This window comes from Eutrigla gurnardus, assembly GCF_963514095.1.
Source record: "Eutrigla gurnardus genome assembly, chromosome: 4".
Classification (NCBI taxonomy): domain Eukaryota; kingdom Metazoa; phylum Chordata; class Actinopteri; order Perciformes; family Triglidae; genus Eutrigla; species Eutrigla gurnardus.
In genome coordinates this window covers 2,787,905-2,896,878 of record NC_139918.1, presented here as the reverse complement: position 1 = coordinate 2,896,878, position 108,974 = coordinate 2,787,905, and the positions used below count along the sequence as shown (strand labels likewise).

General features: G+C 43.2%; 2 protein-coding genes across 52 annotated transcripts; one reads left to right on the top strand and one right to left on the bottom strand.

Annotated features, from left to right (window-relative positions):
• Nucleotides 1–29,968: 29,968 nt before the first annotated feature.
• dnai4 (dynein axonemal intermediate chain 4) lies at nt 29,969–66,172 on the top strand. 2 transcript variants are annotated; one of them, XM_084008433.1, is made up of 17 exons: nt 29,969–30,273; nt 31,615–31,780; nt 31,891–32,054; nt 43,489–43,595; nt 44,448–44,604; nt 45,029–45,168; nt 49,469–49,633; nt 50,733–50,918; nt 51,509–51,648; nt 56,393–56,479; nt 56,567–56,724; nt 56,864–57,024; nt 57,519–57,619; nt 57,914–58,012; nt 63,606–63,832; nt 63,907–64,060; nt 64,995–66,172. In XM_084008433.1, exons 1-17 carry the CDS (start codon nt 30,209–30,211, stop codon nt 65,043–65,045), a joined length of 2,328 nt encoding a protein of 775 aa, XP_083864559.1. In that variant the 5' UTR covers nt 29,969–30,208; the 3' UTR covers nt 65,046–66,172. The 2 variants fall into 2 exon arrangements, with proteins under 2 accessions (XP_083864559.1, XP_083864560.1); XM_084008434.1 differs by lacking the exon at nt 56,393–56,479.
• Nucleotides 66,173–70,609: 4,437 nt separating this feature from the next.
• On the bottom strand, nt 70,610–106,907 carry asph (aspartate beta-hydroxylase). Of its 50 annotated transcripts, none has more exons than XM_084008479.1 (16): nt 101,800–102,040; nt 98,812–98,970; nt 96,379–96,423; nt 94,701–94,769; nt 85,284–85,373; nt 84,359–84,439; nt 83,224–83,315; nt 81,697–81,849; nt 78,616–79,011; nt 78,329–78,393; nt 78,247–78,274; nt 78,036–78,195; nt 75,990–76,037; nt 75,791–75,841; nt 72,304–74,839; nt 70,610–72,206 (listed from the first exon to the last, which is right to left on the bottom strand). In XM_084008479.1, exons 1-15 carry the CDS (start codon nt 101,942–101,944, stop codon nt 74,832–74,834), a joined length of 1,590 nt encoding a protein of 529 aa, XP_083864605.1. In that variant the 5' UTR covers nt 101,945–102,040; the 3' UTR covers nt 70,610–72,206; nt 72,304–74,831. The 50 variants fall into 50 exon arrangements, with proteins under 50 accessions (XP_083864605.1, XP_083864607.1, XP_083864606.1 ...); XM_084008481.1 differs by having other exon boundaries at nt 78,667–79,011; XM_084008480.1 differs by having other exon boundaries at nt 70,610–72,000; nt 72,065–72,084; nt 72,149–72,206; nt 78,036–79,011.
• Between the last annotated feature and the right edge of the window lie 2,067 nt (nt 106,908–108,974).

Sequence of the window (108,974 nt, the reverse complement as noted above, 5' to 3'; positions counted from 1 at the left end):
TGCTTTAGGAATGCACACCCTTGTGTGCTATTCCTGTTCGGAAAAAGAGCAGAAGCGAAAAAACGGCGCCACTTTCAAACTCCAGCCTTTCAGGCAAGTTTCAACTGAGGTCAAACACAGATATGCATGTTTTAACAAGAGAAATTGCGATTTCCAGGTGATGACTCCTTTAATACTTTTAACAACATAAGGGCAAATATACTTGATTTATGAAAATGTTTATTTAACACTTCAAATATCCCCTTACCAAAACATGGGATCAAAACAGGGTTATAAGAATATATCACAAACAATTAAAGTGAACATGTCACAGGAGATAGTGTAACAGGAGATAAGTACTGTAAGGATATAAGTGCATTGGCTTGCAAGTGATATCTCAGACTGGACGTGCTTCTATGGTAGCTCATTTCATACCCACAGTACGCGCAGATGACTTTGGTCTTATCGACTGAACCATCTGGCAGTCTTTTGAAGGTGAATTTGCCGTTCACAAATCGATTTTAAACGCGTGTGGACGCGCCGCTTCCCAGTATATCACGCTTGGTGGGCTGCCACTAGAGGATGATTGACAGATGCTCTCCTTTAAACAACAACTTTTTGCGAGCGTTCGCGAGCGTTCCCGAGGCGGCGAGTCGAGCCCGGCGCCTCTGATTAGCATAAAGTAGATTCGACTTATACTTTAGGCAAATGAGGAGCGGCCAACTCGCGCGCCGTCTCTCGACATTCGCCGCAACGCCACCAGAATGCATTGCACGGCTTTTCACATAGACAATGAATGGGACGCGGGGAAACACCGCTGCCTGTGGACAGGCACCTTCCCTCTGGATCAAGACTACACCGACGGCCATAAATAATACAATGCGCGTTTTTTTTTTTTTAAATACCGAGCGTTAATCGCGCGTTAAAAAAATTAACGGCGTTAAGAGGATGTTGCGTTAACGCGTTATTAACGCGTTAACTTTGACAGCCCTAATATATATATCAGTGGCGAGCGGTGACCTTTTACTGTGGTCATGCTGAAGTGTCAATACCATGCGCGCCCGTGGGGGGGCATTATATTTTTTAATAAAAAATATAATATGGTTAGTGGAAACAGCTTGTAGTGATCACGTTGGTCCAGAGTACATTTGATCACTATAAGCGGTTGATTACTAAAACCGAATTGTTATTACAGTATTTCACTTATTTTTTTTATGGAGAACATCATCTAAATGCCAGTTGTATAGTTTTTCAATGAGAAAAATGTAACGAAACGGTCGTCAGCGCGATCCTCTCGTCAGCTCCAAACTCACCCGTCTGCACCTCAATCACAGACCACAGCTGGTTTTCCGCACAGCATTTACAGTAACTCACTGACACGTCTCAGATCAGTAGGCGCTGCTGCCGGTGTGTTTTTAAAACGAACTAGGCTAGTAGCGCCGCAGATTTCTCATTCCCCACCTTGTTTGACTGAGAGTGTTTCGAGATGGTTTTCATGAATGAACAGGCAATATGTCGCTGTCAGACCGGATCGTTTGACGGGAGGGGGGTCGGCTAGCTAGCCATTTATGTTTCTCATACGCGCTAGCTTGAAAGTGACGGACGGAATTCTTTGCAGTCTTTGTGATATTTACTTCAGGAGTAGGCCGTCCACTTGAAATTATAGCTTTCTTTTCCTCAAAAGGTCTCCGCGAAAACGGCACTGAACGCAAAGCCTGAATATAATTAATATTTTCAGCCATTTTGACCAGGCTACACAATGAATGAACCACTGACAGTTTCCCGCTGAACAATTCAAACAAGTCATTTTTGCGCATGCGCGTTGGCAGATAAGCTGCTTCACTGACAGCTTTTTTGCCATTCAAAATGCTCATCTACAGTAAACACAGCCTTTAGCAGTAACTGTACTAGTCGGTGTCACAGTGCGCATGCGCGAAACAAGCTGTCAGCTTTCCAGCTTTTCGCAAGCAAAACGGGACAGATTAGGCACGGATTTAAGACCAAAACAGTAAAACTAAGGTATTGTATAATTGAACACACTGCCAGATTAATATTTTCAATTATTTTTATTGAAGGGCTTGGGCATGCACTGCATTTATAGCTTATTATGACCGCTCGCCCATGATATATATATATATATATATATATATATATATTACACACACACACACACACACACATACATATATACATAAATACACACACACACACACACTCACACACACGCAAGGCAACATGTGGAAGGCATTCTTTTTTCAGTATATTTGTATTATCATTCTATGTTTGTATTAACCAGACCTCACATATAAGTAGGCCTACTCACAACACAATGCACGGAACTTTAGATCAAGCCATGAGATCAATGCGACCAAAATAAAAAGTATCATTTAACCACAAGGTGGCCGCCGAGTGCGGACCTGAACACACATCATTGAACTTTTAACCAATAGAGAACCATTCCGCTGTAGCGGAGGTGTGGACAAGCCGGTTGCAGCCGTCGTAGACCGCGCTGCCAAGCGCTGCAAGAAGCGCCTCTTAAAAACTTGTTCCCGCGATGTTTTGGGTCACGTGATATGGTCGCGACCCTGTGACGTCTTTGCAGTCGGCTGCTAAGTCCGACACAATTCTACCCATCATGCATCGCTTTCAACCCACAATACATCACGTTAGGTAGCGCGCTGCAGGCGGCTACATCAGGTCGAATTCGCCTAATGATTTAAGGTCGGGACTTCCCAGAGGCTCTGTGACTATCACATGACTGCATCTCACCAATCAAATGTAGCCACTAGCGACGTCTAACTCCGTTTCACCAATCAGGCAAAGCCTAAGCCATCACATGACCGCACACACATTCCCCGCGGCAAACAGGCGGAAAAGAGCGCAGAAACAAAACGATGGAGACGGCATGCAATTCCGAAGAAGCCGAAGAGGAGGAGGCACAACACCCCTGGCCCCACATAAAAGAAATGTTCACACTCCAGGCAAAAAAAAAAAACAGCTACATTATGCGTTGCCATTTGTGTCTCCCGAAACAAGTGGAGTTATTTATTTATTATTGTTTATTATAAACTGTTTCAGTTGTCTAAGGGAATTCTCCGTGCATTATTTGACATTATTTGACCTGATTAATAAAGGAGGTTACTCGGCAGTTACTCTGTACTTGAGTAGTTTTTTCACCCATTACTTTTTACTCTTACTCAAGTAACACAGGGTGACAATACTTTTTACTTTTACTTGAGTCATATTATTCTAAAGTAACAGTACTCTTACTTGAGTACAATTTTTGGCTACTCTACCCACCTCTGACAGTAGGCGAGGGTGGGTTTGGGCGGGTGTATGTGTGTATGCATCACACTGTTTCATGTATACTGTGTATATTGGATATGTGGCCAGTGGATCATGTATTGTCTGTATCTGTACTGTTACTACTGTAAAGCAGCTTTTTATATGACAGCATTGGAGTCCAAGACAAATTTCCTGCCAAGGACAATAAAGTGTATCGTATCGTGTGTGTGTGTGCGTTTGTCTCTGTGTGTGTGTGTGTGTGTGTGCATGTGTGTGTGTCTGTGTGTGTGTGTGTGTGTGTGTGTGTGTCTGTGTCTGTGTGTGTGTCTGTGTGTCTGTCTCTGTGTCTGTCTCTGTGTGTGTGTCTGTGTGTGTGTGTGTGTGTGTGTGTGTGTCTGTCTCTGTGTCTGTCTCTGTGTGTGTGTGTGTGTGTGTCTGTGTGTGTGTCTGTGTGTGTGTGTGTGTGTGTGTGTGTGTTGGTGCAGTGATTGTTAAGGCCCCCACACACCGCCCAGACGTCCAACTGCCTTATCTGCCCACTCTCCGCCCACTCTGTTGCCTCTCGTCTGACCCGTTCGGCAGAAAAGTTGCGTTGTACACACCGCTTCGACGTGCTTCCGATGACACAGCAGCGTGTACGTTCTGCGCTTGCGCGAGATGCAATAAGCCTCCTTAACAGCGGGTGGCGCTAGTCTCGTGCCAGTACTCCAAAACAGGAAATGACGGAACGGAGTGCAGATAAAAACAATGCACACACAGTCTTGGTTCAGTATTCGTTCGACTCGAGAAGACCTTTGTGGACTAAATACTTGGCATTTCTGGAAAGATGACTCTGGCTAGGGTGACACTCACGTTGTGTGCTCTCGGGCTCATTATTTTACGAAGACGTCGTCTCAGTAGGGAACGAGTAATACGGAGTTTACCATCGTCACTTCCGCCCCGCCCACACACCGCCATTGGATACTCTGATTCGCTAGCACACCGCCAATCAGAGTATCCAATGGCTCAGACGTCCAACAGCCCACCTCCTCAGACTTCGCATGCTCAGTCCGATCAGACAACGTCCGCGCGGCTCCGAAAGCTTCCGACGCAGCTGTACACACCAAACATATGTGTTCCCGACCTCGTCCGAGCCTCTCCAAACGCTTCAGACGTCCAACGGTTGGGCCGGTGTGTTCCTGCCTTTAGAGAGCAGGTGAATCTTACGGGGGTCTGACTGGTTCCCTCCTCCTAATTGGATGTCATCTAACATCCAGGTCTCCATTGACCGGGTAGATGACATGTTCTCAGTGCAGTGGTGCCACAAATCCCAGCAGGGTGGACCAGTCAGTGTTCTGCACTACACAACTTAAGTTTAGTGTGCTTTTGACTTTTCAGTGGTGTTTAGTTAATAGTTCACTTCAACATGCTTTGAACGTGCGTTAGAGTGGCAGTCCGTAAAATGTTCATCTATTTAATTGTCTTTTAAGTTCCTACCTATCAAAGAGTGAGTTAAAACAATGGTGGTTGGTCATGTGACCACTAATGAAAGTGCTTGTACTTGCTGCTTTGCCCAGAAATAGGATCTCCATGTCTGTGGCCACATTCCCGCACCAAATTCAAAATGAGTGAGGTCGCATTCACACTGTAGACACACAGTGCCGGGTGAGGGAAGGGTCTGGTTCATGGAGGAGATGCCTTTGCGGACGCAGCCAGCAGCCATTGACATCACTTCCCATTAGCCGGCTTATTCAGGCTACTTCCAGCTTACGGATTGTGATCTGTGTGATCTCCTCCAGGCTCTTCAGACTGTGCTGGCAGACACAGCAAACCTTCTGGCAACCACATGTATGGATGTGGACCCAGAGGAGCTGGACTACCTGGGAACTAGATAGGGCTGAAGGTAGCGCCTCACAAGGACACCAGCAGAACCCAGAACTAGAGAAGAACCAGTGAGGAAGGAGAAGCAGTGTTTTTGTTATATAAACCTAACGTTGGTTTTATTGCATCATGGCCAGGGCTGCCCCTGACCAAAATGGGGCCCTAAGTGAAAAAACTTCTTCGGGCCCCCCCCACCGCCACCCGACCCTACCAAATCCCAAATGTATATTAGGAACAAAACGACAGTATAATGAAATGCCATTGAACTCGACAACCTTTATTAGTAAGAACAAAGAACAAAAATATAAACCTCAATTCACACTGAATGGGCTTTATACACAACTCAATAATGTAAGACAGGAAATAAACGAGCTGGCTTATTTCAGGAAGTAGTAGAGCTGTGCATAAAGCCCATTAAATAAATAAATTAAATAAATAAAGTTGACTCACAAAGAGTGAGTAAAATGTAAAAGTAACTTCAAAGTAAATTAACAGGCAGGAAAAATAACTTCACACTGAATAAAATAAATAAATCTGAGTCAAGAGTGTTAACGTTAATGTCTGTTAACACCATTAACAGCGTAATACCGGCATTAATAGCGCCATTAATACGGGCCAGCACTAACTTCAACAAATACCCACCTTCGAGAGAAGCACGAGTTTCCTCTTGTTTTGCTTTTTCCCCCCTCTTGCTCGCGCCTGACTCGTAGGTTCTTTTCGAAGCCATCACGTCTTCAATCATTGCAGTGACGGCGCGTGCGGTGTCAGATTACAAAAAAAAAGGTCTCATCTTCTCTCTCTTGCGCATCCTTTGTGCAAAACGGGGCCCCTATTGGATCGCGGGGCCCTACGCACTGTGCTTGTTCTGCGTGTAGGCAGGGGAAGCCCTGATCATGGCGTCCCAGCTGACGGGGAAAACATGGTTCTGTCAGGACCACTAAAGTCAAAAAATACATGAGAAAGAATTAATTTCAGCAATTTATTGTAGGTTACAATTTTGATTTGGCGGTATGGCCCTGTTCACAGGAAGTTACCCGTCATTTCATGAGCTCCATGAGCTCCATGAAAAGCCGTGACAGGAAACAGCAGCAGCTTCAGGGGACGGCCCTCCCAGTTGAACCTGGGGGAGCACCTCTATGCCCCCAGAACAGAGCAAGCAACAAGTTAAACGCATTCTTGAGTTGCAGCTGGGGTGGAGGTGGGTTGCAAAGCAGCGAGGAAGCAGTGAAAGTAGACAGACTGATGCAGCTTAAATAAGGCGCCCTCAATGGAAGTGGCCACTAATGAGGGAGGGAAGCGGATCAGCTGGTGTGGATCAGCTGATGTGGGCTGGCTTGGCATTTAACCCATGATACTAACAGCTGATGGCAGGCTTGACTACATGGCCTACCAGAACTGCCGCAGAATGCTCAATTTCAGGAAGGATTGAAATATAGTAGCAAGTGTGTACAGCAGTGCATTGCTGTCTTTGGCATCGTTGGTTAAAACAGAGTTACACATAGCATTTTAGCAGCTCGCTAGGTCTGCTGATCATTTAATCATTGAATAAGAGAAAATTCAAGATATACAAATACAATAGAGTAATAAATATAAGGTGTATACGGAGTAATTCCAATACCAGTGCAATACAGAAGAGTAATTAGAATAATACATTTCATAAAATAAGTACCGGTAAACTAAAATAGAAAAAGTAAATCGCAATAACATAAAAACTAAAACAAAAATATAAAGTGTATAAAAGGTCATACAAACACATTAAGTTAAAAGTAAGTAGGATAAGCAAACTGAATTTGAAAAACAGTATTGGCCGTGATATTGAAAAAGGAATGAAATGTAATATGGCACATGATATATTGAAATGTAATATTGAACATGATGTTCATATATGGACATTATTTTTATTATTACGTTGGACTGGATGTTCTTCCAGCGAAGTGACCGGCTTGTGCTTGCAAACCCAACGGCTAAGTTACAGCATGAATGTACGACGACTGTATTCAGAGAAAACACAAAGACATTGGGGAACATAAAAGCAGAAATGGCTGTGTCTCGGTGACACCTAATCAATCCATCTGTCGATGAATGGAAACGCGAGTCTGCTTCTCAGTGTATCTATCGGGTCTGAATGTCCCCGTCCCAGAGGAGGGAGGGAGGGAGGGATATAGGAGGGGTGAGGATGGGACTGGCTTAATCATGTCCTGCAGGGAGTGGATTTGGTTGTGCTGACAACTTGTTCAGCCTCACTTCTTCCTCTTACCTCTGGCTATATTTCTTTTTTTGATAAACACAAAAGCCACAGGAAAGATAGACACATGCATATTCTGAAATGCACAAAGTCAGTGACCCAAGTCACTGTAATCCCACCTGACAACATCCCATTAATATCATGAAACAACATTTGCAGTTGATGGTGTAACAATCCTCGTAAGACAACCGTTGTATTAATTGCAAAACCTGTCTCGTACAAAATTACATACAACTCAACTGCACCCCATATTTTTTTCTGGACAGAACAGTTGTCGTTTTAAGACACATAAAAAGCATGTTACAAAAACCTTTGTTTTGGAATAAAATGACTTAATTGAAACAAACAACATAAAAATGAAACAAGAGTACTTGGTTATGTTTCAACAACAAACGTGGTTCTAAACGGACTCTGCATCTCCTGGTGAAAGCCCTGTGTTTGTTGACGCATCCAGCCCCAGACCACCTCTCTACGTGGACTCCTGCAGATTCATCTGGGACCGACTTGTAATATGTCAACAGCAACAAAATGTAATTCCCAACGTAGTTTATTTGCGTGGGATCGTCATATTTAGGAGACAGGGCTGATGGATTATTTCTCTTGTCCACAGGGAGCAGGAAAAGAGGAAGTATGGGGATTATTTCTGCCCCACTGTGATGCAGCCTTGGAGTCTGTAGCCCCTTTTACACAGACGATTCCGTCATAATGGTGTCAAAATATGACGATAACCGGAGCGTTTAGATAGAACTTTGTTGACGAGCTTGTGGGCTGGGCAAGGATGAAGATCAAACCTGCCAAATCACGCAGTCTATCCCTCAAGAAAGGGGTCAGAAGTGACAAGACCATCTTTGTCGCGGGCGGTGAGGAGATACCATTGCTGGCTAGTCAACCCGTCCGTAGCCCAGGAGGCGATCGACATGGCGGTGGCATGGCAGTCAGCAGGCTGAAACACTGCAAGGTCATTGGAAGAGTCCAGGTGGGGCGAGCAGGACTGGGGAGAAGCGAGACCCCCCTCTTCTGGTCAAAGGCCTCAAAAGTGCAGCGAAGAGCCATAGTGGTGGCAGAAGTGGCAAGGACAGAGCAAGACCGCCGTCATGTCAAAGCGGTGTCTCAGAGCCGGCAAGGAGGCTGGATGTCGTGGGAAGGCGTCACAGACAGGCCCATGTCATGGTCCGATCTGTGGAAGATCCCCCAAGCCAGGTTCAGTTTCCTGATCAGATCTACCTATGACACCCTACCTTGTCCCCGAAACCTCAACCAATGATTTGGTGCGGAAGAGACCTGCCCCCTTTGCAATACCATCAATGCAAGCCTCCAGCATATCCTGTCAGGCTGCAAGACAGCACTGTCCCAAGGCCGCTACAGGTGGCGATATGACCTAGTGCTGAGGAAGCTGGCAGAGGTGGCAGAGGCGTGCAGACTGGAGGCCAACAGCAGACCTTCCGCTCCAGCGAGACTGCCTATCCTGTTTGCAAGGGCTGGGGAGAACCCTAACCCTGCCCACCAGAGAGCAGACTCCTCTCACCCGGCAGTGAGTGGACCATGAGGATCGACCTGGGGAGACAACTTCAATTTCCCAGGGAGATTGTGGAAATGTCGCTCCGGCCAGACCTGATCATGTGGTCAGTGCTATGCAAGACCATCCTGATGGTAGAGCTCACTGTCCCATGGGAGCAGGGTATGGAGGCTTCCAATGAACGGAATTGGCCAAATATGCAGACCTGGCAGCAGAATGCAGAGAGGCCGGCTGCAAAGCCATTACGTGCCCCGTCGAAGTGGGATGTAGGGGCTTTGTCGGGTCCTCGACTGTTCGCATGCTTTGTGACATCGGATGCACAGGAGCAGGGTGTCGGAAAGCCATCAAGGAGCTAGCAGAGGAGGCGGAGAAGGGCAGCTTCTTGCTGTGGCTAATGAGGAGGCATAGGGGGTAGGGGCCTAACACCTAGGGCACCAGCAGTGGATGGCAGGGAGAGATCCGCCATCGCTCCGCCACCAGGAGATGTACTGGGGTTAAGGGAGCGAAACATCCATGACTGGTGGTCCCCAGCTGATGACCCGTTTATGCCCACAGGGGTGTACAAGGAGCACACTTGCTCAAAAGGCACCAGTGGAGGTGCATCAGGCAGCAATGTCCAGCAGACCATCAACCTGTATCTTCAAAGTTTGTAGTGTTTAGATAGAACTTTGTTGGTTGTGTTTAGATAGAACCCTAGAGTAGTGGAATGAGTGAGACGTCCACAGCGCAGCCACGGTCTAGTCTATGGACTCGTCAGCCGTGTGACGTATTCAATGAGCGTTGGAAATCTGATTGGCTCGATGCATCTAAACAACTACAAAAGGTGAACATCTCCGGATCTACGCTTTGAGCTCATTAAATCCACCGGCGCCGTGTTGCCCTGGTAACGCGTCTTCACTACGTCACGTCTTTTCTTCCTCGGGTGCTCGGAGCGTTAAGTCAGAATGCCGTATCGCCTCATCTAGCCTCTGATGCGGCTCTGTGACGACCTCCGTTGGTTTCTCAGAGGCGAAATACTGACGGGGGAAGAGTCTCCGTCCAAGACGTACGCTCCAGGCTTCGTGTTTGTGCTTACAATTGAGGAGAAGGACAATAAAAGATGATAAAAACACAAATGTGTTGTCATCTTCTCATCTTGTAAGCTGCTTATGAATCTATTAATATAGTAAGTGTCACGTGGACAAGCAGCCCTGTTACAATGACCTTGTGCTGTGATCTGCTGATTCAAAGCTCCTCAATGTAATGTTTATTTGATAAACGGCCTTACTCAAAGGAGTATCGACAGCCACAGTGGTGTGTAATGAGCTACCTGCTTGACAAGATAATTGTTTCCCCTTTTGTATGTTTTGTGGGCGAAGAAAGGACTCTGACTTGGTCCGATGCAGGGGCGGACTGGCCATCTGTGTGATCTGGAGAATCACAGAACGGACCCGCAACGCAGTCATCATCTGTTTTTTCCCCCCTGCTAATCTACTGTATCACACTCCAGTACGGAAGGTGGCAGCAATGCACCTTTAAGTTGGATGCCAGCTCCCCCGAAGAAGAAGAAGTAGTAGCAGCAGCAAAGAATCAAGACTTTTGGTAAAATGTGGCAGCTCGGAAAGTTTCAGGGCACGCCCTCTCAAATGTCCGTTCACTCGCTGTGTTTCCATTAGCCCCAGAGGGATTTACGTACCCCTCTGAATGGGTTTTGATCGCCGGTGATCAGCTGATCAGTGATACAACTGCACGCCGTTCTTCCTCAAAGTGAAAAATACAGAATGGATAACACCAGTAAAAAACGGAAAGAAAAAGGTGGGGCTGAGAAGGCGAGGGAAAAAAAATTGCGACATTTAGATAGCGAAGCCGATAAATGTCGCAAACTAACTGACATGTTCAGCAGCACAGCCAGCAGCAGCACAGCCAGCAGTATTGTGACACTCATGCCAGGTGTTATTGTTGTTGAATTTCCACATGCCGATAGCTTTGGGCCGGGCCTAGTCAAAGTCCAGGGCCGTTTTTTAGTCCCAGTCCGTCCTTGGTCCAGTGTTGGCAGATGTTACTGTTTTGTTGTTGTGTGCAGGGATATTACAATAAAGCATCGATTCCAGATCGGCATGTTTCAGAGGAAACGGTGCTCACTGGACCAATAGTATCTGACAAAGAGACGATTCTTTAATCAACACCAGTCATGGGGAAGAGCACTCATGTAGTTGGTTTCATGAAATCAGAAATGGACTTCAAGAGTAACTTAACCTCAGCGTTTTTGGCTGCAGTGCCTCAGGACTGGAAATGAAAAGAAATTGCTGTTGAACTTGAAAAAAAAAGTATCACCGTGTGGTCTTGTAATAAAACCATCAGAACATTAAACAATCTGGTGGTTCAATGTTATTGACTAATGATCTGCTGTTAGGAATCTGCTTTCCTACACTGTGACAAGAGTGTGTGGATGGGGGTCAGCCCTATGTTCCCACATTTCTAAGATTTTTCTTAAAATTAGGCCCCATGTTCCCACAGCACAGCTCCTTCCTTAACGTTTCCTCCAGAGGACTTGAAAGTGACTCCAAGCCCCCCCCCCCCCCCCCCCCCCCAAGTTGATGCGCTGCAAACTCTGGTTTGCGTCCAGTTGGTGCGCTTCATTCGACTGATCTGACCGGTAGCTAGTCAATGCGAGGCCTCTGTGCTACATAGTTTAGTTTGTTCATTTCAAAGGACAACGTGCACTTACATGAGATGTTTGCAATAAACAAAGAAATGGATGCACCAGATTTAGCTAAAAGCTACATTCCATCTGTAGTTAATTGCTACTGGATAATAGGTGTGTTGGGTGTAATTGGCTATCAAATTGGGAGAAAGGGGGTACAATCTGATACAAACTGTATGAAAAGGGAAACATAGGACTGTGGGAACATAGAAATGTTGGAACATAGGGCTGTGGGAACATAGAAATGTAGGAACATAGGACTGTGGGAACATAGAATTTTGGGAACATAGGGCTGTGGGAACATAGACATGTGGGAACATAGAAATGTGGGAACATAGTGCTGTGGGAACATAGGGCTGTGGGAACATATGACTGTGGGAACATAAGACTGGGAGCATAGGACTGTGGGAACATAGACATGCTCCAGTGTGGATGAACCATTAAGTTGTTCAGTTTGACTCATTAAGGGGCTGCTAGTTAGCTAACGTACTGATTCCATGCTACAGTTGCATAAGATAAAAACACCACTGTGGCTGGGCTCAATCTACATGACTTAAACATGTCGCTGGACTTGCTTCTAACTTACCATTCATGGTGGCCATTGCAATGAGCTCATGTTAATTGCTGGCGCTAATGCTAATCACAAGCATTCTGGCTTTTGTTATCAGTGTTTTTAGGTAGGTGCTGTAAAGGTGTGTGATAAAATACAGTTTAAACTCTTAGAAACATTTGTGAATTTGAGTTTACATGTAAGGCCGGGATATGAGTATGCTCGCGATTAGCATTAGCAATTGGCATTAACATGTCGCGGCCTAATTGAGAAGCTCGGGGCTATTCTTTACTAATACTCCTCTTCCCAGGGGTTCAATGGTGACTAAAGCTGCCTCCATACGTCACACAACACCAGACCAGCAAATGCAAAATTAAATTGGATTAGCTGGGTTTCCAACAGTAGAGGGCAGTCATTACGTATATAACATAATATGTTGAATCCAAATAATTTGTACTATATGCAAAGATTTGTACCGGAATCAATCAACAATACATAAGATGCATCGGTTTTCAGCTGGAATTGTGGTTCAGGGGTTTATTTACTCTTTTCTCACTTATTTATTATAGGACTTCTGCATGAAAGTCTTATGGGCAGTTCATCCACCACCCAGACCTCCACTTGAGACATGAGAGGTGGACATAGTCTTTGAGACGTCACCCATTGGTTTTTGGACTACGGTTGTGAAGCCTCCAGTTTTGCATTTTGGCTGTCGCCATCTTGGAATTTTTGCAACCAGTAATGGAAATGACCATATTTGGACTGTGGAGGACCGACGGGTGGATCTGATGAACACAAGCGGCAGAGCGGTACCCCAAACAGCAACCTTACTGCATCTGGATCTGTTTTCAAAATGCTCCATTTTTCATATTTTCGAGTTTCCCCACATTGTGTGTGAGGTTTAATCATCCCTGGAGTGTGTTTTGAAATCACACACAGAGGAGGAAAACACCAGCTTAGCAGGGATGGAAGACCCAGAGAGAATTAGAGAACTACATTCAGGTACAGAGCCAATGAAGCTGGCTGCCGGTGACATTATCTGCCTGGTGGCATTGAACACAAAAGACACAGGGTGATGGGAGGGAGGGGTGTCAGTGGGAGGGAGGATTTTTGGATGGTTTTGGGGGGATGGGTAGGGGTAAGGGGGCTCCTAAACTGGTGGAGCATGGAGAGAGAGGGAGTAGGGAATTGGTTGCCACATAAACATGACAGCTGGCTTGCAACCAGGCTCAGCATCCAAATAGTACTTCTGTTGGGCACACTAGCATTTTGGGGATCAAAACACCATATTTAATATACAATTATTTTGAGAGATATTGTATTTTGTTCTTATCTTTTTGTTAAATGTCTACTTTTCAATCACTATAATAATATTTAATAAGAACAACAGACAATTTTTTTTTTTTTTTGCAACAATAAAGTCCTGCTGAGTGTCATGCTGCCGGTTTCATTTCCATTCCATGTCTTTTTTAAAGCCAGTGTAACAGGAGCTGCTCTGGTGGGCAGGCTTCCAAAGGCACCAATTGGTGGTGTCATATGGAATCATTTCATCACACTGGGCGAGGGAATTAACCTTGACGTTCAGTAGCAGGGCTGTAATTTAGGATTCAAAGCGTTAAAGATTGCCTGTCAGGTTTGATCCAGTGCCAGCTCTTTACTTGACACACTCGTACAGGGTTTCCTCCGACCATTAAGTGTCTGGGAGATGTTTGAGTTAACATTTGGTTAGATAATGTCCTTTATGTTCTGGTTTTAGGAAATCTCATCCATTTTTTCATATCTGAATCAGATTTGACAAAAGAGAATAAGAGAATAGGTGTTTCTCAAAGTCAAGCACGGGTCCTTCCTATCTGGTCCTACAGAGACTGGACTCTTGCCATTCAGAGGGACACATTGAACAGTCTAGTGAGTGTAACGCTGGACAGAAGAAGCTGAGGCATTTTTTGGAATATTGTAGGAATATAATACCCCAACATACATAAATAAATGTATAGGTCTATTGAGTATAAATGTGTAGCTCGAGTTGTCTGCCTGAAGCTCACAGGCTTCACCCCATATGATTAAAAAAATGATACATTTAATTTGTATATTAGGCAATGATGGCCTACAGTTTGTTTTCAGGCCTAAAAATGCGCTGAATGCACCATCAAGTCTTAATGGCCTGTTAACATTACTGACATTACTGTTACTTAAACACAACATCTTTTAGGTTATAGCCTTATTACAATGTGAACTGTATTTGTAAATTGAAACTTTTAAAAACAATACAATTCTGTAAATAGTGGAGCTGCCTTTTTACTTTATATTGATGTAATAAATATAGAAAATGTCAAATAGGTGGATTTCCTATACACTACTGATGCTACTAAATATAACAGCTCATCAATCACTATTCCAACTATTGATGGTTATTTAGTTATAAACTTTAAACTTTCAGTTTATGTGTGGTCACATGGTCCTGCAGACTCGTGGCCTTTTATGGGCATTAGCAGGACGACTGCTCGCTAATCAGGATCACCTGGCTTCACCTTCAATTTACGAGGACAGTGGCATTCAACAATCAAAGAACATGGGTAAAAACAATAAGAGGGATAAGATAAACACAAGATTAAACTTCTTTCTTTTACATGCATTCCTTGCATCAACTAATGTGAACGCTGTTCATTGACAGCAAGTGGTCACTTTATTTAAACCAATCCACCAGCATCCAATCAATCATTTCTGTTTTTAGAAATAAAAGATACAAAAACCTACAATATGACTTTAAAGTATGAATAGTGTTTCAAAATGTCTTTACTCTCTAGATAGAAGATAACTTAATATTTGATATTTCTATAGAGAGTAGGAGAGGTAAGAAGGAGACCCGGCTATTGTCTCACTACAAAATCAACACCACAAGAAAACCAGGATCAATTCAGGAATTGACTCTTTTAAGTGTTCAGATAATTCATACAATTCCAAACAAATATATCAACAAGCAATTCAACTCAAATTCAAGGTCAAATTAATAATCAAATTAATATTATCATTAAACAAAGGTTGATGTCAAGCAGAACTCAAAAGGATTTAGGAAAAGTCAACCGCGGTGTTCAGAGAATCCGACCGGACTTTCACTAAGCTGCGTCATTATAATGCTGCTGATGATTGACAGCTGATGATCGGCACCGGTGATTGATGTGTGTCTGCCTGGAGAAACTACAATAATGGACTACAAAAAGCATATCGTCCACTTCGCCTCCCCCTCATGTGTGATGTCACTTCCTATTCACTTTACTTCCTGTGTCCTGCCCTGCTGCAACTCTCTTACAGAGAGAAAGTTAAGCCCCTTCTACACTTCCTCTTCTTTGTGGGAGTATCACCCTTTTTTTAAATGCTACGGAGACAGAAAGAGTATCACCAACATGTTGTATATGATGCACAGCAACTTCACTTGAGCTTGAAGAGTCATGTAAATGTGCACAATGAGCAAAAGTTCAGCTTCCATTGTTGTTTTGGTGCTCTAATTGCATTTCTTATGGGTTGAGTGGAGGTGGAGTCTGAACAGGTGAGTCTTGAGTCTTTTGCAGAAGATGCCAGTAACTTTTGTAAACGTTGCTATGTTGATGAATCCTGCAGGAAGGTACTCCACCTTGGTCTTCTTATCACAGTCATGTGGTACCCGCTGTTAGTTGTTGTTCTAACAAGCCCTCGTTCTCCTGTTTGCAGTTGGTCATCAGTGATGCTGCAAGTGTTTGTTTTGCACAAAATACCAATTAACCCCGTCGTTAGCTCGCCTCTCCCTTGTTGGTACGTGGGATTACACACTAGATGACTTGGCACAGTTCCTGTTGTCAAAGTCTACAACATGACATTTCAAATCTTCCCCACTGATGATAAATTGCTTTGCTTCTCCTGACTGGAATGTGATATCAAGGATTACAGCGATTATAAGACGCGACAAAGCTCTGATCAGTGTGTGTTTTTCATGAATGTTGTCTTGCTTTCACTGGACAGTTTTAGTGCTCGATGTTTGTGTGAATAGATTTAGTGTTCAAGCAGTTGAACGGACATTCATCGTAGCAGGATGGTCAGAGTGGACTGCTGCCGGTGATACCATTGTAGAAACTAAACCGCTGGACTGGAGGGAGGTTTTACACTAACACCCATCAGTGGAGTAGAAGTTCCCTTTATGCAACAAGTGACACATTAAAGCAGTGGAATTAGCAAGTAAGCTAGCTAACAAGCAGACGGATAGATATTGGTTAAATATTATGACTAAATCTTATCACATCTTTCCCGACACCCAGCCCTAGTGGCGGGTCACCAACATAACATATCATCAAAACGTCACCCTCTGTTCCGGCTTCCCGTCTCACACTGAGGTGGGCTGTCCTGGTTCGTCCTCTGAGATACCTTCATTGCTGCTCAGAGGAGGAACCACCCTGACCCCCTATTCTGTCTCTGGACCTTTCACACTAACGACGGTGGGGACAAAGACATGTCAGCGTAAAAGGGGCTCGAGAGTGTTTCATGCATTCTGGTGACTTTTAAAGAATGCAAATCAAACAAAATAATAAGTACAGTTTTGGTCTCTTTTAAAAGGTAACAAACTGAAGGTTTCCCCCCAATAGTGTGAATTACAGTGCTAATGGCATTGAGTCATAGACATTTTAACAAATTTAAGTAGAGAGTTTTATTTCTTTCCTGGATAAATATATTTCTTCACAAACATCCTTGCAGAAGACCCATAACTGACGTGATGTCGTCCCAACAGCATTAACTATACTTCCAGTTGAATTACATTAGCTTTGACATTGGTGCTGAGCAACACACACAAAAATCTATTTTGTGACCATTTCTTCGTTCTGTCAGATCGGTATATAAACTTTTTGCCTGAAACCCCTGGCTTGAAAGTGGCCCCTCTCCGGCCCTGGGTCCAGCAGTTACATGATCCCATATATATATATATATAGCATATATTGTTAAATAGGTGACACTATGACTTAGAGGAGGGCCTGTTGCTCATTCAGTGCCAGTAGCATCACTTACCAGCATGGAACCATGTCAGTCTCTGCATCAGTGTGACTGAAACTAGACTCATGTAATTAGGTTATTTAAAGATCCAACAGTCAGTGTTCCTGCCACACATTCCCCACATTCATCCTGCATATTCCATACACACACACACACACACACACACACACACACGCACACACACACACACACACACACACACTATCCCAGCCACAACGCTGCAGTCTGCTGAGTGTGTGTAGCTGTCAGCAAGAGAAGCCGTACCATGGCTGAACAGCCCAACATCTTCATTCACTGCCTGTCGCCATGATCCGACACACTCCTTCATCTCAACACCGGAACCTTTTACTGAGGCCTGCGCGTGTGTGTGTGCGCGCGTGTGTGTGTGTGTGTAGGATGCAGTGTGCTGCATACGGCCTGAAGACAGTATCCTGTCACGGTCATCATTTTGCTTTCAGTCCTGCAGGTGCACAACGCTTCTGCTAATCCTTCCATGATAACTGCTACCATACAGTACATCTGTAAATGTTTGTGTGTGTGTGTGTGTGTGTGTGTGTGTGTGTGTGTGTGTGTGTGTGTGTGTGTGTGTGTGTGTGTGTGTGTTTGATTGTCAGTGTTATTATAGAACATAGAAAGAGACACGACAGACAAAATCAGAAGACAAAGACACAATCTAGCCCACTGGAAACAGTGAGGGGGATATTCCATTTAATTCAATCATAGCCATTGTGAGTGCTGCATTCTGATTGGCCAGAGGGTGTGTATTGTTTTTCAGAGAGCCACACAATTCTGGCAACATAACGACAGATATTTCATCACCATTTCCTATTTCAGCTGTTATGGGGCCACTTGTTGTACAAATAAAGTCATTCCTATTTCTGTTTCCAAGGTTAAGGGGTCAACTTTACAACTCAACAACACAACAATCATACAAAACATAGACATCAGTATGTTTGTGTGCAGCGTGAAAACGTATAATAGCAGGAGCATTGAGGATTTTATAGTATTTTACTTCCCATTTTAGCCCTTAGACAGTAATCCTCACTATTTTTAAGTAGAGCCACACTTACAAGACAAAGTCCACACAGAGCCACCTCGACTGCAAAATACCAAAAGCCATCTCCAACTAAGCATATCTGCTTACTTATGTGTCACCCCACTTAACATACAGTATGTATTGCATCCAGATATTATTTAGGGCCCTATGAAATCTGATTTTTCTATCAAATGGTGTCTAATCAAGTGGTTGATGAATAAAAATTAAGACATTTACTGAAGAAACATTCTAGTATTCTTATAATTCTAATTCCTTGTCATTCAGAGACCATACGCATGTGCATACATATGCAAGTGTATGTGCAATAATTTAAACCAACATACCACCCACTTGCATCTGTGGATCCACTCGCCGCTATTTGTGTGTATAAACTTTCCTGTCCGGTCTTCATAGAAGGACACACCTCTTCACCAAATGAGACCACATGTACACAATATGTGTAATAACAACGTTGTACACACCATATCAACATTTTTCAAAAAGATTTGTTTACATGAACCCACATCAATATGCTGTCGAGCGACATTATATCCATGCCAAACCTATAGGTGGCAGTGTAACGAGAAGGATAAAGCCATGCAGGCCAATCAGAATCCTCAGAATCAACAACAACTCATGACACAAGTGACTTCCTGTTCCTTTCAAAAGGGTAAACATAGACGCACACATGACGCTAAGTATTTTTCTGTCACAAACAGAGTTTTCACAAATCTCCACTTTGGCCGGAGTTTTCAGAAATGATTGTTTTTCATGGTAAAACCTCTATTTTTGTGTAAATGAAAGGCCAAACAGCATATGCGTTTATACGTGGAAACAGGGACTGAGAACCAAACCTATTTTGCCAATGAAAATGCTTTGTACATTTTAAAGTCCCAGATCCACCAGGAAACCAAACCCCGTCCTGTCTGGGTTCATGACATCATCCAGAGGTGCTCGGTGGATTTCACCAAGCAGGATTCACTGGATGTAGCAAGACCCACGTCAGCTGGTATAAAGTAGAATAACTATTAAGCTGTGATTTTAAAACAATAACCAGATGAAAATGATGCTGAAATAACTCCATAATGATGGTGATCAGTAAAAAGTCGGAACTTGTATAATGCTTGTTCTCTGAATGCGACTATGTTGTTTGGACCACAGACAGTCTCTGGTGTCTCCACATAGTCTGGTCTGGTCCCTGGATGAATGTGAGCTGCTATCTGATTCAGTGTCGTCATGACGACAGGAGGGCGATTTCAACACTGAGAGTCTTTAGACACAGACGGATTTCTTGCTGAGTTGATATATTTCAACGTGTGAGAACATGTCGCCCATCTTTGCATTTAATTTGTATGTAATCCCATTTCATAAAAAATATGCTTTATCTTTGGTCCCGACGGAGCATTCAGACGTATCATTATGCATGCTCCCAGTCTAAAACAATGAAGAGACCTCAGAGGTTGGAGTGAGACCTAAAGGCCCAAAGTCATGACAACAAGGAAGCCAAGAACCAGAAACCAGAGTTCTGATGTTTCGGACTCGTGCCAGGCCGTCACTGCAGGGTTGGTCATGTGTTTCACTTGACTCACAGAGTGTCCCTGAGCTGGAGATGTTTCGGTGTATCCATCCATCTGTCCATCCTCAGACTCACCACTGTACCAGCCCCGATGAAAAAGAGCATAATTAAAGCCTGGAGGCTCATATCACACAATAGCAGTGTGTGAAGGGATGCGTATCAGTGTTTACCAACCTTCACAAATGGCAAACAAGCATGGCAGAGATGGTGTGTGTGTGTGTGCAGAGCAGCTGCTTCACTCTGGGTGTCTCCTAGGACCACAGCAGGCCTCTGAATGTTTGTTGTGTGTGTGTGTGTGTGTGTGTGTGTGTGTGTGTGTGTGTGTGTGTGTGTGTGTGTGTGTGTGTGTGTATCTGTGTGTCTGTGTGCTTAGAGAGGCAGAGAGGCATATGAAGGGCACTTCAATGATAGGGCCAACAAAACCATCAGACAAAGACCTGCTTAACACACACACACACATGCACGGACGCATTCACACACATGCACACATGCAAACACTGACACACACACACACACACACACACACACACACACACACACACACACACACACACACACACATGAACGTGTTCCCTCTTCCTCTCTATGACTCTAGTAGCATAGCCTCCCATAATGCAACACACTAAAGAAAGAACATTCTCACGGCTGATTGTTTTGCAGAAACATCCTCGAAAACCAAAAGAATTCTTCAGAAAGACATTGTGCCTTCTTTGTGAATTTTAAAGAGAAACTCTACTGAACCCTGGTGGTCAGACTTGATACCTGGCTCCAGTGATGTTGAGGTGTGGTCCAGATGTTAGTACAGGTCAGAGGACCTGTTTGGAAGGGGAATTGGACTTCTGCATCCGTATTAACTTGTCAAATGTGTGTTAAGACGGTATAAAAGCCCCTGTGATGTCTTGAGACGGTGGGCTTCAGTGTACATACCCCTTCAGGTGCTGCATTGGGGCTCTACGTATGCTTACGGTGTGGTCACGTGGGCTCTTGTAAGTGGGTCTGTTTGGGTTCTGTAAGTATCATGTGTCTGTAAGTATATGGTGCTAAACGTTTTAAACAACTGTGCTCCTACATTCGGCAAAATGTACCATATATATATATATATATATATACAGTATATCTAAAATGGATATCTAATTTACATAAGAATGTCTTTTCACAAATGCAGTTTGTGCAGAGTTTATAAATATATATTGTATATATATATATATATATATATATATATATATATATATATATATACACATATACACACATACACATATACACATATTCACATAAAGAGATGTAGTCATCTAAACCTCACATTTAACATTTTCAATTAAGGCTCCTTTATTGGCCCAGAAAGTCCTTATAATTTCCAAAAAGTTTCCGAAAAATAATTAAATAATTTGGAACTAATTATAAGGAAAATAGGAAAACCTTTTCACATGCGGTTTCCAATTAATTCCAATCAAATTAATTGCGAGTGTAATCTAGAGATGAATTCCATGCACAGCACATAAACTCAATGAGCGAAAATGTCAAATGTGTCGTGTATTGCATTTACCTTTTAACAAAAAAAAACTGCTAAAGAAATATGTTGATTTGTATAGAACAGCTTTATTTTATAGCAAGCTCACTGTAAAGCTAAACAACATGTCTGAAATCACTCCTTACTCCCTACAGAGGGGACTATACAGGGAGATCATTCATTGCCATTTAAAGTCCTGTCCGAATGTGGAGTGAGCATTACTATTCCCTATGTAGTGCACTCAAAGTTTCCCACAATGCATCAGGAAAAGTAATGTACAACTGTGGTCACTAGCCTAGCACATTTTACCATCATGCATTGCGCTGAAGTACAAATGGCAAACGGAGAAGAGAGAGATGTTTCATATTGAATAGATTTATTGTGCACAGAGCAGAACAAGACAACACAAACGGCCAAAGTGTGATGTTTATTTATTTATTTATTTATTTAAAAATACACTATATATATTTATAATATAAATGTACATATATGTTTTTATTATTTATACAGGGCTCCGGAGTTCAGAGTGAGATTCAACTGTCTAAATGTGTCAGCATATATACCATGAATATCATTATGTACTATGGAGTATTTTCTAACATCCACTAAACTGGTAAATTGTCTCACAGGAGAAACTTGAACTTCACTAACCAATGAGGAGTTTGTCCCATCTTCCATCAACCAATCACACGTCATCTCCAGTCAGCTGACAGGTGCTATTCATGAGTACGGCTGTTACCAAACATATTTATAGAGCTGGACTACAACAGAATAACCACAATGTCTGAACATGGAGGAACCTGTTCAGGTACATCATGAACAGGGCAACTGCCTGCTGGAGGAAGAGGAGGAGGAGGAGGAGGAGGAAGAGGAGGAGGAAGGGGAAGAAGGACACTCACAAAATAGTATAGTAAATTCATGAATTCTTTGTGATTCATTATCACAACATATTGTTCATTATATCCATAAGAAAGCAAGTGAACCTTTTATGGGAATAAACATTTTAGCTACTCCATACATTTTCATTAACTAAGGTAATGTATACAAGGATAATAATAATGATCATAATAGTAACTTAATTTATATAGCATCTTTTAATAACAGAATTTTGCTTCGCTTTGACTGCTTTAGAAAAGTCCACGAACAAAATAAGAAAAGAGTATGAGAGGATATGATAAGCATACTGTGAAAAAGCTTTTTTTATTTCAAATTTTTAACATATTTCACAATGCTTGGTCACATCATCAACCAGCTGATGGTCCTGTGTAGTGGGGGTGTGACATCATCAACCAGCTGATGGTCCTGTGTAGTGGGGGTGTGACATCATCAACCAGCTGATGGTCCTGTGTAGTGGGGGTGTGACATCATCAACCAGCTGATGGTCCTGTGTAGTGGGGGTGTGACATCATCAACCAGCTGATGGTCCTGTGTAGGGGGTGTGTGACATCATTAACCAGGTGAGGGCAGCCAATCAAATGGAGCAAGAGGCGGGCTTTATTACTTCTTCCTGTTTAGATGGCGGAACAACAATGAAAGTTGATTTGGATGAACTCTATATTCTGTCACTATTTCTCTTTTATTCCCCCTACAGAGGATCACAGGCTGGTTTACCACTTGGTTGACCCACTTGCCAAGAGCCATTTTTAAAGCATTTAAAAGCGCTAGAAAAGAGGAGTGCACACCAGTTGCACCTTGCTGGAGGAAAGCAATGGTTTGGCGAAAGCCTCGAACCTACATAAGTCTTTTCTCTTTCTTAAAAGACAAAAGGTTGCTATTGCAGAGTGAGAGTGGGAGTGGAGGGAGTGAGAACAAGGGAATGGAGCCAGAGGAAGCCAAGGAAGGCAGCCAACCAGAGGAAGGAAAAGAGGAACGTCAGGGAAGGGGAGGAGGTATGGGGTTTGGGAAGGATGGAGAGTGCTCAGATGGGATCTGGCCCGTCTGTGTTTTTCTGTGTCACTTGAAGGGCTTTTTCCATCAGCTGCCAGCATCCTGGAGAGAGAGACCTGCTGACGGTAGGAAGATCCTCTCAGCAGGGTCAAAGCCTCCCCCACATGTGTCCAGAAGGCCTGTTAAGGCCTGTTAAGGACTGGAAGGAGCGCTGACAGCTAATAGCATTAGAAAGCAACCGAGTGTGAAAGCGGAACTCTTTATTGGCCGCTGCAGTCTGCAGGTCAGGTTAGAAGGGAAGATAATGGATCAGAGAGACTGTTAAATAAATACAATAAAACAGCAACTGTATGACGGGACAAGCCGGTCTCATACAATGTTGTTTTATTATCATCACGGCAAATCTAGATTTTTCTCATGCCAAGGTAGCCCCGCCCCTAAAGCATCCCCTGCTTTCTGGTCTGTTGGACTCTAAACGAACCATAATGTACTAAATGAACATCATGCTGGATTGAAGAAGACTTGAAACTAGAGATTGAGACCATAAACTCATGTTTACAATGTTTACTGAGATAATACATCAAGAGAGAAGTAGGACCATTTTCTCATAAACTTCTATACAACCAGAGAGGAGTCGCCCCCTGATGGCCAGAAGAGAGAATGCAAGTTTAAGGCACTTTAGCTTGGCTTCACTTTTCAGAACTGGAGGTTGCTGCCTGATAAGAACACACATTTTCCTCAGTGATATCCTCCTAACAATAACCTTTCTCTAGTCTTTAATTGAATTAAGACTGAAGAAGACATTGAGCTTTAATATGCATAAAGATCACCTCATAATGGAGTGATGGAGAAGATTTTAAATCAAACTTAAAAGTTTTATTGGTCAAATGTTTTGTAAAAAGGAGCATTTTACATACAGTGAAATTTAAAAAGGGGTTCATCAATCTGTCTGTCACTAAGACTTTTATAAATAGTAATGTTTTAAAAACACATCTACCTGAGGTGATGATAAACAACGGTTGATAAAAGGCATAGTATAAAAAATGACTTCAAAAGTGTATGTTTTTTTTTTCTAAGTGCAAAAGTGCAAAAAGTGCCAATAAAAGTCCATCAGAGTTGAGCAGTCTGATTGCCTGTGGGCATCGAGCCTGATTTTTCTGGCTCTCGCCCTCACCCTCTTGCCTCATAAATCATAAGTAGTGTAATACCCCGTTCACACCAAATGTTACTCATGCAAGTTTGACCATGTTAGATGCACCAGAGACTGGAGGCGGGCTTCCCTCCATGTAGACATCAACCAGGTTTCCTCCATCACGGCTGAAATCACCACTACTGCTGCTTTGTACATGTTGAAGTCCCAGATCCACCAGGAAACCAAAGCCGTCCTGTCTGAGTTCATGACCTCATCCAGAGGTGATCGTGGATTTCACCAAGCTGGATTCACTGGATCTAACAAGACCCACGTTGGCCGGTTAACTGCAGTGGTGTGAGATGTTGATTGATTTATTGAAATTCTTTATTGACACATGTACAAATATAAGCATACATATATACATTGTGTCAAAAGTATAACACAAAAAAGCCCGTAGGTTTATTTCCATTGTGGTCCCTTGGTAGTGTAAGCATGCGTGTGTAATCTCAGTCCCTACAGTCTGCATGCCAAAGTGTCCTTGAGCAAGATACTGGACCCCAAACTGCTCCTGTAGGCTGAACCATTAGTGTATGACTGTGAGCATAGCATACCACCTTCTCTAGCTCTGATTGGTTGATGGATGGATGGATGTCATAATATAATTGATTTGTTGAAATTGATTGGTACTAGCTGATACAAACACAAATAAAGAAATATTGCATTTTGATATAAAAATAAGGGAGACATTTCATTTTCGTTATTTATTTCATTATATATTTTCAAATATAGAAATATTATAATTGGGGATGTGATCTAAAAGGATTTTAAAAGGCATGAGCACTTGGCTGTGTTGGTGAAACAAACAAAGGCTTAATTTGACAAAATAAATCCATAGACCCTGAACTGTCTGTCATGTCTTGGCTCAATTCCAGCCTCAGCACATACTATATATATATATATATATATATATATATATATATATATATATATATATATATATATATATATATATATATATATATATATATATATTATACATACTATATATATATATTATATATTATCAACTGTAAACAGCACCATCTGTTGGTTATTATAGTACACTACACCACGACATGGACACACAGGCCGCTGTATGACTACTACTACTACTAACTGTGAGGAGTTCCTCCAAATGGGGAACCAACAGGAAGTTGAAGGTCTGGCCAGTGATCTGGCACTCATCTTGATGTTTTTTTTTTTTTTTAAGGTGGCAACGATGTGAAGCGCTCTCTCTCTCTCTCTCTCTCTCTCTCTCTCTCTCTCTCTCTCTCTCTCTCTCTCTCTCACACACACACACACACACACACACACAGAAAACACACACACACACACAGTGCCGGCCCTGACCCATTTGGCGCCCTAGGCGAGATTTTAGCTGGCGGCCCCCCCAGGCCCGGCCCTAACCAATCTGGAGCCCTAGGCAAGATTTTAGGTGGCGCCCCCCTTGCATCGGCAGTGTAGTGTATATACTCACAAGAAACCGAATAGCTTTGTCTTTGACCTTTTTTTTACTTAAAGAAAGCAAATTCACAATCAGAATAGTTAACAAGATAAAAAAAAATATGAATAAATAAATGAATACAAAAAATAAAAAGAATATATGAAATACAATCATTTTTACATACATTCATAAATAGTCTTAAGTATAAGAGCTAACTAAACACAAAATAAACATGTCAACAAGTTGCATAAAATAAATGAAAAATACAATATAAATAAGGCACTGCACAAAACAAGATATTAAAGGTGGGGGCAACAGGAAGACCGCTTGATGCTGCTGCATCATGGCTGGGTTGTGCTGATGATGCTGAATGATGGCTGGGTTGTGCTGATGATGCTGCATCATGGCTGGGTTGTGCTGCTGAGGTGGGGGCAGCAGTGGTAGATGTGGTAGATGGCCCAGGGGTGGGATTTAGAAACTTCAACAGTGCATCTGAAGAGAGGAGTATGTGACACCATTGAGTATTACAGTCTAATAATAAAAACATGTGATTCCAGGAATAAAATGAAATGATATAATATAAATGAAAAACCAAAGAGATATATGTATGATGTTAACTGATTCAATTTATTGTCATCATTACAGTGAAATGCTGAATAGCAGAATGCAAAGTAGCAGTAATATATATATGAGAATGTTATGTTATGATTATCTTTGACCGAATCACAGCAGTGCTCATATTCCAAACAGCATTCTCTCTCATGTGATATTGCTTAATTAACATTAATGATGTGCACTTTAACAACTAGGCTTACAACTATAATATATAAAGGGGTGGAAAAGTGACTATTACCAGCAGGGCAAACGTTAGCTAAGCAGAAGGCAATAAAAATGTAAACAAATGTAAACACCTGCTTAAAGGATCTGCTGTAATGTTATTATTTCTATTAAATAGGCTTTGCTTTGCATTTTAATTAACGTGGGATTATTTCTTGTACCAACTTTTTTTTATTTTTTTTTTACCATTTGTGGCACTGGCGTGGCGCCCCCCGGTGGACGGTGCCCTTAGCATTTGCCTATACGGCCTATGCCACGGGCCGGCCCTGCGCCCCCCAACATCGCAATTTCAGTACAAATGTTCATATTGTTGTGGTTTCAGTGATGTTTCAATTCTATATTAGTATGACGCCACAACGTGGTTCAGTGAACTAATACAAAAGAAGATGGATGCAGTTTGTCATTCTGTTATTAAAAAGCAGTAACTATTCACCATGATTCTGATTCATTCTACATTACACATAGGCCTATTACTTACAGAAAAACTGCATAGCTTTCATCCATCCATCGTCTACCTCTTATCCTGTATTCAGGGTCACTTATACTGTAGACAGGTAACCAGTCTATCACAGGGCCGACATGTAGAGACAGACAGGTAACCAGTCTATCACAGGGCCGACATGTAGAGACAGACAGGTAACCAGTCTATCACAGGGAGACATGTAGAGACAGACAGGTCACCAGTCTATCACAGGGAAACATGTAGAGACAGACAGGTAACCAGTCTATCACAGGGCCGACATGTAGAGACAGACAGGTAACCAGTCTATCACAGGGCCGACATGTAGAGACAGACAGGTAACCAGTCTATCACAGGGAGACATGTAGAGACAGACAGGTCACCAGTCTATCACAGGGAAACATGTAGAGACAGACAGGTAACCAGTCTATCACAGGGAAACATGTAGAGACAGACAGGTCACCAGTCTATCACAGGGAAACATGTAGAGAGAGACAGGTAACCAGTCTATCACAGGGAAACATGTAGAGACAGACAGGTAACCAGTCTATCACAGGGAGACATGTAGAGACAGACAGGTAACCAGTCTATCACAGGGCCGACATGTAGAGACAGACAGGTAACCAGTCTATCACAGTGCCGACATGTAGAGACAGACAGGTGACCAGTCTATCACAGGGCCGACATGTAGAGACAGACAGGTAACCAGTCTATCACAGGGCCGACATGTAGAGACAGACAGGTAACCAGTCTATCACAGGGCTGACATGTAGAGACAGACAGGTAACCAGTCTATCACAGGGAGACATGTAGAGACAGACAGATAACCAGTCTATCACAGTGCCGACATGTAGAGACAGACAGGTGACCAGTCTATCACAGGGCCGACATGTAGAGACAGACAGGTAACCAGTCTATCACAGGGCCGACATGTAGAGACAGACAGGTGACCAGTCTATCACAGGGCCGACATGTAGAGACAGACAGGTAACCAGTCTATCACAGGGCTGACATGTAGAGACAGACAGGTAACCAGTCTATCACAGGGCCGACATGTAGAGACAGACAGGTAACCAGTCTATCACAGGGCCGACATGTAGAGACAGACAGGTAACCAGTCTATCACAGTGCTGACGTGTAGAGACAGACAGGTAACCAGTCTATCACAGGGCTGACATGTAGAGAGACAGGTAACCAGTCTTTCTCTATTTCAGACTGACTTATTCTTCACACACCTCAAGGCTCATATGCATGTCTTGGTGTCTAAAGAGAATACATTGGAATAAATCAAAGGAGAAATGTGAATTTTCTATCCTCTCTATTGTTTTCACATATTTGACAGAGGATAACACCATGCTAACAATGATTCCAGGCACAAAGATGCCATTGATCATCTTCATCATCAGCAACTCCTTGACTACAAATGTACCAAAGGTGATAGAATTTGAGCAAAGGGCAAAGCCTCCACAAAGGTTTAGTAAGGAGGATACCACCAGGCAGAAGCTCAATTTGGCACACTTTGGCACCAATTATACAGTACCGCTGCTAGCCATTTTGTTGCCCTAAGCATCCTTCCAGCCTTCCTTTAAGGTGCCCCCTCAGCACGTGGTGCCCTACGTAAGTGTGTGATGCGTGTGGTCATAGGCGCCGATCCCGTGGGTGCTTCGGTGCTCGAGCACCCACTGACAACGTTGAGCACCCACTGGCCAATCGGGATGGCCGATGAACAAAAAAACAAAAAAGTGAATAAATGAAACTTGTGGTTGAACTGTATCTTTAAAATGAACTGCCTTTACTTGAATCGTATTATCCAATTAAAATCATTAGGCCTACAGCTCTGTGCTTGTACACTATGGCATAGTCACCTAACAGGTAACCAATCGGATGATTGGATTTGGCTGCGGCTAAACAACGTAGGACTTAGAAAAAATAAAGTTATGGATGGGGTCCGTGTGGGGGAGAGTGAGTCCGGCTGAGGGGGCCCAAGACCGGATCGAAAGACCTGCCGCACCCCCCTGGATGAAAGTTAGAGAACCACATGGGGGGTCGATGTGTAGGAGAGTGAGTCCGCATGAGGTGGCCTTAGTCCGGATCGAAAGACCGGCCGCACACGCCTGGATGTATGTTAGACTACCATATGCGTGAGGACTTAGAAAATAAACGAACACAACTCATTTTGGAGTACCATATGCGTGAGGACTTAGGAAAAATCTCAAAATGTATTTTTGGAGTACAACGTTAGTTGTGGTTATGCAGTAAAAGTCAGTTTGTGACAATCATTACCTTGGTGGTATTCATTTAATTTGAGCACCAAAAATAATTAAATAAATAAATAAATTGAGCACCCACGGGCAAAAACATAAATCGGCGCCTATGCGTGTGGTGATGATGATGCATTTTTGTTGATTTATTTATTCTGGTTGTGCTTTTTGGATTATGTTGTAAAGTTGAGGAGTGGTTGGGATTTTGAAAATGTTTACTACGTACTCAAGTTACGAAATTAAAACATATATTAAATTAAAATTCTCAAAGAGGAATGACAGATAGTCATTACATCATTGAATGAGAACCATTGCAGTCACTTTTTCCTTCCATTTTTAAATGATATAAAATAAAAGTTTGATGAATGGTGTTAAAGCTAGAATGTCCACTTATGTTTGTTTGTACCAATAAAGGCAATGGTGAAGCAAAAAGAATCATATATAATTGAATAGCGAATTTTAAGTTATAAAACTGCAATACAATTATTTTTTATTTTTATAAGCTACACAAAAAAAGGAAGAAAATGGCAAAGATATAAGAGGTTCGTTATCATGTATAGTGGTAGGAATACCCCCCAGGCTTAGAGAAATGGTTTAACCCTACTGCTCAGGAGCCAATGGGAATTTATGACTCTAACGCCTTCGAACTGGACAAGTGGCTAAACGTTCTCCGAATCTCGTGATATGAACGCGTCGTTAATATGTAAACAACGCGTAGACAACGTGTTAATTAAGGACGTGTAATTAACACGCGCTTTGACAACGTGCTGTTAACGGTTGGCAACGTGTTGTCAACGTGTATTCACGTATATTTGAGCTGGACAGCGTGCCACAGAACTGCGGGGCGTCACGTTTCCATGGCAACTTAGTACAGCAAAACACCAACGTCACAACAATGTCCGACGTTGGCTCTGCGGCAAAAGAAGAAAGAAAGAAGAGGAAAACTCTTATTCTGAGGCCGTGAGTTGACGTGTTTGCTCTCATTATCAACATGTTTTTTTTCATCAGTTCATCTTTTGTTGTCTGACTCTTTTCTCGGCACTTGGTCACAATCATGTGGCGCAGTGTCCTAATGCGTCAAACGATTTTAAAGTGCATCGTTTTGCGTCAAAACCTTCACACGGTGTTGAAGAAAGACCTGCGACTCCTGTGGGGATGTTAGCGGTTACATACCAGAGTTTTAAAGTTCCACAACATACGATTTCGGTTCTTGCTGCACATTCAATTCAACAGTGACTTATTTGCATATTTAAACAAAAAATCTCTGGGGGAGTTCATGGTGATTCGGTCAATAACAGCCACCTGGACCTGGATGAAACGCTCCTGTAACGTCTGTTGACGGACAGCAGGTGGCGCTGTAGACTGTTTGTTTCTGTTGAAACTTTCAGGTGTTGTTTTTAAATGTTTGAAGGTTGCTTGTGTTGCTGCAGTGTGACAATTTCTCCTCACAAATATACATCTTGCTGTATTTTTTTTTTTCAACAAATGAAAAGTAGCACCATTGGTCTCCACGGGTCATGTGACATGAGCCAACTAATTATGTTACTGTTTAGCCACAAATATGAAAAACGTACCAAGGAGACTGGAAACGTGTGGGAGTGACGCAGCCGCCATGTTTAGCTTGTCCTGAAGTAGCCTATCCACCGAGCCCGAGACAGAAGATGCAATAGCACATGTATAACACACGTGTAACACATGTGTAATAAAATAACAGTAAAATGACAAGTGACACAGGATAAATAATTAGAGAAATAATACATTCATTGTTGATACCAACATGTGAAGAATGGGATCATACTGGCACTTGACAGTGATGTTCGGCCTATTTTAGGGGAGCTACCCTAAATTGCAGCTGGCTTCATCACAAAGTTAAAGATAACGTTACATCAGTGATGGAACGTAGCTAAGTAAGCTAGCTAGCAAGCCAGTGATACATGACAAACTGAGACTTTCTGGACTTGAACAATTATATTTTAAACTTACACACATCATATGTGTAATTCATGTTACACACAGGAAGGGGCGGGACTTAGACTTAGTAATTGAAAAATGTCTATTCCTCTTTGGTTCTAACAAGCTGGTGTCATCTTGACCTTGTTTTGACAGAGAGAGAAACGGTTTGCAGAAACAGAACGGGCAATGATGCGTTCAAGGATCGCTCTCTCCGTTGACTATCATAGATATAAATATAAAACCATTAGGGGTGGGACTTACCCTCTATACGCCAGAGTGAAAAGTGTGCTAACCAATCAAACTGGAGCCAACTAACTGTTTACTGACTGTTATTTTTCTCTCTCCTAGAAATTCTCGATTAAATCTTTCAGTGTCCGGCATACATGGAGTCAGCCACAGTACAAGAAACACAAACAGCATCGTCAGTTCCCACAGCAGAAAAAGTTTCATTCTGGGCGGTGGCAGCAAAGTTCTGGAGAAGAACGCCATTCCAACTCCGAGACAAGCTCTTCGGGTAATGTATAGTCCACCAGCAGGCTCCAGGCCTATCACTCCTACATGTAGCAGCAGTCGGCCATAGTAAGAGCAATGCTATTGGTGGCTCATTTTTTATTCTGTTTGCAGGTGTTTGATGAAGAAGGACATGATGTCACTCCTCAGCCACTGTTCCAGGCAGATCCAGCAGCTGTGCAGGCGAAAGGCAGCAGGTTATTTCTGGATGAAATCTCTGCTGGATCAGCATCAGATCAGACAACAGCCACCGGCAGCTTCGCCATGCCTTTCTCCAGGTAACAGATCTCTTTCTGTTCCCCTCAGACAGCTGCAGCCGAACTCAGGTTACATGAACTCAGGTTAAATGAGGGTGTGTGGAATCAATTGAACAGGAGAGGGGAGGAAAACCACCAGCAACCACAGGGGGCCTGATTTTAATATAAATCAACGGTGAAACCGAAGGCGTTTTTACACAGAGATTCCGCCCTGATCCCAGAAAGAAAATGGTAAAATGGTAAATGGTCCTCATTTATATAGCGCTTTTATCCAAAGCGCTTTACAGGAATGACTGACATTCACCCATTCACACACACATTCACACACCGACAGTGGAGTCAACCACGCAGGGCGACAGCCAGCTCGTCAGGAGCAATTTGGGTGAGGCGTCTTGCTCAGGGACACCAGGCACTCAGCTAGGAGGAGCCGGGGATCGAACCGGCAATCTTGCTGTTGCCAGCCAACCCGCTCTACCTCCTGAGCTAAACCCCCCTCGATACACCGGTGCATCCCAGCATTGCAGTACCATGAGAGCTGATATAATCGCGGCCTCGCACGACGGCTACTGGCTTCTATCTTCCTAGGATCAACGTTCTGAGCTTGCTAAATCCCCCTAGTGGCGGGTCACCGACATAACATGTCATCAGAACGTCACCTTCTGTTCCGGCTTCCTGTCTCTCCCCGTCCACATCCGCAACCTTTTAGTTTTAGTTTTTTATTGGTGCAGCAATGTGACAAACCAGACGGTGAAAGGGTAAGCAAAGTAGACGTGTATCAAAAATTACAAACATAATTAAAACTGCGAGCAGTGTCATGACGGGCCCTCGCTCTTATGCGGTCGTGGAGTGCCTGCGGTCACAGGGCAGTGTCGTGGACGCTGCCCTTGGCGCGGCCGCCTCTCGTGGGGCAAGTCGAGACACAAGCGATGGACACCGAAAGGCATCCGTCTGTCACGTGCGGTCGTGGAGTGCCTGCATTCACACGGCAGTGCGGCAGCCGCCTACTTGTGCAGCGGCCACCTCCTCGTGGCGCGAGTTTAGACACAAGCGATTGACATTCAAAGCCATCTGTCTGTCACATACACACATGTTCATGCCTTCCTGACATCTCTCCTCCTCCCCCTAGTGTGACCTCTCCTCCTCCCCCTGTGTCCTCCTTGCAAGGTGAGATGAGAGGAATTAGTTATAAAAAAAATCAGGTGTGGCTTTAACTTGGAAAAAGTCACAAAATCAATGACATTTCCTGTCGCCAGTAGGTGGCGCTCTGACTGTGAGTGAATATGAAAGTGCAGATGTGTTCAGGAAGGAACTCTTATCAAGTGTGGAAAGTTTGGAACAGATCAGAGAACAAACACTGAAGTTATAATGTTTATGGCAGAGTTGAACTGACAGCTGTGTGAGGATGCATGTGAAGTGTGCCATCTCTCCTCCTCCCTTTGTGTCCAGGCTGAAATGAGAGGAATTTAAAAAAGGAATTAAAAGTTTCATGACTGTTGATCTGCTGTGATCCAAAGTGAAACTACATTTCAGTCACAGAGCTCACACACATGTTCATGCCTTCCTGATATCTCTCCTCCTCCCCCTAGTGTGACATCTCTCCTCCTCCCCCTGTGTCCAGGCTGAAATGAGAGGAATTAAAAAAAAGAAATTAAAAGTGGCATGACTGTTGATCTGGTGTAAAGCAGACTGCAACTGCATGTGAGATTGACAGATTCTCCATGTGTCACTGATAGATCTCTGACTCCACCTGGTGGTCGCTGTGCGCCTGTGTCTCTCCCCCCTATGCTCCCTGAGTGAAGATTGAGTGAAAACCTGGCTGAATTACACACTTGGCTAAAAACATTTTTTTAACCTACTTTATGATAAGTTTAGGCGGTGGGTCCAAGAGGCTTTTTTGTACATCTCCACTTGGGCTATCTAGGAAAAAATATTTCATGCCTGTACGCTCAACCTAGAGGGGGGGCTGTTGCTCAGAAAAAGGGCCTAAAATCGGTCACATTTCATGTCGCCATTAGGTGGCGCTCTACCTGTGAGTTAAAATTGCAGTGCAGTTGTGTTCAGTGACTCTTAACAAGCATGAATATTTTGGAGCAGATCGGAGTAGAAACGGTGAAGTTATAACAGCTTTAATGTCAATGGCGAAGGTTGAAAATAGTAGCGCAGTCAAGGCGCCGCCGTGGCCACGCCCCTAAATATTCTGGACATCTTTGACTAACTTTTTGTCCTTAAGGCCTTTCCAACCACATATCCAATTTTGGTATCGATCGGATCAACGCTATAGTCAGTTTTTGATTTTGTACGACCCCTGTGAATGGCCAAAAACAGCCAAAAACGGACAAAAATGCTAATATTTGGGATTTTTTGGCAGTGGCAAACATTACTCGATTTTGATGAAACTTGACAGGCATGTTCTATGTAGCTATGGCAACATAGGTTTCGAGTTTCGTAATTTTTGGGGCAAAGGTTATAGAGTTATGCTAATTGCATTTTGGTAGCCCAACCCTCTAATGTTCATTGGCCGATATCTCCCGATTAAATGCATATTTTCAAAACCTTTTCATACCATAGCCCCAACTAGGTCTAAAGAGTATGCCTACCAAATTTCGTCGGTAGGCGGACTTTGGTACTCCAAGAGGATTGTTTGTAGAGGAGACTTGTCTGCACATGTTTGCAAAATTTCATGTCAATCGGAATTACGGTGCGGCGGGGCTGGCGATTCTCCACTCTAGGTGGCGCTAGCGAGCAAATTTTTCATGAGCAAATGCGAAGATGCCAAATTCTTCAATTTTTCACCAGACCCTATAGACACTCCAATTTTGGTTAGTTTTTTTTTCATGCTCATACCCCCAAAACGCAGGTCAAAGGCGTGAAAGAATAATAAACATTTGAATAACAATAGGGCTTCGCAGCCCGACGTTGTCGGCACTCGGGCCCTAAATATACAACAAATCAAACAAGATGTACAGACTAGGGTATGAGAGGGGGCAGATGCATAAGTTTGTGTATAGTGAGTCCGGGTATAGTCAGTCTGTGTATAGTCAGTCTGTGTATAGTGAGTCTGTGTTGAGTCTGTGTATAGTGAGTCTGTGTATAGTGAGTCTGTGTATAGTATGTCTGTGTATAGTGAGTCTGTGTATAGTCAGTCTGTGTATAGTGAGTCTGTGTATAGTGAGTCAGTGTATAGTCAGTCTGTGAATAGTCAGTCTGTGTTGAGTCTGTGTATAGTGGGTCTGTGTATAGTAAGTCTGTGTATAGTGAGTCTGTGTATAGTGAGTCTGTATAGTGAGTCTGTGTAGTGAGTCTGTGTATAGTGAGTCTGTGTATAGTGGGTCTGTGTATAGTGAGTCTGTGTATAGTCAGTCTGTGTGTAGTGAGTCTGTGTAGGGAGTCTGTGTATAGTAAGTCTGTGTGTAGTGAGTCTGTATAGTGAGTCTGTGTATAGTGAGTCTGTGTATAGTGAGTCTGTATAGTGGGTCTGTGTATAGTGAGTCTGTGTATAGTGAGTCTGTGAATCGTGAGTCTGTGTATAGTGAGTCTGTGAACAGTGAGTCTGTGTATAGTGAGTCTGTGTATAGTGAGTCTGTGAATAGTGAGTCTGTGTATAGTGAGTTTGTGAATAGTGAGTCTGTGAATAGTGAGTCTGTATAGTGAGTCTGTGTATAGTCAGTCTGTGTATAGTGAGTCTGTGTTGAGTCGATGTATAGTGAGTCTGTGTATAGTCAGTCTGTGTTGAGTCTGTGTATAGTGAGTCTGTGATAGTAAGTCGGTGTATAGTGAGTCTGTGTATAGTGAGTCTGTGTAGTGAGTCTGTGTATAGTGAGTCTGTGTATAGTGAGTCTGTGTATAGTCAGTCTGTGTATAGTGAGTCTGTGTATAATGAGTCTGTGTATAGGGAGTCTGTGTATAGTAAGTCTGTGTGTAGTGAGTCTGTATAGTGAGTCTGTGTATAGTGAGTCTGTATAGTGAGTCTGTGTATAGTGAGTCTGTGAATCGTGAGTCTGTGTATAGTGAGTCTGTGAACAGTGAGTCTGTGTATAGTGAGTCTGTGAATAGTGAGTCTGTGTATAGTGAGTTTGTGTATAATGAGTCTGTGTATAGTGAGTCTGTGAATAGTGAGTCTGTGTATAGTGAGTCTGTTTAGTGAGTCTGTGTATAGTGAGTCTGTATAGTGAGTCTGTGTATAGTGAGTCTGTGTATAGTGAGTTTGTGAATAGTGAGTCTGTGTATAGTGAGTCTCTGTATAGTGAGTCTGTGTATAGTGAGTCTGTGTATAGTGAGTCTGTGTATAGTAAGTCTGTGAATAGTGAGTCTGTGTATAGTGAGTCTGTGAATAGTGAGTCTGTGTAAAGTAAGTCTGTGTATAGTGAGTCTGTGTATAGTGAGTCTGTGTATAGTAAGTCTGTGTATAGTGCGTTTGTGTATAGTGAGTCTGTGAATAGTGAGTCAGTGTATAATGAGTCTGTGTATAGTGAGTCTGTGTACAGTGAGTCTGTGAATAGTAAGTCTGTGTATAGTGAGTCTGGGTATAATGAGTCTGTGTATAGTCAGTCTGTGTATAGTGAGTATGGGTTTGTTGAGGCTGGTATCTGTTTAATGTGTACTGTGTACTACTAATAATAATAAGATTTAAAGGGACAGTGTGTAGGAATGACTCCCATCTTGTGGTGAAATTGTATTTTGCATTCAGACTGATAGTGCTCTCTACGGTAGCCGTTATGTATCTAGAAGGAACATGACATCCAACACCACTTCACCAGTATTCTTTCAGGTGATGAGGGTGATATTTCAAACAAACATGTGTGAGCATGTAGAAGTCATTACTCTTCCAGCAAGATAGTGATTTATGTTGGTTTATTTTATTATTATTATTCCATTACTGTGTCATAGTCTGTAGCATCAGCTAATAGTTGAGCGGCTAAGTGCTTATTTTTGTCAGAATCTTTCAGTTGATGATACAAGCATGAAAATTGGCATGAACAGTCTCCATGGGTCACTTGACAAGAAAATTGTCCGAGACATTTGATATTTCAAGATGGCGGCCATTTTTCAAGATGGCCGACAACTTAGTGGAACAGTTAAGTGATATAATGGTTTATTTGGTGATACAAGTATGAAAATTGGCATGAGCAGTCTTCATGGGTCCCTTGACAAGAAAATTGTCCGAGACATTTGATAATTCAAGATGGCGGCCATTTTTCAAGATGGCCGACAACTTAGTGGAACAGTTAAGTGATATAATGGTTTATTTGGTGATACAAGTATGAAAATTGGCATGAGCAGTCTTCATGGGTCCCTTGACAAGAAAATTGTCCGAGACATTTGATATTTCAAGATGGCGGCCATTTTTCAAGATGGCCGACAACTTAGTGGAACAGTTAAGTGATATAATGGTTTATTTGGTGATACAAGTATGAAAATTGGCATGAGCAGTCTTCATGGGTCCCTTGACAAGAAAACTGTCCGAGACATTTGAAATTTCAAGATGGCGGCCATTTTTCAAGATGGCCGACACCTTAGTGGAGCAGTTAAGTGATATAATGGTTTATTTGGTGATACAAGCGTGAAAATTGGCATGAGCAGTCTCCATGGGTCACTTGACCAGAAAATTGTCCGAGACATTTGAAATTTCAAGATGGCGGCCATTTTTCAAGATGGCCGACACCTTAGTGGAGCAGTTAAGTGATATAATTAGAGATGGGACGTTTGACACCGAGACTCGGAAGCCTGCTTCACTCTATTGAAGCAGGCTGGTTCGAAACGCTGTGTCGAGGCTTGTATCAAATCTCCGCGATCACGTGACCGATGACGTTTGACGTTTCATACGTCACAACGAACCACCGGAAATGAGGTGACTGATTCGAAGTTTTGGCGCGCCTTCATTCGTTATAACGAGACGCGAGATGCCCAGTGCTCCCCCCTGCTTCATAGCGTTCTGAGAGACCTTTGACACAACTGCTTAATAATGACTTTATTGCTTTTGTGTTGGAACTGGAAGCAATGATGTGTGAATCATTTGGAGGTTCATTGCTGCTATAACTGCAGCTGACCACTAGATGTCACTGGTAGGGTCTTTCTGTGAAGCTTTGAAGCTTCGAATCTTTTTTCGGTACAATCAGGAAGAAGCCTCAAAAGCTTCACGAGGCTTCATTTGCCCATCTCTAGATATAATGGTTTATTTGGTGATACAAGCATGAAAATTGGCATGAGCAGTTTCTGTGGGTCACTTGACAATAAGCCACCCACAGCTACTTGAAATTTCGAGATGGCGGCCATTTTTCAAGATGGCCACCACCTAAATGGAGCAGTTAAGCGATATTAATACTTAGTTATAGATAGAGATTTAGAGATTTAGAGATTTGTCCTTCCGGAAAATGTTTCTGCGCCATACAGTACGTCTGATACATTTATACAAAAAGACAATAAGACAGTTAGACAAGACAGGCTAAACAAACAGAGTCCAGAAGACTTTCCACTCCTCGTCCTGTTCCACCCAACCGCCAATTGGATGGCTTGGCATTTGTAGATGTCGCTTCAATGCCTGTCCCCACACGTATCCAGCTTCATAAGAAGCACGTTTGGCATGTTCTTTGAGTGCTGCTTGAGTTGGTGGGATCAAGTCTTATTGTCTTTGCTTTCTGGCAAAGAGATCAAGCCTGGCCTTGTTCACAGTTGTGACATCGCTGGACCTGTCATACATTAGCACAACAAATCTCTCCAAAGCTTGCAGGTCACTTATCTTCCACTGCAGAGGGACATTCACTGAGTCTTGCAAATGTTTTTGAGACCTCATCACACACGTCCCATGTTTTCCAGGCAGACTTCTTTGATTTGCCCTAGAAGGATGACACAATGTCACAACCACTGAAGGCATGGAAGAAGAGGATACCACGTGTTTTCTCTGGTCCTATGGCTGAAACCACCTCATGTATTGGGATCCATCTTGTCTTCTCTCCTTTGCCAAAAGTCACCCACATTTTCTCAAGGCCAAGTTGCATCAAAGGGGGCATAACAGAAGTGGCTATGATTACAATGTCTGTGTTATTGGCATCGATCATCAGGGATTTGTGTCCTTGTTTCACTGCATGCTGGGCATGAAGGAAGATACGTGTGTCTGCCTCTTCATGACTACACAGGGCTACTGCATCCAAATTGATCTTTTGAGGATCCAGGGGGCGGCCATCTTGAAAATAGAAATTTCAAGTGGCTGGGAGTGTTTTCTTGTCAAGCAACCCTTAGAGACTGCTCATACCAATTTGCATGCTTGTATCACCAAATAAACCATAATATCACTTAACTGTTCCACTAAGGTGTCGGCCATCTTGAAAAATGGCCGCCATCTTGAAATTTCAAATGTCTCGGACAATTTTCTTGTCAAGTGACCCATGGAGACTGCTCATGCCAATTTTCACGCTTGTATCACAAATTGAAAGATTGAAGCATTTATCTGCTCCACTATACTTGTTCTACAACACTGACTGTAAAAGAGGTTGTGTCCGGGATATACCACGGGCGGATGAAAAGCTCTGTAAATGTGGCTGTCAGCCCGGGAAGAGCCGGTCCTGCCCGTCCAGAAGCACCTCTCTGAAGTGATCTCCTTTCATTCACGCTGGCTCTGAACGGATCACGTTCAGGTGTTTATATTCTTCCTCAGTGGTTATAGTCTTCAAAATGGTGGAACGACATGGAAGCCTCCTGAGGACTTACCCGTCCATTGTAAATACAAATAAGGACTGAGGAGGAATGAGGATAAATCAGATTATTGGCAGAGGTTATTATAAACTTATGAGGACCTATTTATGAATGAAGACATTGATTTTAGATAATAAATTACTTAGAATGTTCCACACTGTCCCTTTAAGTAATGGTAATCATAATGATAATAACAACAATATTACAGTTTTTCTCCATTGGTTTGGCTCATTTCTTGAAACAGAAATTACATTCTCAAAACAACATGGACAAATCTCCAAACCACTTGGCAATTGTCCACAACAGAATTGCATTTCTCATTCATTAATCAAATTGCAATTGTCTTAGTACATGTCTCAATATCTCATTACATCTTTGCAAATGATTAAGTACAGGTAGACTACATTTAGCACAATTTCCAAGTGAATAGATCTTGTTGATCTAAACTGATTGTCGATTCTCAGTCTAATGGTTGTTCTCTGCAAAGCATGTCAGCATCATTTCATTGTGTAAGTCATCACACAATAGTCTGTTCAATTGTCAAAATAACAAAAGAACAATAAACAATAAACAATAAAAATATTAATCATCGTCATCACATGCAAGGAAGGATTTCAAAATATTATTATTATTTATAATGATAATGATAATAATAATAATATGTCAGCCCTGTGATACACTGGTTACCTGTCTGTCTCTACATGTCAGCCCTGTGGTTACCTGTCTGTCTCTACATGTCTACCTGTGATAGACTGGTTACCTGTCTGTCTCTACATGTCAGCCCTGTTATAGACTGCTTACCTGTCTGTCTCTACATGTCAGCCCTGTTATAGACTGGTTACCTGTCTGTCTCTACATGTCAGCCCTGTGGTTACCTGTCTGTCTCTACATGTCAGCCCTGTGATAGACTGGTTACCTGTCTGTCTTTACATGTCAGCCCTGTGCTAGACTGGTTACCTGTCTGTCTCTACATGTTTCCCTGTGATAGACTGGTTACCTGTCTGTCTCTACATGTTTCCCTGTGATAGACTGGTTACCTGTCTGTCTCTACATGTCAGCCCTGTGGTTACCTGTCTGTCTCTACATGTCTCCCTGTGATAGACTGCTTACCTGTCTGTCTCTACATGTCAGCCCTGTTATAGACTGCTTACCTGTCTGTCTCTACATGTCAGCCCTGTGATAGACTGGTTACCTGTATGTCTCTACATGTCGGCCCTGTGGTTACCTGTCTGTCTCTACATGTCAGCCCTGTGATAGACTGGTTACCTGTCTGTCTCTACATGTCAGCCCTGTGATAGACTGGTTACCTGTCTGTCTCTACATGTCAGCCCTGTGGTTACCTGTCTGTCTCTACATGTCAGCCCTGTGATAGACTGGTTACCTGTCTGTCTCTACATGTCAGCCCTGTGATAGACTGGTTACCTGTCTGTCTCTACATGTCTCCCTGTGATAGACTGCTTACCTGTCTGTCTCTACATGTCAGCCCTGTGATAGTCTGGTTACCTGTCTGTCTCTACATGTCAGCCCTGTGATAGACTGGTTACCTGTCTGTCTCTACATGTCAGCCCTGTGATAGACTGGTTACCTGTCTGTCTCTACATGTTTCCCTGTGATAGACTGGTTACCTGTCTGTCTCTACATGTCTCCCTGTGATAGACTGCTTACCTGTCTGTCTCTACATGTCAGCCTTGTTATAGACTGCTTACCTGTCTGTCTCTACATGTCAGCCCTGTTATAGACTGCTTACCTGTCTGTCTCTACATGTTCACAGTCCTAAGCAGGGCTCCAGACTAACTTTTTGCATTGGTTGCACTGGTGCGCCTAACTTTTTTTCTTAGGTGCACCAGCACAAAATTAAGGTGCACCCACATTTTTCATCGCGTCGCCTTTAACGCCAAAAGGTCACCTTTTTATCGCTCTCCTTTTACATAATGACGCCCCCTTATGGCCTAGGTTAACTGCAGCACGATCAGCACCCAGAACACCCGTTTTCTCCAGCCAATCTGCACACTGATGCCCAAGCGCAGTAAATGCTTGCTTTGTGGCACAATAAAAAGATCATACAGGTCACTAGCCTATAGATTGCAAATGGAAAACTGTTTATGTGATCTTAGCCTAGCCTAATTATATTTTTACTTAGGCTATTCATTTTTAATAATAATATTAGGAATAGGCTACTATACAATTTCCTATTCATGATCTCTCATGCTGTAATGTGGGCCTTCAAACACTGTGCGTGTCCATGCTCCACCTCGACATGTCCAATTAACATGTTGACCGGCCTCCCTTTATGCAAAATGCTTCAGTAGACAATAACGCACTCCTTCGTAGAGACGTCTGTGTCGCCGTCAATCATGAATGACGTGTACGTGGCGTTTCCAACCTCCGCAGCTGTCTTGTTCTTTAGTGTCGGCATTTTTTTCATCAGAATAATTTCGGACTTAAATTTAGTGAACGGCAACCCCTCCTTTGCAATATTGTATGCGACGTTGAATTTTATAATCATTTCAGATTCCTCAGCGGACGTGATTGATACAGCCTGACGCTGAAATGCAGCTGGATGAGGGGCCACTTTATTAACACACTTATCACGGCATGTAGTATGCTTTTTGGACATATTGCGCTTTTTCAACGTCTCGATGCGAAATGTTGTTGACTCTTCCACAAACGCACTATTACTGGCCAAATTCTGACCGCACTCCCGACAATAAATGCAGTGCATTGAGTCCCTTTCTTTATCGTACATCAGCCAGGGAAATTGCTTCAACCAGTCCTGTCTGAAGGCATATTTTTGGGCTTTTTAATTAGTCTCGGGGCGAGGCTTTCTGACTCTCTTCACTTTCAAAGAAAATCGAAGCGCTCAGCGTCGAAGCGCTCAGAGTACCTGCTCTGAGCGCTACAGCAGTGGAAAGGACCACAGCCAATCAGAGGCTAGGACCCGCCCGAGCTCTGTCTCTTATTGGTTTAGACCACGATACCGTCAGGAGAACATAAAGAGATGCTGCGCTTATGATTTTTTTTTTTCACCCGAGCAGCGTTAGGTGCACCAGTGCGACCTACAATTTTTTTCAGTCGCACTCATAAAAATTTTGGTCGCATATGCGACCAAAATGGTCGCACTCTGGAGCCCTGCTAAGTGGCATTTGTAACATGTTTTACTTAAAAGTAACAAAATAAACCAGGAGACAATGTATTTACTGTTAATGAGTTAACTCCTCTTATTGCTTCTTGATAAATATTACAAAAGAAAATGTAACATTGACTATTCTTTGGTAAGAATAAATAAAAAAAAATCATCTCCCATAATCAGGGTATAATAAGTACATATGGGATCACGACACAACAAGGCTGCCATCTTGATGAAAACATCCACATTTGAATTAGAAACCACTAACCCAACCAACCTTCCTCCAGTCTTGTTCACAATGTACAATAAATGTCACAACTTCTGCAAAGAAAGCAACGAGTATCTAGCCAATCAGAGGCAGAGTAGGCACATCTCCATGGAATGTGGGTGGAGGAAATACATCAGACTGTAAATAAGCTGCCAATGGCTGTGAGAGAGGTAACCTGGCTTATGGATGAGAGGGTATAAAAAGCTCTCTTCCATACTTATTGCTTGTGTTTCCTTGGTTAATTGGCTCAGGTTGGGCCTGATCTATACATAGTCCAATGTGTGATTTACTGATCAGAGAGATGCCCGTTAGGTGTGTGTGTTGCCACACATTTCCACCCTGTTAACATGGACTCTGACATCCTTTTCCAGGTCGATATTAGGAAGCAGCAGAATCTCCAGCCAGTCTACCTTCGAGTCCATGAATGAGGAGATTGAGGATACGTTTTCCAAAAGGGACCTGCCCATCAACTTCCCAGGTTCCAAAATTCATTGGCTTAGATTACGGTGTTCTTCTTTGTTTTTGGCTCCATCTTTAATGTTGATATGGTGGCAATAAGTTAATTTCAAGAGTAACTATAAACTAGAGAAGGCAAGTTCTAAGAAGTTGCGGTTGTGAACGCTCCCTGTTGTCAAGCTGAAGCCAAATGCAGATTGCTGCCTTTGAAAACTTTGAGTAATGTCCAGAATATATAAAAACTTTGAAATAATGTACTGGCCAATATTTGAACTGCAACTGTGCAAAAAGTATGAATGCTGTCTATCTGGAATCACTAGATGAGCTTTGAAAATGCTTGAAAAGTGAGTATTGAGGATTTTTTGAAGATTCCGTAATCTGCTTGAATGGGAAAAAAATTATGTCAAATATCTCTGAAATGATGAATGATATCAATTACAAAAAAATAGATGCAAAAAAATAAAGAATTCCATGCAGAAGAAGAAGAAATGCCTCCTGCATTCACAACCAACTCTACATTTTGTCTGGAATGTTGAAAGAATGCCTCAAGAAGGTGAAAAAAAGAATGTTGGTGACTCCAAATGAGCTCAGAGCATCATTCTATTGTAATAGCCACTTTCAACCAGCAGGGTAGTCACTATGTACTGTATATTTATAATAGAATATGTAGAATCCAAATGGTTTTAAATGTTTGAGCCCTGACTCAATCAACAACACTACTATGTAACAGATACATTAGTTCCAGCTGAAAGAATTCATATTGATAATGAATCTAACATCCACAACATTGATTATGAGGGAATGTCACACAGATTGCTGTGACGTCTCGGGTATTTGATACCCGTTTTAGTTTCACGTCTTTTGTTCCCACCAGATGTGAAGGGGAAACGACACACTTTGAAAGAACATGTGACAGAAGACATGTTGAAAGAAGTCACAGACGTCCACATCTCTGAGACAGACAGCTTTTCACTGCTGGACATACCCAACACCTTTGTGTCAGTGGAGGCCGATGATGCAGAAGCTATCATGTGAGTGAATTCATATTTATCATCCACACTGAAAAACACACCGCTCACACTCTGAGGTGAATTCTAACCAAAGAGCGGCTAAATCCCGCCCCTTCCTGGGACCTTATTTCGGGGAATAATATGTACAGTAGACAAATAATTTATTTGATCCCATTTGAATTGTTGCATGAATTACACATCTGATGTTTGTCAGTTTAAAAGATAATGTTTGATTTAGTGTTCAAACTGCTGAAGTACTAAACTGTATTAATCCATACTAGAAGAGAGTTAGAAAAGAGAACAGTGAGCGAAGTGGCGTCTCTCTCTCTCTGTGTTCGGTACCAAGAAGGGGCGGGACTTAGACTCTCTTTTGGTCAGTAATTGAAAAATGTCTATTCCTCAATGGTTATAACAAGCTGGTGTCATCTTGACCTTGTTTTGACAGAGAGGGAAACAGTCGGTATGCAGAGGTTTGCAGAAACAGAACGGGCAATGATGCGTTCAAGGATCGCTCCGTACAGACCCTGAACGGAGCAGCTAAAAACAAACAGGTCCAGAGCTGCAGCATGGTCATGGTAGACACAGGTCAGACTCTTCATTTTCCCCTGGAAGTTGCAAACCTGAAGCTGCATTGATTTTTCTTATGGCCCCTTGGGGGCAGACCAACTGAAAACACAACACTGACAAGTGCTCCCATTGTATAGTTGCTATAACAACAGTTAAACATCCAGCAGACACAGGTCACAGTCAGCATTCATTTGCAGTCGTGTTTCTGACAACCTGGTGAATGTAAACTTTCCTTTGAGCTCTATTTTTGGCTCCATCATGTAGTGAGAATGTCGTGATGATCACCAGATAGTCTCCAACAGCTTGTCTGGTGGTGGGCAGGTCAAGTACTACGTGTTAATCAGAGCTTCTTCCACCCAACACAGCGTCTTGTTGTTGGAAACAGGGCACACAAGGGGCTTTGTTGGAAAGAACACACAAAGACAAATGAAATCAGACAAGGAATCTACCTTGGTGTTTTGGTGCAAGAGAAATAAAAGTCAAGTACTGCAAAGTCAAGACTCATAAATATAGAAAAGAATAAATACTGGAGTCAGCTATCAAGTCCGCACCGCCTCCAGAGGTCCAGCAGTTGTCAGTATGGAGTACAGCTGCTGGGCCTGATAACATCCCTGGTCCGACCAAAAACATGGGGCGACTGTGGCTCAGACGTAGAGGGAGTCGTTCCAATACCGGCTCCTCCAGTCTGAACCCCAAATTGCCCCGAAGGCTGTGCCATCAATCAGTGTACGAATGTGTGAATGGGTAAGAGTGAGAGAATGCAGTGAATTAGCTAGAAAAATTAGCTGCACGGTGGTGTAGTGGGTAGCACTCTCGCCTCACAGCAAGAGGGTCCTAGGTTCGATGCCCGGGTTCCTTCTGTGTGGAGTTTGCATGTTCTCCCCGTGTACGCGTGGGTTCTCTCCGGGTTCTCCGGCTTCCACCCACAGTCCAAAGACATGCAAGATGGGGATAGGTTAATTGGTGACTCTAAATTGCCCGTAGGTGTGAATGTGAGCGTGAATGGTTGTCTGTCTCTACATGTCGGCCCTGTGATAGACTGGCGGCCTGTCCAGGGTGTACCCTGCCTTCGCCCAATGACTGCTAGGATTGGCGCCAGCCCCTCCGCGACCCTAAAAAAAAAAAAAAAAATACAGGATAAGCGGTAGAAAATGGATGGATGGACAGCTAGAAAAGTGCTATATGCAGGTCCATGTGCTCAGTGGCGCCGCCAGGATTCAATTTCAATGTACGCACAGAAACGGCAAATACAACAACAAATGGAAAAATACTTTTTTAAGACAAAATCGAATGTTTTCAGTATCAGTGAAATCAGTAGCGTATATCATGGTGATAGGCCCCGGTGCAAATATTTTTTTGTGCCCTCCATCCCCGCCCTAAACACAAGCGCACGCTTGTGAGCACTCCACGCACGCACACACACGCTTGGACACACACGCACAGTACGGTATGTTAACTCTCCCGGCCCGGGGAGAGGGACATGCATCGGCTCGGCCCACAGTGCTCAGCAGCAGAGAGGTGACGAGACCAGAGCCGAGCTGTATAGTGTAGTGGAGAGGGGCCAACACACGCTATGCGCAATTGCGCACACACGCGCGATCGTCCTCTCAAATGCGGCTGCGTCTCTCCAGGTCACTGTGTGAGAGAAAGAAAAGCTCTGACTTGCTTGGGCAGACGTTGTTTGGTGTCACCCGCTGATTTGCATAATTTAAATATCTAGCCCGCTGAATCTTCCTATCCGGCCCCGGTTCAGCACCATCCAATTTTTTTTTCACCTTCAAAAAAAGTACGCACAGTGCGTACAGGATTCCGGCTGGCGGCGCCACTGCATGTGCTAACCAGCTTGAATACCTCATCCTGCTACTGGTTGTTCAGACTTCCTCACAGGGCTGTGTGCTTGGCCCCCTCCTGTTCTTGCTGTACACACATTTTATAGAGCAACAGAACCTACAGGTTAGAATTCACACAAGGAATTCAAGGTGCTGACAACATTGATCACATCCAGCCACTTGAAGCGCATGCACCCTCCATGGGTTGCCAGTGTTGGTGTTAGCTACAAGCTAGCATTAATGATATCGTCAAGAAGGAAAGTAGCCACCTCGGCATGGCTTTTCAGTCCTTGAAACTCCTTCAGCTGACTCCAACGATCAAACGCTGAACGTTCACTCCGGTCTCGCTTCTCCTTTTGTCACTTAACTTGAGCGAAATGCCACCCACTTACCGTCAAACTCAGACATTTTTCTGTTCGTTTTTTTTCCACACTAAGGGACCGTTCAGTTATGTTCCTGATAAGAGATCAACGTGGAGAAAAGCACCGCCTACTGACCAATCAGCTGTCTTGGAAAATAGCATCAGCATTTGTAAAAGATCCCATGGAGCTCTGTGGATCGTGGATCAGGTCTCTTAGGAGAACTAGAGTGTTCAGAGACCGGCAAAACCCTTTTTCTTTCCCTGACGGTGTTTTATATGAGAGATCCAGATTCTCATCAGAGGGCATGACTTATCTGTGTCAGCGTACAGCCTACTTACCACTTTGAATCATGTTTTTATATTTATTTGATTTACTCCCAAGTTTTACACCGGCGGGATTGCAGCTGGAAGAATGAGGCTGATATTGTCATAAACCACGTTATAAGAATACATGTTGTTTAAAGTCTTTGACCTTTTATTGAGGGAGGACAGCGTGAGAGTTAAAGGGACGAGAGAGAGCGACGAGATACTTTAAGAGGACCGCAGTGCAGATTCAAACCTGTGACTGCTGCAGGGAGCCTCGGTACATGCGGCGGTAACTCTACCACTGAGCTATCACCGCAATTAACAAGTTGACTTAATCAGTCTAGTAGTGCCCTTATGATAGGGCAGTCATATTATACGACTGTCCCAGTCGGCAAGTCCGGCGGATCGAGGGCACTCTGTCAGATTTTGAATGTTTACAACTCTCACACTCCCCCAGGCTCTACATGCACGTAGAGGCGCGTTTTTTTTTTCTAAAACCGGATGATTTATGTTGTTCTATCAAAGCGTAGTGTCGGCTTCTGTGAATATGATCAAAAAATGTTGCCGACTGGGACTTTAACATACGCATTCACACAGTCGGTTTTTGCGACTGGAGCAGATGTTGATCACACAATGTTATTGATGTGAAATATTAACAACTGACCATTCCTCGCTCAATATTTGTGAAGTGACATATTGAGTTGATAAATTGTCCGGAGGGTTATATTATTTCTGCCATGTCGATTGCAGGGTCATGTCAAAATAAACGATATCGCCAGCAGGGTTCTGCATAAAGTGATCAATGGTCTGAAAATCCCTCCAGTGGGTCTTAAAATTAATAACGTACCGTCCCTAACTGGCAACCCCAAAGACTCTTGAGCCCTGACTACAGAGATACCATGTGATACAAACGTGGTTATTCTATTGGCTCACAAGCCGCAGCTAGAAGCCGCAGCTAGAAGCCGCAGCTAGACGTCCCACATCTACACAGAGGGAAACAAAACATTCATTACGGACCAATTTTTTTTTTTTTTTAATGATTAATTCAAAATCGAAACATTTTTTTCACAAGAAGTGATGCGACACCAAAAGCTCTGTGGATGTATTTTTTTTTAAATTATTCGTTACATAAACAGGTTATCATTATGACTTTTAAATGCAATAAGGAACTATGTGACAGGTTGATTCTAAAGGACAACCTGGGTAGGCATCCTATATGAAATGGCACATAGAAAAAAGGCAAGGCCAAAAGAATGATGGCGGATGACATGATAATGAGACTTGATATTGAGAGGAAATCAACAATCTGGCAGAGTGGTTCTCAGAGAACAACCTACTGCTCAACGTCAGTCAAACCAAGGATCTGACTGTTGAATCTCGACACACGGTGTCCTGTCCACGTCAGTGGAGCTGAGGTGGAGCAAGGGAACAGCTGCATCAACAAAAGACCTGTCATGGTCATCACACATCTCCATCCTGGTGAAGAAGCTCATAACAGCTAGATTTCTGTAGGTCTTAACTTCTCCAGAGGAGAAATAGGAACATCCTGACTGGAGACATTACAAACCATCATGGAATGTTCACGGTCCAGAACAGGAGGACTCTCCTGACCCCCAGAATATTATTGGTGCCATGTACCAGCATCAGTGAGATTGGTGACAAGAGGTGCCTGCACAGAGACCAAAGATATTAAAAAAGACAGAGCCCTCCCAGACACAGCCTCTTCACCCTTCTGCATTCTGGGGAGAGATACACAAAATCAACCGATGGGAGTTTGTCTTTTCAAAAGTTGACGGTCTTAAGAATGTTTCCATGCCCACAGCCACGACCGCCAGCACCTGGGACATGTACGACTCGGTGCTGAGCCCCGGCCAGGAGGAAACTGTGTGCAGCCCTGAAGTAGGGAGGGCGGACTATCTGGAGGCGACAGTGGACGCCAGCAGAGGTGCAGAGAGGAGCGTGTCAGTGGGCAGCACCACCAGTACAGGTACCAACGGCTTTTAGTCCCGCCAAATAGCCAAGAATGTTGAGAAAAGTGTGGTGGACGATTCAAAAATGTGTTTAAATGAACATGACCTCTCAGCTGCAGTGGCGGCTGGGGGACTTTGTTTCAGGGGGAGAGGCCAAATATCCAGCATGGTTTGCTGCTGCTTCTAAAATATAACCTGTTTTTATTTAAAACACACTTTTCATGCTGTAATGTGAGTGAATATAATGTATATTTACTACTCATAGAACATCTCATACCCACATTTGGTTCTTATCAATAACTACAACATGTTTTTAATATTAATGAGTTTATTAATTGGATGCATTAAAAATTGTAAATGAATACTTCTTCATGTTAGAGTAATAGTGAACTGACTGGTTTACTGTTGTTCAGAGAGCTTCTTCCAACTCTAGATGTCTGTCATGAGTCTTCTCTTCAGATATTTGACAGAATGATCTAGAATCCAGTCTGTGATAATATGCCTGTTCACGTTGCTCGCCCAATCAAAAGGTCACGTTTTGAACACTCGTGATTATATCCTCACGTCTTGCAGCGAATTGAAGTCAATTAAATCTTCACTGCTAGTTCTCGTAAAGTAAAGTAGTATTACACAGCCAAACAGTTTCATATGATTGATCTTTCTTACCTGGAACTTCTTGGTCAACTCCATCCCTCAGTTTACTGGAACGTCCTCAAACTCACATTTCCTAAGTTGACAAAAAGTCAAATTCCTGTGATATCTACTGATTTGGGTTTACATTTCAATTATTGTATTAAATTCAATGTATATAGTCAATGTAACTAGCTGGGACGTTGTGATGTGATCTCTAGACGAGTGACACGTTATGGAGTGCATTTGTGGAAGTCTGGATGTTGAAATCTCATCCGATCCCTGTCAATCCAATGAAATTAATTAACGGTGCAGAAGAGGAGGGGCGGAGCCCTAGCGCCATTTATGGGCCACTGCTCAGATATCTTATTACAAAGCATCTCTATTCATCCTTTCTGATTCACAACTGAAGTAAAATGACAGTTTTAAAACTGGACTTGAGGGTAGTTGTGCAATAACTTCTGATGTTCTTGTATTTCCCTTCAGTCAGTGCTGCTAGCTCACTGAAAGAAGTGGAAGCGTGTGGGAGCAGTTTAAACGCTGAGTCAGACCTGCATCTGATGATGCTGTCAGAGAAGTTCCAGCACTGCCTGCTAGTGATGGAGAGGAGCTTACTGGCAAACACGTTCCAGGCCCAGCTGGCTGCTTACAGACAGCTGCCTGCCATCCAAGGTACACGCTTACATCCTGACACTCGCCCATGTTTCCTGCTAGAAACACTCAACTTTGAGGTCAGCCCCCACTGACAGTCGCCATGGTAACAGGATAATCCGGGTGATTGACTTCACCTGTCAGTGGTCATAATGTTATGGCTGATCGGTGTGAATCACATCTGTGTCACAACACGGTCACTGGTTAGACTGAAATGGAGGTGTGGACCCAAATGCAGGTTTGAAGAAAAGAAGTTTATTGAAATAAGGTCAACTAACAAAAACTGAGGGAGGCCACAAGGGCAAAAACGCTATACAAAATAAGGAACAAGATAAACAGAACTTGCAAACGGTAACACCACAAGAGATACACAACCAAGATTGTGACACAAACTACACAATGTAGTTGATGTTGACACATGCGGAGCAACATTTAGAATGAAGTAGACTGTAAAAGGATGTATACCTCATAACTGGGATGCATACATGCAGAGTATAATGGAGTGACTGTCCCTGGTGCTTTACAGCAGCCCACTGCTCCTGAGGCTGAAGATGGTTGAACACAGAGTGTGTGACCATAACAATAACGTTGTTTTTTACTGGTTGTGTCAGACCAAGACCGTCTGGTGGAGCAGAGAGAGGAGGACCCAGAGAGCTCTCCGTCTCCAGCAGTGGAGCGTCTCTGGGCTTTCAGCTGCGAGCTGAGCAGAGGACGCAGCGTCAGCAGCATGGCCTGGAACAAGAAGAACACGGTAACACGCCTCAACACCTGCCACGCCATCTTCTTTGATGGGGTTTTGGAATACTTTTATCGGTAACGCTTTATATAACGGTCCTTGTAATAAGCATTAGTTAATAGATAATAAGGCCTTTATAAGTGCATACAAGATGCTTATTAACATTATTATGCGTTTATAAGACTAAATATGTATTAATAGTCTCATTATAATATAGTTAATAGCAGACTATAAGAGATTTATAATAACTTATAAGAAACTTGTTAACTGTTTGTTGATGCTTAAGAACATTAATAAAATCCTCATGAGTATGTTATAATTGTTCATAATGACATTACAAACACGTATATTGACTCAACTAGCCCAACCATGATGTCTTTGTCATGCCTGTATTAATCTTTTTTGTTTGATTTATTAACATTAATATGTACTTTATTGCTCATCTATTATAAGTTAACTATGCACTTGTTTACAGTTAACTGTGCTTTTTGCAGGTACCGGATCTAAAGTGAGAACAATGTCTTATTAAGGCTGATAAATCTTGTATTGTGCATTATTATGCCTTTAAGAATATTTCTTTTCTTGCTTTATCAAAATAAAATGTACTTTATTATGCCCTTATTATCAGTTAACTATGCTTTTTGCAGCTTCCAGATCTAAAGTGAGAACAATGCCTTATTAAGTCTAATAAATCTTCTATTATGCATTTATTTATGGCTAATGATTTTCATAACTTCCACATCGGGAACGAACAATACATGTGGTTAAGGTTGATATGATGGAAAGATAAAATTACTTAACAGAACAAATGTTTCAATGGTAAAGCCCAAAAAGGTTTTATTTATTGCTGTGGCTTTCAAAGACACATTTTCGTAAAAATGTACAAAAAAATTAAATAAAAATAATAATAATAAAAAAAAGAATAACACCTACACTGGGTTTTGAAAAAAAAAAGTATTCCTTATGATTTAATACAAAAATAAAAATCACCTAAAAAACAGGTGTTTGAAAAAAGTACACTCTAGAATACTATACAAAACGTCAATGAACAAGTGCATGGTAGTTTTTTTTTAAATTCCACCGAACATTTTGCGTTTAAACATTTTACAAAACACTCTTAAAACATGTTTTGGGTATTGAACCTTGAAACTTGTGTGTGTGGAAATCAGCCACTACAGGGCTCCGGTCAGAGAACACGCAGTCATCAGTTTGTTCACAGTCTTTACTGCCAAAATAATATGAAATAATGAAATAAACACAGAAACACAATTGAGTTATTCCTGATAACTAACATATGCGCTTAATTACTATATGCATACTCGTATATACATACATGTAAGTAATAAACACTAACAATAACAGTGAACCACTACATTTCTTAACTGACAACAAAGCCATGTTTCATTTCCACAATAAGACAGCCAAACTAGCTAAGCTGGCCACTCAACACACAGCTAATACTGTAACAAACTAGTTGCTGGAACAACTCCTCACTGATATTGCAGGAGTTCATCAAACACACTAAACAGAAGTCTGGAGGGAGAACTAGGTTATATCACCACATTATTTTCACAGTAGCAATAATTATAACTTACATCGTCAGTGACTTCTGCACCAATAACGGCATCAAAGAAAATGAACAAAAAGAGGGAAACGATCACTCTGTACATCCAAAATAAGAGTTGTAGTTTCACAATAAAAGTCTCTGAACCAAATGTCTCTGAACATGAAGAATTCACAACATGTGCAATTTGCATCAAAAGGAATTCAAACGTCCCCCTTTCTAACTGGCAACAGTTTCCCTGATTTCTTAAAGGAAAAGTTCGGAATTTTGGACATAGGACCTCATTTCCAACTTACCCGAGTTGATATAGGTCGGTGGAGACCGTTTTCAGCACAATTGGTCCAGTCCTTATAGTTGCACAAGTCACTGTTGCTAAACTGGTGTTGAGCTAGCGCACGTCAACGGTAACATCCAGCCTGTCACTAAAAACAGCTTTAACTGCTCCGCAGAACACCCGAGACAAATGTATTATGACGTCGGACTATCGATGTACATGTCAGTGTTGGTAGAATAATCCAAAAAATTGTTTTAACGCTGCTAGGAGTACTAGCTGTCACGACTGTAGGGCGCTTAGGTTTCGTTTTTACGCACTACTACTAACACGCAAAGTAAAATTCCGCTGCTGCTGAGAAACTAGTCCCTCAAAATGTTTTATCGTTGAAAATGCAAGGTTGGTTTAATTTCTAAAATGATTCTACCAACACTGACATGTACATCGATAGTCCGACGTTATAATACATTTGTCTCGGGTGTTCTGCGGAGCAGTTAAAGATGTTTTTAGTGACAGGCTGGATGTTACCGTTGACGTGCGCTAGCTCAACACCAGCTTAGCAACACTGACTTGTGCAACTATAAGGACTGGACCAATTGTGCTGAAAACGGTCTCCACCGACCTATATCAACTCGGGTAAGTTGGAAATGAGGTCCTATGTCCAAAATTCCGAACTTTTCCTTTAAGTGTCGGAACCTTACTGTCAATATCTGGACAGTGACGTGTCATCCACTCCCACTATTTAGCCTTCATTTTAGCCTACCCTGTACCTCTTGGCTATATCATGTAGTAGCCTACCAAGAGGACCATCTTTGTGGTTCCTGCCTAGCCATTCAGTCCACTCAATGAGACAAAGATGGTCAGACAGTAAGTGTTCAGTTTGGTTACCTATTTGCCTCCAAACCTGCTCCTTAATACTTCGCCACGCTCTTTCTATGTGCTGTGTATGGACACCGGTTTGGGGATCTACATACTGTACCACCTTGCATGATTTACAGTCATGTGATTGTAGACAAGTTCAGGGAGGGAACGATAAGCACGCCATTCATCACTAATGATGTCTGATCCTATCTTGACATGATGTGCAATCAGGGGGACAAGATCTTGTGCAAATGTAAAATCTGAGGTAGGGCGTGCTACACGCCCTACCTCAGATGTTTATGTTGCACTTGTTAAATGTTCAATCACGTGTTTTAGGTGATTTTAACTTTTGTAAATTTTTAGGAGTAAAAACTAATGTTGCACTTTGCAAAATTGTACTTTTCCATGTTAACTGATGTTTTACATAATATGCCCAAATACTTAAAGTTATAAAGTGTACTTTTTTTTTCAAAAGCCAGTTGTAGGTAATTTATTTTTATTATTATTATTATTATTTTATTTTTTTTAACATTTTTACAAAATGTGTCTTTGAAAGCCACAGCAATAAATAAAACCTTTTTGGTCTTTACCATTGAAACATTTGTTGTGTTAAGTAATTTTATCTTTCCATCATATCAACCTTAACCACATGTATTGTTCGTTCCCGATGTGGAAGTTGTGAAAATCATTAGCCATAAATAAATGCATAATAGAAGATTTATTAGACTTAATAAGGCATTGTTCTCACTTTAGATCTGGTACCTGCAAAAAGCACAGTTAACTGTAAACAAGTGCATAGTTAACTTATAATAGATGAGCAATAAAGTATATATTAATGTTAATAAATCAAACAAAAAAGATTAATACAGGCATGATAAAGACATCATGGTTGGGCTAATTGAGTCAATAATAATGTCACGTAATGACACGTAATGTCATTATGAACAATTATAACATACTCATGAGGATTTTATTAATGTTCTTAAGCATCAACAAACAGTTAACAAGTTTCTTACAAGTTATTATAAATCTCTTATAGTCTGCTATTAACTATATTATAATGAGACTATTAATACATATTTAGTCTTATAAACGCATAATAATGTTAATAAGCATCTTGTATGCACTTATTAGGGCCTTATTACCTATTAACTAATGCTTATTACAAGGACCGTAATATGAAGCGTTACCGCCTATGCTTACAACCCAATGCGATTGGCATTTGCTCGAGATCATAGAGATTGGCAGATTCACCATTGGCGCCCTGTGCTCTACATGATGAGAGCAGGTTCACCCTGAGCACATGTGACCGGCGTGACAGAGTCTGGCGACGCCGCGGAGAACGTTCTGCTGCTGCAACATCCTCCAGCATGACCGGTTTGGCGGTGGGTCAGTGATGGTCTGGGGAGGCATTTCTTTGGAAGGTCGCACAGCCCTCCATTTGCTTGCCGGAGGTACCCTGACTGCCATTAGGTACTGGGATGAGATCCTCAGACCCATTGTGAGACCATATGCTGGTGCAGTGGGCCCTAGGTTCCTTCTAATGCATGACAATGCTAGGCCTCATGTGGCTGGAGTGTGTCAGCAGTTCCTGCATGATGAAGGCATTGATGTTATGGAGTGGCCTGCCCGTTCCCCAGACCTGAATCCTATTGAGCACATCTGGGACATCATGTCTCGTTCCATCCACCAACGCCATGTCGCACCACACTGTCCAGGAGTTGACTGCTGCTCTGGTCCAGGTCTGGGAGGAGATCCCTCAGGAGACCATCTGTCCTGCGATCTGATTTTCCACTTTGATTGTCGGTATGATTCTGAATCGAGACCTCCATAAGATGAGGATTTTGATTTCATTAATCATCCTTATGTTGTTTTGTTGTCAACGCATTGCACTTTGTAATGAATAAAGATTTCAAACTGGAATATGTTATTCATTGAGAACTAGCATGTGGTGTTTAGGTGTTCCCTTAACTTTTGTGAGCAGTGTATTTGACCAAACCTGTTGACAGCTCACAGAAACGCTGGCTCACTAAAGAGGTCTGCTTGTGCTTGTTTCTCTGTAGGACCTGCTGGCTGTGGGCTATGGTCAATCTGGCTCTGGGAACCAGAAACCAGGCCTGGTGTGCTGCTGGTCGCTCAAAAATCCCACAGTATGATTTGTTTGAACCTTAATTTCACTCCATTTCTCGCCAGCGGTATATGTCCATTCTAGATGTTGTCATGTGACCCCTCTGCAGTGGCCTGAGCGAGTCTTCCAGTGTGACAGCCCCGTGACCTCCCTGGACTTCTCCACCAACAACCCCAGTCAGCTGGCTGTGGCCCTGAAAGACGGCAGCATCACTATCTACAATGTGAGGAGTCAAGACAGCAAGTCATGTGTCATCAGCAGCAGCAGGTGTGTGTGGACAGCAGCTTACATCACACACACACACACACACACACACACATGAGGAGCACCACAAGCACTTGTATTATCTTCAATGTGTGTGTGTGTGTGTGTGTGTGTGTGTGTGTGTGTGTGTGTGTGTGTGCAGTGAATGTCCCAACAAGCACTTGGATCCAGTGTGGCAGCTCAGGTGGAGCCAACAGGAGTTGAGCCTGACAGAAGAGGAGAAGGTAGAATATCTGTTCTCTGTGGCTGCAGACGGAAGGATCAGTAAGTGGTCGGTCTGCAGCAACGGCCTCGACTGCATAGGTACTGACTTCAGCATCCGCATGGGATCCACGCAGACGTTCACATGCATAGTACACAGACTCTCTGGCCCCGCTCACACTGAGACGCATCGCAAAGGGATCTGCCACTTCAAAAACACCTCTGGTCAACCAGATGTTGGTCCTGTGTAGTGGGGGTGTGACATCATCAACCAGGTGATGGTCCTGTGTAGTAGGGGTGTGACATCATCAACCAGGTGATGGTCCTGTGTAGTGGGGGTGTGACATCATCATTGATGTTGCTCTGCTGTTGGACAAGGAGGGAAAAAGACCATAAAAAGATACATGCTGAAAAAATATATAGTTCCTCTTGATTAAAACCGTAACTAAACTGTAATAGAGGAGCAGGCGCACCGTACTACATGACTAGCAACGCGTCTCTGTGTGATCGACCCTAAGAGAATACATAAAGTCAGAAATAACCAGTAATGTAACGGGACTCTGTCTGTCTGTCTGTCTGTCTGTCTGTCCATCTAGAGCTGATGAAGCTGAAGAAGATTCAGAAGTGTGGAGGGACAAAAAGAGAAAGTGTCCTGTCCGTACTGACTCCTGGTCTGTGTTTTGACTTCCATCCAACAGTAAGTTGGGAACACAGATAACTTTCAGCTGAGTGACTTCCTGGCCTTAAAAGTTTGATATTCGACTAACATATGTACATTTTATTTTAACTGACCCGCCAGAATATCATTAAAAATATTTTGGTTGACTCGTAACTTATTTCCCATCAGCCCGAAGCCTGCATCACTGGTGGAAGGTGATTATCTATAATAAAGCATAGCTTTTTTGTAAACAACTAGTTGTTTGTTAGTGGACTTTGACTGGATACATGATCATTTTCATCATGAATAATCAGTGTTTCATTGTTTCACCAGGATTCCAGCGTCTACTTGGTTGGCACATGTGAAGGTCTCATTCACAAGTGCTCCTGTTTCAACAATCGGCAGTTTCTGGAGACGTACAGGAAGCACTATGTAAGTCTGTCAGAATAACACTCCAACAAGAAAAAGTACAACACAAAGACCACGACGTCTTTGCTTGTTATTCCTCAGAAGTTCACATTTAGATTAATCAATAGTTAAATCCATTAATGCTCGGTCCCCAATGCATTGCTGTCTGGCTGTTTCCGATACCCAGGCTAAGTCCCGCCCTGTGTCCCCCAATGGGGGAGAGAGTGCCATGAATTACACATATAATGTTTGTTCATTTAAAGATAGTTTCTATACGTTGTTAGTGTGAGTAACGTTACATCCTGGTACCCAACACACAGAGAGACCTGTTGTTATAGTAACGTTACATCCTGGTACCCAACACACAGAGAGACCTGTTGTTATAGTAACGTTACATCCTGGTACCCAACACACACAGAGACCTGTTGTTATAGTAACGTTACATCCTGGTACCCAACACACAGAGAGACCTGTTGTTATAGTAATGTTACATCCTGGTACCCAACACACAGAGAGACCTGTTGTTATAGTAACGTTACATCCTGGTACCCAACACACAGAGAGACCTGTTGTTATAGTAACGTTACATCCTGGTACCCAACACACACAGAGACCTGTTGTTATAGTAACGTTACATCCTGGTACCCAACACACAGAGAGACCTGTTGTTATAGTAATGTTACATCCTGGTACCCAACACACAGAGAGACCTGTTGTTATAGTAACGTTACATCCTGGTACCCAACACACAGAGAGACCTGTTGTTATAGTAACATTACATCCTGGTACCCAACACACAGAGAGACCTGTTGTTATAGTAACATTACATCCTGGTACCCAACACACAGAAAGACCTGTTGTTATAGTAACGTTACATCCTGGTACCCAACACACAGAGAGACCTGTTGTTATAGTAACGTTACATCCTGGTACCCAACACACACAGAGACCTGTTGTTATAGTAACGTTACATCCTGGTACCCAACACACAGAGAGACCTGTTGTTATAGTAATGTTACATCCTGGTACCCAACACACAGAGAGACCTGTTGTTATAGTAACGTTACATCCTGGTACCCAACACACAGAGAGACCTGTTGTTATAGTAACATTACATCCTGGTACCCAACACACAGAGAGACCTGTTGTTAGTGTGAGTAACATTATATTTTCACAGTCTGATACTTCAACAGTTTTACTACAAAAAGAGACTTTTAATTAAATAATTTTATTTAAAATGTTAGTCATCCGGGCTGCACGGTGGTGTAGTGGGTAGCACTCTCGCCTCACAGCAAGAGGGTCCTGGGTTCGATTCCCGGGTCGGCCCGGGTTCCTTCTGTGTGGAGTTTGCATGTTCTCCCCGTGTAAGCGTGGGTTCTCTCCGGGTTCTCCGGCTTCCTCCCACAGTCCAAAGACATGCAGGATGGGGATAGGTTAATTGGTGACTCTAAATTGCCCGTAGGTGTGAATGTGAGTGTGAATGGTTGTCTGTCTCTACACGTTGGCCCTGCGATAGACTGGCGTCCTGTCCAGGGTGTACCCTGCCTTCGCCCAATGACAGCTGGGATTGGCTTTATGTAGGGATTGGTTTTTTTTGGGGGGGGGGGGGTCTTGGGAAGTCTGAACAGGTGAGTCTTGAGCCTTTTTCGGAAGATGGCAAATGACTCTGCTGTCCTGACATTAGTCGGGAGTTCGTTCCACCACTGAGGCGCCAGAACAGAGAAGAGTCTGGACTTTGCTGAGCGACATTTGTTTGATTTAAGCGATGGTGGTACCAGCCGGCCAGCTGAAGTAGAGGAGCGAAGTGCTCGCTTCGGGGCATGAGGTTTGACCAGTGTTTGAAGGTAGATGGATGCCGTTCCATTGATGGCCCTGCAACAGGGAGCCAGTGGAGGTCACGGAGGAGGGGGGTCACATGGGAGAATTTGGGTAGATTGAAGATAAGGCGTGCTGCAGCGTTCTGGATACGCTGCAATGGTTTAATCGCAGAGGCCGGGATTCCGGCCAGGAGAGAGTTGCAGTAGTCAAGGCGGGAGATGACCAGTGCTTGGACCAGGAGTTGCGTTGCATCCTTTGTGAGGAAGGTCCGAATCCTGCGGATATTGTAGAGGGCAAATCTGCAGGATCGGGCCACAGCAGTGATGTTGGGGGTGCAGGATAGTTGGTCATCGAGGATTACACCCAGGTTCCTCGCAGTTGACGACGGCAATACTGTGATGGCCTCGACAGTGACCGACAGGTCCATGCGAGGGCAGTCTTTCCCTGGGATGAAGAGGAGTTCGGTTTTATTCAGGTTAAGCTTGAGGTGATGTGCAGTTGTCCAGACAGAGATGTCAGCCAGACAGTCCGAGATGCGAGTTGCAATGTGAGTGTCAGAGGACGGGGGAAAAGAGAGGAACAGCTGGGTGTCATCTGCATAACAATGGTAGGAGAATCCATGCGATGTAATAACAGAACCTAGTGATCTGGTGTATAGTGAGAACAGAAGCGGTCCTAATACTGAGCCTTGAGGGACACCCGTGTCCAGAGAACAGGGTTTGGACATAGAGCCATTCCACGTGACCTGAAAGGTGCGATTTGTCAGGTATGATGTAAACCAGGTGAGAGCAGAGTCGGTTATGCCAAGTTCAGCCAGAGTGGAGAGGAGGATTTGGTGGTTGACTGTGTCGAATGCAGCAGATAGGTCGAGGAGAATGAGAACGGAGGAGTGGGATGAGGCTCTCGCAGGGACTCGGTCACTGTGAGGAGGGCCGTCTCAGTGGAGTGAGCAGTCCTGAATCCTGATTGATTAGGGTCTAGGAGGTTGTTCTGCGAGAGATAGGATGACAGTTGGTTGTAGGCGGCACGTTCCAAGGTTTTAGAGAGGAATGATAGAAGAGATACAGGTCTGTAGCTTTGGATATCAGCAGCGTCTAGGGTGGGTTTTTTAAGGAGAGGCTTCACTGTAGCCGTCTTAAAAGCCGCTGGAATGACACCTGAGGTGAGGGAGGAGTTGATCAGGGTGGTGAGGAATGGCAAGATGTCGTGTGAGATGTCTTGGAGAAGAGCGGAGGGAATCGGGTCAAGGGAGCAGGTGGTGGCACGGTTAGATGTAACAAGTGCGTGAACGTCTTCAGAGGTGAGGGGGCTAAAGCTGGTAAGGCCATCAGAGTTGAGAGTTGGGGGAGATGTCTTCTGGGAGGGAATAGGCGTGAATGAGGAGCTGATGTCATTTACTTTCTTGGTAAAGTAAGTTGCAAAGTCATCGGCAGTAAGGGAGGAAGGGGGGGGGAGGAGAACATGGAGAAGAGTTTCCTGGGGTTGGAGGCAGAAGAGTTGATCTTTGCCAGGTAGAAGGCAGATTTAGCTGCTGAAACAGTTGAGGTGAAGTCAGAGAGGAGGCGGTGGTAGTGAGCAAGGTCCTCGTGCTGGCCCGATTTCTTCCATTTTCTCTCTGACACTCGCAACAATGATCTGTTGGTTCGCAGAGGTTCAGACAGCCAGGGAGGGGAGGGAGATGATCGCGCAGGTCGTGAGATTGGGGGACAGAGAGTGTCCAAAGAAGAGGAGAGTGAGGACATCAGGATGGAGGAGGCTTCCTCAGTAGGTATTAAGGAGAACTGTTCTGTGGATGGTAGCGAGGAGATAGCAGTTGAGGATAGAGCGGAGGGAGTGAGGGATTTCAGGTTGCGGCGGCTGGAGGGGAGGGATGTGGTGGGCTCCATGGGGAGGGAGAAAGTCACAAAGTGGTGGTCGGACACGGTGAGCGGGGTAACAGAGAGTGCCGAGATGCCACAGGATCTTGTGAAGACAAGGTCAAGTTGGTTCCCGGCCCGGTGAGTTGGTGGAGAGGGGGAGAGTGTAAGGTAAAATGCGGAAAAGAAGTCAATGAATTCAGATGAATGCAGCTTTCCCGGGTGGATGTTGAAGTCACCGAGGACGACGAGTGGTGTGCCATCATCAGGGGAGCAGCTCAGGAGGGCATCCATCTCATCTAAAAAGTCATGGAGAGGACCGGGTGGGCGATAGATCACTATGATGTTGAGCTTGAAAGGAAGGTAACAGAGACGGCGTGGAATTCAAGTGTAGATTGGGGTAGGTGGTCCAGAGGAAGGACCTGGTAGGACCATCTGGGTGAGATGAGGAGGCCAGTTCCTCCTCCTCGCCCTGTTCGTCTTGGGGAGTGTGAAAACGAGTAGGCAGTTGAAAGGACAGCTGGAGTGGCAGTGTTTTCTGGGGTGATCCAGGTCTCCGTGAGGGCCAGGAAGTGAAGAGACTGCAGGGAGGCATACGCTAAAATGGAGTCCGCCTTCTTGACTGCAGACTGGCAGTTCCACAGCCCCCCTAGTACTTCAAGTTCCTTACTGGTGGAGAATGGTGGGTAGCAGAGATTGGATGGGTTTCAGCCTCGAGTGAAGGGTCTCCGGTAAAATCTTCTCCAGTGTGATGTCCTCACTGGGATAAGACACATGGCTGCGAGGGGGGGTCCTGACGCTGCAGTGACAGCCTTTTAAGTGCTCAGTTTACCGCAAGTACTGAGTGTGACCCCTCCCTCCAATCAACTCTATTCACTACAGCTGAGCTGGCTGAAACTAGCTGATTACTCACTTAGCATAGACAGCTTCACAAGAATTTAAACAACAAGCTATCAATACAAGACTAAATGTTACAACTAGCTTTACTCACACAATGCCTAAACCCAAATCTACAATTAGTTTCTGACTTACCAACAAGAGACAAAGCAGCTTCCTTCCTTTCTCCAGACAAAATGTGGTTTGAAAGCGCTTTTCCCAATACTCAAAGACGTTTGATGATTGAAAAGGTAATATAGTAAGCAGAAAAAAAATATGCATGACAAAAACATGAGATAATATAAGAACATGTAACATAGTAGGTATAACATATAAAAACACCAAATATGACATGACATGAATGTGGTAAAAATACGGGACTCACTTTGAAGTATATGATCGTGATTCAACCACTTATCTGAGGAGCAATTACAATTAGAAATAGCTCTGTCTGTTGAGATATTGATGGTGCGTCTGATGCATTAATTTTTATCAGCATAAAAGAATGCAAACTCATTGCATTTCTGCGTGGAATGGAGTTTAGCTCCATGTAGGAAAAAAATGACAAAGAAATCAATTTCTTCGTATTTTTTACATTATATATATATAAACAGAATATGATGCATCATTATATCAGCTAGCAACCAATAATATGACATCCATCAATCAATCAATCAATCAATCAATCAATCAATCAATCAATCAATCAATCAATCAATCAGAGCTGGAGAAGATGGTGAGCTCATATTTTCAACCATCAAATTTCTCAAGAGAAATGTAAAGTGTTTTTGTCCTAAAAAATCCTTTTTGTTTTGTTTTTTGTTTATTTTTATTGTAAATTGTACTCTCTTCAATATGACATGTATATGTATTTTTGGTGCAGTAAACAAGAAAAAATATGAAATGCCTGTTTCAGCACACACAAGACAGGAAGTCTGGAGATGCCTTTGGCGTCTTTGGGTCCCTGGAATGAATCTTGTTCTTGCTCGATGTTGAATCTAACCCTGTGACTTGTTGCATGGTGTTGTCATGTGGATTGAGTAATCAGAGGACATGTTGTCCCTTAGCGTCCTGTCAACTGCATCGCATGGAGTCCCTTCAGTCCTGGTGTGTTCCTGAGCTGCTCCTCTGACTGGACCATCCAGCTGTGGAGGCAGGACCGCCAGCAGCCGGTGTTCGGCTTCGCCTCCATCCAGACGGCAGTGTGCCACATCCAGTGGTCCCCGAAGTCGGCCACGGTGTTCGGAGCTGTGAACGAGGGACAGCTGGAGATCTGGGACCTGAATTCAAGCGTGTGAGTGAGACAGAGGGGAGGATCTGCCCGTCTCACCGTTCTCAACCTTTAACACTCACACTGTCCTCCTTCAGCTTGGACCCGGTCATCGTGCAGCCTGCTGCCGCTGGGGTGAGCATGAAGACCCTGCTGTTTGCCACACAGACGGACTGTGTCCTGGTGGGAGACGCTGATGGACAAGTGACGGTCTACCAGCTCAAGAACCTCAGCGTGGGAGAGAGCAACCAGGTGAAGGGGAGAACCGAGGGAGAACCGAGGGAGAACCTGTCCTCTCGGCCGGAGCGTTAAATAATAGTAGCTTGGTCAGGGTGCTTATTTAGCCACCCGCTGCATTATGGGTAACGTGAGCAACGTAACGTGGGTACCGTAACGTGGGTACCGCAACGTGAGTAACGTAAAGTGAGAACTGTAACGTGTGTACCGTAGCGAGAGTACCGTAACGTGAGTAATGTAACGTGAGCAACGTAACGTGGGTACCGTAATGTGGGTACAGCAACGTGAGTAACATAACGTGAGTAACGTAATGTGAGTAACGTAATGTGAGTAACGTAATGTGAGCAACGTAATGTGAGTAACGTAACATGGGAACCGTAACGTGAGTAACGCAACGTGAGTAACGCAACGTGAGTAACGCAACGTGAGTAACACAACGTGAGTAACGTAATTTGAGTACCGTAACGTGAGTAACGTAACGTGGGAACCGTAACGTGAGTAACGCAACGTGAGTAACGCAACGTGAGTAACGCAACGTGAGTAACCCAACGTGAGTAACGCAACGTGAGTAATGTAATTTGAGTACCGTAACACGAGTACCATAATTTGAGTACCGCAACTTGAGTAACGTAACGTGAGTCCTGTAACGTGGGTACTGTAGCGTGAGTACCGTAACTTGAGTAATGTAACGCGAGTAACGTAACGTGAGTACTGTAATGTGGGAACCGTAACGTGAGTAACGTTACGTGGGTACCATAACGTAGGTACCGTAATGTGGGTACCGTAACGTAGGTACCGTAACGTGGGTACCGTAACGTGAGTAACGCAATGTGAGTAACGTAATTTGAGTACCGTAACGCAAGAAACACGACGTCTTAATCCCTGTGTTGTTGGTCGGCCGGCTGCTTGCCATGAACACTCTGCTAGCTCACCTTGTCTTTTCTTTCAGGTGGATATTCTGGAGTGCATCATCCACGCTGCAGCTCCCAGACAGCTTTAAACAGGCGGATGGAAACCTTCTGTCTGCAAATGATATGTGTCAGCACAACGAGCGTGTGTCCACTTAACTGGACAAGTAGCTAGTAGTTGTAGTCACTTTATAGTCTGTACTATACATTGGCCTATTCTGTTGAAAGCACCAGCTAACATCAGACACACTTCTAGTTGCTCATAGTGATGATTGAGAGGGATTGGCTTTTTATCACACTATAGCACACATAGCTTTCAGGAAATTGTTACATATATACCTTTAAAAAAGCACCATATATATCACTTGTATTAGAGTAAACACATGACCCATGTCGTCACTATGTGCGTGTGGAGGAAACAGACATTTTAAAATGAAAATAAATTCTAATTATATATCGTTTTTAACAGGAATTCATTCCTATTTCTCTGATGATTGAAGCTCTTTGGGCCCTAGTTTCGTGGCGCAGCGCAGGGTGGCGCAGGGCTGCGCAGGGTGGCGGAGCCGGCGCAATGCAAGTTTCGACCCGCGCAGCCTTGCGCACCGTCAGTTTGGCAGTTTGGTGGATCGCCTGCGCCAAGATGGGTGTGGCGGCGCAGCAGGGGGAGGCGTCACAGATTCAGCTTGGCGCAGCGGAAGTTTCGTGGCAAAAAGCCTCGCCGAGACTGCGCCGAAAGCCCACCAGCTCCAACCTGGTCTACTCTTGGCGCAAGGCGAATTACAGCTGGCGGAGTGGAAGTTTGGCTCACCGGTGCGCAGTGCCAGTCATCCTGGGAAAATGTTGGCTGTCCAGCGCTACCGCTAGCCATTTTGGTGCCCTAAGCAGAATTCCTTTATGATGACCCCGCCTACCCAAAAACCAGTGATTCAGGGGTGCGCAGGTGGCGAAGTGGTTAGAGCGCACACCATGTATGTATACACATACGCTGCCGACCCTGGTCCGAATCCCGTCTGAATGTCGTTTGCTGCATGTCACACCTCCCTCTCTCTCTCCTGTTTTTCATATCTATCCACTGCTAATAAATGCATCCATGCCTGAAAAAATCTTTTTAAAAAAATACAGCACTTTTGGGGATCGTGTTCTGCTTGTGCGCAGCTCGTGCCTGGTGTCGCGCCTCAGCAGCCTGTTGTCCGTGTCTTTGCCGCGAGCTGGAACCGAAGTTGGGGCTGCAGCTGGTCTGAGTGGCCCGCGAGGTCCCGGTGTCCCGCCGTTCTAGTGTTGGACGGGGAATCCGGTGCAGCTGTGGAGCGCAGATGATGAAGACGGTGATGATGATGATGATGATGATGATGAATGGCCCAGCCGGCTCGTGCAGGCACCGGGTTCTCCACTATTATGTCTACTGCTGTGCGCCCTGACCCTGTTTTGTGATAGACATGCCTAAAATGTGACTACAATTTCTATAGTGATATAATATCGGCATTATAATTATTATGATTTTTCATAATATTTTTGGTGGAGGATATCAGAGAATAATAATAAAGCAGTATCATTAGTAGGATCGTGTCCATTCCAGGTGTCTGCAGACATTTCCTCGTTATACTTAAGTGCGCGTTGTGTGCTACGGATTTTTGGCAAATGGCTGTCTGTCCTCAATGTGTACTGGAGGACCATTTGCTGACAAGGAGTGTGGCCAGACAAGTGTAACCCAGCCACCGGGTGTGATATACGCTAAAACAATGACCCAGTGTCACACTGCAGATGCCTCATGCTTGCAAACATTAAAGTGGCAGTCCGTAACTTTTCCATCGATTTAATTGTCTTTTAAGTTCCTATCTATCAAAGAATGAGTTAAAACAATGGTGGTTGATCATGTGACCACTAATGAAAGTACTTGTACTTGCTGCTTTGCCCAGAAATAGGATCTCCGTGTCTGTGGCCACATTCCCACTAAACTAGAGTCAGGCTCACTCTAGTCTAAAGTGTTTGACCAGGTACATTTCATTACTGCTGACTCATAATGGAAGATCAACAGGCAGAGAAAGAAGACCATTCAACTTCCAGTCCAAGAAAAAGAAACAACAAACTAATGGAAGTGAAGAAGGGCAAGATATTATATCGACTGGTATTTCATTGCCAAACTCTCACCTCTCTACACTAGACTCAGCTGATGTATGAGCTGCAACGACAGGTTTTTTAAAGATTAAGATTCCTGAATCCGCTTCCTCCAAATTCATGTGTTTTTGGGAGTCATCCTGTGTTTTTTTTAAATAAATAACCCGAAATGATGGGCATTGTTCCACTGTCTGGTGCCAGAGGATTATGGTTTTTGTTGGCCAATCAGGACAGAGGAGACGACATGCAGACTACGTGAGGCTGCTGGGTTTCCCTGTGTTCAACTCTATGGAGGGAAAAAAGGGGAAATATTCCTGCACTTTTTAATAAAAGCTCTGTGACAGTCTGTCTGTCTGTCTGTCTCTACATGTCAGTTATATACATACTTACATACACACACACACACACACACACTATATTGCCAAAAGTATTCACTCACCTGCCTTGACTCGCATATGAACTTAAGTGACACCCCATTCTTAATCCATAGGGTTTAATATGACGTCGGTCCACCCTTTGCAGCTATAACAGCTTCAACTCTTCTGGAGTGTGTTTATGGGACTTTTTGACTATTCTTCCAGAAGTGTATTAGTGAGGTCACACACTGATGTTGGAGGGAAGGCCTGGCTCTCAGTCTCCAATCTAATTCATCCCAAAGGTGTTCTATCAGGTTGAGGTCAGGACTCTGTGCAGGCCAATCAAGTTCTTTGTGCACTGGTGCACAGTCATGTTGGAACAGGAAGGGGCCATCCCCAAACTGTTCCACAAAGTTGGGAGCATGGAATTGTTCAACATCTCCTGGAATGCTGAAGCATTCAGAGTTCCTTTCACTGGAACTAAGGGGCCAAGCCCAACTCCTGAAAAACAACCCCACACCATAATCCCCCTCCACCAAACTTTACACGTGGCACAATGCAGTCAGACAAGTACCGTTGTCCTGGCAACCACCAAACCCAGACTCGTCCATCAGATATCCAGATGGAGAAGCATGATTGGGCCCTCCAGAGAACGTCTCCACTGCTCTGGAGTCCAGTGGCGGCGTGCTTTACACCACTGCATCCGACGCTTTGCATTGCACTTGCTGATGTATGGCTTGGATGCAGCTGATCGCCATGGAAACCCAATCCATGAAGCTCTCTACACTGTTCTTGAGCTAATCTGAAGGCCACATGAAGTTTGGAGGTCTGTAGTGATGACTCTGCAGAAAGTTGGTGACCTCTGTGCACTATGTGCCTCAGCATCCGCTGACCCCGCTCCATCATTTTACGTGGTCTACCACTTCTTGTTGAGTTGCTGTCGTTCCCAATCGCTTTCACTTTGTTATAATCGCACTGAAAGTTGACTGTGGAATATTTAGGAGTGAGGACATTTCACGACTGGACTTGTTGCACAGGTGGCATCCTATCACAGTACCAGGATATACACTCAACAAAAATATAAACGCAACACTTTTGTTTTTGCTCCCATTTTTCATGAGATGGACTTAAAGATCTAAAATTCATTCCAGTTACACAATATTACCATTTCTCTCAAACATTGTTCACAAATCTGTCTAAATGTGTGATAGTGAGCACTTCTGCTTTGCTGAGATAATCCATCCCACCTCACAGGTGTGCCACATCAAGATGCTGATCTGACATCATGATTAGTGCACAGGTGTACCTTATACTGCCCACAATAAAAGGCCACTCTGAAATGTGCAGTTTTGTCTCACAGCAAAATGCCACAGATGCCACAAGCATTGAGGGAGCGTGCAATTGGCATGCTGACAGCAGGAATGTCAACCAGATCTGTTGCTCGTGCATTGAATGTTCATTTCTCCACCATACGCCGTCTCCAAAGGCGTTTCAGAGAATACGGCAGTACATCCAACCGGCCTCACAACCGCAGACCACGTGTAACCACACCAGCCCAGGACTTCCACATCCAGCAGGTTCACCTCCAAGATCGTCTGAGACCAGCCACTCAGACAGCTGCTGAAACAATTGGTTTGCATAACCAAACAATTTCTGCACAAACTGTCAGAAACCGTCTCAGGGAAGCTCAACTGCATGCTCGTCGTCCTCATCGGGGTCTTGACCTGACTCCAGCTCGTCACCGTAACAGACTTGAGTGGGCAAATGCTCACATTCGATGGCGTCTGGCACGTTGGAGAGGTGTTCTCTTCACGGATGAATCTCGGTTTACATTGTTCAGGGCAGATGGCAGACAGCGTGTGTGGATCGTGTTTTGGATCGAGTGGCCCATGGTGGTGGTGGGGTTATGGTATGGGCAGGCATCTGTTATGGACGAAGAACACAGGTGCATTTTATTGATGGCATTTTGAATGCACAGAGATACCGTGATGAGATCCTGAGGCCCATTGTTGTGCCATACATCCATAAACATCACCTCATGTTTCAGCAAGATAATGCACGGCCCCATGTTGCAAGGATCTGTACACAATTCTTGGAAGCTGAAAATGTCCCAGTTCTTGCATGGCCAGCATACTCACCGGACATGTCACCCATTGAGCATGTTTGGGATGTGCTTGACCGGCGTATACGACAGCGTGTACCAGTTCCCACTAATATCCAGCAACTTCGCACAGCCATTGAAGAGGAGTGGACCAACATTCCACAGGCCACAATTGACAATCTGATAAACTCTATGCGAAGAAGATGTGTTGCACTGCATGAGGCAAATGGTGGTCACACCAGATACTGACTGGTTCTGAGTCCCCAGACCCCCAATAAAGCAAAAAAATGCACATTTCCGGGTGGCCTTTTATTGTGGACAGTCTAAGGCACACCTGTGCACTAATCATGATGTCAGATCAGCATCTTGATGTGGCACACCTGTGAGGTGGGATGGATTATCTCAGCAAAGCAGAAGTGCTCACTATCACACATTTAGACTGATTTGTGAACAATGTTTGAGAGAAATGGTAATATTGTGTATCTGGAATGAATTTTAGATCTTTAAGTCCATCTCATGAAAAATGGGAGCAAAAACAAGTGTTGCGTTTATATTTTTGTTGAGTGTATATATATATATATATATATATATATATACATACACATCCTATCACAGTACCACGCTGGAATTCACTGAGCTCCTGAGAGCGACCCATTCTTTCACAAATGTTTGTAGAAACAGTCTGCATGCCTAGGTGCTGCTTTTATACACCTGTGGCCATTGAAGTGATTGGAACACCTGATTTATATTTAGATGGGTGAGTGAATACTTTTGGCAATATGGTGTATATCATGGTTTGCTTCCATAAAAGTCTAACTAAGCATTTGGTATAAACTCTGTGTATATGACAGATGGAATAAAAAGGTTGGTGCTCCGTGACACATTTAAGAAGCACAGGTGGACAGAAAAGAGAAACTGAACAATCATGAAGTTGAAATGATGTAAGATATTGAAAGGTGAGTTATGTGTAGGGCTTGTATTCAAGGGGAGCTTCACTTCTTCAGGATTATTCTGATGGGAAAATGAAGGAATACCTGGCACAGCTGTGAGTGAAACAAAGTAAAACAAAGAGTAGTCATTGCAGTGTTGTCCCAAACCTTTTATTGCAGCAACAGATCACAGATCAACAGAAAACTGACACTTCAAATCTCCACAATCCATCATTACTTCACAATAATTTAATCCATCAGCATCAACAGGCAGTATTGGATCTGTAGACAATTCTGAAGCAAGGACATGGGCAGTTTTCATGTCCCCATAATACTGTGGAGCTTCATCTGTTTGCAGCTGATGCCAAGTTAACAACTGTCACCTCCTTTTTCTGGGAGCAAAACTGTCCATGTATGACTTCTGATGACTAATTAAACAAACGCCTGTTTCACCGAGTTGCTGCAGTGCAATTACTCTGCAACTTGATTTTATTGCTCTTCCTTTTGTATTGTTAGAGAATAAAAATTGTCCTGAAGAAGCACAGCCCCTTAAACCTGTCTGCGAAACAGCTTATGGCTTTGTAAAAAGCTTTTAAAGCATTTCAGAATATGATTTTTTTCCTAAGTGTTCATTTTAAAAATCTAGAAGTTCTCTCTTGGTAAAGATTGTAATCTTCAATGTTAAAAAAGTTTTACAGTTCACACTGACTGACAAAGTGTCAGGAAGTAGAAAAGACAGCTAGTGGACGAGACATCCTACAAAAACAAGACTACTGCTCAGCTTAAAAACAATCTGGAAGTTACAATGTCAGGACTAGAAACACAAAGTGGGACTGTGACACCAAAAAATAGAATAAAAAAGAGGTATGTTTTACTTGGTCTCTCTTCCACTAACAGTAGTGTTGTAATTCATCCGAAAACATCAGATCCCCTTATAGTTTACTGTCAGTATCGCAACAGCAATGAGCAACCCACAGTGCTGCACCCATTGTCCCAAAACTATCCGAGTGTCATGTACATAGAAATAAAATAGGAGTAGAAGGGACACTCAAATCACTGAGCAGAATGTGTGGCATTGCCAAAGTGGCTGTTGGAGCGGACCACTTCTGGATCAAGTAAACCGACGTGAGCGAGCTTTGGACTCACTGAGGTTCCCTCATCGGTGAGTCGGAACGTTAGGAAGCAAAGAGACAGACTATATGAGGAACGATGCACTACGGAACGCTTCAGCCTCACTCTGGTCACACCGGAGGACACAACACTGATGTTGGCACATGACTCACTACTTTGTTCACAGCATTTTATGAAACGAGTGCAGCATTAAAGCTGGATAGTTGGCTAGCTTGCTGATTAACGCTAAGCTGGTTACAGTTCCCTCCACCTCACTGCCCACTGGCCTAGAGAAGGACAAGACACTGAGCTAACCAGATACCTAGCTAGCAGATACCCAGCTATTAACCCGATATCAAGCTAACCAGATATCAAGCTAACCAGATATCAAGCTAACCAGATACATAGCTAACCAGATATTTAGCTAAGCAGATACCTAACTTACCAGATACATAGCTAAACAGATACCAAGTTAACCAGATACCTAGCTAACCAGACACCCAGCTAAGCAGATACATAGCTAACCAGACACCTAGCTAACAGATACCAAGTTAACCAAATGCCAAGCTAACCAGATACCCGACTAACCAGATACCTAGCTAAGCAGATATGTAGATAAAAGATACCAAGTTAACCAGATACCTATAGCTAAGCAGATGCATAGCTAACCAGATACCTAGCTAAAAGATACCAAGGTAACCAAATACCAAGCTAACAAGATACTTAGCTAACCAGGTACCAAGATAACCAGATAGCTAGCTAACCAGATACCAAGCTAACCAGATACCTAGCTAAGCATATATATAGCTAACCAGAAACCAAGATAAGCATATATATATATAGCTAACCAGACATCTAGCTAACCAGATACCAAGATAACCAGATACCTATCTAACCATATATATAGCTAACTAGCTAATCAGATACATAGCTAACTACCTAGCTAACCAGATATATAGCTGACCAGATGAAAGTTAGGGATATTCAGCTTTCAGGTGAAATTTCAGGATGAACCTAAAATGCACTATAAACTTTACAGGTGAACTTAATTTGACCTTCTCTGTTCAGTGTTTCAGGACTTTTTGCACAACTTGCTGTTCTCTAACACGGAGCTGAAAGGCAACATTCACAACAGCTGTTTGATCCTTGAATCGACCAATCAATGTCCTGGTTCAATTAGAATTGGTATTTAAACATCGTCTTCCTCATGCTGTTCACATGTTGACATCATGAGACCAAGACGACACCTAACAAATGATCAACAGCACCTCGCCATGCGAGGCTTTAAACAGGATGTTGTCAGAGGGAAGTGGCCAATGAGCTTTGAGAGTCCCAGAGTGTCCTCAGCAGGTTGCTACAGAGACACAGAGACGGGAAGTGTCCCAGAAAGCAGAGACGTGGACGTCCTTTGGTCACATGACAAGTTTTTGAGGCGTTGACATGTTTTGTTGTTTTATATCCACCACTGCCGCTGGCTTTTGTTTCAATAAATGGTTTGAGATGAGGAAATCACCATTGCATGCTTCTACTTAAACGCCCTGCTTTCATGATGTTATATCACTGTAGCGTGAACTCTTTACATTGTCCATACATTTCACCCGAAAGCCAAATATCCCTAACTTTTGTGAGTAGTGTAGATATCTAGCTAACGTCTCCAGAGTATCATCCTCTCTTCCTGGTGAGCCAGCCCCACTGACACGTGTGGTCACCATAGCAACTAACAACCACCAATATCTGTTGTACTAGTCACATGACCACTGAAAACAGTTCAGTGGATTTTCTACTTTACGTATTTCTATGCGTAGTTATTATCTCTTGTGATTTAAAAAGGGACACCAAAGGAGGTTTACCTGCAGATCTGGCAATCGCCTTCAAAACAAGAAACGTAATGCTCTCATTTGGCTTCCTTTATTTCACAATTGTAGTTCTGTTATGGAATCATGTGTAAGATGATGCTCTGCTTTCTGATCAATGATGGATCAATGACTAAAAACAAACCCATGGTTAATTCTGATGTCACAAAGGAAAAGTGACCAGTGACCAAAGAAACATGTCACAGAGTTTCCCTTTAAGTAAATAAAACCCTCTCCACCGATGAAGAAAAAAAATAAAAAGGCTGGGGTTCATTTAACTGGTGTCAGTCAGCTGGGGCTGATTTCCACAGGAACATAACGCCTGATCCATGTCACCATCAGTGAGCCAGAGTGAGGAAGTGGAATGTGGATCACACAGGGTTGAAATGCTTCAGTGTTACTGTCCTGTCTGAACCAGCCTGCTGGGCCGATCCATGCAGCTGGTGTGTTTGAAACAGAATCTTTACACCATAGTGAGACGGCTTTGCACCGTCAATGATGTCCTGATTCACATCGCACTTTAAACGTTTAAGAGCCAAGTTTAAAGTTACAACTTCATATTCAAATCATTCAATCTAGTTAGTCTAGTTAGATGGTAACCAGAATCTGAAAATATGAAAAAGAATTAACAGCTAGGGATCTACGAAACACAAACGCACAGAACAAACCGTTTCAAACTACATCATGACATCTACGGCTCACAGAAAGATCGGTTAGTCAAAGAGAATTTTCAACACACAAGAACATTCTCTCACACACACACACACACACACACACGCACACATGCACACACACGCACGCACGCACACAAGCACGCACACACACTTTCTCTGAATTCACATGCTAGCATACGGCTCATCATCTTAGAGTGGTACATAGACTGGCTGGGTGAGGAGGTGAGGTGGGGGACAGAAATCACAACAGCTTTGCATAGAATCCACAACACTGTGACCAGAACCCGAACTTCTAAATTCACAACCTTCAGCAGAATTCAGCTCCAGGAAGCCAAACTACATCACGAGAGACTTCAAAATAAAGTTCCAGATCGATTTAGTGTTACAGCTCTTTGCCCATAAGAGAGTTCACGTGACACGCCCATCTGGCCACAGTCACACAGAACTATCACCCGGAACTACAATGTAAATGGGTGCTCTACTTAAAGAAGGGAAAAAAGGAAGGTGAGTCAAAGAAAAACGAGGAGGATAAAAACAGGAGTACCGCATTAGCAAATAATTCATTCATCATCTCACATTTACACCAAAAGGGAATATTTCAAAGAAGACAACAAGAGGGAGGGGGACAGAGTGTTGTCATAACAAGACAATTGTTTCTCTGGAGGTGGAGAGGTGCATCAACGCTGCTGATGCCAGGTCAGTGGGTCCCTGCTCCGTCACCACGGCGACCGCGGCAGCCTCTACGTTTCTATGGAAAGTACAAACAGGATGTTTAGTCATCACGTTACTGATCTCGCTTTCGATTTAATAGGTTGTATATGTTATAAATACATTGATACTTAATGCCAGTTCCTGTGACAGCGGGCAGTGTCGTGATGTGTGTGTAGGTTTTTAACTTTGCAGCAGTCAAAGCATAATCTACAGGTCCAGGATTAAGCTAGCAGAGCTAACTAGAAGGATGGAGTCAGAAAATTAAGTTAAAAGAATATTAAAGCAGGACACTAACTGATTTGAGCTGGTGTCTGGATCAGCAGAACTCCAGCAAAAAGCACGTGTTGAAGTCTTATTTTACCTTTGTTTCTCAATAATGACCCGAGACCATTTACAATATACACTCCTTTACATGTTCCTAAACCACTGATGCAACTGAAGCATAATAAACGTTGGCATCCGAGTGTCGAGTCTCAAACAGAGCAGACGGAGTGTTCTGCTGTATGATCAGCCAAAGTGCAGCCGACTATCAGTTCCATGTTGACAGCAGAGCAGAAACAAGATAGCAGACACCTGTTTTGGCCTCATGCCGTTACCTCTGTGTTAGATCATGTTTGAGAAATGTGATAGTTTCACTACGTCCACACAAAGCCACCTGTGTTTAAAAACGCTGCTAAAAAAACCCATTTCAACCTGTTTTTGTGTCTGCTTCACAAATATGAGAAGTTGTAAACTGAATCACTTTGAGTCTTGGAGTGCTGGTAACAAATAAGGCAGCTGAATAATCTGACTATACCGACTCTGAATATACTGACTTATTTTATCTACATATATTTACCGGTAATTAATCAAGAAAATAATCAGCAAATTTAGTGATAATGAAAATAATTGTTGGCTCATTGTAAGGCTGCCTAATGTGAACCGCAGGCCAGAAAGGGAGAGATGTAAAGTCATACACAGTATAAGGCAAGATGAAAACAATGTTTACCTGTGGGCTCATCCTGAATCTGTTCCTCTGCCTCAACAAACTCTGCTGCTACTGCAAACACAAACACAACAAATGTAATAGTAGAATATCCCTCACAAAGCTTTCGTCCCCTTTAAATGTAAAGTGCATCTACACCCATTCGTTGGATGCATGTGCAGAGGGTCTCTTTCTCTGTGTGTGTGTGTGTGTGTGTATGTACCTTCTTCCGCTGCCTCCTCTACTTCGTACTCTACTTCTGTCTCTGCGACTGTAGAACAAGAAACATGTGCAACCATTAACCAGCTGTAGGCTGTAGTAGACATGACTGACAACTTTGTTCACATCATTTTAAGGAAAACAGGTCACACATTACAGCAGTGGAATTGGCACGCTAGCGAGCTAACTTACTAATTCTGTCATTTTGTAATGCTACACTGTTTACAGAAAATGAGCTGAGGGGCATGCTGGTGAACGATGATCAAACAGTGCCTCCAACTCATTCCCCACCACTCTGGAAAGGTCAAGACACCTAGCTAACCCTCTACCTATCCAACCTCTACCTAGCCAACTAGCTTAGCACATACCTAGCTAACCATATACCTAGCTAACTAGCTACCTAGCTAACCAGATACCTAGTTAGCAATCTACATAGCTAACCATCTACCTGGCTAACCAGATACCTAGCTAACAATCTACCTGGCTAACCAGATACCTAGCTAAACATCTACCTGGCTAACCAGATACCTAGCTAACAATCTACCTGGCTAACCAGATATCTAGCTAAAAATCTACCTGGCTAACCAGATAACTAGCTCAAAATCTACCTGGCTAACCAGATACCTGGCTAACCATATACCAAGCTAGCTTGCCAGACATCTGTCTCCAGAGCTGTGTCCTCTCTACCTGACATCACTTTAGATCCCCACTGATGTGTGTTGTCACAATAACAACAAACTGTTCTACTCCCATTTTATTTCTATGGCTCACACATAACTTTGGTACTGACAAAAGCAGCCAATCTTGGATAATCAGTTCCAATGCTTCTCTGATTTAAGTGATCATATCTCAATGTTAATGGTCTACTAGCACACAATATAGTGTGTACTGAAGTAAAATCAAACTTAACTCTGTTTTGATGGATGAGAAGGAGGGAAAGCCACTTAGTTGTAGTGGAGTTTATAACCAAGAAGTGCCATGGTGAGCACTGAATACTTCCACTAATAGATGCAATGCATAATGTAGGCCTGCCCTGCCATGAACCGGAGACTGAATCAAATGGCCGGTTCTTAGAATCGCGACCGACTGGAGACAGCACTGGGTATCTTACGGCGGGAGGGGAGACAGGTGGTGAAGCTCTGGAGCCCCGCTAGGGACTTAATTGTATGTGGCTGATAGGTTATGTCTTAAACCACCTCCTCTGTTGATAAATGATCATTCCAGGTTGGAAAAAATGCCTTCTTTAAACCCTCCTTCAAACCATCCGTCTTCCAGCCAGAATGAGAACATTGGTGTTCTCAAAGGATTGTCCCTTGTCCTTGCAAGATGCAGATGGACTGCCGAGTCTGCAATCTATATCATTTTTGTCAAACTGGAACAACCATCTCTCAACGGAGGAGGTGGTTTAAGACATAACCTACCAGCCACATACAATACAGTCCTCAGATTAGTCCCTTGAATAATCAACAACCATCGACCAACAGCAGTCAGGGTACCTTTGGCCATGACATGGAGGTTTGTGTGACCGTCCAAGGATAGGTCTTCCCAGACCACCAATGACCCACCACCAAACCGGTCCTGGGTGATGTTACAGGCAGCATAATGTTCACCCAGACGTCTCCAGACTCTTTCACGCCTGTCACGTGTTCAGTGTAAACCTGCTCTAATCTGTGTATAGAACAGGGTACCAATGGCCGACCTGCCAATTCTGGTGCTCTGGAGAACCCGTATCGAGCTGCCTCGTGCTATGTATGTATTCTAAGTATTCATAAGAACAAGCAGAACACAAAACCAGAGCAGAACCAGTGAGGAAGGAAAGAGAAACTATCTGTGGCCTCCACATCAGAACCATTCCCTTTCTTACTTTTGTCTCTCCACTGCACCTGTTGTCATTTTAATTTGCACCAAAGCAGGTGAAACTGAGTCACACATACCTGAATTTTAACTGACTTGGTGTTATACTGTAATGATTAAGTGTTCCCATTATTTTTTAAGCACTGTTCAACCGGTATACCTCTTCTTTTCACTTCTAGTTTTTTTTTCTTTTTACCTGGTAATGTTTGCTCCTCCACTGCCTCTTCTATGGGATCTGCTTCCTGTTCAGCAGGAACCTCCACAGCTTCCTCTGAAGGCGCTGTCTCCTCCTCTTCAGCTACCTCCTCCACGGCTTCTTCTGTTGTAGCTGCCTCCTCCTCCTTTTCTTCAGGTACCTCCTCAACAGCTTCTTCTGTTGGAGCCTCCTCCTCCTCTTCTTCAGGGACTTCCTCAACAGCTTCTTCTGTTGGAGCTGCCTCCTCCTCCTCTTCAGGTACCTCCTCAACAGCTTCTTCTGTTGGAGCTGCCTCCTCCTCTTCAGCTACCTCCTCAACAGCTTCTTCTGTTGGAGCTGCCTCCTCCTCTTCAGCTACCTCCTCAACAGCTTCTTCTGTTGGAGCTGCCACTTCTTCTTCTTCTTCTTCTTCTTCTTCTTCTTCAGGTACCTCCTCAACAGCTTCTTCTAATGGAGCTGCCTCCTCTTCAGCTACCTCCTCAACAGCTTCTTCTGTTGTAGCTGCCTCCTCCTGCTCTTCTTCAGGTACCTCATCAACAGCTTCTTCTGTTGGAGCCTCCTCCTCCTCTTCTTCAGGGACTTCCTCAACAGCTTCTTCTGTTGGAGCTGCCTCCTCCTCCTCTTCAGGTACCTCCTCAACAGCTTCTTCTGAGGGTGTTGCCTCCTCTTCAGGTTCTTCTGAAGGAGCTGCCTTCTCTTCCGCTACCTCCTCCACAGCCTCTTCTGAAGGTGCAGCCTCCTCTTCAGTGGGCTCCTCAGCAGCATCTTCAGTCTCAACATCTGATGCCACCTCTTGGGTCTCCTCTACCACAGCAGGTTCTTCTGTGGCCTCATCAGTAGCCTCCTCCTCTTCCTCTGCAGCCTCCACCTCTGCTGCAAGTTCGCCCACGGACTCCTCCTCCACAGCCTGCTCTGTTACTGTTTCCTCTCCAGGCTGGTCTGCCATCATCTCTTCAACATCTTCAACTGGAAGAGCCTGAATCAAGCAACATTGTCAAAGGTTAGCGAATAAATATCTGTAATATTTTTAATAAATATTTTTTTCTGTTAAAACACGTACTCACAATGTTGCCAATGTGCAAAAAATACATCAAAACGTGGAGAATGATCGGGAAAGGTGTGCTAGGATTTTTCTAAGGGTGACCCCCGGCTGTTTTCATGAATGTGTGTTGGTGGATGTTGCAACACTTAAACAGGTTCCCAGTGCACCTTAAGTGAAATTTGATGATTGGCCCAGAGGTTATGGAGTTATGGGTATTGCTTTCCAGAGCCACGCCACTCTAATTTTCATTGGCTAATATCTTCTGAACGCAAAAATATTATACATTTGATAGCGTTTGTTTAGCTTCCTTTACTGATGATCCACACTGAATTTGGTATTTCGGATAAATGGTGTAGGAGGAGTTAGCAAAAACGTGTATTACACAAAATTCAAAATGGCGGAGCAGTTCGGGAGGCTGACTTTAGCAGTCCCAATGGCAATTTTGTAGACCACGCTCAGCTGCATATGTGTGCTCAATAATAAAAAATGGAAAATGGAGGAGGTGGAGGTGGAGAGGCGGGCGCAGCACAGGTAGGCGGCTGCAACGCTGCCGTGTGACCACAGGCACTCCACGACCGCACGTGAGAGACGGATGGCTTTGAATGTCAATCGCTTGCGTCTCAACTTGCGTCACAAGAGGCGGCCGCAGCACGGGTAGCGTCCACGACACTGTCCTGTGACCGCCATCCAACCATTCAGACAGACTTTTATTTGGTCCATGTCTAAAAATAAATACATTGACATGTGATTTTGTTGTTCTGTTTGTTTTTTTTGCCAGTGCCATACAGCCACAATGTTTAGGGAGATGTGGTATTTTACATATTTGAAAAGAAACTATTGTACTGTCACTTTCATAGAATCGGCTTCTTTATTTTATAAAATATCTACAACAAATATTAACCGTAGAATAAAATCGTATCGTTCTTACACTGTATGGAATCGATTCTGATCAGTCTGTAATAAAAGGATATCGTTTTTGAATCGAATCGTAACCTGTGTATCTAGATGCATATCGAACCGTTTATCACAGAGAGATGTGCAACCCTAGAGCTAAATTGCATGTGAAATTGGAGAGGTGTGAGGGGCGTGGCCTACAAGGCACTAGGTGGCACTAGCGAGACACTTATTTGTGCTCTGAGACCGCTCAAATCTAAATTATTTCGCCAGTCCCCATGTGCACACCAATTTTCTCGTTTTTTTTTAATGTTCAGGTCCCCAAAAAGGCCACAAAGGCCACAGTTCCAATAGGGCCTTTGCGTCCCCACGTTGTCGGTGCTAGGGCCCAAATGACGCAAAGACAGGTAAAATAAAATGCTCGTCTTTGGGCCCATACCCAGACTCGTCATATTTTCACACAACAAAGTTATGTAAAGTTCAATAGTTTGTGAGACCTATGACTTTATTGGCCAAAATGTTTAACTTGATGATTAGCATGGTTTTCACAAAGTCAATGTTTGTGTTGAAATTTTCAGACCGTTTAAGATAATATAATGGGTGTGTAATGACAGTTCAGACAGGCAGAGTGGATGATATCATCGCTTAAGTGGAGACGAGATGTAAAATGACCTAAAAAATATTGTCAACATGCTCTAATTGACACAACTTTGACCCTTTATACATTATTTTGGGTGAAATCGTAGCAAATCTTGTACTGCTCATATAGTTCAACAGATTCACATTCGGCCATAGCGGCCTTAAAGTGAGAGTCTAACACTCGGCCTATTTAGACTTGTTAGAGGTGTTATCATAAATGCACAAGGGGTTCTTTTAAATCACAAAGAATATAACTAAACAAACTACAGCTCCAACCTATTTCGAAGGCTGTGCGTAAATAAACGAGGCTCAACAACAGCTGATCACTCGCGCATGGCGCAATATATTGTACAACCAAAAAATACAAAAATTAAACACCGACCCCATACATTTCCCCCAGCACTCTTATTGTGCACAATTTTAACAAAAAAGTCACATTTAAACAGTGCATCAGAATCCCGCAACCAAGTCTAAAATGTCCACGTCGCTCCATGGAGGCTGGCGCCGCTCGCACACTCTGGTCTCTCCTGCACACTCACGGCTTGAGCACCGTACCAGTTTTCTGACCTGCTCCACGGTCACATCTTTCAAACTCCACACAAACAATTCACACAGTGTCTTCATCAAGGGGGGTCATAACTGCTTACGTAAAGTATCTAACCAATAAGATTCACGTTTTTTTTGTCTGGGAAGCTGTTGTATGACACTAAAGGCTTAACCTTATGCTAAGCCTTGTCGCTGTTATCACTATGCAGCTACCATCACTAAGGTAACCTTACTACTACTACTACTACTACTACTACTACTACTGGTAGACAGAACCAGGACACACACAACCAGGACTAAAACCATGACAAATTATAGCTCCCAAGTCTCACTGGATGTTAAAAGGCAATTACTGATGGACCCATTTTTTCCAAAATATAAGCCCCAGAAGGGAACGTCAACTCGCAGCTGCTGTTTTCCCAAAAAGAAAAGACTCACTGGCAAGATCGTTGACTAGTATTTCTTGTGCTTAGGTGCATATGCTCATAAATACGGCATAAAACCGGCATGCATTTATGATGCAGCAAGAAAACAACATACTTCCTCCTCCACAGGGACCTCCTCTTGAACAGGCTCCTCCTCCACAGGGGCCTCCTCTTCAACAGGCTCCTCCTCTTCAACAGGCTCCTCCTCCACAGGGGCCTCCTCTTCAACAGGCTCCTCCTCCAGCACCTCTGGATCTTCCTCGATCACCTGAAAAGGAATGCACCACCCAAATGTCACCAACAGGTTCATACAAGTGTGTGTGAGAGAGAGAGAGGGAGGGAGAGAGAGAGGGAGGGAGAGAGAGAGGGAGAGAGAAGGTGAATATGAATATATGTGAATGTAGCAGGTCAGTGTGTGTATTTGCGTATTTTTCAGTGAATAAATGCTACAACTAGACTCGAGCTTAGTTCCTGTGCTGATGATAATTAATGTGAATGGAGCCCCGAAGTTAGCAACCACTCTGGCTGCTTAAGCTCACTTAAGGTGGGCTGACCTTTAAGGTGGACCACTATTCTCCTTTAAGGGTGCATTCACACTGTACATGTCTGTTGACGGATGTCATTGACTTTGCATGGGCTTTGCCGAGATGAATTGTGGGTCCGTTCCACTGCATCGCTTGCGTGAAAAAGTTGAGAAAAGTTAAACTTTTCAGTCGCCCACTGATCTGTCAGGCAATCAGATCGCATTATGCAACTCTGCACTACTGCACTAGACACGCCTTCCCTTAGGCCGTGTTCACACTATGCACCTTTGAGCTTGCATCACATTATGCCAAAATTAATTGTGGGTCCGCATCCCTGCATCACTTGCAGGTCAGGTGCCGACGGATCCACCATTCAATCTGATTATGCAAATATATGCAAATTTACTACTCTGACTGGCCAATAAAATCCCCTTTTTGATAGGACCGGGAAAGCACATGTAAAAAGCCAATGTAAACAAAACATGGAGGAAAGGTTGATCATTGCGGTTGGGAACAAGCTGATCCTCTGAGTCTCTTTTTTATCTGTAATATTTCTTTGAACTGTGTAACTGACAGCAGGTTAAACAGTTAATTATTAATATCCCCATGCAAACTGCTGTTTGTATCAGGAAAACATAAAGTTGACGGTTTTCAAAGTTGTTGTTAGAACTGTAATTATTGATTACTCATATCAGTACTCCATATCAGCAAGTATTGAAGTGTAAGTACTTGTAGTTACATATGGAATGTTTTTGTATGTCTGATAATAAGTGGCATCAGTGCATCTCTGTTGGAGCTTCACATTCTGATGCATATACGCCTTCTGTCATTTATCTTTCTGTTCCCACAACAATAAACAGAGGAGATGGGAACTTTTCAGGTATATTTACAAAAGGTAAATAATCAGGATTAACCTGATTACATTGTTTTAATCATTTGACGGTCCTTATGATGTTATAACTCATTGTTTATCTAATTAATTCAATATCAAGCTTTTTGTAAATTTCAACTTTCAGCACAAGTTTTTAAAAAGGATCTAGATTGGCTGTCTACAATAGGACCCAGTTCCACTAATGCTTTTATCATAATGCTTTTTAATCAATGTGGCCTCTACCAACCTCAGGAGTCTCCATAAGCTCTGGTTCAGCCTCTGGTTCAGGCTCTGGTTCAGCCTCTGGTTCAGGTTCTGGTTCAGCTGCTACCTCAGGCTCTGGAGGATGAAGCAGATAGTTGTACAGATCCTCACACAGACTACAGCATGGCAATTTCACAGTATGTTTTGCAGGTTCCATCCTGCAGGTGATGGTTCATGACGGGCCTTTTACTGAGTAAAGACTTGGACGAGTCAATATAATGCCGAGTCACTCTCGGCACAAGCAAGGAGCTTATGCCAGGTGAACTGTTGTTTTGAGAATGGCACGTTTCTAGGGACACGTCTGTGTGATCAGCCCCTAATGTCAACCATCACATCTGGACTTACAACCCCAGGTAATCAGTAAAGTACTTCTAGTGTTCTCAAAGAGAACACTGAACTACATAGTATTTAGTACATACAATATCCTCAAAGCAAAATAACTGCTGCACTGTGCATGTTGGAACGATGGAAAAACCAAACACCGTCCTGTCTGGGTTTGTGACATCATCCAGAGGTGCTCGGTGATTTTCACGAAGCTGGATTAACTGGATCTAGCAAGACTGACGTGGGCTGGTTTACCACAACTGGAGGAACCCAAAATAAACTATTTAGCTGTGATTTGATAGCAATAAAACAGTTTGTTTGACCAGTGGGAGTGCTCTGTACCAAGCACAAGCACGGAACACCGCCTGCCTGCGTGGACGGGACGTATAATCGTCAGGCCGTTCCGCTCATTGTCGCTCAGTGCTCAACTCAGATTGCATCCCAATATCGAGACGTTCTGGGTCTTGGGCATACAGGCTTGGGCACACTTCAGACTTGTGGGGTGAACGGTACCAGACCGAAGTGGAGCAGGTAATAGGGCGACACTCACGTACGCTCACATGCTCTGATGCAGAGGCAGAGTGTTCAATATGTGCAGACGTGACTCAAGGCAGTAAAGCTGCAGTCATGTTCTCTCAGGCATCTAGTCCCGTCTTTGCAGAGCATGCATGACAGAACGTCCAAGCTTTAATCTGATGTAACTAGACATTCAAATGTAAAACATCTAATGCCTCTCCATAAATGGAGGCCATTATATATGGCGGCATTATTGTCACATAAAAACATTAAGGCACCTGGTGGGGGTGCAGAAGTGTCCTCTGCTCCAGCAGCTTCGATCACATCTTCCACAGGGACAGGTTCAGGCTCGATCACAGCTGAGGATAGACCAGACGATGTGTGAGAGTCAATCATATCATGCAAATGCAAACTGTTGGGTTTGAAAATGAAGAAAGAAAGCAGAAAAAAATACACACTTACACAATTACATGGTCCACTGCCACACTTGATGTATTGATGAATACACTAATTCCATTCATTGCAGCAGAATATACTCTTGGTTCAGGTTTTTGTGCTTTCATTTTCTGTTCATTTTATTGTGCTTTCATTTTATTGTGCTTTGCACTCATCTAACCCTAGCCAAAAGGACAACTTGTTAAGCACACATGTAACTTATAAACAGTGATTGCTGCTTTCCATCCATTTTGCATGCTGGCTCACAGTTAGAGGCATGCTGGTAACCTTTACAAGAGTGGAGCCATTAATGTCAGTGACAAATGAGATGATGCTTTCCTCCAATGATGTCACAGTCTATGCATTAAGTTGTCTTTTTTCTGTCCTTGCCCCACCTGCATACTAGTCTTAGAAGTAGTAGTAGTAGAAGAACATGACCACACAGAAGACCATAAAAAACAGCCTAAAAACTGTCTGTGTGTGATATTTAAAAGTTGTGTTACTCTAAACAAAACAGGCCATTCACAAGTAAAACAAGTAACAAAAGGTGGAGGTTTAAGGTGGAGCTGACATGATATTCCCAGAGTATCCATGAGAGTATTGTGAACATTTCTCTAGCTCTGAGGGTTTGATGGCTGATATTATTGGTTTGAAATGGGTTGGTAGTAGCTGACGCTTCACACGTCATACTTTGTTTTACAGGAAAAAGAACCTATGAGGTTAGATTATGGTCACAGCAGTGAAGTGTATAATGGACATGTGTGCTACCTTCTGGTCTCAGTTCAGCTTCTGGAACGTCCACTGGGGCGGCAGCTTGTTCACTACGGGATGTGACGACGACAGCCTTCTCCTTCAGCCCTACATGAGATGAATGCAAACGTTGCTGGCAGGAAACATGTGGATATGTGCATTATAGACACAGGGTATGTACATGTGGACACTGAGCCCTTGATCATAAAGAGAGAAGTCACACCCTTAATAATAAATTAGTAGGAGGTGAGACAAATTATTTTCTTGATCCCGTTTGAATTGTGCATTAACTATGAATTATAGGTTTGTCAATTTAAAAGATTTTATACAATCAATTAAGTCTCATTTTGTAGTACCAGACAAAATACAGAATTGTTAAGCCTTTCCAGCCAAAAGTGACTTCTTTCTCTGAACCTACGATGCCTGTACCAGGATGCAACATTACTCACTAACAGCAGGTCTTCTCCGGTGTTCCACCTAATTCTGTGACCCATAACATTCTGTGACCACAGAGGACACTGGATGCACATTTTATCTATGTCGGTTATCAAAAACAGACGTGAAGAAGAGTGGATGTGCTTGACTGTTAATCTGGATCACCTTTCTGTTATTTGGATCCTCCTCAGGATTGTAATTTTGTTCTGCATGAGAACTTTATTTAGTGAACGTATTTGTTGCTGTGGAAATCAGGACAAGTAGATCTTCTTTTCTTCTAGCTCTGTATGGATGGAGTGAGTTTGATCCACTCTTTGCAACAGTGGCCTTTGCCATAGAGATGGAGTTCACACAAAACTAAATGACAAACCTATGACAAAGTGAGACTTTCTAGACTGGAAAAATGATCTTTTAATTGACAAAGAGTGTAATTCATGGTAAAATCCAATGGGGTCATACTTATTCTGAAATGAGGGCTGCGGTCAAAAAGTCAAATTAATTCCTAAAATCTTTTCCTAACATCTTTGACCTCAATCTCAGGGGGAAACACCACGAAGGCCAAGGAAATATGAGATGGAGAACTCATCAGGATTGAGGGAAAGACAGCCGCGGTGCTCAGAGAATCTAACTGCACTTTCACTAAGCTACGTCATCATAATGTGACGGCTGCTGATTGACGTGGGTCTGCAGTAGCGAGGGTCATTTGTTCCGTTAGGAACCTTCCTCAGAGAAAAAGACTTTGGACCGCAGCAGAGGTCCTATGGGGGACGCAGGTTCAATAGACTTAGATCTATTGAAAAACATCAGCCCACATTAATGGATGTCATACACGTTTAGTCAGTAAAGCTGGACAATGCATGATCATGTATGTGATGTATTGTACATGAACCTTGTGCAGCAAATAAGCTCATCATACAACACTGGTAACATTCACATGAATCAACATTTCCTATTAAACGGATGAAAAGGCTTTCTTTTGCTGACCGACTGAACTTTGAACGGGTATCTCAGGGAAACAATCTTGTCCTAATGCTGTGTCTTAAGCTGACAAACTGGTGTTACTTTTGACAAGTGATTTTTATTTTGGAATTGAACCGTTATTAATGCAAAGTGTGACAAAATGATTTGTGTTATGCCAAGGCAAATTGACACTGTTGTCTATTCTTCCCAACATGCATCCGAATGAATTGGCTTCATGTCAGAAAAGAGTCACTTACAGGGATTCAGAAACTTTATTGACTCAAGAAAATAACATTTCTGATAGTGGAACACAAATCTATCTCTATTTATTTATGAAAACTCACATTGTGTGATGATTTAGCAACAGTTCAGAGAGATGATTAGATTCTAATGTTCCAGCACAGTCTCATGGCAGGTGGTGAAAAGTCACATCATGGAATCTATCCATCCATATCTATATGAAGTGGACACATGAATTAAACACGTACATGTGATTATGTAACGTGCAATGCATCCAACTGAAATAAAATACATTTAAAAGGCGTGCTGTCCAACAGTCGTGTCCATGTACACAAATCAGAACAAACCATTCTTGTGACTATTTCATTAACTGTTGTGAGACTGTGTTGAATGTTTCCAAATGTAGTTAAACCATGAACACTACATCACACTTAGTATGAACATGTTGACGAGTATGGCTCAATGCCGGTTCTGCAAAAAACGTTTTCCATTCCTCCCATCTTTCCCAATAACCTCTTTCCGAACAATGAAGAGGGACCAAATCTAGATCAGTGATTCTTACCTGGGTCGTTCAAAACAAAGAAGTGGAGGAAATTCCCAGCAGAAAACATTGTTTTCTCTCTCTCTCTCTCTCTAAGCATGGACATAGAAGTAGCTAGCTATATCCTAAAACTATAACGACGCATCATGTATTAGATTTACCAAATCTACCAAGCCTGAAAATGACTCGTTTCTGCAACCTCTCATTTGTTGGGTTAAAAGCCTCAACTACACCTTCTGTTTTAAGTTCATGAACTAAGATTCAGACGTGATGAATGAGTGGTATGCATCACAGCGCTTTCTGAGGGGAGGGTGGACCAGCTGGTAAAACTCCATGTAAACACAGGCCAAATAGGGCTGGGTATCGTTTAAATATTGAATCTTAATTAAATCTCAAATCTTAATTAAATCTTGAATTACATCACTGATGGGGTGCCAGAGTTTAAGTGTAGTTACCAAAATGCCAATTTTAAATGCATCACTTTTTGCTCTCGTCTTCATTTATAAAAAGGATAAAACCAAGATTATGAATGGGACATTTAAATGCAAGTTTCAGCACTTACCCTCCCCCACCCCGACAGTGAAATGGCTTCTTATGGGATCAAAACATTCCTCTGAAACCTTAACATGCTAATTCATTTCCTGTCTTTTCGGTCAGATTTCTCTCCTTTACTTCCCTTTCTTTTTTGTTGAGACTCTTTGCCTCTCCCCTCGACTCCCTCCGGTGGATTCTTTCCCTCCCCATCCACCCTTTTCTCTGACTGGTCTCCTTTCCTTGATTTTGTATCCCCTTCCTTCTCATCCACTTGTTTTGCCTTTTCTTTCCTTAGTTTCTCCAGGGCCGTCTCAATCTCTTCTTTCTCCATCTTCTCCTCTTCCTCTCGCAGCCTGGTGGCCACTCTTTCCTTCACTTTGGCTGTTATTTCCTTCCTCCCTAGTTCCAGCTCCTTCTCTTCCTCCTCTTTGGCCAGCAGCAGTCTGACCTCCGCCAGTGCCAGCTTGGCGAGCTTCTTGGCCTCCACACGTTCATGGATGATGGCCAGCTGCTGCTTCAGAGCCTCCCGAAGCTTCCAGCCCACATCTTTGGTTGGGGAGGTTTCTGGGATGGATGAGCAACAACACTGTTTGGTGTTTCACCACTTGTTAAAAAGAGGTTTTAATAGGGCAATGAGCGTGCTCAAACTCACTCTGTTATTGGACATGACCACACGTCAGACAGGCATGTATGGACCAATCAGAACCACAGACCGCGTGCATGCCATACTCCTCTTACTGTGTCCTGCAGGCAGTGTAGACCACACTGGTATGTCTTATTCAGTTTAATGAGGATTTACCAGGTACTCAATAAAATCCACGTTAAACCAGAGTAGTGTACTAATCCAGCACTGCATCAGGCCAAACATCAAGCCCCTCTATAAAGTCAAGCATAAGGTTGCAATTTCGTCAACTAATTACACAATAAAAAGCGTACTATTTTAGCAATCTTCTCTGATCTTAGACCAACATTCAACTGGATCACAGCAAGTTAGGAGTAGTTGAAACATCAACCATTAGTGCAGCCCACACTGGAACAACACAGCTGCATGCAAGTGGCTGTGTGCGATACCTTTCTTAGCTCCTCTCCTGGCTGACTCTCCGGGTTCATCTGATGTTGCACACAAACAAGACTACAGTTACACTGGGCTCGTATACGGCTCATACATCTGTGGTGGTTACACACCATGACGTGACCAGTCCGTTAACTCATTGGTTATTCCTGCTGTCCGATGCACAAGTCATTCACACAGCTCCAATATCAAGTCCACTTGAGCAGCCATGATGGTTGAGGACCGACGTGTAGTCTGTCACATCTGTGGCCATGACGAGACTTTATCATCGTACCGACACGATATACTGAAGTCTGAAGGAGGTATTGAGAGAATGCAGCCCGTTGTCAATGACAGCTATGCTGAGTGTGAAAGGGTCTCCAGTAGTAAAGTGGAAAAGGTTGTGTGTTTTAGAGGTGAAAAACACACGTTTTCAGTTCTAATAACTGATGTCACACCAAAAGACAAATTCCAAAAAATGTTTCTATGGCGATGACCAACTCAAGTGTTAGGTTGAAAAGCTAAAGCCAGCAGCCCAGCTAAGCTGCTCTCAATCCTGCCAGATACTTAGTTTCTCTGGTTCCTGCTTTGTCCCTCTCTCCGTCTGAACCTAGACACTGGGAGTATTGGTGGGACTGGAAACCCAGTAAAAATACACAAAACCATTACTCCCGACACTAGCTAAGTCATAGATGAGTCTCTTATGCAAACTAGCACTGTAAGTTGTAAATGTTGCTGGAAACCTTTCATCTACAGAGACTATTATATCTACTACTAATGCAAAAAAAACAAACAGGAAGAATTTCACTGTTATGCCATAGGAGATTCAAATAATGACCTTTTTTCTGATCACCAACCTCTCTTCATTTGCTGCATCCTTTCTTGCACGGCTACTCCGAGCACTTCGATTTGAGAATCTTACAACTTTTCAGAAAATGTAGAAAATAGAGGAGTAGGGCGTTTGTTTTGGCTGCGTTTGTCTATCATGAACTTTATTTGTCAGACGGACACTGAATGTTGCTGGTGAGTTTTGTGCTTTCATCAGCATATGGAACAAATGCAGGGGGAGATGCTGTCCATGTTTATCGAACAGTGGTTGGAGTAGTGAAAGTAGTGAAACCAGCTGTCATCCAACATTCATAACAGCCATTATATTCAGCATAAACCTGTTGGCACTGGAACACACCCCCTGTCATAACAACCCCAACAACACACCTGCAGTGGGTGTGAGCCGTCAAAGCTAAAGCAGCGATCAGTAGATTCAAGGGTTTTTAATCAAACATGCATCACATGACTCAGCCCTTCGTGACACATGTTTCTACCCGTGCAAAGTCACGAACCTGAAGCTCATCCAAGCTGATTTTCAAAAATCATTGGTCATTATTACCATTGATTGAGAGAGAGAGAGAGAGAGAGAGAGAGAGAGAGAGAGAGAGAGAGAGAGAGAGAGAGAGAGAGAGAGAGAGAGAGAGAGAGAGACTTTCAAACATGATGGTTTTGAGAGTATATCGCTTCCCCTGGCACACCAAGCCCAAGGATTCTTCAATGGCTGACATGAAATCCCAGCGGAGGACTCTGATACTGTAAGGACTAGGATCCTTCAACTTCTACAGAGGGCTGAGTGCTTTGTTTGAAGTACATGTTTGTATCAACCTTGCCCTGATTAGGAAACGGGGTGAATATGATAGTAAATGTTATTTCACCTTCACAGTCAAAAAAATCCGTTTCTGAACAAATTAGAGGTGAGAAATATCTCATTAAGGCTCGTGTATTAAGGCTTTATTTTGGAATGGAATGCTAAATCGATATTCCTAGAAATTGAAATGTACTGAATTATTGTCTGAACACCTGTACTTGTTCTGTCCACCGTCACACTTAGTTGGCAGGTCAGTGTGTCTGTGAAGGAGTCTCGTCTCTGGAGGACCTGCCCTACTTTTAGAAACGCCATGGTCTGACATTCTGATAGCGTCCTGATGGCAATGCATTCTGGGTACATTTACACCTTCATTATTGTATATTTACTTATCCAGATACAGAAACAGATCACATGTTATTGCCAGGTAGGAATGCTCTCCAAGACTAACCAACAGCCTTAAACTCTCGTTTTGGAGAGTACAAATGTGTGCTTATAATCCAGGAGCCCAGACTAAATGTTAAGGATCGATCTTCATGGCATGCATCAACAGGAAAAGAAAAAAAGAGAAATGGAAAACCGAGCAGCTGTCAGAGTGCAAATTATCTTTGCATTTTGTGGCGTTTTGTTTGGTTTGTACAAAAATGTAAAAAACTGTTTGAGAGGACTTCTAAAAGTGTTCCTGAGGAGCATGTCCATATGCCAGCAGCACAGGCATCAACATGACGGCTTCCAAAGATTTCTGCCGATACAGCTTGTTTGTCGAGTATTCCAGTCGGTGAAACCCCGGATGGGTGGGGCCCCAACTGGAGAAACTGGAGATATTCATATCCAAATCTACTGGCTGGGTTAGGTCGCCAAAATTTGCCAAAGTTAACAGAGAAAATACGTAGGAAGAGTTTTCCTCGACAATAGCTTGTTGCATGTTGAAGTCCTCTGGTTGAAAACAAGTGCATTCAAGGATAATTGGGTTGCTACAGTTGTCCGGAGGCTATTGGTTATGCAGGCCGACTATGATGATCTTCTGCCCCTGACTTCCATCATCATTCGCTCCTCTTTTACCGAACCCTCCCTCATCTTCTTCTTCTTCCTCGTCGTCCTCCGGCGCCTCCACAAATCCTCCTAAAGCACTGTGCTCCTCCTCTTCGTCCTCCAGGGACTCCAGGGGGTTTATCAGACCATACAGGAAAGTGAAGAAACCGTTTAACCAATCAGAGCTGCCCTCCTCCACTTCTTCTAACCAATCCAGAACCTCGGATTCTCCCTGACCATCGCCCTCACTGGCCAGGCCTACGCAAACAAGAGGGGAGGTAGTGGTGGTGGTGGGATGGAGGGGAAAGTTTGGGAGCATAACATGTGCAGGTGAGATGGAACAGTGGGGGAGAGGAAGCGGAAGAAACTAATGTAAAAGACAGCGAGAGAGAAAGGTGGAATCAGATGGAGAAAAAGATGCAATGAAAGGAGGGTTAAGAGCAGAGGAGGGAAGGAAACAAGAGGAGAAGGTCAGAGCAGTTTTAAGCGTATGTTAGGCAGTGAGGTACTACTAAGGCTTTATCATAAGAAGCTGGAGTCTGGCTGTCTACACAGGAGATCCAAAAAAATCACCGGAGCCAATATTTGAGTTCTCTGCTGACTCAATATATGCTGGGCAATATATCAATACATTTTCAATATTATGATATGATATTTTCTGAACAGACCAGACTATTCTAGCTGTTCTGTCAATTCCCTTACCCACGTAGTATCTATGGAATATCAATTAAGCCAATAAAACACACACGCACACACGCACGCACAAGAAATCCTGCAATGAAATAAATACACCTGTATTTATTTCATAATGCCGCATTTATTTTTTTAATATTGGCTTAAATGACTGTCCAAATATATACACATTAATGATGATTATTTATCGACAATTAATATTTTGTAAAAGGCAACCTTCCAATAATGATGCAATATGAGCTCATTTGGTTTCCTCCATATGGCCCAGCCCTACTCTGCACCTAAACATGGGACAGTTCAGCTCTCACTCATGTGGAGACAGCCTGAGAATCATAGACACAAGTTAAGACAGAGACGCAGCTACATGCCGCTCAATACACATCGATTCTGGTGGAAAGGACAGATTTGTCAGCAAACAGTGGGACATGTTTAACTGTTAAGAGTATTCTGGTGACGCTTAAGTAAAAAATATATATATATTTTTAAACTATTTTAAAAAGGGAAACTGGTATTTCAACCTGGACGTTATTCCCCATGTTTGTCCCCATTTCCCCAGACAGGATCAACTGAAAGGTAAAGAATATAATATGCTATCTCTGTAGGCCCGTCAGTGGCAGAAACACTCACACTAGCCATTTGATCTGTACTGCGCCTCGGCACAATGTGCTTGTGCATGATCTGTACCATGCACACCTCTTTAATTGATTTGCCTCGGGTGCACTGTGGAGTGGGCAAGACTGTTTTTAATGCCATGCTAGCTAGAACGATTGACTTGCGCTAGCCATAGTATAAGCGAACTCGGCAACTAGAAGAACTGAATGAAATTTCTTGAAAACGTCTCCAGACGTCTCGAACACACCGGCTCACTTGGAAAATAGGTCTTATGTCCAAAATTCTGAACTATCCCTTTAAGAGTAAAACCCTTTTCAACATGAGTCTGACAACAAAATAAGTAAATATCTTTAATACATGCTTGGATAGGCCGGTATCGGTATCGGTCGATACTAAAAGCTACAATATCGGTATCGGATCGGTAGTGCAAAAAGCTGGATCGGGACAGCCCTAGTAGCCGCCGTCTGCAGCATTCTGTCTCAAGACTGGACCGATTCAAAAAATCTCCCCATTAGTCACTTAGACATAAAAATATGAGAAAATAGGGTCCAGGTTGAAGTGTGTGCTGAAAATGTTTCAATGATAAATTACTGTGCACTGGAGGGCTAAATTTGTGTCAGCCATGTAAGTGCTTTTTAATAAATGGCTCCTATGATTCTATGAAAGGCAATTAAAAGATGCTCAGACGCAGAGAGACTGACAGACACACAGTAAGGGTGAGAACAAGAGGACACAAAGGGGAGATTCAAAAGAAAAGAAAGTTGACGTTTTTAAACAGTCAAGCACATTTGGATAGGGATGGTTGCAAAGCAAAGTTATGGATGATGGATTGCTAGTGGGATAGAAAAGAACCACCTTTCCCAGGATGAACTTTGGTGACAGATCAGAAAACAAACCAACTGATTGTCATGTCTATATAAGTTGAGGTTTTTTGAGGTTCTATGGAGGACGCTGTGTCATGCCAAGTTTGACAGAACCCTCTGCAAACAAATCAAATCTAGTGTTCATAATTCAGCATGTTTGGTCATTACACTGACATATAGGAATAAATAAATAATTGAAGCCGATCCCATTTAAAATCATGCATCATGCAGCAGACATCACATAGGGAATAACAGACCTGATGACAACTGGGAACTACACTATGTTATCAATCTCCCAGCTGACTTGAATGCTTTGAGCTTCACACAGCAGAAATGTTCCAAAAGATAAACCGCCACAACACAAATAAGGGTGTCGTCTTAACAATACCAAAGCAGAAAAGCAGAACATTTCCTTTGTAATGTATTGTATTGTAACATGAGTTTGTTATAGCCCATATGCGAAGCACTTACTTTACTCTAATTTAAATCACAACCTAGTTATGAAAAAACAAACATTTAGACTTATTAAGCTCTTAAGTGGTGCGGTGTGGAGCTCAGCTTTTCTGCCGTTTTCAGTGTTGAGATTATCTCTATGGTAACCAACAGCTATATGTCTGTCAGTCATGCAAAATAAACCCAAATTGCCATTTAATGTAATTAACAAAAACACACAAAACACACTTCAGTGACCTGCAGAAAGGCAATCATATGGGAACCATGTGCCTCGTCACCAATAATGCAGTGGATATTTTCAGTGTTGTCAGTGGAGACATCTGTTTTCCTTTATGCAAGTCACTGAAAGCAAACACTAAAAGTGTAAATTAAGGATAAATCAACTTGCCGAGCAGAACTTTAGCATCCTCGACATCAAAATCACCATCGCCATCTGTATCGTATGCCACCAGTTTACCTACAGCAGTAACAAACACATATGGACTTATTGCTCGTTCTCGAAGGAACTCCAAAGACACACTGATAACTGGACATTTACATGCATCATGCAACTCAGACAGACACTTAAAGACATGCGCCAAGCTTTTTATATTCCATCTCTCATCAAGTGTTTTCAGATCTTTCAAAAAATAAATCAATGTTCCTTTCACAGTCCATTTAAATGGGCAGGTTGACCCAGGTCACAATCAGATAAAAGCTTGGCGAATCCTTTAAATGCGAGATAATATGGGAGACTAAGAGCTAACTAGCTAGTTTGCTAATTCTACGGCTTTAAAAAAGGACCATACCAGGCTAATTCTGACTTGTCTCCATTAGCAGAGGTTTCTCCCGTCTTCAACACATCTTGTGTGCATCAGTTTATCAGTGTTTACTTTATTAGAGCTCAGCCTCCCTGTTTCAACCGTTGACTGCCCTTCATGGTGTAACAACACTCTGGAGACTGTTGAGTTCACTCTGGGTGTAGGGAACTCAACCTTGTGAAAATCACTGTTGTTTATTTAATCTAAAATGACTGTGTTACTCTGTTAAAAGCCATTTAAAAGTCTACGTCAATATCAAATCCTGTCTGCGTCCGAAGCTAGAAGCAGGTTCTGGGTTCGCTTGTTGTTGTCTGGCTGCTTCCAGTTTGGCCGGGTGGAGCTAGCCGGTAATATCAAGAGAGTCATTTCGGCGTATGCCGACCTCGATAACAAGCACACTTTCTCGGCACAAAGTTCATTGGCACAAGTTCTCCGACTGGCTCTGATTGGACCAACAAGCTAGATAACAAGCTTTTATAGCACCACTTAATGTTGGTTTACAATCCGCAATTCAATGTAGAGAAGAAGATACTGGTCAGAGAACAACGTCCCAACACTCCCAGTATGAATATGAGGAAGACGTACTGGGAGACTGTTGAGTCGTATCAGTACAAGCCTGAAATAGACACAAGTCTGAGGTCGAACTTTCAGCCAATCATTGACCTCCTTTATACTTTGATTGAGCTGTCAATCACAACAGAGCAAGGACTGTTGAGCCGAATGTTTTTATGCCTGGAAAAATAGTTCCTTACAAGAACTGAATATCTAACTGGAATTTGAGCCAGAAGGAGGATTTTAACGACAAGGTGACTATAACTAAACATTTTCAGCTACATTCTGTCATGTTTATTGAATCAATATTGGTGTTCATACCGATGTCAGCGCTGGACAAAGACATGTAGTAACACTGGTATGGTCCTTTAATGTTGCACTTGGTACAGAAAGTGAGAGTTGTCATGAGACAATACCAATGTTGTTTCCTACGGTGTGATCATAGTGTGGATGAAGCATTAAATCCTTACATTTTGTCTGTGTCTCTATGCATCGTAACGTCACTACTTAACTTATTTCAATATTTCACTTTGGTTATGAGAGTCTTTTATTTACAATTTTTTTTTTTACTTCATTAATGGCTAGACACATAAAATGTGTGTATTGGGTTCTATTGTTTTAGGGCACTATGAAGAGTGTGTAAGGAAGGGAGGAAACAATAACCACACAAGATTACAAACATGAATTATTATATCAAGAAATATGCCTTTTTACCTTGCAAGGCCTCAGACAGGTTAATTTGAAAGCCCTTAGCCTTGTCTGCATGCAAACACAAAACGTACATGTTGGAACAATAGCTTCATTAAGAAATAACACAAGATATTCATAATTCACACAAATAATTGAGTACTACACAGACAGGTATGTTCAGTATTAATCCTTAAGGGTGCAGATTAGTGACAGAAAGTAAAACTGTTATGAAAGGCATCAGACATGCATCAATGAGTGAAGACATTGTTAAAGGGTTGAAGTATACATTTTGTCCACATGCCACAGAGATGACAATGTTTATGTATTTTGAGTCAAATGTATGTTGTTCATGAAATGGTACTAGAATTGATGTAACCCTCTTATAGAGTTCAACAATTATATTCAGAATCAAGGATTTTCATAAATCAGCTAAATGCTGCAGCAGTCTACGATGTTTTAAGACAAACTCGGAAATCTGTATAACCATGGAAATGTTTACAGCACCCACGAATGTGCTGCTCGATGATTATTTGAAAAAATACCAACATAGCGGCTTGTTTTACAAAAATAGTTCACCAAGATGTGTTTGACGCAAAAAAATAAGCCACACAGTTGCTAAATATGTCTTAATTTTAATGGTTTGGCTAGTTAATAAATGTGTGCGTCCTTTTTCTAGCTTGGATTTACATCCATTATGGTCAAAGTTAATCCCTGATGCTGTGTTAACACCAATCACGAAGCCAACTTTTCAAGTTGTGCTTTGCACATACACGGAATTCGCATCATTCAAGTTAATATATTTAAACTCCAGCCAGAAATCCATTTGAAAATGTGTCTCTCAGTGTTGAGATTGTCCTACTGTCGGTGCTGAATCAGAAATGGTGTGTAACGCAGAGCGAAAATGTGCTTCACGTGTGAGAAACACAGCATTAGTTTGCAGCCTTAACTCCATGCTTAAAACTGTTTATATAAAACGGTATTTCTGAAACCTCTCTGCAGTGAATGGATGAGAAATTCACAGCCATTCCAAAATGTAATTGTCACGGTTGATCTCTATTGTAAACTAAAAACACTGTATAACTTATTAAACGGTGAAAAGCGATGTTATATGACAGCTGTTTTTATATGCTCATGTTTTTCACACCAAAATTCAAAGTAAAAAGTGGAAATAACAGGCTGATCAGACTTGTGTTCATTTCATCACAGCAGCTCAATGTGACTCAGTGGTGTGTTTGACCACGCAGGCCTGTATACACTTCATTTTTTGAGTATTACCCCTTTTCCACCGAGGCATTTTGAGGGCCGGTTCGGAGCCGGTGCCCAATCGCGAACCAGTTCTTCCTGTTTCCACAGACAAAGAGCCGGCTCTCGGCCAGGAAAACTGGTCCCCGAGCGGCCCCAACTCCTTGCTGGGCTGGAACCGGCCCCGGAGAAGGTCTTGCTTACGTTAGGGGCTGGGGGCGGGGTTAACGCTCGAGGCAACGGGGGAAAATACGCCGCTGCGGAGTTTTACTAACGTTACTGTTCCCGGTAAGTTTCATTTTTAAAATGTTTCACCTTGTTGCAAACCAACGACACATTTCTGTTTAGTTTACCAAGCTAGTGATTACGTGTGTAACAGCAGCAACTAGTGGCTTTGCTTCCTCGGGTAATGTAAGCTGACCGGCTAGCTAGCCAGCTAGCGTGATATTGCTAATAACAACGTTAGCATGCCACTTTCTGACTGCCGTTGGCTCACTAACGTTACCAACTACCAACGTCACTTAACATCTGTGTTCACAGCGTTGTGGACACGTTTGTGATTAAACCGCTGTTCTCTGGTTTGTGTTTGTAGAGCTGTCGGACATCGGCGATACTGAACGGAAGTCCAACCTGCAGATGACTAAACATCAAACACTCGGATCTATTGATCACACACTGTTCTACACTTTAAAAAAAATGTTGTGATTTTAGTATTTTGCGTATTTTATTGTTATTGTATTATTTGCCAAAATAAACACTTTTTCTGAAGAGACATGTCTGCTATGCTTGAAATTAGCGCTGCGGGGAAACCTCAGACGTATACAGTGACGTAATGACGTGGCTCTCTAGCCGGTGGAAACGCAAACAGGTTCTCAGAAGGTTCGCAAGTTGAACCAACTGCGAACCAGCACGGGCACCGGCCCAGTTCTTGAACTAGGTTTGCGTTGGTGGAAAAGGGGTATATGTGGATTGAAGTGGACTTATGTTGGATGGTGGGGGACTGCTGATGTGATGTTAGTGTTCCCAGGATGATAATTATCATGTTAGACTGGTTCTTCCTCAGACTGATTCAGGGACAGAGGACAGATGATGATGTACAAGCATATGAAGATGAATCTCGTTCCTACCACACCTTTCCAGAATGGTGCATGAGGTGGAAAACACTACAGAAAGGAAGAACAAACCAAATGGATTTGCGTTGCAACAAGTGCTCACCAAGGACTCCTTGATAGTCAACCAGGTCGAAGTAGACCACAGCTACAGATGTCCAGACACCCAGCAGGGCCAGGACAATGAACCAGGTGAAGAAGCTGCCGCTGGACCCAGACTCCGCCTTCTTCCCATTCTTATTGGCTGATGTGGTTTTAGTTCCATCTGCAAGCAAAAGAGAGGATGATACTTGAAATGTTTTACACTCAAACTGCACAGTCAAATAATGACAAAGTATTATCACGCACGCACGCACGCACGCACGCACGCACACACACACACACACACACACACACACACACACACACACACACACACACACACACACACACACACACACACACACACACACACACACACACACACACACACACACACACACACACACACACACACACACACACACACACACACACACACACACACACACACACACACACACACACACACACACACACACACACACACACACACACACACACACACACACACACACACACACACACACACACACACACACACACACACACACACACACACACACACACACACACACACACACACACACACACACACACACACACACACACACACACACACACACACACACACACACACACACACACACACACACACACACACACACACACACACACACACACACACACACACACACACACACACACACACACACACACACACACACACACACACACACACACACACACACACACACACACACACACACACACACACACACACACACACACACACACACACACACACGATGGCCAGAAGAGAAAAGACAGTCTTTCTGCATTGGCTTCACTTTTGAGAACCAGAACTAAACAAGTCTGGAGAGGAGAACATGGTTGGGCTGAGGCAGTCAATATGTGTGGTCTATTTTTCAGCAAGAACACTGTCAACAGCAGTATGTACCAGATCACCTGATGGTCGGCATCTAGTCTAGCAGGTTGCACAAACTGGTGTCTTGTAAGCCTGGTCCTAACTTCTTACGGTGCGTACCCACCAAACGCGATGAACGCGATTGAAACGCGCGACAAATGAAATCGCGTCGCGCTAGACGCTCCAGTTTTGACGCCGGTCCAATATGCCAAAAAACGCCTCATCGCGTCATCGCGTCGCGCGACGAGCTCGCCCAAACAACAACATTTCTTCCGCCATTTAATTCTCTCGTCGATCATGGCTGAGATAACCACCATCGCTGCACTGTATCTACTCTGGAGAAGTTCCCAGCTTCGTCTGCGGGCTAGGCGCCGACGTCGGTTCTGGGTGCATGCTACCCTACGGAGGCGGCGTGAGCTCGGCGAGTTCCACCGTCTCCTGCAGGAGCTGCGCCTGGACGACGGCCGGTTCCAGCGGTACTTCAGGCTGACTGTTGCCCAGTTTGAAGACCTGCTAACCAGGGTACAGGACCGGGAGGTTTAGCTGCTGCTCTGCCCAGAACTGGTGCTTCATAGCCGGCCATAAGCCCCAGTGATAAACAATCGAAAAAAAAAAGATCTCTGTGTGTGAAAGAGCTGGGATTGATATGTATGTATGTGTGTGTGTGTGCGCGCGCGTGCGTGCGCCCCCCAACTTTGATTATGGGCAATATATAATATAATATAATATATAAATATTGTGGCAAAAAGCGAGGGAACACCAGGACGTCCGTACGTCAGCACGTCGGTGACGATCTCAACGCTGATAGGCTGTCGCGGCGCGTCTTCACGCGAATTCGCCGCAAAAGTTCAATTATTTCAACTCGAGCGATGGCGCGATGGCGCGATGAAGCGATGGCGCGATGAAGCGATGAAGCGATTTTTCGCGTCCATCGCGTCCATCGCGCCGCGCTATCGCGTCCATCGCGTCGCCCGGCGCGATGAAGCGTCTAATCGCGTCTTTGCATTGACTTTACATGTAATCTTGTCGCGCGATGAAGTTTCATCGCGTTTGGTGGGTACGCCCTGTAAGACGATAGATGTGCCAGGTGGACGGAGCCGATACAAACTACACAGGAACATGACTATTAAACTATTAAACCTTATCTTTTAATACTAAAATCATCTCTGTAGTCATCTCTGTAACTTCACTAATCCCTCAAAAGAGGCCCTGAAGAAAGCACACAGGTACTGACATCCCGTAATGCATGATGGGAGAAAATGTACGGCTTGAAGACTTTTACATGCTGCTAGGTCAAACTCAGACAAACACTCAAAGAGCATAGTTCAAACTACTCACATAGCAAGGAATGTTAAAATACACAGTCTGCACAGAGACAACCTCTGAACATTTACCATCGCAAAACCCATGATAAACTGTCCGTTACTCTAATTACTTCTAGTTCAAACTTTGTGGCTCAAAACCTACTGAAAGAAACCCTGAAATATAGTCAAGTTTCAAACAGTCATGACATAAACATACTTTTATGGGCTTTAAAAGTGACGTATTTTAGATCCAATGTATTCCGATGTGAAGAGTGGTTCATTTGGATTTAGAAAAAGCACTGATAAGATATATATTTGGAAAAGTTACATTTGAGAACAGAGTTTGGTTAACCGTTATTTCATGTTTCCCCAATAAACAAGTTTACATAGACATAGATAGAAGCTGCAGTCATCTATAGAAACATGGTTGGCCTGCTAATTAGGAGGTTATTATGAGGTTTTCATTTACACAAAATATATAAATAAGTATCATTATGCTATCTCTATAGATTTTCAAACAATATCCAGCGCAGATAAGTAACCTGTCAGTGTTGGCGAGATTCTGAAAAGAAGGATCAAACGGCAATGACATCGCCTTCAACAGGTCAACTTCAGTACGAGTAGAAGCCGACTGATGGTGGATTCCTCAAGGCAGATATAAAACTAACCGCTCTATTGTTACTCCTTAATCCTTCACCGCCAAGCAACCAGGCCACACAGTGACCTCCACACTGCTTTGCCCTTCTCCACTCTCCTTCAGTGGCCCTTTAATGGAGTCCCTCACCTGTCATTTCCCCAGTTATCATCGTGGGAATCACTGTGCCGACCGAGGAAGGGGCCGACTCCACTGCTGGATCACCCATCCCTGTTAACCGACGCCCTGGCTTGCCAACTAACCAAACAACAGTTGAATGAGCTACAAAGAGCATGCAGATAGCTGTGGGAGAACAGAGTCTCTGCCTCCCTCAGTCTCTCTCTGTCCCTCCCCTCTCCCTCTATTGACTGGCTTTCTTTCTCTTGCTCGTCTGTCAGTAATGTTTGCTCTCTGTCACTTTTTTCTGTGAGCCAGAAATGGCTGTGGAGGTCAAAGACAGTTATTTATAGAGCTGTTAAACCAGCTGGCCCTGACATGCAGACAGAAGAAGAACAGGCAGACCAGTTTCCCTCGCCTGGTTTTACTACATCCCAACAAAAAAGGCCACTTTGCTCGGTGTCGCCAAAAGTTCTGCTGGAATCTGCACTTTGGCCGACACCACAGTTATGGCCAAATATAATTTGGATGAATACTGAAATTTTTTTTTTTTTTTTATTATTATTTGTTTTGTGGTGTGGTGTGTGTGTATGTGTGTGTGTCAGACAAGACATCAGTAACGTTATAACTGGTGGTCAACTCTAATCGGTTTTAATTAAAATAAGCCTTGCGGAAACGTCGCACAACACTCTGCTAATAATTAATAATTAATTAATTTATTATTATTTCACGTTTCTTTATTTATTACCCAACATGATAACAAAAACATGATATCGGCATCATAGATCGGCCATCGGCCGCCCTGCTCTCTAAATATCGGCATCGGCCAATGAAAAACCCACATCGGTCGACCACTAGTTCTAACCGAGTATTGCAGAGCAGCGTTATGGTGGGATATTATATACTCCAGTGAAATGTCGAGAAGGTACAACAATATGAAAAAACTGACGCTGCCAAAGCCAAATGACAGACACGATACAACTCCATGATGATACTGCCTTGCTACTGTGGCGCTGTAGTAGCTCCAGATGAAACCTACGGGCGGACACCGTTACTGAGGCACAACCTGTTTGGTGACAAATGTGACAACAAGGAATGCTGTTTTACCATGTCTGTTATTCTAATTACAGTGATTATGAGAATAATTAAGGGTTAAAAGCGTTCAATTTCAGTAGCAAACACTTATAATAATTAGATAAACCTTACATATTCACAGATACTAATGGAAAAGTCCCATTATGTTCCCATACAAACTCAACCTGGCACAGCCCAATATGAACACACCTCCCACACAAGCCAACGCCAATAAAACCACACACACAACCATAGAAAACTGTTGTGCAGAAACACAAAATCCATGCAACATACCGCTGTGTTCTTCAATACACGTCATTGTGTTGGACGACGGCAGCGACTTCTCACACGTGCATGAACAGACAAATAGAAACCTCGCTGCTCAGCCTCTTCTGTGCAGCTCAGGACACATTGTTCAGTGTGAGCAGCTCCTCTTCACACTTATGTAAGCGCTGCTTAACACGCCTCCAAACTAACTTCTCTTCCCCCTGGCTTTAACCAGCGTGAGGGGTGCAGGTTTGGATGCCTTTAACAACATTCCACTCAATCACAGTCCCTAAGCTAAGAGTCCATGTGTGTGAAGGTTTTTAACTTTGCAACGGTCAAAGCATGATCTACAGGTCTGGATTTAGCTAGCAGAGCTCACTAGAGGGATGGAGTCAGAAATGCACTGAAAAGAATATTAAAGTAGAATTGCTCTGCGCTGGTGTCTGAATCAGCAGATATCAATTTGAAAAAAAAAATATATATATATATACATATTTTGTGATTCTGCCTGAGCATCTCTTGTTATTCATCAACACATAATCCAGCAGAGAGCACATTGGAAGTCTTATTGACCGTGTTTGTCAGGAACGAGGAGTGGAGTGTAGAGAAAGCAGTCGGACGGGGAGAGGGACATTCTCTTCATGAACACTTTCTACACTGACTGTGGTGTCTTCACGGTTTTAGCAGCTTTCTCTCATCAACTTCTCACAGAACGGAATTCATGATTTTTGGTTTTTGTTTCATCTGTTGAAACAAGGTTGTGGGCCCCCTTTCACAAAACAAAATTAAATGCTGTTATTGTGATTTCTGGTTTCAAATATGAAATCAACTATAAAAGAAATCACATACACACATGTGATATCAGATTACTGCATATCACGTACATTTGTAAATGTATACATTCTAAATGAATAGGAATACCAGTTTTAAGCCCAATGTTCTGCCATCTATTATTCCATTCTTTTTCTTGACATTAATCGTATGGTTTTAATATAGGCTTCAAAATATTTGAGTGTCATATCGAAGTCACAGAGAGTTTTGGCATTATGACACAGTGATTCACTGGTGAGTTTGGTGGCGCCAGGATCAGTGGTGGCATACAGCAGTACATTCCAATGATGAGGCTGTGATCGGGGCTTTACAAAAGGCAGGAACCAAATCCCATGCATGGCTTTGTTGAGAGAAATCCACAGAAAGGCACTCGTATTAACTAGAGCTGTATTGTTGAGCAAGTGTCAAGCTAATTAGATTATATCACTGGCTCACTCCAAACCAAATTAAATTGTGCTATACGCTTTGATTCAACAGCAGACAGCACTATGCAGCACCAAGCCAAAACATCCAAAAGAGCACACTGCACATGCAAAACCACAACACAGCATCACACGCAAGTCCCAGAGGAGCAGGCAAGGCTTTTACCCTTCCAGTGGTGCATACGTCAGCAACTCCCAGCCATTCGTAGGAGGCGGACTGAGGGACTGAAATGATGCCTGATGTAGAAAAGTAATAAGAGTGCATGAAAAACAAAAAGATAACGGGTGAAATATGAAGCCAAGATGTACGTTAACCGCAAATGCATCAAGATACATCAACTTATGATGACAAAGTTACCCCCATCCCTTTCTGTATTCTGACTGATGATTGAATCAACCGTGAGATCAATAAATATGGACATAGTTCAGAATGAATGCCCCTAAACTGTTTAGTCAGATGATTAAAACAGCTGGAATACAATTCAGTGTTTACATGCTCCTACCCGGCTTTACTACGAGAGCCAAAATCAATATTTGGTAAGCCACTTTCAGTGTTTGATCAAATGGCGTAACTCAAATAAATACAAACAAAAGTGCACACGGGCCTCTTTCTTTCACTTGTAAGTAAGTTAACACACCACTGCTCCAGATATACACACTTTGATTTTGACCTGTGCAAAGGGCAAGAAAACACTGCTTATAACCTACTTGGCTACAGTTCTCTCATCAGTGACTACTCCATGTAAATACAGCTGGGGAAATGCAGTAGTAGCACTTTCCCGTCAGAGCGCATTCATCAATTGACTGAATGTAGGCTTTATGATCAAATAATAAACAATAGTATTCAAGTTTAGATCAATAAATCCCATCCACTGTTGGAAAAAATATCAAATCATCAGTGCTTGGTGCCGTTTCATGGGAGTCCCAGCATGGACGGTTGGACCATACAGCATGCATAGGGGCGGTGGTGGGCGGGGTTAGGGAAAAACGCTGAAACTGAACATTTTGTTCCCTGGGCTTCTAACTTCTAACTCCTCTGATCTGCTACATTAGACAATATGAACTCTGCTACGGTCACTGGAAAAGCAAAAACAAACTAAATGTTTTAATGCCATCATTTTAGCTATCATTCAAACGGGTGTGCTTCATTCAACACCATGAAATTAAACTGAAAGCTTATATAAATTATTATTATTATTATTATTATTAGGAGTTGTGGTATGGTATTTAGTTTGATTTTGGTGATCCTCTTGTTACATCGTCTCAACGTGGTATCTGGATAAAAGCCTCAAGTGTTCTATAAGGGCCTTCGGTCCTGTGCAGTCGGTGAAGGACACCGTGTACTCAAAGTTAGACAGCCCTCACTCCTGTAGTTTGTATTCACACAACACGGCTCGTGCTCCCCACAGCCACGAGCTCAAAGCAACCGTGACCTCGCGGATCAGCGTCCAGCGCACTAGTTTTTAAGTAAATCCGCAGTATAACTAGTTTGCATCACAGTGGTACTTATAACAATTACAACTAACGGGAGCTTTTACAACGTAACATCGAGGACTCAACGTGCAGTAAAAGATCCAAGTGCGATATTTGAATGGAGCCGCGCGTTGCTCCTCTGTAGGAGCCTATGGGGTCTAAGGGGAGACCCCCAGAGCCACGTATAACACCACCCACGGCTGCTCATACTGACACGTGAGCATTTGGAAGAGTGACTCGACCAAGTTGGGGGCGGGGTGCTTAGCGCCCCGGGGTGCACACATAGCCAACTATACAAATCGTCGTCTTTCAGAGAAGCTGGTGGGCCTGCACATCTGGTTATGGGGCCATTAAAGAAAAAAAGGAGCTATAAATCCACACGTTTAAATCCCGTGTCCCGTGTGAGCCGGTGTCACACTGTAATCCCTCGAGTTTGAGTCCAGCCAGCCGGGACACCGGATAAGCAGCTGTCCACCACGGCAGCGTTGGTGCACCGATGGGGTTTAAATAGTACGTTTTGACACAAAGCGACGTCGCGATCTCCTGTCGTTTTATCACCAATACAGAATTCAATGGGCAGACTGGAGGCAGGGCTAACGTTAGTAACGTTATGTAACGTAAGCTACAGTAACATTACAGTGTCGACGTGGTCGTGCATTAACGGGAGGAAGGCTGTAATAAAGAGTATTTACATGACTACAACCCCAGCGTATGTAACCCACCAGCACGAAACAGCTGGTAGCTTTAGAACAACATGTTCTAACTAAAGCTACATTAAGCTAGCTAGCCAGGACTCGGGCCTGGATGAAATAACAGCTTGACACCCGATTAACTTTGAAAGGCCTGCCAGTGAAAGCTAAAGGCTGCAACGCATCACACGACACAACGGGACAGAGACAAAAGCAACGCACCTTTGGATTTCACGTGCACTTTGGCGTTTTTCTTTGAAGCCATGGTGATATCTAGCAGCAGTAGACCTCTGGGAGCAGAAGAGCGACTGGAACCTGTACTTCTAGGAGTGAAAAGAAATCAGGATTTCTCCTCCTGCTTTGTAAAAACCCAGAAACACCCCCATCCACCTTGGGACCGACAGCTCCCTAAACCAATCATCGACTTGTTTTACAAAAATGGGCGGGACAGAATACTAGTCAGACCAATGGGTTTAGAGAGGCGTCGCATTGATTCAACTGTGTGGATAGTCTTCTCTTGGCCCCGCCCCTCCGTTCCCCTGGAACGTGGCAATATGGTCGATCCCATGCTTTCTGTTCTCTCTCTTCTCCACACTCATTTTTATTTACATTTGAAAATATCAACACAGAAACATGTCACAACATTATATAGTCGTATGGATTAATGGCCTTCTGAAATGAAATCTGATGATATGATACAGTAAAATATGATTAAAACAGCCATTTTTATATTTTAAACACTTATTTCAGATGTTAATATGGTTTCAATGAGGCTACTTAACCGCTCCTTTTCTTTTGGTAGAGGTGTCAAAGGTACAGAAGAAATCTACTCCAGAAGTACTTGTGTTCAATAATAAAAATAAACTAAAGTAACAAGCCTGATTTGAAAATGTGAGAGTAGAAAGTACATATATATTTTTTTTTAAATATAGGATGGAAAAGTAAAAAGTTGTCCAAACAATAGAGCAAAATCAAATAAATATGCAGTAAGAGCAAAAGTATTTGTATACGTAAAAGCATTTTAAAAAGCAGCAGAAAAACTAACCACTCAAACAGACAATGCAAACAATATGCAGATGACTACTGACCATCTGCAGCTATATCTTAATTAAGGGACCTTATCACATGTTGCATAAACACAAATAGAACATTCTTTGGCTTTTTTCACAACATTTATAACTCGGCGTGATTGCCCCCCGCACTCACACTGCTCCACCCAAACGGGCCTCGGCCTGATTATCTGTTTTATACGTCATCACGTCGTAGTACCACACACGCATGGCTTGATGTTGTTTTCAAGGAGCGCCGTCTCAAGTCATTACAAGAGAGAACAACACAGAGAACATGAATATGACTTTACTGACAAGTCTGTCTGCACATATTTCATATTTCTAGTAAACACTCGACCTGCATCAGTGCCCCCGCGGAGCAGATTTTGGACGGAGACACACAGCAGCATTTTTATTATAAAAGTACCGGTCCGGTTCCGTTCCAGTACCGCTCACACCACGAGTCTGAAGCCCAAGCCCGACCCAGAATGCATCTGTGTCCTACACCATCATCAACAGTATTTTCTCAAACTTGCGCCCCGCGGGCCACATCCGGCTCATCCCCACATCCGGCCCACGGCAGATGTAAAAATAAACATTACATTATTTTATACTTGTTTCATATACATTTTAACTACCCCTTGTAATAAAAAAAAACATTTATATTTGTTTGAAAAAGTTCTATAAAAAGTATTTTGTTTGTGCAATACAATGAAAGGTCAGAGGTCATGGTGCTGGGCATGTCCAGCCTTCACTGCAGCAATTTTCCAAAAAATGCACGGGCTGTCGTTTACTTTGTTTTTCCAAAGCAGCAAAGATGTGTCTTTCAAAGCAGAAAAGAAAGGTGGACTGGAAACACACACTGTTTCAACAAAGATGGACATTGCAGTTTGTTTCGAGTCGAATGGCCCTACATTGAGTGCACCCTTAAACCCCCCCCCCCCACACACACACACACACACACCGACCAGTAGGTTATCTCACATATGGTCAGCTCCCAGACAACACTGTTCCCACATACTGTATGTAAATGTGAGAGACTGAGGAGAGCTTTGAATGTGTGATAGTTGTGTGGAGTGATCTAATCACTTGAATGGAATGGCATTTGCATGATGGGTGTTTGTGGGGGTGCAGTGTTATACTCTTATTGTGTTGTACTCTTATTGACCCACCATGGGAGTTACAAATGCCATGATTGTAGCAAACAATCATGTTCAAATATCATCAACCTGCATTTTCCTGTAGCGCACAACGTTGGCTTACCACAGTCAAACACAGACACAGACAATCAAACAGTACAAGCTCTAGTTTAACAGCAAAGACCCACTGTTGCATTCAAAAATTTTCTTTTTTCTATTGTGGCACAAACTAACAAGGATCATATATGGAATGAGAGGGAAAGG

Excerpts from the sequence above, each read along its gene's own strand:
- dnai4 (XM_084008433.1), top strand. The coding sequence starts at position 30,209 with ATGTCCGACGTTGGCTCTGCGGCAAAAGAAGAAAGAAAGAAGAGGAAA. Across the intron at positions 57,025-57,518 it reads CAACGGCCTCGACTGCATAG|AGCTGATGAAGCTGAAGAAG; the intron begins GTACTGACTTCA and ends CTGTCCATCTAG. Across the intron at positions 63,833-63,906 it reads TGGGACCTGAATTCAAGCGT|CTTGGACCCGGTCATCGTGC; the intron begins GTGAGTGAGACA and ends GTCCTCCTTCAG.
- asph (XM_084008447.1), bottom strand. The coding sequence starts at position 101,944 with ATGCTCTTTGTAGCTCATTCAACTGTTGTTTGGTTAGTTGGCAAGCCA. Across the intron at positions 98,971-101,799 it reads GATAACTGGGGAAATGACAG|ATGGAACTAAAACCACATCA; the intron begins GTGAGGGACTCC and ends TTTTGCTTGCAG. Across the intron at positions 75,842-75,989 it reads AGAGGAGGCAGCGGAAGAAG|TAGCAGCAGAGTTTGTTGAG; the intron begins GTACATACACAC and ends TTGTGTTTGCAG.